This window comes from Chiloscyllium plagiosum, unplaced genomic scaffold, assembly GCF_037043375.1.
Source record: "Chiloscyllium plagiosum isolate Xiang-an unplaced genomic scaffold, Cpla_swu_hap1 HiC_scaffold_46, whole genome shotgun sequence".
NCBI classification, from domain to species: Eukaryota; Metazoa; Chordata; class Chondrichthyes; order Orectolobiformes; family Hemiscylliidae; genus Chiloscyllium; species Chiloscyllium plagiosum.
Window position 1 is genome coordinate 14,124,342 of NW_028270184.1, and position 121,896 is coordinate 14,246,237.

The 121,896-nt window shown below is 43.1% G+C and overlaps 3 protein-coding genes and 2 pseudogenes across 6 annotated transcripts; 3 read left to right on the forward strand and 2 right to left on the reverse strand.

Moving 5' to 3' along the window:
- The first annotated feature begins 402 nt into the window (after positions 1-402).
- LOC148136223 (general transcription factor II-I repeat domain-containing protein 2A-like) lies at positions 403-1,983 on the forward strand. Its single transcript, XM_087983650.1, has one exon. It carries the CDS (start codon positions 860-862, stop codon positions 1,817-1,819), a length of 960 nt encoding a protein of 319 aa, XP_087839776.1. The 5' UTR covers positions 403-859; the 3' UTR covers positions 1,820-1,983.
- Positions 1,984-2,067: 84 nt separating this feature from the next.
- On the reverse strand, positions 2,068-9,111 carry LOC148136224 (uncharacterized; annotated as a pseudogene).
- A 35,955-nt stretch (positions 9,112-45,066) lies between these two features.
- Positions 45,067-119,191, reverse strand: LOC122543903 (uncharacterized). Of its 3 annotated transcripts, XM_087983620.1 has the most exons (3): positions 119,159-119,191; positions 111,215-111,404; positions 108,827-110,108 (listed from the first exon to the last, which is right to left on the reverse strand). In XM_087983620.1, exons 2-3 carry the CDS (start codon positions 111,289-111,291, stop codon positions 108,956-108,958), a joined length of 1,230 nt encoding a protein of 409 aa, XP_087839746.1. In that variant the 5' UTR covers positions 111,292-111,404; positions 119,159-119,191; the 3' UTR covers positions 108,827-108,955. The 3 variants fall into 3 exon arrangements, with proteins under 3 accessions (XP_087839748.1, XP_087839747.1, XP_087839746.1); XM_087983622.1 differs by lacking the exons at positions 111,215-111,404; positions 119,159-119,191 and adding an exon at positions 45,067-50,061 and having other exon boundaries at positions 108,960-110,040; XM_087983621.1 differs by lacking the exons at positions 108,827-110,108; positions 111,215-111,404; positions 119,159-119,191 and adding exons at positions 45,067-50,398; positions 52,645-52,843.
- On the forward strand, positions 59,259-75,297 carry LOC122543896 (uncharacterized; annotated as a pseudogene). Its single transcript, XR_015754565.1, has 2 exons — positions 59,259-61,144; positions 75,159-75,297. The product of XR_015754565.1 is annotated as an uncharacterized LOC122543896 (transcript).
- LOC148136225 (uncharacterized) lies at positions 75,534-93,486 on the forward strand. The gene is made up of 2 exons (XM_087983680.1): positions 75,534-76,465; positions 92,343-93,486. The coding sequence occupies exons 1-2, from the start codon at positions 75,543-75,545 to the stop codon at positions 93,439-93,441; spliced, it is 2,022 nt and encodes a 673-aa protein (XP_087839806.1). The 5' UTR covers positions 75,534-75,542; the 3' UTR covers positions 93,442-93,486.
- Positions 119,192-121,896: the final 2,705 nt, after the last annotated feature.

Here is a 121,896-nt window from a genome sequence, read left to right on the forward strand (position 1 = left end):
GTCAATCTTAAATTAGAACATAAATGAAAAAGTATTTACGCTATGCATGGAATACAACTGTGTTGCTTTTGTTTTGAAAAGGATGCTTTTTTTATTTGCGTATGGACGCACATGCATGAACAGCTAAAAGTGATGCTTGGTGGCTAGCCCTCAAAATGTCAGCTCACGCCAAAATGCCGCGTTTTTAACAAGACATGGACTGCGAGATATTTATTTACAGAAATCGGAGATAAAGCCGTGTGTTTGGTTTGTGGTGCACAGGTCGCTGTGTTCAAGGATAATAATTTGAATCGCCACAATGTGACCAAACATGCCGAGAAGTACAACAACTTGTCTGATCAAGAGCGGGTAAGGGAGTCGGATGCTTTGCTCGCTAAGCTGCATAACCAGCAAAGACTTTTTACGAAACTTCACATATCCAGACATACAGCTGTCAAGACAAGTTAGGTCATATCCCACAAAATCGTCAGAAACAGTAAACTGCTTTCTGATGGAGAGTTTATTAAGGAACTAATATGCCCGGAGAAAAAGGAGGCATTTGAGAATGTGCCCCTCTCCCGCTGCATTGTAACGAGGAGGATTGGGGACATCGCCAGAAATCTGGAGCTTCAGCTGTAGCACAGAGCGGTCAACTTTGACTTTTTTTTTCCCTTGGCTTTGGATGAGAGCTGCAACGTACATGACACAGCCCAGCTACTCATCTTCATACGTGGGATAACTACAGACTTTAAAATCACGGAGGAACTGGCAGCCATGCAGTCAATGAAAGGAACAACTGGTAATGATTTGTTCACGGAGGTAAATGCACGTTTGGACACGTTAGGACTAAAATGGGGCAAGCTGGCAGGTGTGACAACGGATGGTTGTCCCAAATTTAACAGGAAAAAATGTTGGACTCTTAAAGAGAATGCAGGATAAAGTGACAGAAATTGACCCCGAACAGAAATTGGTATTTTTGCATTGTATTATACATCAGGAAGCATTGTGTAAGTCAGTGTTAAAAATTAACAATGTGGTTGATGTTGTAACTAAAATAGTTGACTTCATCAGGGCAAGAGCTTTGAATCACAGGCAGTTTGTTGCACTTTTGGAGGAAAATGAGACTGAATATCGTGACATAGGCTACCACACAGCTGTCAGGTGGCTCAGCCTGGGCAAAATGCTGAAAAGTGTATGGGACCTGAAAGAAGAGATTCAAGATTTCTGTGTGAAGAAAGGGAATGGCATTCTACAGCTTTCAGATGCAGACTGGATTGCAGACCTTAGTTTTGCTGTTGATGTGACTGCACTTATGAATGAACTAAATGTGAAACTGCAGTGCAAGGGCCTTTTTGTGCACGAAATGTACAACCTAGTGAAGGCTTTTATGAGAAAGTTGCAGCTTCTTTCAAACCAAATGGAGGACAGCATTCTCACCCACTTGTCAACACTGAAGGAAGCCGCACTTTCAGCAGATCACCTCCACAGGTACTCATCTATATTAGAAACACTGCATGGTGAATTTTCAAGGCGATTTCAAGACTTTAAAATGATTGAGAATGAAATGCACATAATGTTTTCCCCATTTACATGCAATGTGGAGAATACACTTAGTGATGTTCAGCTTGAAGTCATTGACCTGCAGTCTGACACACTTCTGACAGAGTACTTTAGGTCAGTCTCACTGTTTGATTTTCACTCTTCCCTCAAAGAGGAGAACTTTCCACACGAGGAGGCATGCTCCGAAGATTCTAGTCCTCTTTGGATCTATCTATATATGCGAACAGACATTCTCAGTGATGAAGTTCAACAAATCCAAATACAGACCCTCTATCACTGATGATCACCTCTCAGCTGTCCTTTGCATATCCACCTCAGACATTCAACCAGATTTCAGTGCATTTGTTCAAGCCCAAAACAGACTGGATTTTTCTCACTAAACAAGTGAAATGAACTGAAAAACATGAAAAGTACTTATTGCTTTTTGTATAGAGTGGTTTGTTGTTTGTAATACTGAACAATAATGAAACAACTTTCCATTATTGGTTTGTGAGATTAACATGTTAAAAATAAAATGAAATACTGAAATTATTGTTTTTACTGTTTATTTCTTCTATATTTAACTTACTCCACAATTTCATATCTTTATTGTAACAGAATATCCTTATTTATTTGATTATAAGTTTCAGTGCAAAACGATATAATTTAGTACTTTTTACAATGGGAGAAAATTAATACTGAGCAGAATTATGTTCAACTTATTGTTGGTTCGGCCCTCCAACACAACTCAGGTTTTTCATGTGGCCCCTTGGAAGAATTAATTGCCCACACCTGCTCTAGGGAGTAGTGACCACAGTGTGATTGAATTCACAATTCAGTTTGGGGGTGAGAAAGTGGAGTCCCACATTGGTGTTCTGAAATTAAACAAAGGAAATTACATAGGCATGAGGACAGATTTGGCCCAAGTCAATTGGGCAGGAAGGCTAAAAGAGCAGATGAGCAGTGGCAGATGTTTAAAGAGCTACTCAATTCCTCCTAATTAAAATATAACCCAGTGAGGAAAGAAAATTCCAAAGGAAGTGGTCAAGGACAATATAAAGTTAAAACCAAGATTTACCATATTGCAAAGGCCTGTGGCAGGCTGGAAAATTGGGAAACTTTCAAACGTAATTCTCCCAGTGTCTGCGTGGGTTTTCTCCGGGTGCTCCGGTTTCCTTCCACAGTCCAAAACTGTGCAGGTTAGATGAATTGGCCATGCTAAATTGCCCATAGTGTTAGATGAAGGGGTAACTGTAGGGGAATGGGTCTGGGTGGGTTGCGCTTCGGCGGGTCGGTGTGGACTTGTTGGGTCGAAAGGCCTGTTTCCACACTGTATCTAATCTAATCTAATCGAAACAAAGGGATACAAAAAAATTCATAAAAAGAGCCAAGGTAAAATATGAAAACTAGCACCAAACATTAAAAAGGATAATAAAGGCTATAGGTGTATAAAACTGAAGACAGTCGTTAAGAATGTTGGTCCCTTGGAAGATGAAACCAGAGAGTTAATAATGGGGAGCATGGAAATGGTAGAGATGCTAAAATCAATACTTTGCCTCAGTTTTCATAGTGGAGGACAATAATACCATTCCTATTGGAACGGGCAAGTCAGAGGCAATAGAATAGGTAGAATTGAAACAATCAACATCAATAGGGAGGAACGTAATCAGCCAACGATTAGAATTGAGAGCAAACAATTCCTCTTGGCCTGATGGCCTATATCCTAGGGTATTAAAGGAAGTGGTGGCAGAAATAGTGGGTCCATTAGTTACAATATTCCAAAACTCCCTAAACATGGGAAAAGATTCCAGTAGATTGGAAAAATGCTAACGTACTGCCCTTATTCAAAAAGGGAGGGAAACAATATGTGGGAAATTACAAACCAGTTAGTTTAACATCTGTTGTTGGCAAAGTGTTAGAATCAATTATCAAGGCAGCAAAATCATGACATTTGGAAAATCAAAACACTATCCATTGGGAGTCAGCATGGTTTTATGATGGATAAACCATGTTTGACTAATTTGCTAGACTTCTTTTGAAGATGTAGCAAGCAAAGTGGATAATGGAGATTGTATAGATGCAATATATTTGGATTTCTGGAAGGTATTTGATAAGGTGCTGCACAAAACGTTAATCACACGCTTAGATCATATGGGATTAGGAGTAATTTATTAGCTTGAATAGGTGACTGGCTGATGGACTGAAGACAAAGAAGCGGGATAATTTTTTTTTCTGGACAGCAAGATTTAACTAGTGGGATGCTGCAGGGTTAAGTACTTGGACCCCAGCTATTTAAAATCGAATTAACAACTAGGATACAAGGTTGGAAGGCTCTATGGCCAAATTTGCAGATGATACAAACATAGGTTGGATGGCAAATTGCAATGAGGAAATAAGAACCTTACAAATGAATATAGATAGGAGAGTGGGCAAAAATGTAGCAGTTGAAACTTTATTGCTGGAACAGCACAGCAGGTCAGGCAGCATCCAGGGAACAGGAGATTCGACGTTTCGGGCACAGGCCCTTCTTCAGGAATCTTTAGTTGTTCAGGGTGAGGACCAGTTCGGTCAGTCAAGGGAGGGTGTCGGTGGAAGGGTACTGGGTGGTACGGCGGGAAAGGAAGAAGCGGAGTGCTTTGAGTCCTTCGTGATGGGGGATGGAGGTGTACAGGGACTGGATGTCCATGGTGAAGATGAGGCGTTGGGGACCGGGGAAGCGGAAATCCTGGAGGAGGTGGAGGGCGTGGGTGGTGTCACGAACGTAGGTGGGGAGTTCTTGGACTAATGGGGACAGGACCGTGTCGAGGTATGCCGAGATGAGTTCGGTTGGGCAGGAGCAGGCTGAGACGATGGGTCGTCCGGGGCAGTCAGGTTTGTGGATTTTGGGCAGGAGGTAGAAACGGGCGGTGCGGGGTTGTGGGACTATGAGGTTGGAGGCGGTGGATGGGAGGTCCCCTGAGGTGATGAGGTTATGGATGGTCTGGGAGATGATGGTTTGGTGGTGGGGTCATGGTCAAGGGGACGGTAGGAGGTGGTATCTGCGAGCTGGCGTTTGGCCTCAGCGGTGTAAAGGTCAGTGCGCCAAACTACTACTGCGCCTCCCTTGTCAGCTGGTTTGATGGTGAGGTTGGGGTTGGAACGGAGGGAGTGGAGGGCTGCGCGTTCCGAGGGTGAGAGGTTGGAGTGGGTGGGAGGGGTGTGGGAGTTCAGGTAGCGGTTAATATCGCGGCGGCAGTTTGCTATGAAGAGGTCGAGGGCAGGTAGGAGGCCAGCACGGGGTGTCCAGGTGGACGGGGTGTGTTGGAGGTGGGAGAAGGGGTCGTCAGAGGGTGGACGAGAGTCTTGATTGAAGAAGAAGGCACGGAGGCGAAGGCGGCGGAAGAATTGTTCGATGTCACTCCGTGTATTGAATTCATTGACCCGAGAACATGTGGGAACGAAGGTGAGACCTCTGCTGAGGACTGATCTTTCATCCTCAGAGAGGGGCAAGTCTGGAGGGATGGTGAACACACGGCAGGGCGGGGAGCTAGGACCTGGTGTGGGACTGGAGCTGGATGTGGGGGCGGGGTTACGCCTGGGGGCAGGGACAGAGGTCGGCGTGGGGGCGGAGTTGGACATGGTGATGGAGACCGGCGGGGGGGGCGGGGTTAGGCGCGGTGACGGAACTCGGCCGGGGGGCGGAGTTAGGCGTGGTGGCGGAACGCGGCGTGGGGGCGGGGTTAGGCGCGGTGACGGAACGCAGCGGGGGGGCGGGGTTAGGCGTGGTGACGGAACGCGGCGGGGGGGCGGGGTTAGGCGTGGTGACGGAACGCGGCGGGGGGGCGGGGTCAGGCGTGGTGACGGAACGCGGCGGGGGGGCGGAGACACATGCGGCGATGTGGTCCAAATGTAGGTTGCTGACGTCACTGGGGGCGGAAGTAGCTGCGGCGACCACGGAGACAGAGTTCTTCCCCATAGCCGCGGAGGTCGCCAATCTGTTGGCGATTGTCTTCATGACGATCGCAGAGCAGGTTGTCTGTGCGGCGATCCCGGAGGCGGTTGTTTGGGCTGCGATCATGAAGGTTGCGAGGTCGGTGGGGGCGGAAGTGACGTCATCGTCGGCGGCGTCTGCGGCTATTGCCGCGGGCGCTGTAGCAGCCGCGTGTGTAATGGCGCCGGACTGGTTTCGGATGCCGATGGAAGTTTCTGGAACGGTTGAGGAATCCGGAGTTTGGGGGTAAGTGCATGAAAGTTTTTGGTACTTACTGCCTTTAATTTCCGATATGGCTAGAAAGAACTGTTTGTTCAGTCTATGGATTCTTCTGTAAATGAAGAACAGTAGAGGTCCTTTACAGGTCTGTGAGAGGGTTGTCCTGAGCTGGGGTAGGTTGAGTTGCAGGGAATGTAGGTACCGGCGCATGGCTGCAAGCGTGGAGCGGAGGATCCGGAGGGAGGTCCGTTGCTGGAGGCTGCGGATTTGTTGCAGGTACTGGTAGGGTCCAAATTGTGTTGGTCGGAAGGTGATCTGGAGTCCATGGGGGATCAGTCGGTTCCGTAGGCAGGTGCTGAGAAAGGAGATATGGCTGTGGTAACGAGTCTGCTTCAGAATGTGGCTGAAGAGCTTCTGTGCAGAGGAGATGACCTGGGGTGTGCAGTGAGAGAGGGACTCACTGAAATCTTTGTAGAGAGAGGCAGAGAGCTTCTTCAAGGAAGGCATCCTTGTAAGAGGATTCGCAGTAGGTTGAAATCTTCGAGGAGAAAGTGAGGTCTGCAGATGCTGGAGATCAAAGTTGAAACTTTATTGCTGGAACAGCACAGCAGGTCAGACAGCATCCAGGGAACAGGAGATTCGACGTTTCGGGCACAGGCCCTTCTTCAGGAATGTAGCAAAAATGTAGCAGACAGAGTTTAATGTGGATAAGTGTCTGGTGGTGCACTTTGGTAGAAAAAATGGAAATGCAATCTATTATGTAAATGGAGAGAGACTTTGGGGTGCTCCCTTGGCTTTTATAGCTAAAAGAATAGAATATAAAAGTATGGAAGTATTAGTGCAACTATACAAGGCACTGGTGAGACCACACTCAGAATACTATGCACAGTTTTGGTCCTCTTATTTGAGGAAGGATGTAGTAGCGTTGGGGGCATTTCAGAAGAGGTTCACTAGATTAATCCCAGAAATGAGGGCTTTGTTGTATGGAGAGAGATTGAACAGTTTCGGCTTACATGCTCTGGAATTTAGGAGAATGAGGGGAGATCAAATTGAGGTATTCAAGATGAAAACAGTATGGAAAAAATAAAAATGGAACAGAGGTTTCCTCGTGGGGCATTCTAGGACGAGAGGTCGTAGTCTTAGGATAATGGTTAGCAAATTTAAAAGGGTTGAAGAGAAACTACTTCTCTCAAAGGGCTGTAAATCTGTGGAATTTGCTACTAGGACAGTGAGTAAATTTGAGGAGGAGTTAGACTGATTTTTAATTGGTAATGGGTTGAAGGGTTATGGGAAGAAGGCAGCGAAAAGGGCGTGAAGAGCATATCAACCATGACTGAATGGTGGAGCAGACTTAATGGGCCAAATGGCCTAATTTTGCTCCTATATCTAATAAACTTTTGAATAAAAGTTCAGACATTGTCCACTATAGGTAAAAATCAGAGCAGCACAGGTGCAAACTGAAAGCTTAACATACTGTCAGCAGCCTGCACGTCTCTCTTCAATAAACTGTGCTGATTTACATTAAAACCAGGTGCTCTGTTCACACATTCAAAGCGACAGAAGTATTCAGACACAAGCACACACTCCGTCCAGCAGATGTGATGTAAGGCTGGGGATTTATGTTGGTGATGCCTGGGAGTATTACTGTTACATGCCCTTGATACCAACATTAGGAGAGTCACCCTGGGAGGTATTGGGACCTGTTGGTGTGAGTAATTGAAGGGACAAGAAACAATATAATCGAGAGTTCAAAAGGAAAAAGGTTCAGTCCTTCATCTGTCTCACAGTAGCAAGAACAGAATCTAGCTCTGCCTCAAACACGTGAATTTGCTGGTGTTTCAGGAGGCTGGATGGCCGGCTAAATCTCTGTTTGCACAAAGAGCAGGTGAGCTGCCTCTCCCTGGCATGAACTCTGTAGTGTGTCTGCAGGTGGGATGGATCAGTGAATCCCTTCCCACACACAGAGCATTTAAACGGCCTCTCCCCACTATGACTACGTTGGTGTCTCACAAGGTGGGACGAATAAACAAACCCCTGACCACACACGGGACAGATGTACGGCCTCTCCCCAGTGTGAATCCGCTCATGTATCCAAAGGTAGGGCAAACGAGGAAAACGCTTCCCACACACGGTGCAGAGCAATGGCTTCTCCCCAGTGTGAACTCGCTGGTGTGCTTCGAGCTTAGACGGCTGAGCGAATTTCTTCCCACACAGGGCAAGTAAGCACCTTCTTCCTGTTGTGAACTTGCTTGTGTCTCACCAAATCATATGGCTGAGGAAATTTCGTTCCACACAAAGGGCAGGTGAACGGCCTCTCCCCAGCATTAATGCGTTGGTGTCTCTGCAATCTGGACAAGAGTGAATTCCTTCCCACACACTGAGCAGGTGAACACCTTCTTTCTGTTGTGAAAACGACGGTGTTTCTGCAGGTGTTGGAAGCAAGCAAATACCCTCCCACACATGCCACAAACATACATCCTCTCCCCAGTGTGAACACATTTGTGAATCAAAAGGTGACACATCAGAGGGAAACTCTTTCCACATACTGAGCAGGAGAATGGCCTCTCTCCAGTGTGAACCTGCTGGTGTGCCAGCAGGACAGACGACTGACTGAATTTATTCCCACACACTGAGTAAGAAAATGGCTTCTCTCCTGTATGAATGCGTTTGTGCATCAGAAGGTAGGTCCCACCAGTGAATCCCCTCCCACACACTGAACACAAAAATGGTTTCTCCCCAGTGTGAACATGCTTGTGTGTTGAAAGGTCAGATGCCTGATTGAATCCCTTCCCACATGCAGAGCAGCTGAATGGCCTCTCCCTGGTGTGAATCCGTTTGTGTGTCAGGAGGTGGAATAGATGAGTGAATCTCTTGTCACACACAGAGCAGAAAAACAATCTCTCCTTGATGTGCGTGGTCTGATGGTTCAAGAGATGAATCTTTCTTTTAAACGTCTTCTCACACTTAGAACATTTAAAAGGTTTCCTGGCCGAGTGAACCAGTTGGTGGTTAATGCAATGGGAGGCCTGAGAGAATCTCTTCCCACAGTGGGAACAGCTGAATGGCCTGTCCTTGGTGTGAACTTGCTGATGGTCAGCGAGATCCTCTGGCCCAGTGAAAACCTCCCGACAGTGAGAGCAGCTGAACGGTCTCTCATGAATGTGAAGGAGCTGGTGCTCCCCGAGGGAGGACAATAGACTAAATCTCTTTCCACAGTGGGAGCAACTGTACGGCCTCTCATCAATGTGACTTTGGAATCTTCCCCAAAAGGAATCAAAGCTGTCCCGAGAGGCAGAGTGGTGAAGATGACTCTCAATGTGATTAACTTGGTGTGCCTGCAGGTTGGATGAACAACTAAAGCTCTTCCCACACACTGAGCAGGTGAACAGTCTCTCGCTATTGCGTCATCATGTTTTCCAGCTGGGTCAACCTCTTCCAATAGCAGGAGCGGCCTCTCACCAGTTTCCACCTGAAAGTGAACTAACTCCCTTCAGATTTGCAAATCTTCAGGGCCCAGTGGATCGAGAGATGAGGTTTGGTTTGATTTTCTTGACATCAAATCTTCCTCTTCTAATAGCCTGAAAATTGAGTTTACAAAGAGTTATCTCAGATATACAAGGAACAAACTGGCCACCTGGTCTATCTTTTAGTGTATCTTTCTAATTTCCTTTCTTAAGTGTTCCATTTACATTTCTTTGAATGCCTGGAATCTCAACTGCTTCGTGTAGTAGTAAGTTACATATTTGACAAACTAAGGAAAGAAATACCTGCAGTTCCCTGTGAAATTGATAAATTGCTTTCAGGGCCTTCTGATGGATTCACCAACAAGTAGAAACATTCCAACTAGGCCATTCTGATGGCTTTTCCCTAGTGTGAATCTGTTTGTATATCAGGACATGGAATGGACACATGAATCTGTTCTCTCACACGGCAGGAAAGCAAGCTTTCCTTGGTGTGCATGGAATGATAGAATCATCTGTTGAACATTCTTTTAAAGGTCTTCTCAGATTTAGAACATTTAAAAAGGTCTCTTAGCCGAGTGGATATCTTGGATCATTGGGATCTCTTTTGGGACAGAGGTGGCCTGTACAAGAGCGACACATTGCACCTGAACCGGAGGGGGAACCAATATCTGGGGGATAGATTAGCTGGAGCCACTCAGGAGGATTTAAACTGGTCAGGCGGGTGACCGTCCACCAAGGCGGACTTTGGGATACGCAACAACGCAGAGTGGCCGAGTAGAGGCTGATAGCCAAGTTCGATACCCATGAGGATGGCCTCAACCTGGATGTGGGGTTCATGTCACATTACAGGTGACTCCAGCACACTATACACACACACTTACATACTCACACACTCATGAAGACCCTCTCTCATACACACACTCTCTCTCAGCGACATGTACCCACTCCACACACACCCATGTGCACACCCTCTCACAGGCTTATACTGTCACAAGCATGCCCAGACTCAAGCACGTGCACAGTCTCACACACACATGCACACTCACTCTCTCCCTCACATGCATGCATACACACATATAAGTCTATAGGGTGAATTTGCATTTGCAGATACATTCTATTTTGCTCACAAAGCACATGATCTGCAGGCTATCAATGTGACATTTTATAAATTCCTACTTGGGAAACAGAATTAGTCTGACTCAAGATTGGAATACAGACAGACTCTAACCTCACACTTTTAACGCACTGTCTGAGCTAAGTTGTCACTTTTTAAAAATAAAACCTTAGGTTATCTCAGGAATGTGACTTGAAGTAGTTCTGGATTTACGTATCAATTAATTGATATCTGCAATCCATTCTAAAGGATGAAAGACTTAACAGCAATCTAGGTTTGTTCAATATATGGGCGGCACGGTGGCTAGCACTGCTGCCTCACAGCGCCTGAGACCCGGGTTCAATTCCCGCCTCAGGTGACTGACTGTGTGGAGTTTGCACGTTCTCCCCATGTCTGCGTGGGTTTCCTCCGGGTGCTCCGGTTTCCTCCCACAGTCCAAAGATGTGCAGGTCAGGTGAATTGGCCATGCTAAATTGCCCGTAGTGTTAGGTAAGAGGTAAATGTAGGGTTATGGGTGGGTTGCGCTTCGGCGGGTCGGTGTGGACTTGTTGGGCCGAAGGGCCTGTTTCCACTCTGTAATGTAATCTAATATCATATTATGTTGCATGATACAATGATCTTGTGCTATAAATACTGTGTTGTGATCCTTCCCCACTAGCCACCTGATAAAGGAGCAACCCTCCGAAAGCTAGTACTTTCGAATAAACCTGTTGGACTATAACCTGGTGTTGTGTGATTTTTTTTAACGAGAAGAGTGATAGAGCAAAGTGTTCAGAGGATACTGAAAGTCTGCAGAGGGACATAGATCAGTTAAGTGAGTGGGCAAGGGTCTGACAGATGGAGTACAATGTTGATAAATGTAAGGTCATCCATTTTGGTAGAAGTAACAGTAGAAGAATAACGGTAGAAGACAGAGAGTGGTGGTAGAAGGTTGCTTTTCAGACTGGAGGCCTGTGACCAGCCGAGCACCACAGGTGCTGGGTCCAGTGTTATTCACCATTTATATGAATGATTTGGATGAGAATTGCTTAGTAAATTTGCAAATGACACCAAGATTGATGGTACAGTAAACAGTGAAAGTGATTATTTGGGAATAGAGCGAGATCTTGATTAACTTGGCCAGTAGGCTGAGGAATGGCAGATGGGAGTTTAATTTAAATAAATAAGTTGCATTTTTAGATTAGATTACTTACAGTGTGGAAACAGGCCCTTAAGCCCAACAAATCCACACCGCCCCGCCGAAGCGCAACCCACCCATACCCCTACATTTACCCCTTACATAACACTACGGGCAATTTAGCATGGCCAATTCACCTGACCTGCACATCTTTGGACTGTGGGAGGAAACCGGAGCACCCGGAGGAAACCCACGCAGACACGGGGAGAACGTGCAAACTCCACACAGTCAGTCACCTGAGGCGGGAATTGAACCCGGGTCTCTGGCGCTGTGAGGCAGCAGTGCTAACCACTGTGCCACCGTGCCGCCCATTTTGGTAGGTCAAACCACGGCACTATTTCCACAGTCAAAGGTAAGGCTTTGGGGAGTGTTGTAAAATAAAAAAATCTAGGAGTACAGGCTCATAGCTCTTGGAAGTGAAATCATAGGTAGATAGGGTGCTGGAGAAAGTTTTCAGCATGTTTGCCTTCATCAGTCAGAGCACTGTGTCTAGGAGTTATGACGTATTGTTGCAGTTGTGCAAGACATTGGTGAGGCACATTTGGTGTACTGTATGCAGTTCCGGTTGCCCTATTATTAAACGAGAAAGAGTGCAGAAAATTTACTAGGATGTTACCTGGACTGGAAGGTTTGAATTATAAGGTGGGTTGGATCGGCTGGAACGTTGCTTTCCTAGAGCATAGGAGACCAAAAGGTGACCTTATAGAGGCCTGTAAAACCATGTGGGGCACAGATAAGGTAGATACCTAACAGCTTTTCCCTACGGTAGAGGAGTCTAAAATTAGACAGTTTATATTGGATACACAAAAGAGTTCAGAGGGGCAATTTTTTCACACAGAGGGTGGTGAGTGTCTGGAACAGGCTGCCAGAGATAGCAGTGGAGGCGAATACAATGTTAGTCATTTAAGAAACATTTAGATGGGTACATCGTTGGATTAGGTATGGAAGTATATGGACCAAATGCTGCTAACTTAATTATGAAAACTAGGTGGCATGGACAGGTTGGGCTGAAGGGGTTGTTCCATGCTGAAAACCTCTCTGACTCTTCAGAGTGAACCAGTCAGTGGCAATTGCATTGGAGGATTGAGAGAATTTCTTCCCATGCTGGGAGCCATTCACAACCATGCTGGGAGCTATTCTCAAAGGAATAAAGCTAGGGTGGGTGGCCCCTACTTTAATGCTAGAAGTGTGGGAGGCAAGACAATTGGGTTAAGGACATGGATTGACATATGGAACTGTAATACTGTTGCCATCATAGAGATGCGGTTAAGGGAGGAACAAGACTGGCAAGCTGCAATCTGGGGTAATAGGCTCTTCAGGCAGGATAGGGGAGGATGCAAAATGGAGATGGTCACATTATTAATTAGGGATTCAGTTAATGCAGTAGCAAGAAATAATACCTTGGAAAGATTGTCAAAGGAAGCTTTGTGGGTAGAACATATGAATAAAAAGGAGAAGTCACACGGTCAGGATTGTATTACTGTAGAGGCCTCCAAATAGTCAGTGGGCAATTCGGGGCAGGTACGTAGTCAATTCACCAGGGTATGTAAAAATATAACACTGTAATTATATTAGGGGATTTCACTACCCCACTATTAACCAGGATAATCATAGTATAAAGGGTTTAAAAGGGCCATATTTGTTGAGATATATACAGGAAAGATTTACAGAGAGAAAGCTACAGGGAGAGGCTGAATGGACTGGGGCTGTTTTCCTTGGGGCAGTGGAGGCTGAGGGGTGACCTTATAGAGGTCTATAAAATCATGAGGGGCATGGATAAATAGACAAGGTTAGGCGAGTCCAGAACTAGAGGGCGCAAGTTTAGGGTGAGAAGGGATAGATTTAAAAGGGACCTAAGGCAACTTTTTCACGCAGAGGGTGTGTGTATGGAATGAGCTGCCAGAGGAAGTGTGGGAGGCTGGTACAATTACAACATTTTAAAGGCATATGGATGAGTACATGTATAGGAAGGATTGAGAGGTATATGGGCCAAGTGCTGGCAAATGGGACTAGATTAATTTAGGACATCTGGTCAGCATAGACAAGTTGGACCAAAGGGTCCATTTCCGTGCTGTACAGCTCTATGACTCTATGTAAACATGCTGACAATCCTCCAAGAGACAAGGAAGTGTTGTGCTGGACCTAATTCGAGGGAATGAAGGCAGGCAGATGTTCAACGTGATGGAGGGGAACATTTTAGTGATAGAGACCACAGGAGTGATATGGAAAAAGAGCAAGATGGTCTGTAAAATGTTTTAAATTAGGGTCAGGCAGATTTTATTAAAATAAGGCAGGATCTGACCAAAATCGATTGGGAGTACTGCAGAACAGTAGGAAACATTCAAAATAATGGTACAGCCCCTACATATTCCCTTTCAGGTGTGATGTTGGGGTCACAAGCCCAGAGAAACATGAATGTTTATGAATATTTGGGACTGAATAAAAAGGAAAAGAGACATAACAGGTATTAAAGGAGCAAAACAATAGAGGTCATAAAGGCGTATAGCAAGTACAGGGGATAATTCAACAAAGCAATTATGAGAGCAAAGAGAGGTATGAGAAAATGCTAACGATTAGGGAGTATCCCAAGTTATTGTACAACAATGTCAAGGGAAAGAGAACAACCAGGGAAAGAGTAGTGTCCATTCGAGGCAAAGGGCAATATGTACTTGAAGCTACAGGACATTGGTTGAGTGTTAGATGAGTAAATAGTTTTTGTATTTACTTGGGAGAAGGGAGGTGCAAGTACTGAATGTGAGGAGATGCACTGTGAAGTGCTTGAGCAGACTGACACAAAAAGCAATGTGGTATTGGAAATTTTGGCAGATTTAAAATTGGATAAGTCCCCAGGTGCAGATGGGTTGTATCCCAGGTTATTGCAGAGATGAGGGAGGAAATTAGAGGAGGCCTGATATAAATTTTTGAATTGTCTTTGGCCACAAGGGAGGTGCCAGAGGACTGGAGGACAGCTAATGTGGTTTCGGTAGTATAGCAAGATCAAGGAGCTACAAACCAGTAAGCTCAGACAAACCGAGGGATTTTTGGTGCCCATCCAAAGATCTCTGAAGGTCACAGGACTGGTTAATAGGATAGCTAAATCAGCATACAAAATTAATTCCTTTATTAGCCTTTTCTTTCTCTGATTTACCTGGACAGAATAGGTTTGTACTGGAGGCAAGTCCCTTACATATAGACTGGGTGTAGAAGGACTATAAGTTATTTTCTACTTTAATGTCCTACTGGAAATTTTTTTTTAGTTTTTCTATTTCATACCAAAGAATCTGTATTTAAGCATCTGCACCTAGGTACTTTTCTACCTTAAATGGCACCATAAGTAGCAACTTGTAAATTGTTCACTGTACTTACATGAGCACATGACAGTAAAGCTAATTCTAATCAATAATGGAGTGGATTATAAGAGCAGAGTGGATGCTGCCAGACCTGCTGAGCATTTCCAGCATTTTCTGTTTTTGTTCCTAATTTATAGCACCTGCAGGCCTTTTGGTTTTTGTTTTCCATTGCGTGCAGTTCTGGTCATTATACTGTACGAAAGAAGATGCGTAGATGCCAGAGTTGGACTGGGGTGGACAAGGTCAAAAATGAAACACCAGGGTTATAGTCCAACAGGTTCATTTGAAATTGCAAGCTTTCCTCAGGCAAGGAAAAGTGTGCATTATGAGCCTTTTCTGCACTGAATGTTGATGTGATTCACAGAATCATATCCAAACCATTCAGAATTGCATACATCAAAAAGAAGTTGAACTGGTCTGAATTAGCTCCTCTGGATTAGTGGTGCTGGAAGAGCACAGCAGTTCAGGCAGCTTCCAAGGATGGTCTGAATTACAAAAACAAAAAAAAATGAAGTTGCTGGGGTCCGCTCAGCAGGTCAGGTTACATATATGGAGGCAAAAGCAAGGTTAACGTTTGGAGTCTAGTGACCTTCTCCACAAATTCTCAACCTGCGGAACTCAACCTCTACAAGATGGCGGCCGCACACGCGCCCTGTCGTAACAATACCCACATTAAGATGGCGGCCGCACGCGTGCCCTGTCGTAACAATACCCACATTAAGATGGCGGCCGCACACGCGCCCTGTCGTAACAATACCCACATTAAGATGGCGGTCACACGCGTGCCCTGTCGTAACAATACCCACATTAAGATGGCGGCCGCACACGCGTGCCCTGTCGTAACAATACCCACATTAAGATGGCGGCCGCACACGCGTGCCCTGTCGTAACAATACCCACATTAAGATGGCGGCCGCACGCGTGCCCTGTCGTAACAATACCCACATTAAGATGGCGGTTGCGCACGCGCCCTGCCCCAGAAGAGGTGGCTTTGGTTAACCTGGGGCCTTCCAGTGAAACAACTGCCAACACGTTGCAGAGTTCGCCCAGACACGCGATCCATACACCGCCGTCTTCGCTTTGAAACATACCCTAAGTAATTCGGGATAATCATTGTTCCACACATCCCAGACTCCGAAACCAACACTTCTCCACGACGTCTCCCGAAAACGGGAACAAAATCAACCACTTCGCCGCACCGCCACTCGCACTGCGCATGCGCCACCTCGCGCGCCCTGGTGATTGACGACAGCGCAGGACCAATAGACAAGAGGGGGCGGTGCTGGAGGACCAGGCGGGAACAGCTGGACCTCCAAACAATCAGAGTGAACCAGAGGCAAGGCTGAGCACAACTCTTCACCCATTGGCTGAAACTCTCCCTCATTTGGAATTGTGTCAAACTGCACCTTTATGACTTTCAGTACTGTAACTGGGTGGTGTGAAGACTGTGTCTGTTCAATTTTTCGGTATTTTCAACGGAGAAATGGAGAATAAACACAATGTAGTTAAATTAGTGATAGTCCAAGGAATCTTATTATGTCCAGACCAGGGACTGGAGTCCACTGTAGTATTAAAACAGGAACAGGGGTGCTGGAGTCTTCCTAAACCAGGTGCTGGGACTCTAGAGTAAGATAGGTCATAGAGATGCACAGCATGGAAACAGACCCTTCGGTCCAACCCATCCATGCCGACCAGACATCTCAACCCAATCTAGATAGAGGCCCAGATCATCTAGTGGAGATCTAAGGCTGGGACCAAGTTGAGAGTAGCTGGACCTGAGAGTGTAATGCTGGAAAAGGCACAGAAGGTCAGGCAGCGGTCGAGGACAAGGAGAATCGACATTCCGGGCATAAACCCTTCATCAGGATTACCAGCATGAAGAGTTTATACCCGAAACGTCGACTCTCCTGTTCATCAGATGCGGTCTGATCTGCTGTGCTCTGATCTCCAGCATCTGCAGGTCTCACTTTCTCCTAGAGAGTAGCTGGAGACAAATGTAAAACTGCAGAGGAGCTGGAGTGTTAATTGAGGGCCCAGAGCAACTAGAAGGGATCCAGAAGGTATGGTTCAGTAGGTTTGGTGTCCAGTGTAAGTAGTGGATGACAATCCCAATCTGCCATAGAGTCAGACAGCAAACTGAACTAGTCCCGCTTGCCTGTGTTTGGCCCATATCTCTCTAAACTTTTCCTATTCATGTACCTGTCCGAATGTTTTTTAAATGTTGTATTTGCCACTTCCTCTGGCAGCTCATTCCACACACGAACCAGCCTCTCTGAAAAAATTGCCCCTCAGGTCCCTTTTAAATCTTTTCCCCTCACTGCCCTACCCTAGGGAAAAGACTTTTGCTATTCACCTTATCTATCCAGCATGATTTTATAAACATCTGTAAGGCCATCTCTTAACCTCTGCACTCCAGGAAAAAAAGTCTCAGCTTCTCCTTATAACTTAAACCCTCCAGTTCTAGTAACATCATGGTAAATCTTTTCTGAACCATCTCCAATTTAACAATATCCCTCCTATAGCAGGGCGACCAGAACTGGACACTCCAGAAGAGGCCCAACCAATGCCCTGCGCAACCTCAATATGACGTCCTACCTCCTACACTCAATGGTCTGAGCAATGAAGGTATGGGTATCAGACACCCTAACCACCCTGTCAACCTGTGACTCCACTTTCAAAGAACTATGTACCTGAATCTCTAGGTCTGTCTGTTTAGTAGCACTATTCAGGATCCTACCATTAACTATATAAGTCTTGCCCTTGTTTGTTTTACCAAAATGCAAGACCTTGCATTTATCCAAATTAAACTCCATCTGCCAGTCCTCAGCCCATTGACTCAATTGATCAAGATCCCTTTGAAAACTGAGATAACCTTCTTCACTGTCCGCTATACCATCAATTTTGGTATCATCCACAAATTTACTAACCATGCCTTCTATATTCTCAGCTAAATTATTTATATAACTGACAAACAACAATGTTTTCATTAACACTGTCCCATTTACACACAGTTCCAACTGGATGCTCCATCAATACTGATCCTCCAACAGTGCCTACTCCCTCAGCACTGACGCTCTGAAAGTGCGGCGCTCCCTCAGCACTAACTCTCCAGCATTAGGAAAGATATTATTAAATTGGAGAGGATGCAAAAAAATTCACAAGGAGATTTCCAGGAATGGAGGGCCCAAGTCACAAGGAGAGGCTGGACGGGTCAGGACCACACCCCCCCCCCCCCCCCCCCCCCCACCCCCCCACCCCTGGAGCACTGGAGTCTGTTACAACACAGGGTAGATCCTTCTGCTACTTGAACCAAACACACAGAAAAGCTCACCTTCCCTCATCATCTGTTAAAGTATGAGTGACAGAGAACTACCCAAATTCCAGTATTTAAAGGAAAAATAACAATTTTATTCTTTAACTCCAAAAGAGAACATTAAACTACAACCAATTAGAATGATAAACATCCTTTTTTCCTAAATTTGTTATCTATTTCCCACTTTATAACAATATACTGATCCAATAAAGCCCCTAATAAATTTACAGCTAATCAATTTTCAAAACCAGCCAGCTGTGTCAATCCGGTTCTGTAGACCTCCCTGGGTCGTATTCGGTGTTCTGCTGCAAAGGTGTTTCATATGAAAGGGTATTGTTCAGAGAGAACAATTACAGGCACTCTGAATGGCAGTTGGTGCTCTTTGTCTGTTTGGCTAATTGTCCAAAATGCCTTATTTTTATACCCCAAAACATCAGATCGTCTCATTGGATTGATGTTATCAAAACAGTAAAATTCAAATTCAATTGGATTTTAGTATCTTGGGGCATAATTTAAACTGATTGGTTGAATTCAAATTGTTGTGAAAACATAGCAACCAAGCTCAACTATCTGTTTCCCAGCTAAATGTTACATTTTAAAATTTTCCAGTGCACTCCATCTCAACAGGTGTTTGCCAGCTTTCACACTCTCTTAAAGGTACAGTACACACCTTCAACTTCATAACACCTCCCCCCTTAAGAAAAAAAACAACCCATCATAATGAAAAGATGGCTTCATTTTTTTCTTCTTAACCACATTACCATGATATACATAGGACATTAATCTAAGTTCATTTTAACATCGACACACACACATATATATAACATTGGTATTTATTCAATCTCATCATTTTTTTTGTTAAAGCCAAGATAACGCATCTGCTATCACATTCTTATGAGCCACAACATGTACAATTTGTAAATTAAAAGTCTGGAACATAAGACTCTAACAAAATAGTCTCATATTCTTGTCTTTAAAGCATTCCAAGAATGTAAGAGGATGTGATCCATGTACACAACTGTCTCCGACATATTGTTTGTGACATACACATTAAAATGTTGTAAGGCCAGTACCAAACTCAATAAATATTTTTCAATCATAGAGTATTTTCTCTGATAGTTGTTGAGTTTCTTTGAAAAGTAACCAACTGGCAGTTCAATTCCGTCATCTTCCTGTGGCAGTACAGCTCCAACTCCTGTGTCGCTAGCATCAATTGCAACTTTGAAGGGTTTCAAAACATTTGGTAGAGCTAAAACTGGTGGGATGTTTAATACTGCTTGTAAATTGTCAAATATCCCCGGCATTGTTCTGTCCACTGAAACTTTGGGTTCTTCTTCAGCAATCTGTTAATAGTGCCACTATGTTGCTGAAGTTTGAAACAAACTTCTGGTAGAATTCGCTTTGGTAGAAGACCCAAAATCTGAAGCACCTCTTTCTTCGAGGTTAGTCATGAAATTCCTCGACGGCCTTCGTCTTTGCGTTCCTTGGGGTCAACCTTCCATGAACGATGTTATGTCCAAAGAACGTCATCTCTGCTTTCGTGAATTCTGTTTTCTGTAAGTTTATTACCAGTTTTGCTTCTCATAATCCAGCCACAACACTGTTCATGAGTCTTTGGAATGTGGTGGATGCGTTCTTCATACCAAAGGGCATCACTTTGAATTGATATCGCCCATTTGGGGTTACAAATGCAGAAATTTCTTTCACTTCCTCTGATAAAGGTCCCTGCTAATAACCACACAGTTAGTCCAACTTTGTGATGTAACTGGCTTATCTAACTTTCTCTATATAGTCCTCCAATCTCAGAATTGGGAATGAGTCCGATTTTGTTATGGCATTGACCTTTCGATAGTCCACACATAATCGTTGAGTCCTGTCAGATTTGGGAACTAAGACGATCGACAAACTCCACTCACTCTGACTCAGTTTGATGATATCTTCGTTAAGCATCGCTTCCATTTCCTTCTGGACTTATCTGGCATTGAAAGGATTAAGCTTGTAGGGGTGTTGTTTTATTGGAACAGCATTGTCCACATCTACCTCATGCACAATAGCATTAGTCCTCCCCATTTTATTCTTATATATGTCCTCATACAGCTCTAACAAACCTTTCAACTCCTGAGACAGATAGTTTATTAACCTTTCCCATTCCTCAAGGTCTTCCTCATTGTTTAACATATTTTGAAGCATATCAAACTCCACAACATCTGGATTTGATTCCTCACTCTGCAGGGCAGTAACTAACATCTGTTTCTCCAATTCTCTCTCTCTCTTATAATAAGATTTCAACATATTCACATAACACACCCAATACAGTTTTTCCTAACTGGCATCTTTTCCAGATAGTTCACCTGACTCACCTTTTTCTCAATTTGATAGGGACCACTAAACCTGACTTTGAAGGATTCTCCTATGACTGCTAACAATATTAATACATCACCTCCATGGGAAAAGGTCTGAATTTCAGAGTTTTTATCTGCCACCTGCTTCATTCTATTCTGTGCCCTTTTTTAGGTGCTGTTTAGCTAATCTACTCAATTTAATCTCTCCCTCACCTCCGATACATAATTCAAGTGTGAGATCTCCAACTTTGGTCCTGTCAATTTCTATTTAATTAATTTCAAATGGCCTCTCCCTTCATGTCCAAATATTAACTCAAAGGGAGTAAACTGAGTGGATCCATTTGTGGCATCTCTAATGGCAAACAGTACAAATGGGATATCTTTAGCCCAATCATTCAGGTAATCCTGACTGTATGCTCTCAACACGATCTTCTAGGTCTGATGCCACCTTTCTAAAGCTCCCTGGGATTCAGGATGATACACATTAATTTAAAGTACTTTAAGCTATCCATGACTTCCTCAAAGAGCCTAGTGGTAAACTTAGACCCTTGATCTGACTGAATCTCTCTAGGTAGCCCATATTGTGTGAAGAAAGCTACGAACACCTCTACCACCCTTTTTGCCTTAATGTTCCGTAATGGAATTGCCTCCAGAAATCTGATAGACACATCCATTATGGTTAGCAAGTACTGGTTCCCACTTTTAGTTCTTGGAAGGGGACCAACAGAGTCAACCATAACCCATGTGAAAGGTTTTTCAAAAGGTGGGAATTGGCAACAAAGGTGCTGGTTTTATTACCACCTGTAGCTTACCTACCATTTGTCATGTATGACACAAATGGCAAAAGTTAACCACATCCTTGTACATTCCAGGCCAATAGAAATGCTTTTGTACCTTAGCCTGAGTCTTCCATACACCAAGTTGACCTCCTACTGGTAGTTCATGTGCTACATGTAACACTTCCTGTCTGTATGCTATAGGCAACACAATCTGGTACCCATTTCTCCTCTGAACTAACCTGCCGTGGTCTCCATTTTTATCTTAGGATTCTATATTTGAGATAATAACCCTCAGGAATATTCTCTGCTTCCTTTTTGAAGTACACATGCACTAATATATCTTTTATCGTCACGTCTTTCTGTTGCAAGGCCATGAGCCTTCCAGGAATAAACACTTCTGTTTTACCCTCTGCCCATTCAGGTTTTTTCTGCACCATTACATCAAACAGGGTGTCCGCCAACAGAACCTCAACTCCTTCATCTTTCTCTTTAGTTTTTGCTTTGTGCTGTCACTTATGATAGTGGGATCTTGTTACTACACATTCTGGGAAAATACCAGGGTATTTTTCTATTAACTTCTCAGTTCCCTGGTCTTCCTTTGGCTTCTCCACGACAAGGGGTGTCACTCCCACCTTGGATCCTGCTAAATTGTTCCCAAGAACAAATTAGATTCTTAGAACTGACACTCTGTCAATCACTCCCACTGTTGCTTCACCAGTCTTCGCCAGTTTGGCACTCCAACCTGATCTTACATCGGGGAATGTTAAATTTCTGTCCATCTATCTGACACATTACTACACTCTTGGGTAACAGGTCATCTTTTACTATTAGAGACTGGTTAGATCCTGTATCATTCAAAATTATAACTTCTTGCCCTTCTGTCCCTGTTCTTTCTGAGTAAACTTTACACACAGAGGCAAATTCTTTATAGATATCAGGTACTAACACCAAAACTAGTGCATGCCTAGGCTGTGCACTCTCCTGCAGCTCCTCAACTTTTCTTGGGGTCTCCTTTACTACCTTAACTAATGCCACTGACTTAGTCTCTTTTACCACATCTTTTCCTACAGCGCCTTTCTTTAAGGACCAGCACTGTGACTTTACATGTCCCACTTTACCGCAGTGGAAACACCTGAGGCCTTTCACCTCCTTTCCACCCTCTTGATCTTCTTTTTTAACCTGTGGAAAACAATTACCAGTGTCCTCTCCTCTTTGTTTCGTAGTGTAGGATCTCCCCTTCTCCAAATTTCTATCCTTCACAGGATGAAATTCTCGCTGGAAGTTACTTTGTCTTATGCACCAACGTATATTCATCTGCCATCTCTGCTGTTCTTCTCACTTCTTGAACTTTCTGTTCATTCACATGAATTCTTTTAATCTCTGGAAGTGAGTTTTTAACCTCTATGACTCCTCCAACAGAATAATCTCTCTTACAGCCTCATAGATCTTAACTATTTTTAAGGCCCAAACCCATCCATCAAAATGTCTCTGTTTAATTCTTTCGAATTCCACATAAGTCTGGCCTGGTTCGTTCTTTATGTTTCTGAATCGCTGTCAATACGCTTCTGGTACCAATTCATAGCACTTAAAATAGCCTGTTTGACCTCTTCATAATCTCTTGATCCCTCATCTGACAGCACTGCAAATACCTCACTAACTCTGCCTACCAGTTTAGTCTGAACTAGCATTACCTACAAGTCCTCTGACCACTCCAACTGCCTCACCAATTTTTCAAATGAAATGAAGAAGGCTACCTTCTCTATTAACTTGACTTTGCTGATTAACCGCTGATGTTCAAACTCTCTCTCCATTTCTCTTTCTTTTCTCTTTCTCCCTTTCTTCTCTATTCTTTGCTCAGCTAAGAACCTTCTTTCTCTTTCTTTTTCCTCTCTCTCTCTTTCTCTTTCCTCTTCCTGCCTTTCTCTTTCCTCTTTCTCTCTTTATCTTCTAACTCCATTGTCCTCAATTGTAACTTAGGTTTTTCTAACTCTACTGCACTTGTCTGTTTCTTTGACACAGTTTAAATAATGCCCTTACACTTTCAACTTTGCTTTTGTTCTTAGTTAAACCTAATTCTAACATCTATGCTAATTCTAAAAGTATGGTCTTTTCTTTCTAAACTTTCTTGGCAAATTTGGGAATCATCTTCAAACCCCAGAACCTCTTTAGCAATTTTAAGAGCCATTTCTCTCACTTTTAATTTAACCAACCATAAATAACCAAATTAAACAAATTGTCTCCTCTATGTTTTATTTAAAGATCTAGGGCACTAATCGGCAAGTGTTTAAATCTGCTGGGATCTTTTACCCCAAATCTGTTCAAATCTGTCCAAATCTCAGACTGGATCTGTCTAAACCTGTCCAAATCACGGACCTGAGCCCCCAAACTGTTACGACATAGGGTAAATCCTTAAACCAAACACACAGAAAAGTTCAGAGTCAAGACTGTGGTCCTGGAAAAGCACAGCAAGTCGGGCAGCATCCGAGGAGCAGGAGAATCGATGTTTTGGGCAAAAGCCCTTCATCACGATGAAGCTTTTCCAGCACCACACCCTCGACTCTGATCTCCAGCATCTGTAGTCCTCACTTTCTCCACACAGAAAAGCTCACCTTGCCTCATAATCTACTAAAGTGTGAGAACTCCCACTATTTAAAGAAAGAATAACAATGTTAATCTTTAACTCCAAAACAGAACATTAAACAACAACTATTTACAATTGTAAGCCTCCTTTCTCTTAAATTTGTTGTCTACCTCCCGCTCCACAACAATATACTGATCCAATAAAGCCCCAACTAAATTTACAGCAAGTCAGTTTTCAAAACCAGCCAGCTGTGTCAATTCTCCTCTGTAGATTTCCCTGGGTTGTCTTCAGTCTTCTGCTGCAAAGCTGTTTCACATGAAAAGGTACCTTTCAGAGAGAAGGGTTGCGGGCGGTCTGTATAGCAGTAGGGGTTCATTGTCTCTTTGGCTAACTGTCCAAAATGCTTGCTTTTTATACCTCAAAATATCAGATCGTTTCATTGGCTCGATGTTGTCAAAACAGTAACATTCAAATTCAATTGGGTTTTAGTGTCTTGGGGCATAATTTAAATTGATTGGTTGAATTCAAATTGTTGTGAAAACATAGCATGTGAACTCAGCTATTTGTTTCATAGCTAAATGTTAGATTTTTAAAATTTCCAACACACTCTGTCACATGACAGCTTTCACTCTCTCCTAAAGGTACAGTACACACCTTCAACTTCATAACAAGGCCGAGATGTGACCCTACAGAGATCCATAAAATCACGTGGGGAAGGGATAGGGCGAATAACCAAGGATCCTCCTCAAGCATAGGGGAGTCCAAAAACCAGAGGGCACAGATTCAAGGCAAGAGGGGAAAGATTCAATAGTGACCAAAGGGGCAACCTCTCCACACAGAGGGTAGCCTGCAGAATGAACCGCAAGAGGAAGTGGTGGATGAAGGCACACCTATAATTAGACATCCAGACAGGTTAGACATCCAGACAGGCACATGAACAGGAAAGGCCCAGAGAGACAGGGCCAAATGCAGACAAATGGGTCAAGTCCAGCCCGGGAAACCTGGTCGGCATAGACAAGCTGAGCCGAAGGGTCTGCCTCTGCGCTGCACAACTCCATGCCTCAGACTGCAGGAGGACAGGGTGGAGGACAGGTACTGAGAAAGGGAGAGGCACTAACATCCAGAAGAAAATGGATAGCTTACTCCCTGGCTGGGGAAACAAGAACATATTAATCCACGACACATAAGGACGTCTTGTTTTCTTGGCTTGTCTGAGTGATAAAAACACTGTCTCAAATCCTCTCCAACTCTCTTGCCTTTCGCATTGCAATGTCAGCCCCTTGCTACTGACCTTTCCTCTGCCCCCTGTCATCTCTTACACCTCAAAAAGAGTTGTGCTTCAGTCTATCCATCTTTTGAGTATAGGATTTTTTTTCTGAGAATCGATCAGCTTTTCACTTGACCTAGTACCAATGACCTGAAATTACCAGTTTTACCTGACTGACTGGTCCAGTGCTACATTCATTACGAGTAATGTTCTCTCCTGAAGCTGCTGCCATACAGTTATACAGCACACTATCACCTTGACACCGTCCTGTCCCCCTTAGTCCAAGAACTCCCCACCTACGTTCGGGACACCACCCATGCCCTCCACCTGCTCCATGATTTTCGCTTCCCCGGTCCCCAACGCCTTATTTTCACCATGGACATCCAGTCCCTGTACACCTCCATCCCCCATCACGAAGGACTCAAAGCCCTCCGCTTCTTTCTTTCCCGCCGTACCGACCAGTACCCTTCCACTGACACCCTCCTTCGATTGACTGAACTGGTCCTCACCCTGAACAACTTCTCTTTCCAATCCTCCCACTTCCTCCAAACGAAAGGAGTAGCCATGGGCACCCGCATGGGCCCCAGCTATGCCTGCCTCTTCGTAGGATATGTGGAACAATCCATCTTCCGCAACTACACTGGCCCCACCCCCCACCTTTTCCTCCGCTACATCGATGACTGTATCGGCGCCGCCTCGTGCTCCCACGAGGAGGTTGAACAGTTCATCCACTTCACCAACACCTTCCACCCCGACCTCAAATTCACCTGGACAGTCTCAGATTCCTCCCTCCCCTTCCTCAACCTTTCTATTTCTATCTCAGGCGACCGAATCAACATGGACATCTACTACAAACCGACCGACTCCCACAGCTACCTGGACTACACCTCCTCCCATCCTGCCCCCTGTAAAAACGCCACCCCATTCTCCCAATTCCTTTGACTCCGCCGCATCTGCTCCCAGGAGGACCAGTTCCAAAAACGCACAACCCAGATGGCCTCCTTCTTCAAGGACCGCAATTTCCCCCCCGACATGGTTGACGATGCCCTCCACCGCATCTCTTCCACTTCCCGCTCCTCCGCCCTTTAACCCCGCCCCTCCAACCGCCACCAGGACAGAACCCCACTGGTCCTCACCTACCACCCCACCAATCTCCATGTACAGCGCATCATCCGCCGTCATTTCCGCCAGCTCCAAACGGACCCCACCACCAAGGATATATTTCCCTCCCCTCCCCTATCAGCATTCCATAAAGACCACTCCCTCCGTGACTCCCTCGTCAGATCCACACCCCCCACCAACCCACCCTCCACTCCTGGCACCTTCCCCTGCAACCGCAGGAGGTGCAAGACTTGCGCCCACACCTCCCCCCTCACCTCCCTCCAAGGCCCCAAAGGAAACTTCCATATCCACCACAGATTCACCTGCACCTCCACACACATTATCTATTGCATCCTCTGCACCCGATGTGGCCTCCTCTATATTGGGGAGACAGGCCGGCTACTTGCGGAGCGTTTCAGAGAACACCTCTGGGACACCCGGACCAACCAACCCAACCACCCTGTGGCTCAACATTTCAATTCCCCCTCCCACTCCACCAAGGATATGCAGGTCTTTGGACTCCTCCATCGTCAGACCACAACAAAACGACGGTTGGAGGAAGAACGCCTCATCTTCCGCCTAGGAACCCTCCAACCACAAGGGATGAACTCGGATTTCACCAGTTTCCTCATTTCCCCTCCCCCCCCACCCTGTCTCAGTCAAATCCATCAAATTCTGCACCGCCTTCCTAACCTGCAATCTTCTTCCCGACCTCTCCGCCCCCACCCCAGTCTGACCTATCACCCTCACCTTGACCTCTTTCCACCTATCACATTTACGACGCCCCTCCCCCAAGTTCCTCCTCCCTACCTTTTATCTTAGCCTGCTGGACCAACTTTCCTCATTCCTGAAGAAGGGCTTATGCCCGAAACGTCGATTCTCCTGTTCCCTGGATGCTGCCTGACCTGCTGCGCTTTTCCAGCAACACATTTTCAGCTCTGATCTCCAGCATCTGCAGACCTCACTTTCTCCACAAAGTATGTAATTAATAGAAAGGCAAAAACAAAGCTGGAAGTCAAAAATTAAATTGGGAAATGTTTGGAAGTCCTCAGTATGTCGGAGAGAAACAGAATTATAAAATGATGAGAGAATAGGAGATTACGGAGATAGGGTGGGACGCTGTTCAGAAGGTCAGTGCAAACTCAATGGGCTGAACGGCCTCTATGGTGCTGTAGGGATTGCATGATTGGCCAGTTGTCAGAATCAACCAAAGGTGACCAAAACAAAAGAGGGAGAAAATAAACTATCAGGGCAAACTGGCAAATACTATAAAAACTCAACATATAGTAAGAGCTCCTATAAACACTAAGCCTTGATGGGTTGCATCTGAGGAGTTTAAAAGAAATAGCTGCAAAGATAGTGGGTGTGTTAGTACTAATCTTGCATAATCCTTAGATTCAAGAAAACGCTCACTGGATTTTAAAACTGCTAAAGTAACACAAGGAAGGGAGACAAAAAAACAGGCAGCTTGACATCGGTCATTGGGAAAAGCCAGAGTCAATTATACCGTTTGTAATATCAGTGCATTTTGAAATAATAATAAAATCAAACAGAGCAAACATGGCTTTAATCATAGAATCCCTACAGTGTGGAAGTAGGCCATTCAGCCCATCATGTCTATACCAACTCACCCAGACCCATCCTTTCTATCCTATCCCTGTAACCCTTCATACCCATAGCTAATCCACCTAACCTACACATCTCTTGATACTATGTGCAATTTAGAATGGCCAATCCACCTAACCTGCACATCTTTGGACTGTGGGCAAAAACCGGAGGAAACTCACTCATACACAGGAAGGATGTGCAAACCCCACACACAGTCGTTCAGGGGTAGAATTGAATCTGGGTCTCGGGTTTTTATTCAGGGAAAATCGTGCCTGACAATTTTTTTACATTTCCTTCGGGAGGTAACCAACAGGATGGATAACGGGGAACTAATAAATGTAATATACTGGATTTCCAGAAGACGCACAATCAAGTATTATGGATATTCGCCGATGATTGCACTATGTTCAGCACCATTCGCGATTCCCCAGTTAGTGAAGCAGTCCATATTCAAATGCAACAAGGTCTAGACAATATCCAGGCTTGGGCCGATAAGTGGCAAGTAACATTCATGTCACACAACTCCAGGCTATGATTATCGCCAATAAGAGACAATGTACCCGCTGCCCCTTGACATTTAATGGTGTTACCATCAATGAATCCCCCACTATCAACATTTTGGGTGTTATCATTGACCAGAAACTCTACTGCACTCACAGTGGCTACAAAAGCAGGAAGAGGCTAGGAAATAAGGCAGGTAAATACTCCTGACTCTCCAGAGCTTGTCCACCATCTACAAAGCACAAGTCATGAATGTGATGGAATATTCCCCACTTGCCTGGATGACTGCAACTCCAATGACACTCAAGATGCTTGACATCATTGAGGACAAAGCAGCCCGCTTGATTGGCACTACATCTATAAGCACCCACTCCCTTCAGCATCTATGTTCAGTAGCAGCAGTGTGTACTCTCTATAAGGCAGCACCTTCCAAACCCACAACCACTTCCATTTAGAAGGACAAGGGCAGCAGATGCTTGGGAACACCACCACCTTCAAATTCCCCTCCAAGCCATTCACTATCCTGACTTGGAAATATATCATAATTTTTTCACTGTCACTGGGTCAAAAGCCTGGAATTCCCTCCCTAATGGTATTGTGGGGCAGTCCACACTAAGAGGCAGCTCAGCACCACCTTTTTTCAAGGGCAACTAGGGTTGTGCAACAAATGTTGGCCCAGCCAGCAATGATCACATTCCCATGAGTGAATTAAAAAAAAAGCATATGCTCGCTCTGAATGTGCTATTGCCAACTTTCCTTCTGGCACAAAAATAGGTGGGAAGACAATTGGTGAGGATGACACAATGAATCCATCAAGGGATGTAGACAGACTAAATGAGTGAGCTGATCATTAGTTAAATGGCTGAAAGACTACAGAGAACTGCAGAGGTAAAGACAAAGAAGGAAGCATATGTCAGGTATAGACAGCAGGGATCGAGTGAATCTCTGGAAAAGTTTAAAGGCAGTGGACGTATACTTAAAAGGGAAATGAGGGTGGCAAAAAGGGAAAATGAGATAGCTTTGTTCAATAGGGTTAAGGAGAATCCAAAGGGATTCTATAAATAAATTAAGGACAAAGGGGTAACTGGGAGAGCATAGGCCACCTGTGTGTGGAACCACAGGACATGGGAGAGATATTAAATGAATATTTTGCATCAGTGTTTACTATAGAGAAGGACATGGAAGGTATAGAATGTGAGGAAATAGATGGAAATAGATGTTGAAAAATTTCCATATTACGGAGGAGGAGTTGCTGGATGATTTGAAATACATAAAGGTGGATAAATCCCCAGGACCTGATCAGATGTACCCCCGAACTTTGTGGGTAGCTAGGGAGGTGATTCCTGGACCCCTTATTGAGATATTTGTATCATCAAAAGCCACAGGTGAGACGCCAGAAGACTGGAGGTTGGGTAATGTGCTGCCACTATTCAAGAAATATGGTAAAGAAAAGCCACAAAGACTGGTGAGCCTGACATCGGTGGTGGGGAAGTTGGTGGAGGGAATCCTGAAGGACCGGATTTACATGTATTTGGAAAGGCAAGGGTTGATTAGGGATAGACAACGTGGGAAATCATGTCTCACTAACTTAACAGTTTTTTTGAAGAAGTAATGAAGAGGATTGATGAAGGCACAACAGTGGACATGATCTACATGGACTTCAGTACAGCGTTCGATAAGGGTCCTCATGGTAGACTAGTTATTAAGGTTAGATCACATGGAATAGAGGGAGAACTCACAGCGCCAGAGATCCGGGTTCAATTCCCGACTCAGGTGACTGACTGTGTGGAGTTTGCACATTCTCCCTGTGTCTGCGTGGGTTTCCTCCGGGTGCTCCGGTTTCCTCCCACAGTCCAAAGATGTGCACGTCAGGTGAATTGGCCATGCTAAATTGCCCGTAGTGTTAGGTAAAGGGGTAAATGTACGGGAATGGGTGGGTTACTCTTCAGCAGGTCGGTGTGGACTTGTTGGGCCGAAGGGCCTGTTTCCACACTGTAAGTAATCTAATCTAAAAAAAACTAGCTATTTGGACACAGAACTGGCTCGAAGGTAGAAGACAGAGGGTAGTTGTGGAGGGTTGCTTTTCAGACTGGAGGCCTATGAGCAGTGGTGTGCCACAAGGATTGGTGCTAGCTCCACTGCTTTTCATCATTTATGTAAATGATTTGGATGTAAACATAGGAGGAATGGTTAGTAAGTTTGCAAATGACACCAAAATTGGTGGTGGAGTGGACAGTGAAGAAGGTTACCTCAGAGGACAGATGGAATTTAATTCAGATAAATGTGAAGTGCTGCATTCTTAGCATTTCAGCCCAGAAAACCAAGCTCAGGTGAATATTAAGAAAATCATTTGATTGAAAAGCACAGCAGGTCAGGCAGCATCCGAGGAGCAGGAAAATCGAGGAGCAGGAAAATCAATCCCAATGCGGTCTCCTCTACATTGGGGAGACAGGACACCTACTCACTGAATGCTTCAGAGAACATTTCCAGGACATCTGCACCAACCAATCCCACTGCCCGTGGCTGAACACTTCAACTCCCCCTCCCACTCCGCCAGGGACATATAGGTTCTGTGCCTCCTCCATCGCCACTCCCTTACCACCTGACACCTGGAGGAAGAACACCTCATCTTTTGCCTCAGGACCCTCCAACCCCATGGCATCAATGTGGATTTCACCAGTTACCTCATTTCCCCTCCCTCGACCTTATCCCAGTTGCAAACTTCCAGCTCAGCACCGCCCTTATGGCCTGTCCTAACTGTCCATCTTCCTTCCCACTATCCGCTCCACCTTACACTCTGACCTATCATCATCTCAGCTCCCTTGCCCCAGCCCCACCCCCCCTCCTATTTATCTCTTCACCCGAGGCTCCCAGTCTCATTCCTGATGAAGGCTTCTGCCCAAAATGTCGATTTTCCTGCTCCTCAGCTGCTGCCTGATCTGCTGTGCTTTTCCAGCACCACACTCTTGATTCTAATCTCCAGCACCTGTAATCCTCACTCTCACCTAACCATTTGATTGAATTGAGTCAAAGCAGCTGGACTTTACTAGTTTTGTTAGTTCTTCAACTGGATTGTCAAGTATATCCTCTATAGATTATAGAAAGGTAAATGTGGTCATAAAATCAGATTCATGTTCAATTCCACAGTTGGATGGCAATTAACAAGGTGAGCAGTGTCTCATTCCTTTCTAAGCTTATTCTACTGAAGGGATACAGGTAAGTACCACTAATGCGATTAGCTAAAGAAATATCTGCTTTCATTACACCAAATGGGTTATATCAAGGGTTAAAGAATGCTTCAGCTATATTCCAGAGACTTGTGGATCACATTATACCTGCACCTGTGTAGTTTATTATAAGATGTGGAGTCCAAAACTAGAGGGCATAGGTTTACATTGAGAGGGGAAAGACTTAAAAGGGACCTGAAGGGCAACCTTTTCACATAGAGGTGGTGCTTATATGGAATGGGCTGCCAGAGGAAGTGGTAGAAGTTAGATATAATTACAACATTTGAAAGATATTTGGACAGGTACATGAATAGGAAAGGTTAAAAAGGGATATGGGCCAAAAGCAGGTAAATGGTACGAGTTCAGTTTAAGGTACCTGGTTGATATGAGAGAGTTATACAGCATAGAAACAGACTCTAGGTCATAATATTTAGTAACACGGGACAAGCAAAAGACCTGTTTCAACAACTACAGTTTGGTGGCTATAATAAATTCAACCAAAACAAGAGTTTACAACAGCCAGAGTAATTTACTCAGTACTGACCATAACCCAATGGCATTCATTGAAAACACAAATGTGAGGCTATTCAGATGGAGTATTTTGTTTCAACCATATAATGTAAAGAACATTCACATTGCTGGAAGAGATAATGTAATTGCAGGTGCATTATCTCATGTGTAATATGATGGATTAAGTTAAAGACTTAAGAAATCTGATTTTATAAGGATGAGAGAGGAGGGAAGAGTGGAGAACAAGAATCAATGGATTTAGCCTAATGTTTTCTTGTTTGTGCATCATATATCTTGTGGTGAAACAATTTTAAAATGGTGTTTCATCTTATAAAGGTGGAAGTACATAAAAACCTTACCTTTTCATTTCTTTGCATTTTTGGTAATAAACTGAAATGGGTCACAGGAGTACTTGCAACAGGGATTGTGGAAAGAACTGCTCCACTTTTTAAAAGCAAGTTACTGAAACTCATTGTAAGTCTTGCTTACTGCTTTGTCCAAGCAGTGCAGTGGTGGCTGTTTGTCTACTGACTGGCACCAAGTTCAAGATTTGGCTGGCAACTGGTCACTGATTGGTTTGTGGAGTTCTGACCAGTTATGGATCAGAAAGGCCATTAGCCAGACATTGTGTTCTGATCGGTTCCTGGATAGCTGAACAACTTGCGTGTCTGAATAAGGCCGGCAGAAGCCTTTCAACCACTACAGGGGAGTGTTCCTTTCTCTCCAGCAAAATACCTAAAACCTGAAGAAAACTGTTGTCATAACACTCCCCTACAGTTGCCATGAGCTGTCATCTTGAAGCAATAACTTTGCAGTGAGGGGGTCCATTTGTTTGTGTCTTCTATGAAGAAGCGAAAAGAACCTGGAAAAAAAAGATTGAGGAACAGAAAATCTTGGCAAGCAAAAGCATCATCTCAGTGAACTGTCTTCTCAGCTTTTTATCCTTCCGCCGTAACATCAATGTCTTCTTTTCTGCCCGTGTACAGTCATGGAGTTGTACAGCATGGAAACAGACCCTTCGATTCAACTCCAGATGTCGACCAGATATCCTAAATTAATCTAGTCCCATTCGCCAGCATTTAGTTTATATCCCTCTAAACCTTTCCTGTTTATTTGTGCGTATGTGGGTGTGTTTGTGGGAGGGGTTGGAGATTTAACAAATAGCATTCCACATGGAGACGTCATTGTTGTTTGTGTGGTTAGAATCTATTTACCTATTATAAATCCTCATTCTTGTTAAGTACAGGAACCTGATCTGTGTTTCTGTAAGACTGGTTCTATCTGACAAGTAAATCAGGACTTTTACAAACTTTGATAAACTTTTTAATTTCTGTGATGACTTCGGGAATAGCAGAGTGAGATTTCCAGTGCATCACCCCTGCGATCCATGATAGTAGCCAGGGAACATAATAAAGACAAAAATTGCTGAAAAACTCAACCGGTCCAACAGCCTCTGTACAGAAAGAAACAAAGTTAATGTTTTGAGTACAATAAATAAAATAGTGAGGGGTGTAGATAGAGTTAATGGTGGTCATCTTTTCCCTAGCATGGGGGATATCAAGATTGGGGACACATTTTTTAGGTGAGAGGAGAGAGATTTAAAAAAAGAGGAGGGGCAAATTGTTTACAAAGAGGGTTGGTTTGCATGTGGAATGAACTTCCTGATGAAGTGGTGAATGTGGATACAATTCCAGTATTTAAAAGACATTTGGATGAGTACATGAATAGGAAAGGCTTGGAGGGATACGGGCCAGGAGCCGGCGGGTGGGACTAATTTAGTTTCGGATTATGTTCGGCCACTTCCTCTGGTTGGACTGTGCTGTATGACTATGACTTTTCTTTAGAAATGAAGGGAGCTGGGAACTGATTAATAGCGGTTCACAGCAGAACGGAACAGGTTCAGGGGAATAGAGGGCAATTCTTTGATATACTCACTTACCTGGAAGTTTAGGAAAATATACCACTAAAATTTGGAGCTGGATCATCCAGGCGTGTAATTGGATTGGATCCATGAAACAGAAACACACCACTTGACACACATGCTGGTGTTTATTCTACAAACAAGCCTCCTATCACTTATCCTCATCCCAATCTAACATCGTAACCCTCTACTCCCTTCTCTCATGTTCAACTAGCTTTCCCTTAAACACATCAACACTGTTCACGTTAACCATACTGTGTGGTAGTGAGCTCCACATTGTCAGCATTCCTTAGGTAAAGAAATTCCTTCTGATTTCGTGACGATTATCTTATATTGGTTGTCTCTAATTGTGCTTTTTCCTTGTCCACATTCTCTATATCCACTGTCACAACTTTTCATAACTTAAGACATTTATTTAATCACCCCTTCAGCCTTCTTTTCTGAAGGAACCTAGCCTGTAATTCCTTTCCTGAGATGTCAACCCACACATTTCTAGCATTATCTCTATTCTTCTTCTCTGTGCCCTCTCTAATGCCTCTACATCCTTTTGCATAATATAACCATCAGAACTGCATGCAGCAGTAAGTGTTTTGCTCCAGTAGTCACAAATCACTCAAAAGGGAAGTGTCAACTTCAGACATGGAGGTAAATTAGTTAAGGAGCAGCAATTTAAAAATGGTTTCCTGCTCTCGATGTCAAACGAGTAGATGATAAATTCTGCACAGAGCTTGTTTAGAGCTTTACATGTGGGCAGTTGGATTACATACAAAAAATTAGATTCCCTACAGTATGGAAACAGGCCATTTGGCCCCACAAGTCCCCACCAAGCCTCCAAAGAGCTACCCAACTGGATGCATTCCCCTAGCCTATATTTACCCCTGAATAATGCATCTAACACTGTGGACAGTTTAGCATCGCCAATTCACCTGACTTGCACATCTTTGGTTTGTGGGAGGGAACCAGAGCACCTGCAGGAAACCCACACAGACACAGGGAGAATGTGCAAACTCCACACAGACATTCACCAGAGGCGGGAATCGAACGCAGGTCCCTGGCACTGAGAGACAGCAGTGCTTATCATTGAGCCACCGTGCCACCCCAAGTATCATCTCCACTAGTACACATCTTTTTTCAGGGTCTGTGCTCGATATATGTTCTGGCCAGAGATAACAGGCTTGCTCTATGTTAGTCAGCCAACAAGCAGCTAAGGAATCTTTTTTCATAAGACAGCAATAGGGTGATCAAATGCAAAGTATTACATTTTGGTGAAACAAACAAGGGCATGACTTATACAATTAAAAGCAGGGCATTATTAGTGTTGTAGAATAGAGACACCAAGGGGTTCAGGTACATAATTCTTTGAAGTTGCATCATATATAGACAGAATGGTTAAGAAGGCATTTAGCACTCTTGCCTTCATTGTTCAGATCTTTGAGTAAAGGAGTCGGGATATCTTGTTAAGGTGGTTCAGGACATTGGTGAGGCCTCTTCTGGAGTACTGTGTCCAGTTCTGGTCACCCTGTTATAGGAAGGACATTATTAAGCTGGAGAGGGTTCAGAAAAGATTTATCAGGACATTGCCGGGAATGGAGAGTTTGAGTTATAAGGAAAGGCTGGATAGGCTGGGACTTTTTTCACTGGAGCATACGAGCTTGAGGGGGTGACCTGAAAGAGGTTTATAAAATCATGAGGGGGAAAGATAAGCTGAATGGCATTTCTCTAGGGTGGGGAGGTTTCAAGTCTAAAGGACATTTTTTAAGGAGAGAGGAGAAAGATTTTAAAAAGACATGGGTGATTTTATTACAGAGTGTGGTTTGCATGTGGAATGACCTTCCAGAGGATGTGGGTACAGTTATAATATTTAAAAGACATTTAGATAAAAACATGAATAAAGAAATGTTTGGACAGTTATGGGTCAAGTGCAGGCAGGTGGGACTAGTTTAGTTTGGGATTATGGTCAACATGGACAGATTGGATCAAAGGGTCTACTTTTGTGCTATACGACTCTACATTCTCCAAACAATGCTTTCAGGTTTTATCAGGATTTACAATCCCAGTGAGAAATACTGGATAAGCCAGACTTTGCAAGAATTAGACTTGCTAGACCACAGGGCGAAAGTGAGGACTGTAGCTGTTGGAGATTAGAGTCGAGTGTGTGGTGTTGGAAAAGCAGAGCAGGTCAGGCAGCATCTGAGGAGCAGGACAGTCGACGTTTTGGGTAAACGCCCTTCATCAGGAAGGGCTGATGAAGGGCTTTTGCTTGAGACGTTGACTCTCCTGCTCCTTGGAGGCTGCCTGACCTGCTGTGCCTTTCCAGTACCACACCCCCCACTTTCTAGACCACAATCATTTCAACATTAGAGTGTGTGGAAGAACCACGGGTAAGAAAAGAAGCAGCAGGTCATCAGGATTGAGTTGAAACACCAAAAGAATCTTTATTGTACAAACTTGAACAAAACAACAAACACGATAATGATTAAATAGGTGCACTGTGCAAGTAAGACAATGATTCTAAACAATATAAGCTTCCATTTTAAACTTAATCCAACAGACTTAACACTGCTTCATTTTTTTGCTACTATGGCTTTCACTCGGATAGGCCTTTAAAAATACTTAAACTCAAAGATAGATCATTCTCATTCTCTATGTTTGCCTGCACTGGTTGCAGTTCGTGCTATGTCCTGGGCAATATGACCTCCTTGTGGTGGTATAGGTGTTGCCGACACAGCACAATCCATCAGATATCTGTAGGTACTTTGTTCACATCTTTTCTGTAGTTTAACTTCTTTTCGCCTTACACAGCATCTTGATTCTATCTAATTTTGGGAAATCCACTCTCTCTCTCTCTAAATGGATGGAATATATTCTTTGGCTAAACACAGTAGACTGCACCTCTCCAAACTCCACATCTATATCTTCTCATTTATGTCTTCTTTTAAACCATAACCTAAATTATTTTTCATTTTGACCATAGGAAGAAGAGGCGAGTATAGTGGCCATCACTAGGGAGAAGGTGCTGGGGAAGCTGAAAGGTCTGAAGGTGGACAAATCACTCAGACCAGATGGACTACACCTCAGAGTTCCGAAGGAGATTGCCGAGGAGCCTGTGGAGGCATTGGTGGTGATCTTTCAGGAATCACTGGAGGCAGGGAGGGTTCCACAGGAATGGAAAATAGCTAATGTAACATCCCTATTTAAAAAAGGAAGGGTGGCAGAAAATGGGAAACTATGGCTGGTTAGCCTAACCTTGGTAAGATTGGAGAGTATTATTAAGGATGACATTGCCGAGTATTTGAAATGCATGATAAAATAGGGCTGAGTCAGCCTTTGTCAAGGGGAGGTCATGCCTGACAAATCTTTTGAGAAATTAACAAACAAGTTAGACAAAGGACAGCTAGTGCAGGTGACTTATGGGGTTTCAAGAAGGCTTTTGACAAGGTGCTGCACAGCAGTTTGCTAAATAAGAACAAAAGAGAAGTACAGCACAGGAACAGACCTTTCAGCCCCTCCAAGCCTGGAACGTTAATCAGGCCCTAACTAAACTAAAAAAAAATCTTCTGCCCTTATTCAGTCCATATCCCTCTATTCCCTCCGTATTCATGTAACCATTTAGATGCCTCTTAAATGTGGCCAACGTGTCTGCTTCCAGCATCTCTTCTTGCAGTGTGTTCCAGGTCCTACCACTTTGTGTGTGAAAAGCTTTCCTCGCATGTCTCCCTGAAACTTTCCCTCTCTCACCTTGAACCTGTGCCCTCTTCCCTCTTGTAATTGAAACTGCATCCCTGGGAAATAGCCTCCGACTCCCCACCCTATCATTGCCTCTCATAATTTTGTCAACCTCTATCATCAGGTCTCCTCTCAGACACCGTCTTTCTAGTGAAAACAATCCTAGTCTTTTTATCCTTTCCTTGTAGCCCTCAGAACCGGGCGACATCTGGTGAACTCTCTGCACTCTCTCCAAAACTTCCACGTCCTTCTGGTAGTGTGGCGACCAAAATTGCACACAATACTCCAAATGCAGCCTTCTAAAGGGTTTTACATAATTGCAATATGGTTTGCCAACTCTTGTACTCCATGCCCCGCCCAGTAAAGACAAGCATGCCATATGCCTTCTTAATCACCTTGGCCACCTGTGTTGCCACGTTTAGGGAACAGTTGACCTGCATGCCCAGAGCTGTCTGTATGTTAATGTTCCGAAGGGTTCTGCCATTTAAGACCATAAGACATAGGAGTGGAAGCAAGGCCATTCGGCCCATCAAGTCCATTCCACCATTTAATCATGGCTGATGGGCATTTCAATTCCACTCACCCACACTCTCCCTGTAGCCCTTAAATTCTTGATCTCGCAAGGAATTATCAATCTCTGCCTTGAAGACACCCAACGTCCCAGCCTCCACTGTGCTCCGTGGCAATGAATTCCATAGGCCCACCACACTCTGGCTGAAGAAATATCTCTTCATTTCCGTTCTAAATTGACCCCCTCTAATTTTAAGGTTGTGTCCAAGGAGCCTAGTCTCCCCGCCTAACAGAAACAACCTCCCAGCGTCCACCCTTTCTAAACCACGCATTATCTTGTAAGTTTCTATTAGCTCTCCCCTCAACCTTCTAAAACTCTAATGAATACAATTCCAGGATCCTCAGCTGATCATCATATGTTAGGCCTACCATTCCAGGGATCATCTGTGTGAATCTCTGCTGGACACGCTCCAGTGCCAGTATGTCCTTCCTGAGGTGTGGGGCCCAAAATTGGACACAGTATTCTAAATGGGGCCTAACTCGAGGTTTATAAAGTCTCAGAAGCACGTCGCTGCTTTTATATTCCAATCCTTGAGATGAATTACAACATTATATTTGCTTTCTTAATCACGGACTCAACCTGCAAATCAACCTTTAGAGAATCCTGGACTAGCACTCCCTGATCCCTTTGTATTTTAGCTTGATGAATTTTTTCACTGTTTAAAAAATATTCCATGCCTCTATTCTTTTTTTCCCCAAAGTACAAGACCTCGCACTTACTCACATTGAATTTCATCAGCCATTTCCTGGACCACTCTCCTAAACCGTCTAAACTTTTCTGCAGCCTCCCCACCTCCTCAGTAGTGCCTGCCTGTCTGCCTAACTTAGTAGCATCAGCGAACTTCACCAGAATGTCCCCAGTACCTTCATCCAGATCATTAATATATAGTGAACAGCTGCGGCCCCAACACTGAACCCTGCTGGACCCCACTTACCACCAGCTGCCATTCTGGAAAAGAACCTTTTATCCCAACTCTCTGCCTTCTGTCAGACAGCCAATCGCCAATCCATGCCAGTAGCTCACCTCGAACACCATAGGCCCTCACCTTACTCAGCAGCCTCCCGTGAGGCACCTTATCAAAGGCCTTTTGGAAGTCTAGATAGACAACATCCACTTACAGTATAATTCACACTAAATTTAATCCTTCAAAATGCATCACCTCACATTTGTCTGGATTAAACTCCATCTGCCATTTCTGCCCAAGTCACCAATCTACCTATAGCCTATTATATCCTTTCACAATCGTTGGCACGATCAGCAAATCCACCAATTTGTGTGTCATCTGCAAACCTATTAATCAGACCATCCAAATCTTCCTCCAGATCATTTATATATCCTACAAACAACAGAAGACCTAATACCAATCCCTGTGGAACACCACTAGTTACCAGTCTCCATTCTGAAAAACACCCTTCCACTGCTAACCTCTATCCTCTATGATTAAGCCAGTTCTGTATCCATCCAGCCAACCCACCGTGAATCCCATGTGATTATTTTAGCTTTTGTACCAACCTAGCATGTGGGACTTTATCAAACGCCTTACTAAAGTCCGCATGAACTACATCCACAGCCCATCCCTCAAAAATTATCTTCGCATTTTTTTTGAAGAGGTGACAATCAGGTTGGTGAGACGTGACCTTCCCCGTACAAAACCATGCTGCCCGTCACTAACTAGTCCACTTTCTTCCAAACATGCATATATCTTGTCACTCAACCCTCCCCACCACAGATGTCAGGCTCACTGGCCTATAATTTCCTGGATTATCCCTGCTTCCTTCCTTAAAAAAAAAGAACAATATTGGCTAATCTCCAGTTCTCTAGAACCTCAGAGGATGTGAAGATATCTGCTAATGCCCCAACTATTTCTTCCCTTGCCTCTCGCACTAACCTGGGATGGATCCCATCCGGGCCTGGAGACCTGTCTACCTTAATGCAATTTAAGATACCCAAAGCTTCCTCCTTTAATATACTGACATTCTCTAGAGTATTCACACACTCATCCCTGACCTCAACATCAGTCAAATCCTTCTCTTTGATGAATCCAGATACGAAGTACTCATTAAGGATCTCTCCCACTTCCCATGATTCCATGCATATCTTCCCATCTTTGTCTCTGAGTGGGCCTACTCTTTCCCTTGCCATGCTCTTTCTTCTAATATATGTATAAAAAACCTTGGGATTCTCCTTGACCCTGTTTGTGAAAGTCATTTCATGGCCCCTTTTACCTTTCCTAATTCAACATTTAAGTTCCTTCCTAGTTTCTCTGTACGCTTCAAGGGCTTTGTCAGTTTTAGCTGCCTAGACCTATCATATGCTTCCTTTTACCTTTTCACTAAGCTTACAATTTCCCTTGTGATCCATGGTTCCTGAATCCTGCCATTCCTATCCTTCAGTTTTGCAGGGACATGCACGTCCTGCACATTCATCAACTGGTCATTAGAAGTCTCCCCTATGCCAGATGTAGATTTGCCCTCAAATAACTGCTCCCAATCCACATTTCCCAGTTCCTGTCGAACTTGGATGTAATTGGCCCTTGCCCAATTAAGCACCTTCACCTGAGGGCCACTCTTGTCCTTGTCCATGACTACTTGAAATCTAATGGAGTTATGGTCACTAAGCCCCAAATGCTATCCTACTGAACATCAATCACTTGTCCTGGCTCATTTCCTAATACCAAGTTTAGTATGGCCTTCTCTCTGGTTGGATTCTCAAGAATCCGTCTCAAAGTGTTCTCCTGGATACATCTAACACATTGCTCTCCATCAGAGCCTCTGGCTCTAAGCGAGACCCAGTCAATAACAGGAAAGTTAAAATCATCCACCACAACGACCCTGCTTTTTTCACACCTTTCTCGTATCTGACTACATTTCTGCTCCACTGTCTCCTGTGAGCTGTTAGGAGGTCGATAGAAAACTCCCAACATTGTCATTTCACTCTTCCTATTCCTGAGCTCCTCGCCATAATGCCTCACTATAAGATCCCTCCGATGTGTCCTCCCGCAGCACAGCTGTGATGTGATCCCTAGTCACCAATGCAACTCCTCCACCCCTTTTGTTTCCCCTTCTGTCCCAAGATAAGAGTTAAATGAGCTGCTAAATAAGTGGTGTTAGAATCAAGGTCCTGGTACGGAAAGACAATTGGCTGACTGGTAGAAGGCAGAGAGTGGGAATAACGGGGTCTTTTTCAGGATAGCAGGTGGTGCTAAATTTGCAGATGACACAAAGACATATGGAGGGACAGTTAGTGTTGAGTAAGCAGGGACAGTCAGGAGGAGTTAGATAAGGAGAGTGGGTAAAGAAGGTGCAGATAAAATACAATATGGGGAAGTGTGAGGTTATACATTTTAGTTAAAAAGAACAGAAGCATAGACAGTTTTCTAGATGGGGGGGAAAGGCTTCGGAAGTCTGAAGCACAAAAGGGACTTGGCAGTCCTAGTTCAGGATTCTCTTCAGGTTACCATGCAGGTTCAGTTGATCGTTATTAGCAGTCATTTTGAGAGAGTGAGAATCAAAGAGCAGGGGTACACTGCTGAGGCTGTATAAGGCTCTGGTCAGACCACATTTGTGATGTTGTGAGCAGTTTTGGGCCCTATTTCTAAGGAAGAATGTGCTGATCTTGCAGGGGTCCAGAGCAGACTCATTGAACAACTCCAGGAATAATGGGTTTGTCATATGTGGAGCACTTGAGGACTCTGGGCTGTACTAGATGGAGTTTAGAAGGATCTGGGGAGATTTGATTGAAACTTACAGAATACTGAGAGGCCTCAGCAGAGCAGACTTGGAGAAGATGTTTCCATTAATAGGAGAGACAAGGACTCAAGGGCACAGCCTCAGAGTGAAGGGATGACTCTTTAGGACTAAAATGAGGAGAGGATGGAACACATTAATACAGAGGCCAGGTGTATTTGAGAGAGATAGATAGGTTCTTTATTAGTAAGGGGGATCAAGGATTACAGGGAGAAGACCAAAGAATGGGGCTGAAAACATATGAGCCATGATTTAATGGTGTAGCAGAGTCAAAGGGCCAAATAATTCAATTCTGCTCCTATATGTTATGATCTCATGATTCCTTTGGTAAATCAAGTGGTCTCTACAGACATTGTGTACTAAAATGGGTAGCACGGTGGCACAGTGGTTAGCACTGCTGCCTCACAGTGCCAGGGACCCGGGTTCAATTCCCGCCTCGGGCGACTCGCTGTGTGGAGTTTGCACATTCTCCCAGTGTCTGCGTGGGTTTCCTCCGTGTGATCCGGTTTCCTCCCACAGTCCAAAAGTGTGTAGGTTACGTGAATTGGCCATGCTAAATTGCCCGTGTTGTTAGATGAAGGGGTAAATGTAGGGGAACGGGTCTGGATGGGTTACGCTTCGGCGGGTCGGTGTGGACTTGTTGGGCCGAAGGGCCTGTTTCCACACTGTAAGTAATCTAATCTAAAAAAAATGTCCTGATTCATTTAAAGCCATTTTCTTTCAAATTGATGTCTCAAGTATAGATCAGCCAATGAAAAAGAAGATTAATAGTTCATATTTTATATATTCATGACATAATATATGGAAACAGGGTAGCCAATTTGTACACAGTAAGGCTTCATGAACACAAATAATTAACACCAATCTATTTAACAATCCATCTCACTTGGGGAGCAAACAAGCTGTCACCTACGAGATGGTGTCTCTGACAGTGCTGAACTGATTTATATGTCTGAATTTTGTACTCAAGTTTCTGGAGAATGATCTAAATGCACAACGTTGTAAATCAAAGGCAAGCATGCTACCCAGTCTCCAATGCTAAGTGGACTCCATGCATAAGTTTAAGGCTGCAGCTAAAGATACAAGCAGAATGACAAAGTAATCATTGCAAAAACAAAATGACAATTGCAATTGCAGACATTAGGGGTGGAACTTCTACACTTTGCTCAAGTTCACCACTTCGACTTCTTTTAGTTTATGCTGACTGCAGCTGCACTTTCCCAGCCTGAGTCTGCACTCTGTCTGGTACAATCTGCAGACAAAACAACACTTTTCACTGTATCTTGATACATGTGACAACAATAAATCAAACTAAATTAAAAGACAATGAAATCGAAAGCTGGAAAGTTGGCTACGACCCTCAATGTCATGTGTTCAAAACAAACTCATGAGAACAGCCAAAAATGACAAGCCAGTCAGGACAAACAATTCTGGAACAGGACACCAGCATAATCATATGTAATAAAATCACCCACAGATGACATGAAATTCATCCCTTTTTTTAACATACTCATTTGAGTGGTGGTCTGAAGACTTTTTGAGAAAATAGTCTTCCATAGACTTCTTGATTTGATGCTTGTCAGTCAATGAAGCAGAACTCTTGCTCAACAGACAGATCAGTTTTTAATTAGAATGACAAGATGCGTGGAGACCACCAGCTCCAAATTCCCTTCCAAGCCACACAGCACCCCGATTTGTAACTATATCACCACTCCCTCAATGTAACGTCAAAATCCTGGAACTCCCTCCCTAAAGCACTGTGGATGTCCCTGTAACCAAACAATGCTTTAAGAAGGCACCTCACCATCGCCTTCTCCAAGACAATTAGGAAGAAGCAATAAATGCTGCTCCAGCTAGCAACGCCCACGTATGATGAACAAATAATTGAAAAAAAAAGACTGAACTGAAATTGCACAGCCAGGGCGATGTGTCTTCATTTAATGAAGAAACTATTCATGCTCCAGTACCAATGCCCCAGCATTAACTGCTTTTCTTTCAAACATATATTATCTGATGGGTCAACTATAAGAAATAATGGACAGAGTTTTACCAAAAGTGTCAGTTTCAGGGAGTTTTAGGAGGGGCTCTCTCTCCATCAGCTCTGAATTACATGACAATTCTCTGCTGTTCAGCTACACTTGTACCATCCGGTAGTCACCAGTGGTGGTGCTGTCAATTCTGCTGGGATCCACACACCCGGTGCCATATTTAATTCTCAGCTGTGCACCAGGTCAAATGCTGCAAGCCAGGAATAGCTATTCAAAGTGTATTGCTGCAAATTTTTGAAACTCTAATTTTGCTCCTATACCTTACAGTCATAGCTCCACCCTCAGCAATTTTCTCCATAGCAACCGCTAGGCTTCCTAAAAGCCTCTAAGCTAGGTCAAAAGTGCAAACATTATTTTTGAACAGACATAATGAAAGAAAATTAAATTAAACAACATCTATTTTACCTTAAACGGAACCCAAAATTCTACATTTTAACTCCATAATATAAGCTACAGGTATAACATAGGTTATTAAATCAGAGAATTACAGAAGTATTACAGTGCAAAAGGAGATCATTAATTTCATTGTCTCTGCATCAGCTCTCCAAATTAATATTATGAATTATTGTCACTCTCCTGCCTTTTCCCAATACCCTAGCACAATTGTTTCCATTCAAATAACCATGCAATGTCATCTTCATCTGAACCTGTCTCAATATAATTCCAGTCAGTGCAACCACTCATTGTGTGAAACAGTTGTTTTTTCTCACATGACATTTGCTAGCTATATAATTTGCTTTCAAGCTGTACCCTTTATTTTTCAATCTGTTTATGAGCAAGAACAGTTTCTCTCTATCTAAGCTATCTAGCTCCTTCATGATTTTACAAACTTCTATTAGATCTCCTCTTATAGCCTTTATCTCACCAACAAGAACAGTTCAAACTGTTATGGACCAGGCCAGACCCCCCTCAAAATATTTCAAGAAGGTAGACTGGACCCTAACTTTTTCTTATTTTAAGGCATATATGAAGTGGGTGTTCTAGGTGTAATGCAACTGATCAAACCACTGGGCTTTAAGCAAAACAGAATTTATTTAAACACTACAGTTGAAACATGAACAAAAGAAAGCAGAATTTAGAATAACTATTGGAAAACTTAACCAATCCGATACAGTAACCGTTACTAAGTAACTGTTCCAATACAGTAACATCCCACAAATACATCCCTTGGCAAAAAGGTAAATTCAAACACAGATTCTTATTGGCAGGAAGGAACAACATCCAGATAGAGATTTCAGAGAAAGTCCGAGGAATCCTTTACTGGAGTTTGCAACTCTTCTGGACTCCAACATTTTGTGACTGCTACAGCTAAAATAAAAACCTAGTAAAACCTGAACTGGGAGAACTGGCCCCTCCCATTGTTAAACTGTCAAATTTCCTCGAATCCTTGGCACCTCTGCCTTTACGACCTCTCTCCAAAAAAATAACCAAGGACACAATAAGGTGACAGCATCGTCATTAAAACCTCTTCAATCTACCCTCATAACTGGAGTTCGATATCCCTGGAACCTATTCTGGATTCTCTCCAATTATCTTTCTTATTGCATGGTACCCAGAACTGCATACTATATTCCAAGGGAGGTCTGACAAATGTCGTATATGATTTCAGCATAACTTCCACACTGTTGTATTCTATTCTGGGATACTATACACTCTATTATCTGCTCTCTTCATTTGCTCCGCCACCTTCAGTGAACTGTGCACATCATCATCCAGGTCCCTCTGCTCTTGCACCCCTCTTTGGAATAATGCCCTTTACTTTATTCTGTCTGCCCTTGGTTTCCCACGAAAATGAATCATCTCATACTTCTCCACTGAATTTGATCTGTCATCAGTCAGCCCACCCTACCAACTTGTCTGCATCCTGTTGGCCTTCTACATTTTCCTCCTCACAGTTTACAATGCTTCTAGGTTTTGTAACATAAGGCCATAATATACAGGAGCAGAAATTAGGCCACTCAGCCAAAGTCTGCTCAGTCATTCAATCTTGGCTGGTAAGTTCTCCCTTGATCCCCTTAAACTCAAAGACCTGGCTATCTCAGTTGTAAATATACTCAGTGACCTGGCCTCCACAGCCTTCTGTGGCAATGAATTTCATAGATTCATCACTCTCTGGATGAAGAAGTTTTTTCTGAACACTGTTCTAAACGATCTCCCTTTACTTTAAGGCTGTGCCCTAGAGTTCTGCCAATGGAAACATCTTCCCAACATCTACTCTGTCCAGGCCATTCAGTATTCTGTATGTTTCAATTAGATTCCCCCTCATCCTTGTAAATTCAATTAAGTATAAACTTAGAGTCCTTAAATGTTCCTCACAGCTGCGAACTAAGATCCAGATCATTAACATACATCAGGAAAGGTAACAGACCAAGTACTAATTCCTGGTGGGCTCCAATACAAACTTTCCTTCAGCCTGAAAAATACCCAAACAACAATCAATCACTCAGATTCCTATTTCATGAAGTCATTATTTTCAGATGTCCCAGTCTTGAGAAGAGAATTCTCAAATCAATTTCCCACAACTCCAGCTACTTCTAACCTATGAGCTTGTTTTTCTAATTTCCTGAACATATACCATAAACATACTGAAGTTGCTAGAAGATTCAGAATCAGCAGTGCAAACCCTTGCTGCCTCCAAGAACAAATGTCAAAATATTTTTAGTCATGTGAAAAATTTCAACTTTAATTCTATTTACAGATCCAGTCTCACAATTCTAAATTGTTGACACGCCATCAATCCCCTCGTTCAAATAAAAAAGTTCCTGTGGGAATTTAAAGATTCTCCAGCTCTCTGCATTCACCTGTATCCACCTTGTGGCCGTTTCCTCAATGCAGATTCTCAGTTTGTCTTTACATCAATGTCAATTCCTCTGATAGATACCAGTGGGTGGAATCTATCCCTATTATCTTAAAGTCAACTCCTCAATGGGAGTGTTTGACAATGCATTAATGATTTACAATGTCATCTCATGGTACATCTCATGACACAGTAACAATTTCATGCTGTTTGTTATCAAGTTGCTGAGCATGTCTGGGACATGTTATTCAATGCAGCGTCACCATGCATTTCCACATTAATCTTCTAGAGGAATGAATCATATCTCTTCCTCACAGCGCTGTCCAATATCATGCCACAATTCCAACTGATAAAAGCCACTTTCAGGTAACCTTACCAAGAGATCAAGGAGGTGAGGTCAGTTTGAAGATCTTTGCTTAACTCCCCCAGCATGGCTCCAATGCCTCAGGCAGTGGCCAGATGATCAAATTCAGTTTCTCAATGTGCTGAAGCAAGCAAACATCTCTAAGAGAAGAGTATTGATTTATGAATCTCATCCACACTTTGTGATTTCCACCAGAATGTAAATGCTATATTCCATTGGTGTGAATTCCTTCTATCCTTTTATTCTAAGTGCAATAATTTTAATTCTCTCTCATTAAAGGAGAGCTGCATGAATTTCACTGTCCAATTCAATATTCTTAGAATGTGGTGTCTGTCTGCAGATGACACAGACATATTTATAATCAGTTTAGCGATAACTCCCATATCTCCCGTTCTCAAGCAAGCTGTCTTGAAAGATAGCAAATGGGATGAAGGCGCATCTTAAAATATGGTATTTTGTTCAAATTGTCACCATGCCATCGGTAAAAAGGATTAATTCCTTCGCTTGTTTTGTAAAAGGGCTGAGCAAACTTTCACAAATGAACAAAGTTTGGTCAATTTTGCACCAACTTTCTTTAGGAAAAACAAATCAAATACCATTTCAAACTTCGTTTCCAAGTCTTTGGTACTTCTCTCAGCTTTGTCAAATATTATTTTGATTCTTTTCCAAATGATTGTAATATAACTGAAGGCTAAGAAAAGTTCTTTAAAAATAAGCTTTTGGAGATAAACTACAGCTTTAACCATTTTAGACAAAGAGAAACAGTTAGAGGGAAGAGAGTCCCACAACTTGAGAGCTCAAAAACAACTACAAGTCTGAAATTATCTTTGGGGAAATCAAATGTTTGGTCCCTTTACAATTGTACAAGTAAATTGCAATGCGTCTTTGTCATGAAAATGTTTCACTTTTCTCAGCACAAAAACTAGTAGCATTTTAGATGAAATGCTAATTATAAACTACTCTTGTAGCTGGTGTATGAAGAAAATCCTGTCCACTATCGATCTGCTGTCACAGAAACTGCACTGTGCTTCTGGATACACCCACTCTAAGTGGATGCAGTCTGTTAAAACATGATCTTGCTGAAGGTCTTCCTTATGACAGTAAGGAGTGAGATGCTCCCACAATTGCTGCAAACTCCTCTGTCTCTTTTGTTTTTGTAGGTGGTGATGGTTTTTGTATCATGCATGCCCCATGGAACAGATCCTGCCTCCGAACAGAGAAGGCAGTGGTCATGAAGGTGCAGCAGTAGAGGAGACTTACTGCTTTGCTCCACAATCAATGACCTTTTCCAGGTCAGATGATGAAAGTTCCATGTCCGACACAACAACGACTAGGAGGACAGCATCAAATGGAGACTGGGGATGTCCGTCTCATAGGAGTATTGCACAGTCACGTTAAACCCAGCAGGATGTCTGTTTACCTCCAACAGTGAATACTTCAGCTCTGGATTTCTCAGGAGCCACCTTCGGCATGATGGGATTTCAAGTCCTCTCTCAATCCCATCCGACACAGCTTGTAAATGAATGTGACCACAGGCAGTTTAGATTTCTTGACATGTCAGACTCAGTGATTCTTTGCCCAATATCTCTGTTCCTTTGCACAACTGTCTTGGCTACCTGGAGATGATGCAGCATTCTAGCTGCTGCATTGAGGTTGTGCATCAAGTCATCTTTGCCTTTTTTGCTTCAATGACATATCATCTCCGCCAAGTAGCTCTTAGACCAGTCTTTGATATGGTTCGACCTTTACCAAATGTTGCTGCTGCAGTGTCATAAATGATTGAACCCAGCGGCTTCCAAACTTCATCAATATCGATGTTGATTGATGGAAGTTTTATTGATTTATCTGTAAAATATTTCATTATTATTCATGACTCTTGGCTTCATTTAATGCCATAGCTCAGGTATCAATGTGAAAAATGTGCAGTCAAAATTGTCAGCAAGGATTAAGAGATTTTCCCACTTGGACATATTAATCTTCCAGATTCTGGACTGCAGATTTCGTATTGAAAATTCAATTTAGGATTGAAGTAAAAGTTCATTATTGTATTGTTACTGAGTTCCCAGTTCAAAGGGAAAGATCACAGGTGGTACGTTTGAAAAGAAACAGTGCAGCCCTGAAAAAATCAAATTAAAATACCAGCCACAGTTCTAGGGGTTGTTAATATCAGAAATAAACCAAATATTATCAGATTCTCAATCATGAACATCATTAACAACAGCAGAATCAAGTAGTCACTTATGGATTCGTTGGTGTCTCTGCAGATGGGATGACTGAGTGAATTCCATCCCACACACAGAGCAGGTGAACAGCCTCTCCACAGTGTGAACTTGCTGATGTGTCAGCAGTTGGGATGACCAAGGGAATTGCTTCCCACACACGGAGCAGGTGAATGGTTTCTGTCCAGTGTGGGTGTGCTGGTGTTCTTTGAGGTCAATCGAATGCTTGAACGTCTTTCCACAGGAAGTGCAGCGGAATGGATTCTCCTTTGTGTGAAAATGGTGGTGTGACTGGACGGCGAGTAACTGAGAGAATCTTGTCCCACACACGAAACAACTGAATGGTTTCTGCCCTCCAATGTGAAACAGCTCGTGTTCAGTGAGCATGTCTGCAGACCTGAAGCTCTGTCCACACGTTGTGCAGCTGAATGGCTTCTCCTCAGTGTGAACTCGCTGGTGTGAACTAAGGTTGGATGACCGAGCAAATCCCTTCCCGCACTCAGTGCAGATGAATGGCCTCTCCCCAGTGTGAGTGCGTCGATGGATTTCCAGCCGGGATGAGTAATTAAATCCTTTCCCACAATCTTCACATTTCCACGGTTTCTCCATGGTGCCGGTGTCCTCGTGTCTCTCCAGTTTGGAAGATCACTCAAAGCCTCGTCCAGTCACAGAACACGTGTATGTTTTCTCACTGCTTTAAATGGTGTAATATCATGCTCATAATTGCTTGAAGCTTTTTCCACAGTCAGGGTACTGGAACACTCTCATTCAGGCCTGACACTTGATGCTTTTCCTTTCACACTGATGTTTGTAAACTTCTTCCACAGATAGAACAGGTGAGCATTTCTTCTTTCTCATTCATTGCTGCTGATATTCTGTTCCTCGTGAATCAAGTGACTCTGTTTAATGTTGACATTAAATTTGATTTGAGCTTCTCACCCTTTAAAACATCCTCTTTCTACATCCTGTAAAAGGAGTTTACAAGCTTTTAACTGTCAGAACAGGATAGAGATTCTGAACAGACAATTCAAGTTTTTCTTCAATACTGTTTCCTTTCTTTTAATCCCCAAAAGCTTTAACTCCCAGTCCTATATACTTTTCCTCAAGTTTAGCAAAGACATTTTCGTTGGGCTTTTTGAAACGCTGCAGGTCATCAGACTGTCAACATGATTTTGGGAAATGGAAATCACATTTAACAAAGTTATTGGAGTTCTTTGAGGAACATGTACTATCGATAATGGAGAACTCCTGAATGTACTGCACTTAGATTTTCAGAAGGTGTTTCATAAGATGTCACATGAAAGGTGATTGTGAAAAGTTCATGTTAGTTAGCCAGTCATAAATGTGTTCCTTTCGGTTTTGCAAGATGTAATGAGTGACGTGCCACAGGGATCATGGCAGAGTCCTCAATATTTTGCAATTTGTTTTCAGAAATTTGGATTAACTGAACAAAAAACTTTGGTTTCAATATTTGCTGACAAAGTGGAGATAAATAAGAAATTGAGTTGAGAGGACATAAGGAAGCTGCAAAGGGATACAGGTTAAGTGAATGGACAATGATCTTGAAAATGGGAGTTTTCAGGAAACTTTCCATTTCAACGGGAATAATAAAAATGAAGTATTTCATTGAAATGATGAGAAATTACAGAGCTCTGAGATGCAGAGTAATCTAGCCTTCTTAGTGCATGAATTGCAAAAGGTTAATATGCAGGTACTACAAGTAATTAGAAGAGCTAGTAGGTGTTCACTGGTTGAATGCAAAAATAGGTAGGTTACACTTCAATTGTAAAGGGAACTGATAAGACAACAGCGTGTTCACTGTGTGCCATTACTGGACTCCTTAGTTATGGATGGATGAAAATGTATCAAAGGCAGTTTAGAGAAGGTTCACTAAACTTATAACCAGAAAAGGTGGGTTGTATTATGAGTAATAGTTGGACAGGCTAGGTTTCTATCTAGTGGGTTCTGAAGAGTTACATGCAACTTGATTAAAGCATTAAAAATATGACAGCTATTGACAGGGCACCTATCAAAAGGATATTTCCTGTACGGGTAAATGTAGAGCTGAGGGTCACTGCTTCATTAGAAATTACATTTATGGGCAACGTGGACACCAGATGGAGCTTTAAGTATGATGTGACAATTAATCTACCTGCCTTAGCCCAGAATCGAGATTTCAACAAATCATCAATGAAAAACAATGCTTATTGTTTTAGACTTTGTTAAAAAGTACACTAAATGTGTGACTTTGGCCTTCTTTTGTTTGCCCCTAATAAACATCACTTTTGGAATTAATGTTTTCACAGAAAAGCTAAAATGTGTCAAAGCTTTTGCTTCTTAAAAATGTAAGCAGTCGAGTTAAACCTATTGAAATAGACCCAAGTATGAAGCTGCAATAAACTATAATTCTGATCCTGAAAACTTCAGTTATTACATGCTGACATATCAGGTCCACACTGACCCTGTGAAGAGTAACCCACCCAGACCGATTCTCTATTATCCTATGTTTACCCTGCACATCCCTGAAGGAAACTAGAACACTTAGAGGAAACTCACATAGACAATAGACACGGGGAGAATGTGCAAACTCCACACAGACAGTCACCCTGTGTTGGAATCGAACCCGGGTCCCTAGCGCTGTGAGGCAGCAATGCTAACCACTGAGTCACCGTATTACTCTTCCTTGAAAGGTAGCATATTTGGTTATTTTGAATCTGAAATAGACAGATTTCAGGTGAGCTGGGGTGAAAGGGTCTGGAGGTGAGTTAGGAATGTGGAGTAATCAAATAGGCCAGGATCTTATTGAATAGTGGAGCAAGCTCCATCGGCTGAGTTAGGGATCCTGCTAATTGGGATGTTCCTCCCTTGCCTTGAATTAAAACCCACTTCCTTCACTCCATTCCTCCATTCTCAGTTCTCACTCTCCTCACCGTATTCCTTCCCCTGGCCTCAGGTCGCTGTACAGACAACGACATCCCGTTGATGAAAATGGATTAGCGTAGGATAGATAGGTTTCACAGGTCGCAACACTGAGGGCCGAAGGGCCTGTACTGCGCTGTAATGTTCTAGGTTCTCTATCAGCTGCAGCGCCAACAGCCATCGTCACTGCGCATGCTCGAACAGCGAATGTGATTGACAGTGAGCCCAAACCTATTAGGAAAGGGAGCGGGGGCGTCCTCCAGCAAATCAGAGCACGTTACAGAAGCCTCACCTCCGAGGGGCGGGAATTCTGGGTTCAACTCCACCGGGGCGGGGGTCACAGGCCGATCCTCAGCCCTCGAACGACCTGACTGCGCATGCGTCGCTCGACTGGTCCTCTCCTCTCAAGATGGTGGCCGTTCACTCGGGCCTGATACTGGAAAGAAGCGACGAAGCCGCCATCGGCTTCACTGGAGTTTGGGGAGGGGGGGGGGGAAGCTTCAAAATTATGGTTTAAAGTTTTCTTACAGTGAGTCTGAAACCTCCCAATGCAGTTAACCACTCCATCACTCTCTCTGCCGCTCTCCCAAGCGGATCTCACCTGCGATAAAATTTCCACATGATCTGCTCCGTCCAGCCGCAGCCCTGCACTGCGGCTGTTGGCGGTGGCTCAGGGCCAATAGGAAGAGGGGGCGGGGCTGGAGGACTGGGCGGGCGGGGCTGGACTTCCAGCCAATCGGAGTGAATGAGGGGGTGGGACTGAGCTCGACTCTCCCTCATTGGCTGAAACACCCCCTTATTTGGAATCCTGACTAGTGTCAAACCCCGGGAGACAGCTGGGTCTTTCTGTTCGTTGCATGAAACAGATTAAACCCTCTGGGGCTGGACCAAACATTTGAACATTCGTAACTGTGATACTGTAACATGACGAGACAATCTGACTTAAGGGAACAACTATACCAAAAGGAAGTGTGACCATTTGAACAACGCCTTCAATAAATGAACGAGCAGAAGAGTTTGGACATATTCGGGAAGAGGTTAATCCTGTCAGCATTCAGAAAAACGCAGACTATAAAAAAAACAACTTATCTTGTGCACACTGAACAAATTCCTCTCTATCTAAACCCTTAACATTATGGCAGTCCCAGTCTATGTCGCGTAAAGGTGGATAGATCCGCAGGACCTGACCAGGTGCACCCCAGAACTCTGTGGGAAGCGCTTGCTAGGCCTCTTGCTGAGATATTTGTGTCATCGATAGTCACAGGTGAGGTGCTGGGAGACTGGAGGTTGGCTAATGTGGTACCGGTATTTTAAAAAGGTGGTAAGGGAATTATAGCTGAAAATGTGTTGCTGGAAAAGCGCAGCAGGTCAGGCAGCATCCAGGGAACAGGAGAATCGACGTTTCGGGCATAAGCCCTTCTTCCTGAAGAAGGGCTTATACCCGAAACGTCGATTCTCCTGTTCCCTGGATGCTGCCTGACCTGCTGCGCTTTTCCAGCAACACATTTTCAGCTCTGATCTCCAGCATCTGCAGACCTCACTCTCTCCGGTAAGGGAATTATAGACCGGTGAGCCTGTCCTCAGTGGTGGGCAAGTTGTTGGAGGGAATCCTGAGGGACAGGATTTACATGTATTTGAATGCGCAAGGACTGATTAAGGATCGTCAACATGGTTTTGTGCGTGGGAAATCACGAACTTGATTGAGTTTTTTGAAGAAGTAACAAAAAGGATTGATGAGGGCAGAGTGGTAGATGTGATCTATATGGACTTCTCTAAGGCATTCGACAAGGTTCCCCATGGGAGACTGGTTAGTAAGGTTAGATCTCATGGAATACAGGGAGAACTAGCCATTTGGATACAGAACTGGCTCAAAGGTAGAAGACAGAGGGTGGTGGCGGAGGGTTGTTTTTCAGACTGAAGGCTTGTGACCAGTGGAGTGCCACAAGGATTGGTGCTGGGTCCACTACATTTTGTCATTTATGTAAATATGTCATTTATGTGAACATATGAGGTATAGTTAGTAAGTTTGCAGGTGACACCAAAATTGGAGGTGTAGTGGACAGCGAAGAGGGTTACCTCAGGTTACAATGGAATCTTGATCAGATGGGCCAATGGACTGAGGAATGGCAGATAGAGTTTAGTTTAGATAAATGCAAGGTGTTAAATTGTGGGAAAGCAAATCTTAGCAGGACTTATACACTTAATGGTAAGGTCCTAGGGAGTTTGCTGAACAAAGAGACCTTGGAGTGCAAGTTCATAGATTCTTGAAAGTAGAGTCGCAAGGACATAAGATAGTGGAGAAAGTGTTTGGTATGTTTTCCTTTATTGGTCAAGAGTATTGAGTACAGGAGTTGGGAGGTCATGTTGCAGCTGTACAGGACGTCGGTTAGGCCACTTTTGGAATATTGCGTGCAACTCTGGTCTCCTTCCTATCGGAAGGATGTTGTGAAACTTGAAAGGATTCAGAAAAGATTTACAAGGATGTTGCCTGGGTTGGAGGATTTGAGCTATAGAGAGAGGTTGAACAGGCTAGGGCTGTTGTCCCTGGAGCGTTGGAGGCTGAGGGGTGACCTTATAGAGGTTTATAAAATCATGTGGGGCATGGATAGGAGAAGTCTTTTCCCTGGAGTGGGCGAGTCCAGATCTAGAGAGTATAAGTTTAGGGTGAGAGGGGAAAGATATAAAAGAGACCTAAGGGGCATCTTTTTCACACAGAGACTGGTGCGTGTATGGAATGAGCTGCCAGAGGAGGTGATGGAGGCTGGTATAATTGCAGCATTTAAAAGGCATCTCAATGGGTATATGAATAGGAGGGGTTTGGAGGAATATGGGCCAGGTGCTGGCAAGTGGGACTAGATTAGACTGGTATATCTGGTCGGCATTGGACCGAAGGGTCTGTTTCATGTTGTACATCTCTATGAATCTATGACTATGACTCTATCTCAAACAGTGCACTTTTGTATGTGTATTGAGGAGGGTGTGTGCTGTACCAATTTTAAATGGCTTAATGATATATGTTTTCTATCCTGCGTAACCACATTGAAACCGATCTGGTAAATCTTCTCTGAATTGCTTCCAATACTTTTACATTCTTCCTTAAACAAGAAGATCAATACTGCTTACAGTATTCCAGTAGTGGTCTCATGCTTCCTGAACACCTAAAGCATGAACGTGCTAATTTTCTAAAAGCAAAATACCGCAGGGGTTGGAAAATAAAAAGGGAAAACATTGGAAAAACCCAACAGGTCTCATAGCATGTGTGATGAGGGAAACAGTCATCGTTTTGAGTCAGATATGACTCTTCAGAACTCATTCACCATTTTCTCCATCAGGCACTCATTAACTGCAGTTCCATCTTCATCCATAATTCCAAACAAACTCATCCGTAAACTTTGAGACGTACGTCTTGGCTCCCTTTCTGTAACTGGATCCTTGACTTCCTGACCCATAGACCGCAATCAGTAAGAATAGGTGACAACATCTCCTTCACCATAATCCTTAATACTGGTGCCCCACAAGACTGCATACTCAGCCTCCTAATATAGTCCTTATATTCAGGACGATGTGGCCAAATTCTGCCCCAACTCCATTTTCAAGTTTGCTCATGACACCGCCGTTGTATGTCCAATCTTAAACAATGTTGATGCAGAATACAAAAAAGAGATTGAGTGCTTAGCGGCTTGCTGTAAAGACAACAATCTCTCCATCAATGTCAGTAAACTGAAGGAGCTGCTCGTTGACTTCCAGAATCAGAGTGGAGTGCACACATCTGTCTGCATCAGTGGTCCTGAGGTGGAGATGGTCAAGAGGGTCAGGCTCTTGGGAGTGATGATTACCAACAATCTGTCCTGGTGCACCCATGTCAACGCAATGCTCAAGAAAGCATAACAATGTCTCTACTTTCTCAGGAGGCTAAGGAAATTCAGCAAGTCCACAAGGACTCTAACCACTTTTTGTAGATGCACCATAGAAATCATCCTGTCTGGATACAGTGTTCTTTGTCAACTACTCTTCCCAAGACCACAAGAACCAGCAGATTCATGAACACAGCCCAGTTCTTCATGCAAACCAGCACATATAAACACATAAATAGAAAGCGGAGAATAACATCAGCGCTTCATCGGAGGCTCACTGATATGTTATCTAGTATGGTAATGAAACGTCCAAAAAACATCCTTTATCCAGCTCAGTGAGCAAACATACATCCAGAACCTTAACCTGAGCTACAAATCTTCTCAAAACTCTTCCCTGCTGTTATCAGACTTTTGAATGGACCTCTCAAAATTAATTCTGAACTCTGTCTCTGTACCTTCCCAGTGACACGGTATTCTGCATTCCGCTCTGCTACCCTTATGCACTTTGTATGTAAAATCTGCCTGTATAACATGCAAAACAACACTTTTCACTATACCTCAGGACATGTGACAACAAAAACTCAATCAGTCAATATTTTTTCAATTCAATGCTCCACAATAAATAATAACATTTTGTTAATTATCCTAATTACACAGAGACTAACCTTTTGTGAATAATAGGTAAAAATGGATGCCTGCTTTGAAGAAGTTTTCCTCTTCTCTCTACAAGAATCTCAGTGAGTCTCTCTCTCACTGCAACCCCCAGGTCACCTTCATCCCCACCCCCATTCACCTATTGTACTCTATGCTACTTTCTCCCCACCCCCACCCCCCTCTCATTTATCTCTCCACGCTGCAGGCACCCTGCCTCTATTGCCCGAAACATCGATTTTCCTGCTCCTTGGATGCTGCCTGACCTGCTGTGCTTTTCCAGCACCACTCTAATCTAGACTTTTGTGAATAATGCACTAGGACACCCAAATCTCTTTGCATCTCAGAGCTGCGCAATGTCTACCATTTCAAACAGATTGTTAAATTATTTCTGCAAAAATGAACAATCTCATTTTTTACTTCATTAAAATCCATTTGTCAGACCTCTACTCATTCACTTAAAAAACAGTATTTCCAAACTGTAACCACAGCAATCCTCTTGCAACCTGTTAGTAAGACCAATGTAAGTTTTTATAATGGAGAACATATATGTGTTAGAAGATGACGTATAAAAGGAATTTGCAAACAGTCTGAGGATGTAAATGAAATGAAACAAAAGCAGTATATTCTTCATGTTGTTGCAAAGGAAGTGTGGAATGGTTGTGGAGATGTTAGATTTAATACAGCAATCAGGCACTCAGCTACAGCTAGCCATCCAGACACACAAATGATTTCACAGTCTGGATCACTAATTGAAGCACTGCACTGGAATACGTTCTCTGGTTGCAATGGAGGTGTGTAGATTTGTCATTTTTATTACTTGAAGGTGGAAGGCCAAAACAAAACGTGGTTCTTTAAGTATTTTGGTCTTTAGAGGCATGGGCAAAGAGTACAAAAATCAAGCAAATTATGAAGTGAAAGTGTAATGGTGACAAATTGAAATGAAGCTCTCAACAGAGAATTAAACCATTATCTGACGACAGCAATCATGCAGGACATTAGAGAAAAGATGAGAATACTGGATTAGGTGAACAGCTCTTCCAGTGAACTAGCATGAATACAATAGACTGAAATGGAATAATCATTCTGTGCTGCAATTATTTTAGGACAGGAAGGAAATCCGGTGAAAACTTTAAAACATTAAGCAAATATTTCTCTGGTTTTGATGAAATGATTTTCTACGACCCAGCTCCTGTAAGTTCTGGCTGTATCCTAGCAGATGATAATGTGTGATCTTACTGATTACAATGGTTCTGCTGTACGAGCAGGTTTACTGAAATGTCCAGAGCCTGCGTTGTTTCCTGTTTGATGCGAACTTCACCTATGAAGTCCCCACTCTGCTCTTTGGGAAATGAATAAGATTTGTTCATGAATGGCACTATATGGCAGTTTTCCAACTGGGAATGCCCCAGAAACCCCCCCCCGCCCCCCATCAGTGGGAACCGGAGCTCACTGCGCAGGAGCAGGAACGTGTTGTGGTCTGAGCATGCTCAGTGTCATTTATGGGGACAGCCTGAGGAGGAGCGGACGGTTAGGGCGGCGGGAAGTGTCTGTGAGATAAGGTAAGAATGGAAATCGTAGCATTAGGACCTGGCAACATTATCAACGTTGTAGGCGAGGCTTGGGGCTCCGAATAAGAGCTCACAGGTCCCGCGGGGGAGGGGAAGAGAAAGGAGGAACATCCTTTGGGTGGGTGGGGAGAGAAAGGTGAGTGACCGCCATTTTGTGATTGGGAGGCGGGCTGTTGCTCAATGATGTGACGGGGGCGGGGTGACGAGGGTGGCTAACCCCCTCCGCCATCTTGGTGAGGGGATGGTTCGGCGGGTTCAGCGAGGAGGGCGACTGGGTGGCCATCTTGGTGAGGGATAGGAGGGTCGGCGATGCTTCAGTGGCCAGGAAGGAAAACGATTGACTCATCTGATTTTGTTCTCACTCGCAGACCCGGGCTGTAGAAGTCAGCTCTGGCCAGAGTACGGGGGTGGGGAGAGAACGGAGAGTGGTCGAAGAAAAGTGTAGATCATCCAACTCTGGACCGTGTTCCCACTTTCTCCCCTTAGCCTTTGATCCCTTTAAGCCCTCAGAACTATACCTGTCTGCTTGAAAACATTCAACGATTTGGCCTCAACCACTTTTTGTGTGAAAGAATTCCACTGGCTCAGCACTCTAGTGAAGAAGTTTGTCCTCAATTCAGTCCTAAACAGACCACCACATATCCTTAGACTGTGACCCCTGGTTCTGGACTCCCTGGTCATCGAGAATACCGTTCCTTTGTTCACCCTGTTAAAATTTATAAGTTTCAACGAGAAGATCATTCTCCTAAATTGCAGTGAATATGGTTTTAACCAATCCAGTTAATATTGTCAGTTCTGCTATCCCAAGAGTCAGGTTGGTAAATTCTGAGTTCTGAAGAAACATTAACTTTGCTTACTTTGCACAGATGCTGCCAGACCTGCTGTGTTTCTTGAGCAACTTTTGTTTTTGGTAACTCCCTGCATAACCAGAACACCCTTCCTCTGATAAGGAGACCAAAACTGCACACAATACTCCAGATGTGTTCTCACCAATGCCCTGTATAATTGCAGCAAGATATCTCTGGTCCTGCAGTCAAAGACTTTTATTAGAGCTGCTTGTTTGACCTGGTGTTGAAGGATAGCTGGGTCTTGTGGTACCCTCCCCTTTTCCAATTTATTGCCATTCAATCAGCCTTCCTGGTTTGGTACTAAAGTGGATAATCTCATTACTATCCACATTACTTTTCTCTCCAGTCATTTGCCCACACAGTCACCTTGTCCAAATTACACTGAATCATCTCTGCTTCCTCCTCACAGTTCACTCACCTACCCAGCTTTATTTTGTCTGCAAACTTGGAGATATTTAATTCCCACATCTAAATCATTAATTTATATTGCAAATAGCTGAAGTCCAAGCAAAACAATAGAGATGACACTCAGGATTGAATTCCAGCGTGGAAAGCTTGAGAGAGTCAAATATTTACTACTTTAGCAGAAAGTGCTCCATAGAAACCAAAATCTTCTTTTCTATATTTCTGGCTTGTACTTCAGTCATTGGACTTTCTGAACTCCTTTCCTAGGACTCTATAATTGGACGATTATCAGATGAACAACTCACATCAAAAAATCACGTCAAGATTTGATAGAATCTCTTTATTTATCAGGACATGAATATCATCATCCTTTGAATGTGGAAGGAGAAATGTTTGTCTGTTCTGTTTGTCAAAAAGATTTCAAACATCAATGTGATTGGAAAAGCACCAAGATACACACGCTGAATTGTGGGTGTTCCAGTTAACTGATTGTAGAAATAGCTTCCAACAGTTGAACAGCCTGAACAACATTGCACCTTTCACAGTGCAGTGTAGTGTATGTAGACAAGGCTCCAAACAATTTGTCCAACCTGGAGAGACCCAAGGATACCCATGGCATTGACAAACCATGGAAATGTGTAGACTGTGGAAAGGGATTCAGTTATCCATCTGAGCTTGAAATTCATCGACGCAGTCACACTGGGGAGAGACCATTCACCTGCTCTACTTGTGGGAAGGGATTCACTCAGTCATCCAGTCTGCTGACACACCAGTATGTTCACACTGAGCAACGACCTTTTAAATGTTCTCATTGTGAGAAGAAATTTAAAAGCAAGAAGTATCTACTGAGACACCAACTCATTCACAGTGGGGAGAAGCCTTTCAGCTGCTCTGTGTGTGGGAAGAGATTCACTGCCTCTTCAAACCTACAGAAACACCAACGAGTACACACTGATGTGAGACCTTTTAAATGCCCAGACTGTGGGAAATGCTTTAAAAGTTCTGGGGAAGTGACATGCCATCAACGTGTTCACACTGACGAGAGACCATTCAGGTGCTCTCACTGTGGAACTGGATTCAGGAGATCATCTGAACTCACTGTTCACCAGCGAACTCACACTGGAGAGAGACCGTTTACATGTCCCAAGTGTGGAAAGGGATTTGCTCAGTCATACAACCTACTGAAACATCAGCGTATTCACTCTGATGTAAAACCTTTTAAATGTTCTGACTGTGAGGAGACGTTTAAAAGCAGCAATGTTCTTATGAGACACAAGCGAGTTCACACTGGAGAGCGGCCATTTACCTGCTGTACGTGTGGGAAGAGATTCACCCAGTTTTGCAACCTGCTGAAACACCAGCGTGTCCACACAGCGGACAGGCCATTCACCTGCTCTATGTGTGGGATGGGATTCACTCAGTTTTCCAACCTGCTACAGCACCAGCGAATTCACGAGTGACTGGTGAGTTTGGATTGTGCTGCTTGTCACTGCTGTCAATTATATCCAGAAATGAATGTGTGGGTTAACACTTGAAATGCATAAAAAATGTTTTTAATCTGCTCTGTTCCACAGTTGAGCTCTAGAACACAAGCTGCTTCACAATTATGTTCAGAGTCTGGGAAATTAGTGGAAATTGAAATTTAGTCCAGAATTCACAAATACCAAAAATCCAGGGTAGAAGTCGTAAGTGATTCCAAGCCATTTCATTAATGAGCAGCAGTTTGGATATGATACACAAGTTAAACAGGCACAAAAGACAGACAAACCATGGTGGTGCAGCAGTAATGTCACTGGACTAGTATTAGTCAGACCCAGTATAAAGGTCTGGAGACCAGAATTCAAATTTCACCAGTTCTAGCTGCTGGAAATTAATCTCTGATTTATGAATTGTATTTGAAAGCTAATTCCAGTGATGTTAACTATAAGAACTGTCATTGATTGCTTTTACAACAAATCAGGTTCACTGCCGTTGTCATAGAAACCATCAGGTTCATTGATGTCTTTCAGAGGAAAAAAAATCTGCCATCCTCACCTGGTCTGGACTACACATGACCCCAGAGCCATTCTAAAATGACCTCACAAACCAGTCAACTCAGAAGCATTTATGGCATAACCAACAGATACTGGCTCTTCCAATAAAACCCACAATGCATGAAAGAATAATTTAGAAGTAACTCTGAAGCTATGAGTATCTGCACTTTCACCACTTCTTCCATTGGTGCCAAGGTCCCAAGTACTTTGGGCTATTTTCAAGATCATTTTCAAGATAATTGAGATATTAGCATCTAATACATTAGAAATTCACCTGACTATAATAAAGCAAGTAAGCTTTGCAAATAGGACAGTGTGGGAAAGATAGCAAGGGATCCTGGAAGCTGGTCAAGTTTCAAATAAAATGTACTACAGCTTCAAAGTAAAAGCTGCTGTGTAAGCTAAAACAGAGATGTCAATGAAATAAATGACAACATGCAACCTTGCAATAAGAGGATCACAGAATAATGATGAACATGCAGAACGGATGGGTGACCTGCTATGTGTATTTCCCCTTTATGTTAATGGGTCAATTCCTGGATCGTCCTTCTCAACAGCACATGGTCTGCAGCAGTTTGAGAAGGCAGCTCACTATCACCTTCTAAAGGGCAACTAGGATGAGCAATAAATGCTGGCCAGCCAGCAGCACCCACATCCCACAGGTGAATTTAAAAAAAATTGATGAAGTAGTGTCAACATTGATCACAAACTGCATCTGCACAAGGCTGGGGTCAATCAGATAAGAGGCAGGTAATCAGACACATAAATCCTCCTGAGAAAAAGTCATGTGTTTAAGATGAATCAGAAATTAAAGACCCAGAGAGAGACAGAGAAAGCTTGAAGAACAAAGACCATGCTAGAAAAGTTGTAAGAAAATCCTTTTGTGTGCTCTATCCATGTTGTTAACTCACACCAAACTGGAGTTCGCAGCCTTACTTAGTACTGAAACTTGCTTGAAGCTCGATTGTCTTGTCTTAACTCTATCTCAAAACAGCTAATTCACAATCGAGTTCTGTAGTGAAGTCCACTCCTTCCCCATCTAAAATCAGACATTGCTACTTGCTGATCCAGGCTGGGAGAAATTGGATAGATATGCGTATGTGGAAGAAAGGTCAAAAGAATATTCAGCGTATTGAAAGGGAGATGGTAATGGAAAGTGATCATCCCAAAGAAGTCTCCCAAAACAGTGATTATTAATAACCCTTTAAATGATGAGTGACCTGCTGTGTATTGCCCCCCCCCCCCTTTTTTTTGTTCAGACTTTCAGTATTCCTGACTTTTTGTTTTAATCTCTGCTAAATCATTTTCTTGTTATAACACTGAAATCCAGATGATTTTAAGTCACTTTAAGTCTATCCTTATTCAGTACACAGGAGGTCTCAACTAGACCTAACTTTTTAGAGTATGTGTTCTCAGGGGACTTGATTTTCTCGAGACCCTGAAAGGTCAAACTATGTCTCAAAGTTCAGATTTAGGTCTTAAGCATGGGCTGTCAGAAACATGTACATGAGAATTGCACACTGGAGTGTCAACCCTGACTTTAATCTCTCTACCATTTGGCTGTGCCTTCAGCTGCCATGACACTAAGCTCTGGGATTCCTTCCTTAAACCTCTCCACCTCTATTTCACTCTCCTGCTTGAAATTGTTCCTTATAAACTGTTCCTTTCAGGCGGCACGGTAGCTCAGTGGCTAGCACTGCTGCCTCACAGCGCCAGGAACCCGGGTTTAATTCCAGCCTTGGGTGACTGTCAGTGTGGAGTTTGCACAGTCTCCCTGTGTCTGCGTGGATTTCCTCCGGGTGCTCCAGTTTTCTCCCACAGTCCAAAGATGTGCAGGTCAGGTGAATGGCCATGCTAAATTGTCCACAGTATTAGGCGCATTAATCAGAGGGAAATGGATCTGGGTGGGTTACTCTTCGGAGAGTCGGTGTGGGCTTGTTGGGCTGAAGGGCCTGTTTCCACACTGTAGGGAATTTAATCTAATCTAAACAATCTTTTTGGCCAAGATTGGGTCCTAATGCTCCTGTGAAACTCCTTGTGACCAATTTGTTACATTAAACGCTTGTTTTAAGTATAACTTGTTGCAGTTATTGTTTGAGTGAGTCTGTGTACATGTAACTCAGGCACAACTTGTGTTGTAATTCACTGAGATCTGGTAGTCTAGTGAGTGAGTCTGTATAAATGTAACTCAGATAAACACAGCTTATTAGAACAGACCTGGAGAGGAGGAATTAATTTTTGAACTTTCTGTTCCTCACTATTGGGAAAAACTGATTCTTTCCAAATATTCAAAATGACTAATAAAGTTATTAAAAATAATTTGTTGTTGTGAGCTGCATTATTTGAAAGAATGAGTAAGAGGATTCAGCCACTACCTGAGTCACTAGTTTAAAGGCATGAGGTGAGAGAATCTAGAAAGAAGATTAAATCAGAAGAGTGATACTGAACCTGCAGGAAGGTGCAAAGAGGGGAGGAATGTATGGGAGAGGGATTTATAGATTAGGGGAACGAAAACAACAAACGTTCAATAGAAACTAGAATCTTTTATTCTAAATTACAATCATTTACTTGTACAGATGATTTTTGTAAATTTTTTTTTACAAGGTTTTACAAGGCAAATATTAGCAGATGGGCAACACAAAGCAAAAACCCCACGATCTTAGAATTACTTCGCTTATATGTGACTGAGTTCAAATTATGAAGAGGAAAATGTTTCCTTGTTCCACCTGTGAATCATCCTTGTGACTAGAAAATCATTGGGACGCACACTCCTCTGGGTCAGATATGACATCAACTTCCAAAAGGTCTGGTTCAGTTTCAGACAGTTGGCAGGGAGAGGGGCTCACTGAAGATGTTACCTAGTGTGGTGACAAAACATCTGAAAATGAACCTTGCAGCTCAGAAAGCAAACCTACATCCAGAATGAAGTTGTTCATGAGGGAAATAAAACAATGGCTCCAGTCTTCTCAGTATTTAACTGGAAGAAATCTCTCTACTTACACTGCTGGTTATCAGAAGAACAATTCTGATAATTTCACAAAAGTGGAAAAAGTGATAGTGAGGTAGCGATGGGAGCTGTCAGAGTACACATGACAAGCATATTGTTCAAATGATGTAATTATGGGGATATGTCAATGAGAAAGGGGAGGAGGCCAAAACTAGATACATTTGGGGATACCGCAGGGAATTGTATGGGTGGGGAGACAAGACATTTCCAGTAAGAATCTGGAGAAAGAAAAGTACAGCCTGGATAGAGCAAACTCACGCAACTGGTTTGATTTTTCTTGTCTTGTTCAAGTCCATTATCTTCTTTGATTTATAAGAGTTTAGAGGGGGACTGGACAGAATGGTGTGGTCAACCTTGTTAAAGAATAGGATGTGCTTGTTTGATTTGGTTACGGCCACATTGGATATCATTTGTGGCTTTAATTTTAACTGTTTCAGGACTACATCGGCCCTGATTGGTGGGATAGACAGGAATGGATTTGGGAGATGCCAAAATGTTCAAGGATCTTGGAGAGGAAATGGACTTAGGAGATGGAGGCAAGGATAGTGTGGTGAGTTTTTTGTTTGAGGAGGGGATGCTGCTGCATTATTTGAAGGAGAGTGAGAAGACCTGATGACAGGGGGGAGCAGGAGAAGAGTCTTTCCCCAGTGTGACCATGTAATCCGTTTGCAGCTCAGACGGTCTATACTTCTCATAGTACCACACTGTTTCTCTTTGGTGTGTTCAGTGTCTCTTCAGGTTGGATGATCTATTGAAGTGATGTGCAAACATAGACCATGTACACACTTCATTCCCAATACATATGGTGCATTTTCTTTCAGGCTGTGGAATTAGTTAAACTCTTTTGCACAGTCAGTGCAATGGCACACTCTCCCTCACTTATGTGTCTCAGTTATTTTCCAGTCACATTGATGTTTGAAATCTTTTCACAGATGACAAAGATTTCTCCACAAATTGGATGACATTTTGGTCAAGTGATATTTGGTTTGAGTTTCGAATCTGCAAAGCCTGCCATTCTAATACACTGTAATGAGTTTACAAAAGTCATCACTGCAAGTACAGGACAGGAATTCAGAACAGGCAATTCCAGTTTGATGGAATGTTTTCTCCTCTTATATTCCTTTTAAAATAACAAACCCTATTGTGCACGATCTCCTTCCCTAGCATAAATCCAAATCAACTGTACCATTTTTTTTGCTCCACTTTTAGTTTCCTCCCTCTCTCTTCTCCAGCTGGATTCTGTTTTCAAGCCCATGCGCAGATTTAGAACTGAAGTTAATGAATTAGTCATTTTCTCCAATTGTGTCTGTATTTTTGTGGGATTTGTGCAGCGCTTATTTTTCCAGTCCTATCTCAAACACCACTCCTGCTATTCCTTGTCTGGTTATGCTGCAACTTGCTTTCATCTGGATTTACAAAGTTTCATAAATTTTGCTTCCATTTTTCACCATTCTCTCACCTTCACTTGGTTCATTTCTAACGCTTCTCGACTTCATTTCCAGGGGTAGGCCAGCTACTAATACTCATGACAAACCCAACCCTACCAAATCCAGCTCAACTGTAAGGACTGTATTCCATTCCCTCAGTTCTTCTGATGACTGTTTCAGAGATGGTACCTTGCACAACAGGCTTCTGACATGTCCTTCCTTTCTCAACCAAGAACTCCTTTCCCCACCCCCCTCACACTCACTCTGGTAGAAAGGGCTGTGAACTGCATCCAACCTACTTCCAGCACATCTGCCCTCATCCCTTTCCCTCTCTCCTGGACCACCATAGGATTCCTCTTATCTTCACTATCCGCAATCTAGCATTATCCTCTGCCATTTTCACCATATCCAGCATCAGGCCACTACCAAACACACATGCCCTTCCCTTCTGTCAGAATTCTAAGCAGCTGTTCTCTCTGGTCCATACCTCTATTACTTCCAGCTCCTCATTCCCCTCCCACAGCATCTTTCCATGTAATTGCAGCAAGTGTCACCCTGGCCCATTTAAATCCTTCCTCCAAGTAGTCTATGGCCCCAAACATCACCTCCAGGTGAATCAGCAATTTACTAGTCCTTCTTTCAACCTAGTCCAGTGCTTTTGCTGCTTAGTGTCATGTCCTCCACACTGAGGAGACCAAATGCATACTCAGATCTATAGAACAAAAAAACCCTTTAGCCCATCATGACTGCACCAGTCAAAAATAACCACCTAGCTATTCTGATCCAATTCTCCAACACTTGATCCATAGCTTTGTATACCTTGGCAAATCTAAATACTTAAATGTTTTGAGAGTTTCCGCCTCTACCACCCTTCCTGTTCCAGATTCCCACCACCATCAAGGTGAAAAGTTTGTTCTTCATGTCTCTGTTCTGGGCAGCACGGTGGTACAGTGGTTAGCACTGCTACCTCCCAGTGCTAGAGACCTGGGTTCAATTCCCGCCTCAGGCGACTGTCTGTGTGGAGTTTGCACATTCTCCCCGTGTCTGCGTGGGTTTCCTCTGGGTGCTCCGGTTTCCTCCCGCAGTCCAAAAATGTGCAGGTCAGGTAAATTGGCCATGCTAAATTGCCTGTAGTGTTAGGTGAAGGGGTAAATGTAGGGGAATGGGTCTGGATGGGTTGCGCTTTGGCGGGTCGGTGTGGACTTGTTGGGCCGAAGGGCCTGTTTCCACACTGTAAGTAATCTAATCTTTACCTTAAAGCTCTGCTCTGGCCACTGATTACTCCATCAAGAGGAAACATTTATTCCTATCTAACTTATTGATATCCTTCATTTTACACATCTCAATAATGTCCCTCTCAATCTCCTTTGCTGTAAGGAAAACAACTGCAGTCTGTCTAATCTTGCTTCATAACTAGAACTTGCAATATCCTGGTGAATCTATTGTGCACTCTCTCCAGTGCTAACACATCCCTTCTATCATGCAGATTCCAGAACAGCACACAATACTCTCACTGTGGCCAAACCAACATTGGTAACTAAATGGTGATCATTTTGAGGAACACCTTTGCTCAATCTGCATGCAATCCAGTCACTTGCCATTTCAAACTGCCATCCTGCTCTCTCACTCATTCCTGACCTGGGCCTGCAGCAATTCACCAGCGAAGCCCAACTCAAGCTGCAGGAACAGCACTTCATTTTCCGCATGGAGTCTCTTTTTGAGTCAATATTGAGCTCAACAAATGTCAGACCATGAACTCTATCCTTCATTTTGATATATTTCCCTCCAGTGTTTATATCTTTGCAGGCTTTTGATTTCAGTCATAGCTGACCGATATTCTGCTTTCTACAGTCTGTTAAAACCTACTCTGGATCTATGCTTTGTAACTTCTCTACAACCACTCTTTTAAACATTGCAATTGTACCCACATCCACCACTTTCTCAGGAAATTCATTCCACATATGAACCATCTTGTTTAAAAAAAATTGCCCCTTGTGTCTTTTTTAAATGTTACTCCTCTCACCTTAGAAATGTGACCCCTAGTCTTGAAATCCCCCATCCTAGGGGAAAGACAACTTTCATGAACTCTACCTATACCCCTCATTATTTTATAAACTTCTATAAAGATCACCTCTCAACCTCTAATGCCTCAGTGAAAAAAGTCCCAGCATTTCTTTATAACTCAAACCTTCCATACCCAGCAAGATCCTGGTAAATCTTTTCTGAACCCTCCTCAGCTTAACAATATCGTTGCTATAACTGGGTGACCAGAACACACTCCTTTGCTTTTTGATCAGTGACCCCTTTAATCTCCATTCTCCCATTTTTTTTTCCCCACTTGCCCCTTCCCATATTTTCAACAGCACAAATTTTACCACCTCCGTCAAGTTCTGAATAATAGATCTTTCGGAATCTAAACTGTCCAAAAATGTTGCAGGATCTGCAGAGTTCCTCAGCGCTTTCTGTTCTTATCACAGTTTATAATCTCCTGAATATTAAGGGGTGAGATTTTGCTGACATAAGGATTACAGTGCAAGAAAGATCAAGGTTCATTCGCTAACTATCGCGTCCTACAGCAACCTACTGCATGATACCACGAGGAAACACCTCCGCCCCTCCCCTGTCCACATTCCAAAGAGACAATTCCCTCCACCAACCTCTGATCACAATGGATTTGCTTCAAGAGGCCTGGAAAGACCAATAAATGGCTGCCGTACTTAGTATTTTACTGGGCATTGTCTGATGTCTTTACCACTACGAGTTTAGGTTTTGAACAGTAATCTCTACACTCTCCTCTCAATCTCCAGAAGGCCTGCTGTCACTAAATTAACCTGGTCTGCAAGACACGGTCACACTGTGAGTGATCATGGAACATTGATATTCAGTGAAACCTGATCTCTTACTGAGTAAGAATGTTTAATGGGCTGAACGGCCTACTCTGCCACTACGTTGATATATTTAAAACAAACCAGGAAAGCACAACTGGGTAACAGTGGGGAGGCAAGGGAGAAGAATGTTTCGGCCAATGCTGTTTGTGACTGCAGACGGAAGGGATATACAATAACAGTTAATCTTTCTCGTATTCATATGGGATGTAATTTCTAACTCTGCAACTATGGAGAGAAAGTAACCTTATAGAATCACAAAGAAATACAGCACGGAAGCAGACCTTTCAGTCCAACACATCCATATCAACCAGATATCCTAAATAAATCGAGTCCCGTTTGCCCGCATTTGGCCCATGTGCTTCTAAACACTTTCTATTCATATACCCACCCAGATACCTTTTAAATGTTGCAATTGTACTAGTCACCACTTCCTCTGGCAGTTCATTCCATATACTCACCAGCCTCTGCGTGAAAGTGTTGCCCCTTAGGTCCCTTTTAAATCTTTCCCATCTCACCTTAAACCTATGACCTCTAGTTTTGGACTCCCCTACCCTAGAGAAAAGAGCTTGACTATTCACCCTACCCATGCCCCTCATGATTTTATAAACATCTATAAGGTCACCCCTCAGCCTCCAACATTCCAAGGAGAATAGCTCCAGCCTATATGGACGGAATAACACAGCTCCTGGAAAGACAAGCATGTATTTGGGAGGTGATAAGGACTTTGGGGAAAAGAGGTTGAAAGGTAGAGCTGGGGCGTGAGCTTGCAAAGACAGTGGGTTTTATTGTTGGATGATGATGGCAAATATGATGGAGCAAAGAACAATACCTGATGAGAGAGAAAATGTCAGCAAATACGGTGATGCTGCGTCATTGTGGTTTAGTAAGAAGATTATGGTGGAGCAGGAGGTGGGTATTATGGACAAGAGAAGTATTGAGAGGACATGAGGGGAAATGGGAGAGAAATTAAAGGAAACTGACTAAGGGCTCAGATAATAAGACAGTTTTGGCCAAGTGGGCTAGTGAAAAGAATTGAAGCAGCAGAGGCAGCTGATCAGATTTTCTCAATTTTAGTAATAAATACATGTTTGAGCTCCCTACATTCCTTGTTGGGAAATGGAGGAGACAGGAAAAGAGAACACTTCAAAAAGGAACTAACTTATGTCAGTGATGTTCAGAAAACCTCAGTGTATTTAACACAAAGCTGCTTGATTTGGTTTTATCCAGAAATATTAACATATAACTGAGCTGGAGTTTACTAATATCAATAGAGACAGATCCCAATGACATGGTTCAGTCCTAGAAGTGATAACAGCAAAACTCAAACACTGCAGTTAATTGTGAAATCGCTGGTGACTGAACATATGGGACAAAGAACAAATCCATCCGAGGAGATTAGGATGCATGGTACTATCACACATCAACCAGCAATTTAAAGGTGGTCTGAGCAGATGAGTTCAAACTCCACCACTGGTAGGAGATTGAATTTAAATTGAATTAATAAAGATGGAAATTAGAGCTCATCCCAGTAATGGTGACTATGATAACTATCATCGATTATTGTAAAACCCTGATTCTGTAATGTCCTTTGGGGAATCTGCTGTCCTTTACTTGATCTGACCCACATGTGACTCCAGACCCACATGTGACTGCAATACGGTTGAATCACAGAAAGTGGCCACTTGACCCATTGTGTTCTGCACTAGCTGTCTGAGCATTTTAACTTAGTGCTAATCTCCTGCCTTTTCCCGGTAACCCTGCACATGGATTAATTTAAACTGGAACAACAATTTTCCTCTCGAATATCTAAATTGAACCTACCTCTAGCACTTTTAGTCAGTGCATTCCTTACCCCAAACAGCTGCAGTGTGAATTTGCATTTCCTTCTTTTGCGGAACTCTTTAATGCTTCTGGTTCTCAATCCATTTACAAGTGGGAATAATTTCTCCCTATCCATGCTGTCTTCCGGATTCTTAAAATTTCTCTCAAATCTCCTCAGCCTTTTCCCAATGAAGAAAAACAGTCTGACCTTCTCACAGCTGGAACAAATATCATTAACCCCTTCTGCAATCTCTCCAATAACCTGACTGAGGAATGAGAATACGTCATAGTCAAGTTTGCAGATGACAAAAAATTGGGGAGGTAGCAAGTGCTGAGGATGACACAAAGAATAGGTGGAGGGATGTAAACATGTTAAACAAGTGGGCAAAAACTGGGGAGATGGAATATAATGTGGGAAAATGGTAGGTGATGCATTTTTGCAGGAAGAACAGAGGAACTGAATATTATCGAAATGGAAAAAGATGGCAGAAAATTACAGCACAGTGGAGAGGTGTGGCCTTGTGGTATTATCACAGGACTGTCAATCCAGCAGCCGAGATAACGTTCTGGGACCAGGTTCGAATCCCACCATAGCAGATGTGAAATTTGAATTCGATAAAAACAAAAAATCTGGAATTAAACGTCTAATGGTGATCATGAATCCATTATTGATTGTTGGAAAGACCCATCTGGTTTACCAATGTACTTTAGGGAAGGAAATCTGCCTCCCTTACTTGCCCTGGCTCACATGTAACTCCAGACACAGCATTGTGGTTGATTCTTAACTGCCCTCTAGGCAATTAGAAACAGGCAAATAAATGCTGGCCTAACCAGCAGCACCCACATCCCATGCACAAATTAGAAAAAGCTCACCAGCCCCAGACTCAAGTAATCAGTACATAGCACTAAATTGGAGATTAATGTTCAAATATCCTCACCTCAAAACAATTCCGCTGTTTCAAATTCCAAATCCCTTTCTGAGGTCTGTGGCTGGAAAACTATCAGAAGCATTGGACTTCGAGAAAAATCTCAGTCTTATCTTCTAACTCCCTGAGGACATTGATAAAATTTGTGCGTCAAAGGTCAAAATTCAGGTAAGACAGACATTCTGTTTGAGTTTGCTGTGCCAAAATGCTCCCCTTCTGTACAAGTAATTTCCAAAATCCACACAATTAGACAAAAACTGACAATACTGTCTCCTCCTACTGCTTCACTCAGGAGTACTTAAAAGCAGGGAAATACCTGAATTGAAATCAGTTAATAAAAAGGTTCACTGGGCTATTACTCGCATGATGGGCTTTGTTTCATGGTGAAACTTTAAGCAAGTTGCACCAACATTCATTTGGTCTTGACAGGGTGCATGCTGTGAGGAAGCTACTTCTTATGGGAGCATTGAAAATTACGGGGCACAGTTTATAAGTAATGGTCCTCTAAGACTGAGATGAGGGGGAATTCTTCTGAGTGTCATAAGTCTTTGGAATTTTCTTCTCTGGTAAGCAGTGGAGACTAGAATAGTGAATATAGAAGATCAATTTGTGATCGACAGATTATGGGGGAAATGGTAAAAAAGTGCAGTTAAGGCCACGACTAGATCAGACATAATGTTTTTCACTGGTGCAGCAGGTTCCTTGGCACAAGTGGCCTCTAATCAAACAGTACCGAAGGGGTCCTTTGAGCAATTAAGTGTGGACCTCCAAAAATACACCAGTATCTACCTTCCCAGGCCCATAGCCTTGAACATGATGACACTTCAAATGTTATCCAAGTACTTCTTAAAGATTGTGAAGTTTTCCATCTGAACTACTCTCCTAGGAAGTGCGTTCCAGATCCCCAGCAACCTCAGCCTTTTACTTTAAAAGTGTGCCTACCTTTCTTCTAATTCTGACTTTCTTACTCTTGTAGTCATACAATGGTCTCCACATCTGATGGTTTCTGCAGCACACACACCTCACAAAACCCCACCCACCCCCAAACCTATGCCCCATTGTTTTGGACTCCCCTACCCTGGGAAATAAACCTTGGCTGTTCACCTTATGCCCCTCATGATTTTATAAACTTCTTAAGGTCACCCCCTCAGCCTCCAACACTCCAGGGAAAATAGCCCCAGCCTATTCAGCACTCCCATTTGGAAGTACAGTGTCGCTGGGTCAGAATTCTCAAATTCTGTCCCTGCTGGCATTGTGGGTGTACCTACAGCAATTCAAGACAGCAGATCACCTTCGCAAAGACAGCGAGGGAAGGGTAATAAATGCTGCGAGCTGACAAAGTCCACATCCCATGAGTGAATAAAAGAGTAAAACAAGAATTAGTGGTCAGTTTGTCCTTGAGCCACAGCATTCCCTGGAAAGAATAGTGTGCAAATCTGCAACATTGGTGTACATTTATACAAAGTTAAAAATCACACAACACCATGTTATAGTCCAACAGGTTTAATTGGAAGCACTCCAGCTTTCGGAGCGACGCTCCTCATTTATACAGTAATGTACAAATTACTGTACCTGATGTGTCATTTATACAGTGTCTTTGATTAAATAAAACATTGCAAAGTGTTTTATGAAAGTTTAAAGCTGAGACACAGGAGGAGCTGTAAGTTCAGATGATGAATAGCTTGGTTAAAATGGTAGGTGTTAAAGAGTGAATGGGAATTTACGGACTTGGCACAGTCACCATCACTGGAATTATCATAAACAAGGATACTCAAGTGGTCTGAAACTGATGAGCGCAGAGACGTCTGAGCATTGTTTTTCTGCTGCTAATCCTCTTCTTTTGACAACAGTATTTTCCAGTCCCTTTCAGTGGCCAGGAGTTTAGAGACTGTACTGCAGTTGCAGGAGCGAGTGATTCAGGTGGGTGCATGTACAGATGTGAACATAGAGCTCCGCATGGTCTGTGATAGACCTTTCCCATTGGTCAACGGCACGAGATCACGTGGTGTTGGGTTCCGCTACTCCCATTGTCTACCTGCGGGAGAGTTGATGAATAGAAGGAGCTGAAAGACCGGGAGGACTCTGATCCTCCAACCAATTGGAGAGATTACTTTGTACCAATGGCTGAGCTGAAAGGTCCTTCTGACTCCCTCATCAGTCAAGCGATTCCAATGTCTTGCCTTTCCTGTTTTTACTCGCAATTCGGGGTTAGATTGTTCACTTGCTGGAATTGAAGGAAGTGGAAGTGCATCCAGGGAGGGGTGCAGACTCAAAAAAGGTTGGTCCAGCTCTCTCCTAAAGATATAGTCATCCTTTACTTTCTCAGAGTGGCATATTTATTTGTCTGGTTCAAAGAATGGCGTCTTGTCTAATGTTCACAGTAAAATGGCTGCTCTCCCCCAGGAGATTGTGAATAACCATAATTGCACTGAAAGGCGGAACAGATTTTATGAGCCAACTGGCCAACTTCTGCCCCTACATGTTATCGTCCAGTCATTGAGACATTCTAAAACCAAAAGACCCCTTCAGCAACTGACTCTTTGTGTGGGGATCCAGTCTCAGTAATCCATTCCCCTGCTCTATATCTCCATTGCCCTGCAATCAGTTTTTCCTTGAAGTGAGTAACTAAATTACTAATTGGCATGCCTTGAATGCTACATGTTCATGACTTCTCAAACCTGTGTGAAGTTCTTCCTCTTGTCTCTCTGTGGGCGGCACCGTGGCACAGTGGTTAGCACTGCTGCCTCACAGCGCCAGAGACCCGGGTTCAATTCCCGCCTCAGGCGACTGACTGTGTGGAGTTTGCACGTTCTCCCCGTGTCTGCGTGGGTTTCCTCCGGGTGCTCCGGTTTCCTCCCACAGTCCAAAGATGTGCAGGTTAGGTGAATTGGCAATGCTAAATTGCCCCTAGTGTTAGGTAAGGGGTAAATGTAGGGGTATGGGTGGGTTGCGCTTCGGCGGGGCGGTGTGGACTTGTTGGGCCGAAGGGCCTGTTTCCACACTGTAAGTAATCTAATCTAATCTAATCTAATTTGATCAAGCATTTCAGTCCTGTGAATTATGTGTATGTTTTGTCCATTAAAAGTGAAAATATATGGCTAGCAGCCTACATGAAAAATATTCAGGTCTGTGTCCGAGAGGTGAAATGGTAAGAATGAATTTGTTAGTCAGCATGAGCCAGTTGTGTCGGTGAATTGTGAAGGTATACCTCTATATCAGTCATGGCAGAATGAGAATTAAGGCAGACTGTTTCATGTGGAGAATTATAGCTTTGGGGGAAACAAAGAGAAAAAAATGTTCCACAGAATCAAGATGTGTCACTTCCACATTGCTACTCTCTATTTAAAGTACTTACCTTTGTAATACCTTTCACAGGTCATCAGAAGGGAACAGTTTTCAGACAGGAAACTCAAACCAAACATCATGAGGACTGACAGAATTCATCAGGATCTGAATATAATCAAGCCTGTAATTTGAAAAACAATTATTGAATCTGTTTTGTCTGATTAAACATCAGCAGGACTGGGACAGCACGACACCTGAGTTAAAGTATTCCAGTGCACTGCTTTAACCAGTTACACAGCATGATTGAGAGTGTTCCAATGAACTAATTGTGGGAAAAGCTTTAACCAATTACGCATCTTGGAGAAAACATTGTACTATTCACATAATTGACTGAACAAGTGTTCTGTGTGAACAAGGCTTTAATTGGCTTCTGTCCAAGCCAGAGAGATTCAAAGACTTAAGGATATCCACACTATGGAGAAACCATGGAAATGTAGAGTCTGTGGGAAGGGATTTTCTACACCATCTGCACTGGAAACTCATCAACGCAGTCACACTGGGGAAAGGCCATTCACCTGCTCTGAGTGTGGAAAAGCATTCACTCAGTCATCTTCCCTTCTGAAACACAGGCAAGTTCACACTGGGGAGAGACCATTCACATGTTCTGAGTGTGGGAAGAGATTTAGTAATTCATCTCACCTGCTGACACACCAGAGGGTTCACACTGGAGAAAGGCCATTCATCTGCTCTGAGTGTGGGAAGGCATTCACTCAGTCATCCAACTTGCTGATGCATCAGCGGATTCACACTGGGGAGAGACCATTCACTTGCTGTGAGTGTGGGAAGGGATTCAGTGACTCATCTGCCCTGCTGACTCACCAGCATATTCACACTGGAGAGAGGCCATTCATATGCTCTGAGTGTGGGAAGGGATTTACTCAGTCATCCAATCTGCTGACACACCAGCGGGTTCACACTGGGGAGAGACCGTTCACATGTTCTGAATGTGGGAAGGGATTCACTCAGTTGGCTCACCTGCTGACACACCAGCTTGTGCACAGTGGGAAGAGGCCATTCACCTGCCCAGTGTGTGGAAAGGGGTTCATTCAGTCCTGCAACTTGGTGATGCACCAGCGAGTTCACACTGGGGAGAGGCCATCTATCTGCTCTGAGTGTGGGAAGGCATTCAGAGATTCATCCACTCTGCTTACTCATCAGCGAATTCACACTGGGGAGAGGCCATTCATCTGCTCTGTTTGTGGGAAGGGATTCAGTCAATCAACCAGTCTGCAGAGACACTGGCGAGTTCACACCAGGGAGAAACTGTTTACTTGCTCTGAGTGTGGGAACGGATTCTCTCATTTATCTAGCCTGCTGAGACACCAGCGAGTTCACGAATGATTACAGGGAGTGGATTCTGTTGAAGCTGCTAATCACATCTAGGATTGAACCATGTTCATTCTGACAGTGAGTGAAGTGAGAGACTCAAAGGATTTCCTTCAGCTGGACTGATTGGTCTCACTGCTTTACTTCTACTGGGGCTATTTGAGTTGGGGGTGCACATTTCCACTGAACTGATTCGCAAAAGCTGAAGAACTACATGCATTTTGTCCTGGAGATAAAATAGTGTTTTTGCAACCTCTACAAGTAAATATAGACTTTTGTCCCTGAGTTATTGACTCTGCAATTTGGGGTCAGGCCAGTCTAGTCAGCTCCTTTGGTCTATGTCAGTATTTATGTTCCACCTGAGTCTCCAGGCACACACTCATATCAGCATATCTATCTATTCCTTTCTCCCTCATGTATGTACAGGGTGTTCTGGTATAATGTGACAGTTGCGTTCCTCATGCTGTAGAAGATCACGTTACAGAAAATCACATTGTAGAAGATTGCTATAGAAAATCATTATATCCGCTCAAACAGCATCCACAATTTGTTGATTGCATTATAGCCAATTCGTGCTGATGCAACGTGCATTATACCGGAATGACCTGTATTTAGCTTCAGCTAAAATGTGCTAATTTTATTCAACGTCACTACTGGCTGATCAGCAATATCCACATTCACACCACTCACTGTGAAAGAGACTTTTTCTCTCAAATTTCCTACTGTACTCGTTTATAATCTTAAAGACTGCCATCAAGTCACCTGTCAATCTTCTCTTTTCTCGAGACATATGTCCCAGTCTATTCAACTTTTTTTGAGTTGCATGTTAAAGCACTCAATTAACGCGAATCAGTGTTGCACCTTCTTCAATGCCTGTTTTCTTTTTTTCAGTGCGGCTCTTACAAATATAGATAGTACTCCATGTGTAGTCTAAAATGTAGTTAAGACCAATGAGACACAGAAGCTGAAGTGGGATCATCAAATCTGGGACCATCAAGTGTAATCAGGGTAATCTGATAATCCTGCACTCCATTTTCCTGCCTCCACTTTCCTCCCCTTAACCCTCGATTCCCTTACTGATTAAAAATCTGTGCATCTCAGCCTTGAATATACTTAATGACCCAGCCTCAATAGCCCTCTGCAGTAAAGAGTTCCACAGATGCACCAAGCTCTGAGAAGAAGTTCCTCCTCTTTCTTAAATACATGATGCCCTATTATGTCCCCTAGTCCTCAACTCTCCCACAAGGGAAACTACTTTCCCATACCCACCCTGTCCAGCCTTCTAGGTATATTGTCTATTTCAATAAGATTGCCTCTCATGGATCTAATGAAGTGTTTGCTGACGCCATTCAGAATTGATGACTGCACATATTCACCTCCAATTTTAAAAAAAATTCTATGTATGTGCATATGAAATAAAAAAGCCAATTTAAGGAAAGTTAACAAAACAACCTAGTTGGCTTTACACTTTTTTGACATGTACAAATATATGGTTTACTTACATTCTTTTCATTTTTGTTTCCAAGCTTGTTATAATTTTTCAACTATGGTTGACATTTATTACTACCGTGGTGAATACTCTTGGGTGAAAGTGGATACAACCCTCTTCTAAGTGCCAGTCAGTACAGGCACAACCAGCTCAACCTCTTCTCATAAGACTAACATATTACATCCACTGGTTTCCTTTATCTATCCTGCTTGTTGCCTCTTCAAAAATACTAATAAATTTATGAGTCATGGTTTCCCCTTCAAGAAGCCATGCCCAGTGCTTGATTATATTGTGAGTTTCTAACTAATTATGATATCCTTTATAATAGATTTGAACATTGCTCTAAAAGCAGATGTTAAGCTCACTGGCCTACAGTTACCTGATTTTTCTTTTGTCTCCGTCCTTTTTGAATAAAGGTCTTGCATTGGCAGTTTTCCAATCCTCTGGCACTTTTCTAGAATCCAAGGATTTTGGTGCATCTGTTATTTTGGCAGCTACTTCTTTTAACGTTGTAAGATGCATCCCATGAGGTTCAGGGGATTTATTGGACAGTCCCATTAGTTTCCCAAGAGACGTTTATGGAGTGGTAGTTAGTGTGTATTTCTTGTTTGGTCAAAGAAATATTTAGGATTGTTATCCTCTCCTGTGTTTATTCAACTCCTCTGTCATTTCCTTGTTCCCCATTATTTCCCCAGCCTCGGTTCTCTATATTCACTTTGGCCTCTCTCTTCTTTGTTATATGTTTAAAGAAGGTCTTACTGAACATCATAATATTTCTGGCAAGTTTACCCTCAGTTTATTTTCTCCCTTTTTTTCTGGTCATAATTGGTTGGTTTTGAATTATAGAATACCTACAGTGTGGAAGCAGGCCATTCAGTCCATCCAATCCACTCCAAAGAACATCCCGCCACCCTATTCTGGGACCCCGCATTTCCCATGGCTAACTATGAGGCAATTTAGCATGGGCAATCCATCCCCTGCACATCTTTGGATTGTGGGAGGAAAACGGAGCACCCAGAGGAAACTTACACAGACATTGGGAGCATGTGCCAATGTCGCACAAACAATCAACCAAGGCTGGAATTGAACCCAGGTCCCTGGCACTGTGAGGCAACAGTGCTGAACCACCATGTTGCCCAATTTGAGCTTTGCGGCTCAAGGTCTGGTTTGAGAAATGGGTTCAAATTCATGGGACTTTGGTACCAGTCCTAGGGAAGGAGGGATCAGTCTCAATGGGATGGGCTCCACCTATATCATGCTGAGACCAGAGTCCTGGTGAATCACTTAACCAGGGCTGGAGATAGGGCTTTAAAAGAAATAGTTGAGACGTGGCTTTCAGTTGCTCGGAAAATTATGGAAAAAGTTCAATGGAGGAGAGCTTGGGAGAGATTATTAAAATTTCCAGAACAAGTGATAGGACAGAGAGTTTGGTAACAGTCAGGAAGCTAATTTCATGCACAGCAGACAAGGGACAACAATGAGAAGGGGTTGGTTAATGTAAGATTGAGGGCATTCTAATTAAATAGTGCAGTATACAATATCTTGAGCAGTTTTGGACGTGAAATCAAAGGAAGGATGTACCTGGCCTTGGAGGGGGTCCAGAGGACATTTACATGAATGATCCCGGGAATGAAGGGCTTGTCATATGAGGAGGGGTTGAGGACCCTCGATCTGTATTCGGAGTTTAGAAGGATGAAGGGGGAATGTCATTACCTGCAGAATACTGAGAGGCCTAAATAGGGTGGACATGAGGATGTTTCCATCAGTAGGAAAGAGGCTGAAGGGTGACCTTATAGAGGTTTAAAAAATCATAAGGGACTTGGATAGGGTGAATAGCCAAGGTATTTTTTCCCAGGATAGGGGAGTCCAAAGCTAAAGGCCATAGATTTAATGTGAGAAGGGAAAGATTTTTAAAAAGAACCTGTGAGGTAACCTTGTCATGCAGAGAGTGGTGCTTGAATGGGATGAGCGGTCAGAGGAAGTGGTGGAGGTTGGTATAATTACAGCATTTAAAAGGCATTTTAATGGATATATGAATAGGAAGAGTTTAGAGGGATATGGGCCAAATGCTGGTGAATAGGACTAGGTCAGCATGGACATGTTGGACAGAAGGGTCTGTTTCTGTGTTGTGTGACTAGGACTCAAACACATTGCCTCAGAGTGAAGGGACCAGAACTGAGATGAGGAGCAATTTCTTCAGCCAGAGGGTAGTGACTCTGCAGAACTCGTTGCTGCAGAAGGCTGTGGAAGCCAAATTACTGAGTGTCTTTAAGATAGGGATAGATAGGTTCTGATTAGTAAGGGGATCAAAGGTTACAGGGGGTAGGCAGGAGAAATGGTTTGAGAAACATATCAGCCATGATAGAATGGTGAAGCAGTCATAATGGACGAAATAGCTGAATTAGAACATTGAACGTTACAGCGCAGTACAGGACCTTTGGCCCTCAATGTTGCGCTGACCTGCGAAATTAGTCCGATGCCCATCTAACCTACACCGTTCCATTATTATCCATATGTATGTCCAATGCCCATTTAAATGCCCTTAACGTCAGCGAGTCTACTACTGTTGCAAGCAGGCCATTCCACATCCCTACTACTCTCTGAGAAAATAAACTATCCCTGATATCTGTCCTAAATCTATCACCCCTCAATTTGAAGCTATATACCCTCGTACAAGCCTTCATCCAAGGAAAAAGGCTCTCATTTTCCACGCTATCTAATCCTCTGATTATCTATACGTCTCGATTAAGTCACCTCTCAACCTTCTCTCCAATGAAAACAGCCTCAATTCCCTCAGGCTTCCCTCGTAAAACCTTCCTTCCATCCCAGGCAACATCCGAGTACATTTCTGAACCCTTTCCAAGCTTCCACGTCCTTCCTATAATGCGGTGACCAGAACTGCATGCAATACTCAAGGTACGGCCATATCAGCGTCTTGTACAGCTGAAGCATGACTTCTTGGCTCCGAAACTCAATCCCCCATCAATAAATGCCAACACACCATATGCCTTCTTAACAACCCTATCAACCTGGGTGGCATCTTTCAGGGATTTATGCACCTGGATACCGAAAGCTCTCTGTTCATCTACACTGCCAAGAATTTTACCATTAGCCCAGTACTCTGCATTCCTGTTACTCCTTCTGAAGTGAACTACCTCACACATTTCCGCATTAAACTCCATTTGCCACTTCTCAACCCAGCTCTGCATCTTATTTACGTCCCGCTGTAACCCACAACATCCTTCAGCACTATCCACAACTCTGTCTACCTTAGTGTTATCGGCAAATTTGCTAACCCATCCTTCTACACCCTCATCCAGATCATTTATAAAAATGACAAACAGCAGTGGCCCCAAAACAGATAGTTGTGGCACACCACTAGTAACTGAGTGCCAGGATGAACATTTCCCATCAACCACCACCCTTTGTCTTCTTTCAGCTAAACAATTTCTGATCCAAACTGCTAAATCACCTTCAATCTGAAACTCCTTATTTTATGCAATTGCCTGACTGAAGTCCATATATACCACATCAACTAACTTACCTTCATCCACCTGTTTTGTCACCTTCTCGAAGAACTGAATAAGGTTAGTGAGGCGTGACCTACGGTTCACAAACCTTGTTGACACTTCCTAATCAATTTATTCCTTTCCAGATGATTATAAATCCTATCTCTTATGACATTTTCCAACACCTTACCCACAACCAAAGTAAGACTCACTGGCCAATAATCACCAGGGTTGTCCCGACTCCCCTTTTTAAACAAGGGAACAACATTTGTTATCCTCCAGTCTTCTGGCACTACTCCTGTCGACAATGATGACATAAAGGTTGAAGGGTCTGCAATCTCCTCCCTGGCTTCCCAGACAATCTGAGGATAAATCCCACAGGGCCTGGAGTTTTATCTATTTTCATATCTTCCAAAATTGCTGATACCTCCTCTTTGTCAACCTCAATCCCATCTAATCTTGTAGCCTGTATCTCTGCACTCTCACTAACATTGCCCTCTTCCAATGTGAATACTGACAAAAAGTATTCATTAAGAACTTCCCCTATGTCCTCAGATTCCACACACAACTTTCCACTACTATCTTTGACCCAAATCTTTACTCATTTTGCTCTAATTCTGCTTCTATATCTTATGGCCTTTTTAAATGTTTCTTTATCATTATCACATTGTATTATTATTTTTTTAAATTTGATGCTAAGCTTAACTTTCTTGGTTAATCATAGTTGGCTTATCCCTTTCCTAGAATTATCTTTTCTCATTGAAATACACATTTTTGAGCCATTAACTACTTTCTTAAAAATCTGCTATTTTTCCTCAACCTTCTTCACTACTAAACTCCCTCCTAATCCACTCTAACTTGGTCTACAAATCCTCATTCCTTTGTAATTAGCCATACTTAAGTTCAGCACAGTTGTTTCTGACCCAAATTCCTTGCAGTCAAACTGAATGCTAAATTATGCTTTGATCACTGTTTCCCAGTGGATCTTTTAATAATTTATTAAACCTGCCTCATTACTAGATCCAAAATAGTCTGATCCCTGGTTAGAAGCCATGTGCATTCTGCTTGAGTATATCATGTATTTCTAAATGCAGCTTTGATTGGTTGGCTGTGCTACGTTGCCCTATAGTGTCCAGGAATGTGCAGGTGAGGTGGGTTAGCCATATGGGATAGGATGTGGGGTTTGGTCTGGGTGGGAGGGTCAGTGCAAATTCGATGAGCTGAGTGGCATGTTTCTGCACTGTAAGGATTCAATGATTCATAAGGATTCTACACTTTCCAATCCAAGATCATTTCTTGCTATCATACTTATTCTAAACGGTACTAAAAGCTCTCCACATTTTCCTTTCTGCTGTCCTTTTCAAAAGTCTCATTCCTCTGAATATTTAGTTTCCAGCTTTGATCTTTTTAGAATCATAGAATCCCTGCAGTGTGGATACAAGCCATTTGGCCCATCGACTCCACACCAACTTTCCGGGGAGCATCCCAACTAGACCAGACCCCCTTTCCTGTAACCCTGCACCCCTCATGGCTAATCCACTTAGAATGCACATCTTTGGACTATGGGAGGAAACCAGAGCACCTGGAGGGGAGCCACACAGATACAGGGAGAATGTGCAAACTCCACACATGGTTGCCTCTGGCTGGAATCAAACCCAGGTCCCTGGTGCTGTGAGGCAGCAGTGCTAAGCACTGAATCACCATGCCAACCCTTTGTAACCATGTCTATTGTTGTCCTATTAGTTTATCCATTTCATTCCAAATAATACATGCATTCACATAAAGGATATTCAACTCTAAATTTGTCTTTTCAACATTTTTCCACCTTTAACCCAATTTCCTGCTATATTTCTACTTGTAACCTCCATGCTTTTCTGTCCCATTCTGGGTATAATCCAATAGATTCCCTGTAATACTGCTGTATCCTCCCACCCTGTAAGCCTCTTCCAACTATTCACAACATCCACCCCCCTCAATACCCACCACCCAGTTAGTTAAAGCCCACTCCATCCTAGTTATTCAATTATCCAATACTATAATCCAAGCATGGTAGAAGTGAAATACCGAAACTCCCCCTCTACCCTAATACTGGTGGCACTATGCCACGAACTGAAACTCATTCCCCCCACAGTTACCAGGCAGGACAATAAATCATCTGGCAACACCAGAAATACCTATGTTGTTATGCTCCCTGTGCAGAATGATAATCTCAAAAATAACAAATTTACATTAACCCCAGTGAAATGAACTGAATGACAAGGGTTAATTTTCTCAAATATTTGACTGTAATGGTTAAACTGAAACATTCATTGTTATGATCCCAACTGATGTTATTACTGGGCAAGTCAGATTACAGAGAGAAATCCAGCTTAGGATCAGAGATCTACAGCCCAGAAAAAAAGGGTCCTTTGACCCATCACATCGAAAACATCCACCGAACTATTCTAATCCCATTTCCCAGCACTTGGCCCACAGCCTTGACATCTTAAATACGTCTTAAATGTTATGAGGGTTTCTGCTTCTTCTGCCTTTATAGGTAGAGAGTTCCAGATTCCTCTGGGTAAAGAAACAAAATTAAAAATCTGTCCTGGTCCACCCACTTGACACTACCGTCAAGAAAACACAGCAATGCCTCTACTTTATAGATGCACTATAGAAAGCATCCTATCTGGATGCATTATAGCGTATGGCATTTGCTCGTACCAAGACTGAAAGACACTACAGAGAGTCATGAACACAGTGCAGTCAATCACAGGAACCAGCCTTCCAACTATTGATGCCACCAATACTTCCCGCTGCTTTGGGAACGATGCCAACAAAACCAAAGATCCCTCCCACCCCAGTTACATTCTCTTCCACTCTCTTGTGTTGCGCAAAAGATATAAAAGTTTGTACATATGTATGAACAGATTTAAGAACAGCTACTTCCCCACTGTTGACAATTTTGAATGGACCTCTTTAATGTTAATGTTGATCTCTCTCTGCACCTTCTTGGCAGCTGTAACATTGTAACCTGCACTCTATTCTGTTCCTCTGATGCATGGAGTCATAGAGTCCCACAGCACGGAGACAGGCCCTTCGGCCCAAACTGGTTAATGCCAACGAAAATGTCCTTCCACACTAACCCCATTTCCCTGCACTTGGCCCATATCCTTCTAATCCTTTCCTATCCATGTATTTGTCCAAATGCCTTTTAAATGTTGTTAATGTACCCACCTCAACCACTTCTGCTGGCAGCTCATTCCATATGTGTACAACCCTCTGTGTAAAAAAGTTGCCCCTCAGGTTCCCTTTTATTCTTTCCCCTCTCACCTTAAACTGATGCCCTCTCGTTCTCGATTCCCCAACCCTGGGAAAAGACTGCGTGCACTCACCTATCCATGCCTCTCACTGTCTTATACACTTCCATAAGATTCCCCCTCAGTCTTCTAACCTCTGAAGTAAAAAGTTCGAGCTTGTCCAACCTCTCCCTATAACTCAGACCATTGAATCCTGGGAATATCCTTATAAATTTCTTCTGCACTCTTTCCAGTTACTGAACATAATACTCCAAGTGCGGTCTCACTGATATCCTGTACAACTGCAACATAACTTCCCAACTTCTATAATCAATGCCCTGACTGATGAAGGCCAGTGTGCCAAAAGCCTTCTTCACTGCTCTGTCCACCTGTGACTCCACTTTCAGAGAACTGTGCACCCAAACTGCAAGGTCCCTCTGTTCCACTACACACCGAATGGCCCTACCATTCACCATGAAACTTCGACCTTGATTTGACTTTCCAAAATGCAAGTTCTCACACTTACCTACATTAAACACCATTTGCCATTTCTTGGCCCACTTCCCCACGGTCCTGCTGCAATTTCTGATAAACCCCCTCACTGTCCATGATACCGTCTATTTTTGTGTCATCTGCAAACTTACTAATCATGCTTTGTACATTCTAATCCAAATCATTGATACAGATAACAAACAGTAATGCACCCAGCACCAACCCCTGAGGCACTTCACTAGTCACAGGCTTCCAATCCAAGCATCCTTACACTATTTCTGTCTGTTTCCTACCATCAGGCCAATTGTGTATCCAATTTGCCAGCTCCTCCTGGATTCCAGAGCAGCTTACCATATGGAACCTTATCAAAGGCCTTACTGAAATACATATAGAATTTTTCTACTGCCCTGCCCTCGTCAACCTTCCTGGTCACTTCATCAACGAACTCTAACAAACTTGTGAGATATGATCTCCCATGCACAAAGCCATGCTGACTGCTCCTAATCAAACCCTGTCTTTCCAAATGCATATATATCTTATCTCTCAGAACCTTCTCAAGTAAATTATCTACCACAGATGTTAGGCTGACTGGTCTATAGTTCCCAGGTTTCTCTTTGGATTCCTTCTTGAAAGGGCACAACATTCGCTACCCTCCAGTCTTCCAGGACCTTACCCATGGCCAGCGATGATGCAGAAATATCAGCCAGGGTCCCTGCAATTCCTTCTCTAGCCTCTTGCAGTGTTCTTGGATATATCTGGTCAGGACTAGGAGATTTATCTATCTTCATATATTCTAACACATCCAACACCTCCTCTATTGTGATATGGACTGTCCCCAAGATATCACCGTTAACCTCCACAAACTCCCAGGTCTTCATGTCTTTCTCCATATCTTTCTCCATCTCTTTCTGCACTTGTATAGTATGATCTGTCTGTAAAGCACGTAAGACAACACTTTTCCCTGTTCCTCAGCACGTGACAATGACAAATTGAATCACAATACTCTAAATTTCCTCTAAGTCTGTGCCCTGGTCACTAATTCCTCCATCAAAGGGAAACGTTTCTTCCTTTCTGCCTTACTTACACCCATTATAACCTTATACATCTCAATCATGTCTCCTCTGCTCCAAGGAAAATGAATTATTAAGGTTAAATCACATGGGATTCAGGGTGAGCTTGCCAATAGGGTACAAAATTGGCTTTATGGCAGCAGACAGAGTGGTGGCGGAGGGTTGTTTTTCAGACTAGAGGCCTGTGACCAGCAGTGTTCCACAGGGATTGGTACTGGGTACACATTTCTTTGTCATTTATTTAAATGATTTAGATGAGAATACAGGAGGCATGGGTAGTAAGTTTGCAGATGACACCAAAATTGACGGTATAGTGGCTATTGAAGAAGGTTATTTAAGATTACAAAGAAATTTTGATCAGTTGGGTCAATGAGCTGAGGAGTGTCAATGGAGTTTAATTTAGATTAATGTAAGGTATTAGATTTTGGTAAAACAAACACAGACAGGACTTATACAATGAATGGGTTTTAGTTAGTCTTGTAGAACAGAGAAACCTATGGGTTCAGGTACATAATTCTTTGAAATTTGTGTCATATGTAGACAGGGTGGTTAAGAAGATGTTTAGCTCGTTTGCCTTCATCGCTCAGATCTTTGAGTATAGGAGTTGGGACGTCATGCTGACGTTGTATAGGACGTTGATGAGACCTCTTCTGGAGTAATGTGTGCAGTTCTGGTCACTATTATAGGAAGGATGGGCTCAGCAGTGAGCCTCCGGTGAAGGATTGGTCTTCTGCCCCACTTGCTATTTATCTGTCTCGGTTTATTGTGGTGGGTGATATCATTTCTGGTTCTGTTTCTGAGAGGTTGGTAAATGGGGTCCAAATCGATATGTTTGTTAATCGAGTTCTAGTTTGAATGCCAGGCCTCTAGGAGTTCGCATGCGTGTCTTTGTTTAGCCTGTCCCAGGATGGATGTATTGTCCCAGTCTAACTGGTGTCCCGCTTCGTCTGTGTGTATGGATACCAGTGATAGTTGGTCATGTCTTTTGGTGGCTAATTGGTGCACATGTATCCTGATGCCTAGCCTTCTGCCCGTTTGTCCAATGCCATGATTGTTGCAGTCCTTGTAGGGTATTTTGTATATGACGTTCATTCTGCTGGTTGTTGGTATGGGGTCCTTTAAATTCATCAGGAGTTGTTTCAGTGTAGTGGTAGATTTGTGGGCAACCATGATGCCTAGGGGCTGGAGTAGTCTGGTCCTACCCTGGTCATCTCCGAGATTTCTTTGATGTATGACAGGGTGGCTAGGGTCTCTGGGCATGTTATGTCTTCTCATTTAGGTCTGTTGTGTAGGAATCAACGGACTGTGCTTACTAATATGTTGTATTCAGCTTTTCGTAGTTCTTGGGTGCTGCAATGTGTTGTGGCTCATTTAGATTAGAATTTTTTAGATTAGAAGATTAGAATACTTACAGTGTGGAAACAAGCCCTTCGGCCCAACAAGTCCACACCGACCCGCCGAAGCGCACCCACCAAGACCCATTCCCCTACATTTACCCCTGCACCTAACACTACGGGCAATTTAGCATGGCCAATTCACCTAATCTGCACATTTTTGGACTGTGGGAGGAAACCGGAGCACCCGGAGGAAACCCACGCAGACACGGGGAGAATGTGCAAACTCCACACAGTCAGTCGCCGGAGTCGGGAATTGAACCCGGGTCTCTGGCGCTTGAGAGGCAGCAGTGCTAACCACTGTGCCGCCCACATTTAAATAATGTCCTGATGCAGCTCCGTTTGTGGCCAATTAGCCACCAAAAGACATGACCAACTATCACTGGTATCTGTACACACAGACAAAAATGGACACCAGTTCGACTGGGACAATACATCCACCCTGGGACAGGCTAAACAACGGCACGCACGGGAATTCCTAGAGGCCTGGCATTCAAACAGGAACTCCATTAACAAACATGTAAATTTGGACCCCATTTACCAACCTCTCAGAAACAGAACCAGAAATGCTATCACCCACCACAACAAACTGAGACAGATAAATAGCAAGTGGGGAAGAACACCAGCGCTTCACCGGAGGCTAACTGATGAAACCTAACATGGTGTCAAAACACCTGAGAACAAATCTACCAGCTCAGCGAGCAAATTTACAACCTGATTTATTATGCATTCCCTTGCCTTGTTTGTCCTGCTCAACTGTATCAATTTTTCATTCATGGGATGAGGGCGTCGCTGCTAAGACTAACATTTAATGCCCATCCCTGATGTAAAAGTCAACCACATTGCTGCGGGTCTGGAATCACAAGTAGGCCAGATGATGTAAGGATGGCAGTTCCCTTCCCTAAAGTGAACCAGAGGAGTTTTTACGATAATTGACAATGGATTCATGATCTCAATTAACGCTTACTTCCAGTCTTTTAAAAATGTATTCAAATTCCACTGGTGGGAATTGAACCTGGGTTCCCAGAACATTCTGGATCTCTGGATTAATAGTCTAGTGATAATAGTACATAAATATGCAATGCTTCAGATTTTGCTTGAACAAAAAAAAGTTTACTACAAAAGAAAAAAATTCTGGAGCTGTGTAACAAAACCTTGAGGCCCCTTTATTTACTATGCTTAGTGTCGAAGAGTGCGGTGCTGGAAAAGCACAGCCAGTCAGGAAGCATCCGAGGAGCAGGAGAATCAATGTTTTGAGTGTAAGCTCTTCATCAGGAATGAGTGATAAATGGGAGGAGGAGCTGGGCTGGGGGGCAAGGTAGCTGGTAATGTGATAGGTAGAAGAAAATAGGGGTGAAGGTGATAGGTCAGAATGGAGGGTGGAGCAGATAGGTGGGAAGGAAGATGGACAGGTAGGACAGGCCCAGAGGGCGGTGCCAAGTTGGATGGTTGGATCTGGGATAAGGTCAGGGGAAGGGAAATGAGGAAACTGGTGAAATCCACATTGATCCTGTGTGATTGTCGGGTCCCAAGGCGGAAGATGAGGTGTTCTTCTTCCAGACATCAGGTGGCTAGAGTTTGGCAGTGGAGGAGGCCCAGGCGGAGTGGGAGAGGGAGTTAAAAGTGTTTGGCCACAAGGCGGTGGGATTGTTTAGTATGTGTCCCAGAGATGTTCTCTGAAACATTCCGCAAGTTGGCATCCTGTATCCCCAATGTAGAGGAGGGCACATCGAGAGCAACGGACACAGTAGATGACATGTGGAAGTGCAGATAAATCTCTGTTGGATAACCATGCTCAGTCACAAGCATTCTAAAATAAACGAAAGATTATCAGTGCACAAACTATTCACTCCACAGCCAGGCTTCAAAAATTATTTTCAAAGTAATTGCCATGGCGACAGAAATACTTACAGATTAACAATGAACTTCTGACACTGAAAAATAAACTCACTGGTGACTAACTCAAAAGCAGGATCCAAACTTGCACAGAAATCCCATAGCTTACATCACATTATCAATTAAGTGTGGAGGTAGGTTAGCTCAATATCTGATTTGGGAGGCAGAGAAACACCAACAGCATGGGTTCAATATTCTGATGATGCGGAGGAGCCAGTGTTGGACTGCGGTGGACAAAGTTAAAAATCACACAACACCAGGTTTTCATCCTACAGGTTTATTTGGAAGTACAAGCTTTTGGAGCACTGTTTCATCAAGCAGCTAGTGGGGCAAGATCACAGGACACAGAATTTCTGATGAAACAGCAACTGGTAGAACTACAGCACTTTTGCCTTTATCAATGAAGCATGTATTTGGAATAGATCAGTCAGTATGGGTTTCAGTGTCAGTCCTTGGTCACATAATCAGCAGCACTTCACCAAACCCCCACCCTGAGAATGGACCTCACTCCACCTCCAGATCCTGCATCCCTCTCTCTCTCCGTCCTGGGGGAGGAGGAAATGACACAAATGGTAGAGCGCTCACTTAGCACACGAGATAGTGTGATCGATGCCCACATTCTTACTTAAGAGTGGCACTGTGGCTGAGTGGTTAGCACTGCTGCCTCAAACACTAAGTACGCAGTTTCGATTCCTCTGGGTGCTCCATTTCCTCGCACAGTCCAGAAATATGCAGCTTCGCCGCATGTGAAATGAAACTTGGCGGGGTGGGGTGCACTTCACAAGTTCGGTACAAACGTGATGAGCCGAATAGCCTCTATTTGCGCTGCAGGGAATCTATGCTGGACACAGAAGGGAGGAGTTTTCGTGCAGCAAACTGAAGGGTCACTCCCTGAACTTCTCGCCGAACTGCAGCGAGTCAGCGCAGCCCAGACCACGCGCGTTGCATTAGGCGGAGCCACAGCCCAGTTGCCTGGAAACCCTGGAGCCTCATTCCGATTAGCTGCTTCAGACAGTGTCCTATTGTGACGTCACAATAGAAACCATGCCTGGAGCATCAGATTGACACTTCCTCCTCTGAGCAGCTTCCGGAAGGAAGGCAATGTTTATTCCCTGACCTCAGCATGTGGTTAAGTTCTTCACTTGAAGGAAGAGGAAGTGAATCCAGGGAAGCTGCAGAATCTGAAAAGGTTGGTCCAGGTCTCTCTCTTGTCATTCCTTTTTACTCTCTCAGCTTGACGCATTTATTTAGCTGGTGAAAATGATGGGGCCTTCTTCCTGCAATTTACGAATAAAGGAACGGTTCCCCACATTTAAGGGGACATAGTGTAGACTCATAGAGATGTACAGCACAGTGGTATTATAGGACAAATTATTTACGGTTCCTACATAAAGTAGATTTGCTTTTATTTCAGGTCCTTGTGATATGGCCCTGCATTTACTTCATAGAACCCCGAGAGTGCAGGCAGAGGCCATTTGGCTCATCGAGTGTGCGGCAACCCTCAGAAAAGCATCCTACCCAGACCCACACCCCGCATTTACCATGGCAAATTCACACATCTGTGCACATAAAAGTGTGATTTAGCATAGCCAGTTCACCGAACCAGTTATAGTGTTATTTCCAGGTTACAGCACTGTTTCCACTTGTAATTAAGACACAGGAGAAACCTAAATGGTGACATAAGTTCATGCTAAGCTCATGTAGAGCAATCCAATCAGTCCTATTCGCTCTCTAAATCCCCATAGTCTTGCAAGTTTATTTAAGTACCTGAGTAATTTTGTTTTGAAATCATTGATCATCTCTGCTTCCACCAGCTTTGTAGGCAGAGAGTTTCAGGAAATAAAGTTCTTCTTTATAATCCTCATGTACCTCTAAATTGAGTAATACAGTATTGTGGGAGAAAGTGAGGACTGCACATGTTGGAGATCAGAGTCGAAAAGTGTGGTGCTGGAAAAGCACAGCAGGTTAGGCAGCATCCGAGAAGCAAGAGAATCGATGTTTTGGGCATAAGCCCTTCATCAGTATTGTGTGTGGCACACAGTTTTAGTCTAGTACTATGAGCTTCATATCTCCATGTATTGCATGGAGATGGTAATCATGGATCTGTCAATCAACTTGGGTTGTAATATTCAAGAAAGTTGAGACTAGGTGCAGGGAGTAGGAATTCAGGGAAAGTATGTGGTATGGAGACTTATAGCTAGGAGAATGAGAGAGGAAAGAATATTTAAAAGGATAAAGAACTGTATGCTGTAAATTTCTGTCCTGTACTGACAGCAATGACTTTTATTAATTAATTTTACAGAACATTAAAAGGGAAGGATTTGCAAACAAATCTCACACCAAACATCACCTGGAGATCTGATAGAGTCGCATTATTCATTGGGACTTGATTATCATCGGTCTTTAAGTTTGGAAGGAGAATTGTTTTGTATATTCACTCTTCAAAAAATTATCTACATCAGAGTGGCTGTAAAATCAGTGAGGCACACAGAAAAACACCTTCATGCACTCTTAAGTGAAAGTGTTCCAATGAAGCGACTGTGGAAAGAGCTTTAACCAGTTACGCAGGCTTAAAAAACATCACACTGTTACAGCAGTGTGAATCCATACACATTCTGTGTGTCATCAAGGCTTCAACTGACAGTCCAACCTGGAGAGACATAAAGATACCAGCGCCACAGAGAAACCATGGAAATGTGGGGACTGTGGGAAGGGATTCAAAGCTCCATCACAGCTAGAAACACATCGACGTGGTCACACCGGGGAAAGACCATTCAGCTGTTCTGACTGTGGGAAGGGATTCACTCAGTTATCCAACTTGCATTTACACCAGCGAGTTCACATCCGAGAGCAGCAATTCTCAGGCTCTGCGTGTGGGAAAGTATTAACGAAGGCACCTGACCTGCTGACACATGGATGGGTGCACAGCGGGGAGAGACCTTTTACCTGCTCTGAGTGTGGAAAGGGTTTTGGTGCTTCATCCAGTCTCCAGAGACACCAGCGAGTTCACACTGGGGAGAGGCCATTCATCTGCTCCATGTGTGGAAAGGAATTTACTGTTTCATCCAACCTGCGGAGACACCAGCGATTACATGACAGGGAAAAGCTGTTCACCTGCTCTGAGTGTGGGAGGGGATTCAATTATTCATCTAGCTTGCGGAAGCACCAGCGAGTTCATACTGGGGAGAGGCCATTCAACTGCTCTGAGTGTGGGAAGAGATTCACTGATTCGTCAAGCTTGTGCAAACACCAACAAATTCACTCGGAGGAGAGGCCATTGACCTGTTCTGAGTGTGGGAAGGGATTTGCTCACTTATCCCATCTGCTGACTCACCATCGCGTTCACACTGGGGAGAGGCCATTCATCTGCTCCATATGTGGGAAGGGATTCACTCAGTCATCCCACCTGCTGACACACCAGCGTGTTCACACTGGGGAGAGGCCTTTCATCTGCTCCATGTGTGGGAAGGGATTCACTCAGTTGTCAAGCCTGTTGCGACACCAGATGGCTCACACTGGAGAGAAGCCATTCCCCTGTTCCATGTGTGGCAAGGAATTTACTCGATCGACCAGTCTGCTGAGGCACCAGCGAGTTCACACTGGAGAGAGGCCGTTCACCTGCACCACGTGTGGGAAAGGATTCACTGAGTCATCAAGTTTGTTGATACACCAACGTGTTCACACTGGAGAGAGGCCGTTCACCTGCTCAGAGTGCGGGAGGGGATTCATTGATTCATCCAGCCTGCGGAAACACAGGCATGCTCATACTGGAGAGAGGCCATTCATTTGTTTTGTGTGTGGGAAGGGCTTCAGTGAGTCATCCACATTGCTCCGACACCGTGGCAGCCACACTGAGTAGACATGATTTGGAGATGCTGGTGTTGGACTGGGCTGTACAAATTTAAAAATCACACAACACCAGGTTATAGTCCAACAGGTTTAATTGGAAGCACACTAGCTTTCGGAGCAACCTGAAAGCTAGTGTGCTTCCAATTAAACCTGTTGGACTATAACCTGGTGTTGTGTGATTTTTAACTTTGTACACTGAGTAGAAACCTTTTCAAGGCAGTGACCATGGGTGTTAGTTGTATCAGCTGAGGTGAAGTATACACTAGTGGAGTTCATTGATTGGATGGTTACATGAGTGCATATAAAAGGACACTTAATGACACAATAGAATGCAGTCAGGAGAGAGATACCTGCAAAATTCCACTCCGTAAATAAATTGATTCCAAGTAAAGATTGGCTCCAGTTTCTTCCTCCCACTAAAGTCTTTCATGATTCCAACGGAAAGTGCTAGCTGAATGTTGAAACTTGGAAATTAAAAGAAAGCAAAATCTCAGACAGAAATCCAAGCTGATTTGGAGAGAAATGGTTGACGAGCAGAAATTTTCAGGAGCTGATTGTTTGTGGAATCAGAGCAAATGAGTTAAATGTTAATCTCTGTGGCACATCTGCATAGATAATAGGGCTTAAAACTGGAAAAACATGCAGTAAATTTAGATATAATGTGAAACATTTTAAATCATGTCTTTTTCAATGCCAGATATTGTATTTTAAGAGTGAGTTTCTGATCAAGAAGAGGCAAGAGCACCATCAGTTCTAGAGCATCCTGCTTCAATACAAACAGTTGTTAGCAATTCAGAGTGAAGCAAGGCTGCCTAACTCCAGGTAAGTGGTCCAGTTATCAAATTGTTGTGGACAGCTAGTAACACCTTTCCCAATGGTCAAGAGAGAGCTGAGGGGTTTCCCAGAAGAAATCGGGACTTAGTTAGGAGTTTGCATTGCATACATATGAATGTGCAGACATGAATTAAAAGCAGGATGGACCACTTGGTCCTTTTCAGCCTGTTCCACCATTCAATAAGCTTATAACTGAAGTGATCATTGTATATTTCCATCTACCTCTGATGCGGTTTCATCTCCCTGCTGATTAAAACACTCTCTGCTTCTGCCTTAAATATGCTCACTGCCTTTTGAGGAAGACAATTCCAAACATTGTCAATCTTCTGACAGAACAAACTTCTCCTCTCTCTTCAAATGGGAAGCCCATTATTTTGAAACCGTGACCCTCCGGCTTGAAGAGAACCTCCCGGGATTAGTCAGGTAAATCTTCTCTGAGCTGCATCCAATGCATTTATATTCTCCATTAAATAAAGTGACTAATACCGTACACAATAGGACATTGGTGAGGCCACTTTTAGAGTACCGTGTACAATTCTGGTGGCCTTTCTTTGGAAAGGATGTTGTCAAACCTGAGAGGGTGCAGAAGTGATTTACAAGGACGTTGCCAGGATTGGAGAGTTTGAGCTACAGGAAGAGGCTGAATAGGCCAGGACTTTTTCCCCTGGAGCATCGGAAGCTGAGAGGTGAACTTATGGAGGTTTATAAAATCATGAGGATCATGAATAGTATGAATAACCAAGGTTTTTTTCCCCCAGGATAGGGGGGTCCAAAACTAAGGGGCGTAGGTTTAGGTGAGAGGGGAAAACCTTACAAAGGACCTGAGGGGGTAACCTTTTCATGCAGAGGATGGTGTGTGTGCATAGAATGAGCTGTCAGAGGAAGTGGTGGAGGTGGGTACAATTACAACATTTAAATGGCATCTGGATGGGTATATGTTTAGAAAAGGTTTAGAGGAACATGGGCCAAATGCTGGAAAATGGACTAGATCAGATTGGGATGTCTGTTTGGTACAAATGACTGAAGGATCTGTTTCCGTGCTGTATGATTCTCTAGTCCAGATGTGATTTCACTAATACCTGTATATCTGATGCACAACCTCTTTAAATTTATCATCGGGCATAAACAAGCCAGCCTAATGGTAACCACTGTTGATTGCCATAAAAACCTGTTTGGTTCACTAAACCCTTTAGGGAAGGAAATCTGATGGTCTTGTCTGGTGTGGCCTCCAGGTGACTCCAGACCAACAGCTATATGGTTGACTATTCCTAGCCAACAACTCTGTCATTCAATGATTTGAATTTGGAAAGAAATTCAAATCTTCTCAATGTTCTCTTATTCTATTGACATTCCCACTTACTTGCTGTGGACTGCATACTGTCCATCTGCAATTCATGCACTAGGACATGCAGATTCACAGAACTCCAATATCTCATTATTTCAATGTTTTTAATACAATTCTCTTTGCTAAAATGGACAATTTCTCATTTTCCTAAATTTATTCTCCATTTTCCCATTCACTTAACCCATCTATCCCTTCACAGCCTCTTCTTATCCCCTTCACAACTTATTTTCCCAACAATCCTTGGGTTGTCAGCAAATTTAGCAACAGTACCTTTTGTCCCTTCATCAAAGTCCTTTATTAGATTATGAATTTCCCTTTTAAGTGCAGCACGTTACTTTTCCAAAAGACGACCCTGGAAACTGGTTCAACACAACTTCTTTCACAGAACAATGTTGACTCTGCCTCACTATCTTGGACTTTTCTATGTGCCTTGCCATAATTATTTAATAATCACTTATCACACCTTACTTATGATAGAATCTCCAGACCTGTTAGTTTAACATCTTTCCTCTGTTTATTTTGTATAAGGTAAGTCATGTTCTTCATGGAAACCTCCTCAAATCTACAGAAATCTGGAAAATTAGAACCAACTCGTCAATTATCTCACCCGCCACATCTTTGAAGTCCCTGGGATAAAATCGATCAACACCTTGTTAACCTGTGGTTTCAATGATTTGCTCAGTTCCCTGGCGAACGCATTCTTCTTGAGTTCCTCCTTTTCATTTCCTAATCTACAACTATTTCTGGGATCTTGTATCCTCTGTAGTGAAGACCAAAGCAAAATGCCTGTTCACCTGCCTTTTTCTATGTTCCAGTATTCATTCCCCAAACTCACATTGAAAAGGACCAGTGCTCACCTTGTTAATTCTTCCTTCTAAAGTATCTGTAAAACCATATTTAAGCAAAAATTCTAACTAACTTTCTTTCATATTCTTAGCTGGTGATGTGGTGTCTGTAAAGCCTGCATACAATTTAGCTGGCACTAAATTAAATAAAATACATTCAGCAAACCAGGTTAAAGACAGCCCAGAGCAGGCATTCTCATCATGAAGCTGGGTGTAACTTAAAATTCTCTGGTTTTTGATTTATCTTGATGTGTGTTTGCTGAGAGAATTTAGTTGCAGTTTGGAGCTGAGTGTGTGCTGAGGTGGAAAATGTGCCTTCAGGCTATTAGGAGAGGACCTATGGAGTGATAACTCAATGCCAAGGAAAACAGTTATGTACGTCAAAAAGAAGCCCTGGGAACCATTGATTGCTCTGCGCAGTTGAAAGAAGCCCACAAGCAAGGTCTGCAGCTGAAAAAGATTGGATCTTACAGAAATACATCAGCAGCTCACTGAAGCTAGACATTTCTTAAAGCTGAAATTGTGCTGATAAATACTTAGGAACAGTCTCAATGGGGAACCCATTGTCTGGGTATGAAACTGAGTGACCCAGGCATGAGCAGTCCTTCAGCTTGTCCTAATCAGAGAGGCTCTGAGTGTCTTTCAATGCCAGATTTTCAAAAGTGAAGATTTTAGAATTCCTTGTGAAGGAGCTAAGACTTTTTTATTTAAATTAGGTGACCTACAGTATCACTTAGATCAGGGTGGAATCGATCTTGACTGTATTGGCTAATTAACAAAGGGTGCTCAAGCACAGTTGATCTGTTAACTTACGTTTTCCTCATGTTGATATAAAATGTATATAGAATGTGTATGGCTTAGAATAATTATCTCACAGATTCATTGTACCTGTTTTGCTTGTCTTAGTTTTCAGTATGCATAGTAAAAATTCTTTTGTTTCCAATTAATCCTAGAGTCCTGTTGCCTATTTTCTTGCTCCTTGAATTTTTTACACATTATTTTCTTTGGAGAAATGGGGTCTACCAAACCAAATCCTAAAACAAAAACACACCTGGACTGTTCAGTATTCTTACAACACTGGATAGTCTTTGCTTGGAAGTTGTTTTCAGCAGACAGAAATAAACACAAAAGCAGCAGTCAGTCGTTGAATAGTGAATGAATATGTGAGTGGATGAGGGATGGCTTTGGAATTCTGGGGCAGATAGAGACTGTACAAGGAGGACAAGTACTTTAGCAGGACTGGGACTAATATCCTGTTGGAAAGATTTGCCACTGCTTATGGGAAATTATAAATGAGCAAGTCAGGGGGATGGAAATCAGAGAGGGAATTCACATAGCATAAAAGCAAAGCTGGAAGTAGAAAATCTGTAATTGAAATTCTAGAATCAAATAAAAGAATATTGTTAAAAAGACAGAATTAAAAGCATTCTGTCCAAATTCACATACATCGAACATAGAACATGACAGCGTATACAGGCCCTTCAGCTTTTGATGTTGTGCCGACCTGTCATACCAATCTGAAGCCCATCTAACCGACACTATTCCATGTACGTCCATATGCTTGTCCAATGACAACTTAAATGTACTTAAAGTTGGCGAATGTACTACATACAATTTGAATCATATAGTGATTGTTGCTATTAAAAGTAAATGGGTATGGTTTTAATTGTCATGTGGCTGTGGCATGACCAAATCTGAGAAATTAGTATTAATGGGTATCTACGTTTAGAAAACTGGCAAAAAAAGCAAAGGAGGTAGGGTAGCACTGGTAAGTTAAGGGGAATGGGGGGTTGGGGTTGGGGGGGGGGGGATGCTCAGTGTATTAGTGAGAGAAGATCTCTGATCAGGAGTGAAGTATATAGCATCCAGGTAAAGCTAAGAAACAGCAAAGGACAGCAACATTGGTAATAGTGGTTTATAGGACACCAACCATGGCAATAATTTAGGACACTACAATTAAGAAATTAGTTGTAGGAAGGAGATTACAATAACCAGGATGATGTCAATCTGCAACCAACTGATTAAAGGTAAACAGCACCAACGCTGTGGAGAAAATTCTTCCAGTATGTTCAAGATAGTTTTTCTGGAGCAATATGCTGAGAAGCCACAGGCTAATTTAGTTCTCCTGTTATTCCACAAGAAAAGGCTTATTAATCATCTTGTTGAAGAAGAAACTTAAGGAAATAGTGACCAAGGTACAATGGAATTTTTGCACAAGTTTGAAAAAAAAAGTTCAATCTGAAACTAGAGTATTAAATCTAAACAGATATTTATGAAAGTATGGCTAATGTGGATTGGAAAAAAATCATTACACGGTTTCACAGCAGATAAACAATGAATATTTTTAAAAGAAAGTTCAACAAAAATCACCAATGTGATCTGATGGGAATCCCAAAACCAATATTTACTACTAAGGTACATTAGCAAATGAGAAATCAATGATTTTGACCAAGTTAATTTTTAGAACTGATTTTGTCCAACATTGTTCAGTGCAAATTATATCTCCAAATAAGTTTTCCTTTTTTCATGTTTCAGCTGTTTGCTAGCAGTTTGTTTTTAACTGCAGTAAATCCTAGCTGATTGAATGAATGTCTTTTGATGACATGAGAGATTTTATTTTTTTGGAAATGATTACAGGTCAAGTTAACACAGGGAGCAGAAAATACTCCAAATGTTGCAAATCTTAAATTTAAAAAAATGGAGAACATTGAAATACTCAGCAGATCAGGCAGTAGTTGTAGAGTTACTTCCCCACAGAGACCTAGGAAAACTTGGAGAAATAGTGATATGTTGGGAGGTATCCATATTACAGAGGAGGTGGTGCTGGACCTCTTAAAATGCATAAAGGTGGATAAATTCCTGGACCTGATCAGGTGTATCCTAGACCTTTGTGGGAAGCTGTGGAAGAGATTTCTGGATCCCTTGCTGAGATATTTGTATCATTGATAGCCACAGGTGAGGTACTGGAAGACTGCAGGGTGGCTACTGGGTGCCATTATTTAAGAAAGGTGGTAAGAAAAAGCCAAGTAACTAAAGACTGATGAGCCTGACATCAGTGATGGGTAAGTTGTTGGAAGGGAATCTGAGGGACAGGATTTACATGTATTTGGAAGGGCAAGAACTGATTAGGGATAGTCAACATGACTTTGTGCATGGTAAATCATGTCTCATCAATTTGAGTATTTTCAAGAAGTGGCAAAGAAGATTTATGAAGGCAGAGTGGTGGACATTATCTATATGGACTTCAGCAAGGTGTTCAACATGGTGTACTGGGGTGAGCAAGGCTGGATCATATGGAATCCAGGGAGAGCTAGCCATTTGGATATAAAATTGGCTTCAGTGTAGGATACAGAGGGTGGTGGTTGACGGTTGTCTTTTGAACAGGAGGCATGTGATCAATGGTGTGCTACAAGGATCCGCGCTTGGTCCACTGCTTTTTGTTATCTATATAAAAAATTGAAATGTGAATATAGGAGGAATGGTTAGTAAGTTTGCAGCTGATACTAAAATTGGTGATGTAGTGGACAGTGAAGAAGGTCTTCTCAGAGTACAATGGGACCTTGATCAGATGGGCCGATGAGTGGCAGATGGAGTTTAAGATTTGTGAGGTGCTGCATTTTGGTAAGGCAAATCAGGGCAGGACTTATACACATAATGATACAGTCTTGGGGAGTGTTGCTGAACAAAGAGACTTTGGGGTGCATGTTCATAGTTTCTTGAAGGTGGAGTCACAGGTAGACAGGGTAGTGAAGAAGGTGTTTAGTAAGCTTGCCTTTTATTGGTCAGTGCATTGAGTATAAGAGTTGGGATGTCATATTGTGGCTGTAAGGACATTAGTTAGGCCGCTTTTGGAATACTGCATTCAATTCTGGTCTCCTGCTATAGGAAGGATGTGAAACTTGAAAGGGTGCAGAAAAGATTTACAAGGATGTTGCCAGGATTGGAGGGTTTGAGTTATAGGGAGAGGCTGAATTGGACCTGTTTTCCCTGGAGCATTGGAGGCTGAGGGGGTGACCTTTATAGAGGTTTATAAAATCATATGGGGCATGATAGGTGAATAGTCAAAGTCCTGTGTGGAATGAACTGCCAGATGAAGTAGTGAATGCAGGTACAGTTATAACAGTTAAAAAGCATTTGGATAAGTACATGAATAGGAAACATTTAGTGAGATATGGACCAAACAGAGGCAAAAAAGTGGGACTGGTTTGGGTTGGAATCATAGTCGGATTGACTCATTAGACCGAAGGGTCTGTTTCCATGCTGTATAACAGGCATAATGCAGACAGAAGCAATAAATAGGTTCTTCTCAGGATGGCATGCTAATGAAGTACAACAAGGATTGGTACGTGAGCCCCAGCTCTTCACTATCTATGTTAATTATTTGGATGTGCCTCTCCGTCATCTTGGTAGTCAGCAATATTTTGCTGTAAACGAATCAACTGGAAAACATGGGTGATTTAATGGTATTGCTTAAGAGGTGAAAATTACCACAGATGATTTGGTGGTGGAAATAGTTGTTTGGTTGTAAGTGATTAGCATTTCTAGATATATAAGAAAGAAAGATGAATGAAGGGAACGGAGGGCTGGTGTGGTGGAGTGGTAGTGTCCCTACTTCCGAGCCAAAAGACCAAGTCCTAGCAGCTCCAAAGGAATGTCATAATATCCCTTAACAGGGGTATGTGGAAAACACCTGGATGTGAATTATAATGCAAACTTAGTGGGAATGTGAGCATGAAAGACTTCACGGCAACTTAAGATAGGCTAATTGGACAACAGCGCAGCACGGCAATGTGGAGGTGTGTGAGATTGTCCACTTTGGTAGGAAGAACAAAAGAGCACAGTGGCTGGAATGATGGCACAGTGGTTAGCACTGTTGCCTCACAGTACCAGCGACCTGAGTTTGATTCTACACTCGTGACAGTCTATGTGGAGTAAGCACATTCTCCCCCTGTCTGTGTGGGAGTCCTCCCACAGTCCAAAGATGTATAGGTTAGGTGGATTAGCCATTGGAAATGCAGGGTTACAGGGCTGGAAGAGGGGGGGGGGGGGGGGGAGCTGGGGATTAGTTAGTCTGGGTGGGATGCTCTTCGGAGGATTGGTGTGACTCGGATAGCCTGCTTCCACGCTGTAGGGAGATTGGAGATTGGTAAGTGTTGAAGTCCAAACCGACCACTGGAAGGTGCAGATGCAGCAAGCAAGGAAATGGAATATTGGTCTTTAAGGCAAGAGGATGTGAGTACAGCAGCTAAGAATTAAGATTCCTACAGTGTGGAAACAGGTCCTTTGGTCCAACAAGTCCACACCGAACCTCCGAAGAGTAACCCACCCAGACCCATTCCCTTATCTGAAATTTACTCCTGAATAATGAACCTAACCTACACCTCCCTGCACACTGAGCAATTCACCCTAACCTACACATCTTTGGACTGTGGGGAGGAAACCAGATCACCCAGAGAGAACCCATGCAGACATGGGGAGAATGTGCAAACTCCACATAGACAGTCACCTGAGGATGGAATCAAATCGGGGACACTGGCACTGTGAGGCAGCAGTGCTAACCACTGAGCCACCATGCTGCAGAAGCTTCAAATTGAGTAGAATACTCATGAGGGACTCTTGTGACACTGACACTATCCCTACCTTTGAGCTAGAAGACCTGAGCTCGGTCCCACCTGTTCCAGTGTAATAAAATCTCTAAACAGGTTGCTTAAAAAATATCTGAAACACTGGTGCGACTGTACCTGGATAATTATTTGCAGATCTGGTCTCCTTGCCTTAGGAACGTTATACTTGCCATTGAAGGAGTGCAGCGATGGTTCACCAATTCAGACAGCTTTCCCCACAATTCTAGCTGGCCCCATCCTTCTCTCTTTCTCTCCAACACCCCAGGCCCTGACTCCCACTTGGGGGAACAGGCTTCAACTAGCCATACAATCACCAGAGATGACAGGCAGCCTGTCTAAAGGATGTTTAGAGGAAATCCCAGCAACTTCAGGAACAGATTGGTAAGGGACAGCAAGGAGCAGAGGCAGCTGTTCAGATTGTCTCAATCTTAGCCAGAAAGAAACTCCATGAGCTATTTGCACTTGTTGTTGAAGGGGAGTCAGGGATAACCCTTGAAATTGGGGTCTCGGGTCTGTGATCTGAACTAGTTTAGACAGATTTGAATAGATTTGGGGTTATGAAAAATCCCAGCAGATTTAAACACTTGCAGGTTAGTGTCAGAGATCTTTAACCAAAATGTAGATGAGACAATTTGTTTAATTTCGGTGACTTGTGGTTGATTTAAATTAAAAGTGAGAGAAATGGTTCTTAAAATTGCTAAAGAGGTTCTGGGATTTGAAGATGATTCTCAAATTTGCCAAGAAAGTTTAGAAGGAAAGAAAAAGGTCATACTTTTAGAATTAGCAAATAAGTTAGATTTGGGTTTAAACAAGAACAAAAGTAAAGCTGAAATTGTAAGGGAATTACACAAACATTTAGGTGTGTCAGAGAAACAGACAAGTGCAGTAGAGGTAGAAAAACTTAACTCCAATTTCCTCAATTGTAATTTAGAAGATAAACGTAGGGAGAGAAAGGGAGAGAGTGAGATAAGAAAGAGAGAGAGAATTTGAACTTGAGAAGTTGTGACTTAGTCAGCAAAGTCAAGTTACCAGGATGGAGATTAAAAACGGTAGTGATATATATAAATAAGTCAAAACTCTGTCACATTTTAATGAGAAAGATGTTGAAGCCTTCTTTATTTCATATGAAAAATTGGCTAGGCAGATGGGGTGGTCCAAGAATTTATGGGTAATGCTAGTTCAGACTAAATTGGTAGACAGAGTTAGTGAGGTATTTGCCATATTGTCAGATGAGATGTCAAGAGATTATGGAGAGGTTAAACAGGCTATTTTAAGTGCTTATAAATTGGTACCAGAAGCATATAGGCAGCGGTTCAGAAACACAAAGAAGGAACCAGGCCAGACTTATGTTGAGTTTGAAAGAATTGAACGTAGTCAATTTGATCGATGTTTGCGTGATTTGAAAATAGTTAGGACATTTGAGGCTTTAAGAGAGATTATTCTGCTGGAGGAGTTTAAAAACTCACTTCCAGAGATGGTAAGAATTCATGTAAGGAACAGAAAGTTCAGGAAGTGAGAAGTTTAGCAGAATTCACAGATGAGTACATGCTGTGCATAAACAAGCTTCCGGCCAGATTTCATCCTGTGAGGGGATGAAAGTTGGGAGAAGGGGAGATCCTACACTACAAAACAAAGAGTAGAGCTCACTGGTAATTGTTTTCCACAGGTTAAAAAAGAAGCACAAGTGGGTGGAAAGGAAGTAAAAGCTTCAGGTATTTCCATTGTGGTAAAGTGGGACATGTAAAGACACAGTGCTGGTCGTTAAAGAAAAGCACTGTGGGAAAAGGTGTGGTAAAAGAAGCTAAGATAGTGGCATTAGTGAAGGTAGTAAAGGAGACCCCAAGAAGAGCTGAGGAGCTGCAGGACAGTGCACAGTCTAGGCAGGGGCTGGGTATGGAGTTAGTACCTGATCTCTACAAAGAATTCACCTCTGTGGGGAAAGTTTTATTCAGAAAGAACAGGGGGAGGACAAGAAGTTATTATTTTGAGAGATACAGGATCTAATCAGTTGCTGATAGTACGGGATGAGTGAATATGCACGCTTTCTGATCTGTTACCTGACAGTGTGGTAATTTGATTAGATTAGATTACTTACAGTGTGGAAACAGGCCCTTCTGCCCGCCGAAGTGCAACCCACCCAGACCCATTCCCCTACATTTACCCCTGCACCTAACACTACGGGCAATTTAGCACGGCCAATTCACCTGACCTGCACATTTTTGGACAGTGGGAGGAAACCGGAGCACCCGGAGGAAACCCACGCAGACACAGGGAGAATGTGCAAACTCCACACAGTCAGTTGCCCGAGGCAGGAATTGAACCCTGGTCTCTGGCGTTGTGAGGCAGCAGTGCTAACCACTGTGCCACCGTGGGATACTTGGACAGAAATTTGGCGTTTCCTTCTGTAAAGTCAGGTTGGAGTGCCAACTTAAGACTGGGAAAGTTACATTGGGATTGATTGACAAAGTGTCAGTTCCAGGAATTGTTTGTTCTTGGGAATAATTTGGCAGGATCCAAGGTGGGAGTGACACCCTTTGTTGTGGAGAAGCCCAAGGAAGACCAGGGGGAGGAGTTAAAACAGAAATATCCTGGTATTTTCCCAGACCGTGTGGTAACCAGATCCCAATATCATAAGTCACAGCACGAAGTGAAAAGTAAAGAGAAAGCAAAGGAATTGAGGTTCAGTTAGCAGATACCCTGTTTGGTGTAATGGTGCAGGGAAAACCTGAACAGGTAGAGGGTCAGACAGAAGTGTTTAGCCCTAGAAGGCTAACAAACTTGCAACAGCAAGACAAGATGATAAAATATATATATGTGGATGCGTACTCTGAAAAGGAGGCAGAGAATATTCCGGAGGGTTATTATCTGAAAGATAGAATCCTAAAATGGAAATGAAGACCATGGCAGGTTAGTGCAGAGGAGAACTGGGTCGAAGTGCACCAGACTGTATTGCATACAGACAGGAGGTGTTATGGGTAGCACATGAGCTACCTGTAGGAGGTCACCGAAGGGTACGAAAGACTCTGGCTAAGGTACAAAAACATTTTTATTGGTCTGGAATGCACAAGGATGTGTTTAACTTTTGTCCTATGTGTCATACATGGCAAATGGTAGGTAAGCCACAGGCGGGAATAAAACCAGCCCCTTTGTTGCCAATTCCCACATTTGAAGAACCTTTCATGTGAGTTAAAATTGATTGTGTAGGTCCTGTCCCCGAGAACTAAAAGCACAGTGGCTCAGTGGTCAGTACTGCTGCCTCACAGCACCAGGGACCCAGGTTTGATTCCAGCCTTGGGCGACTGTGTGGAGTTTGCACATTTTCCCTGCGTCTGTATGGGTTTCCTCCGGGTGCTCTGGTTTCCTCCCACAGTCCAAAGATGTGCAGGCCAGGTGAATTGGTCATGCTAAATTGCCCGTAGAGTTAGGTGCATTAGTCAAGGGTAAATATGGGGAATGGGCCTGGATGGGTTACTCTTCGGCGGGTCGGTGTGGACTAGTTGGGCCGAAGGGCCTGTTTCCACACTGTAGGGAATCTAATTTAATCTAAAAGTGGGAACCAGTGCTTGCTAACCTTAATGGATGTGTCTACCAGATTTGCGGAGGCAATTCCATTACAGAGTATCAAGGCAAAAGGGTAGTAGAGGTGTTAGTAGCTTTCTTCACACGGTATGGGTTACCCAGAGAGATTCAGTTGGACCAAGGGTCAAATTTTACTGCTGGGCTGTTAAGGAGGTTATGGATAGCTTAGGTATACAGTACTTTAAATCCAGTGCGTATCATCCTGAATCCCAGGGAGCTTTAGAAAGGTGGCATGAGACCTTGAAGACCATGTTGAGAGCATACTGTCAGGATTACCTGAATGATTGATTGGGCTAAAGGTATCCCATTCGTATGGTTTGCCATTAGAGATGCCACAAATGAATCTACTCAGTTTACTCCCTTTGAGTTAATATTCAGCCATGAAGTGACGGGCCCTTTGAAATTATTTAAAGAAAAATTGACAGGACCAAAGTCAGAGATCTCACAATTAGATTATGTATCAGAGGTGAGGGAGAGATTAAGTTGAGTAGGTGAGTGATCTAAACAGCACTGAAAGAGGGCACAGTGTAGAATGAAGAAAGTGGCAGATAGAAATTCTGAAATCTGGATGTTTTCCCAAGGGGATAACGTGTTAGTACTGTTACCAATGATAGGAGATCCGTTCAAAGCCAGGTTTAGTGGTCCCTATCAATCTGAGAAAAAGTTGAGTCAGGTGAACTACTGAGTAAAGATGCCAGATAGAAAAGAAAGATATTGGTTATGTCATGTGGACATGTTGAAACTGCATTATACTAGAGAGAAAGAACTGGAGAAACAGGTGTTAGTTACTGCCCCACAGAGTGAGGAATCACATCCAGAGGATATGGATTTTGAGGTGCCTCAACATAGATTAAAAAAATGAAGAAGTCCTTGAGGAATGGGATAGATTAGTAAGCTACCTGTCTCAGGGGCATAGAACAGAGTTGAAAGATTTGTTTCTACAGTACAAGGACATATGTAAGAATCAGGTGGGGAGGACTAATGCTATTGTACATGAAGTAGACGTAGGGAATACTGTTCCGATAAAACATTACCCCATCAGCTTAATCCTGTCAAAGCCACACAGATCCATATGGAGGTGGAGGCCATACGCGTGGAGGACATCATTGAACAAGCCAGTGCATGTGGAGTTCGCTGATCAGCTTAGTTCCCAAACCTGATGGGACTCAACGATTCTGCGTGGATTATCGGAAGATCAACGCTGTTACAAAATCGGACTCATATCCAATTCCTGGATTGGAGGACTGCATTGGGAAAGTTGGACAAGCCAGTTACATCACCAAGTTGGACTTAATGCGTGGTTACTTTCAGGTAAATGACAGGTGAATGAAATTTCTCCGTTTAATCAAAATGAGCTATATCAGTTTAAAGCGATGTCCTTTGGAATGAAGAGCACACCCGCCACATTCCAAAGACTCATGAACAGAGTTGTGGCTGGGTTAACAAACTGCGCAGTCTATTTGGACGATGTAGTGATCTTTAGTAAGTGCTGGAAGGATCACTTAGTACAGTTGGCAAAGCTCTTTGAACAACTATGAGAAGCAAAACTGGTGATAAACTTAAATAAAACGGAATTTGTGAAAACAGAAGTGACGTTCTTGGGACATAACATCGGTCATGGAAGGTTGACCCCAAGGAATGCAAAGACTAAGGCCATCGAGAAATTCCATGACGAATGTAGAATAAAGAGGTGCTTTGATTCTTAGGACTCAACAGATTCTATCGGAAGTTTGTTCCAAACTTCAGCAGTGTAGTGGCACCGTTAACCGGTTTGCTGAAGAAGAACACAAAGTTTCAGTGGACAGAACAATGCCAGGAGGCATTCGACCATTTGAAATCGATATTAACCACCAAACCAGTTTTAGCTACACCAAACGTTTCAAGTTGTCATCGATGTTAGTGGCACAGGAATTTGAGCTGTACTCCTACAGGACGATGAGGATGGGATTGAACTGCCCGTTGTTTACTTTTCGAAGAAGATCAGCATCCCCCAGAGGAAATACTCCACAATCAAAAAGGAACGATTGAGTTTGGTACTGGCCTTATAGCATTTGAATGTGTCTGTCAAGAACGACGTGTCGGACACAACGTGTACACTGACCACAATCCGCCTTACATTCTTATAATGTTTTAAAGATAAGAATATGAGACTTTCGTTGGAGTCTTATTTTACAGACTTTTAATTTTAAAATCATACATATTGTGGGTCAGAAGAATGTAATCGCAGATGCATTATCGTGGATTTAACTGATAGAATTTAGATAAGTTTTTTTTATTTAATGTTTTATGTTTATATAGGTATATGGGAAGAAGTTAAGGTGAAATTATATGAAAGTTTTCGGTATGTTAGGGTAATGTGTTTAAAAAGTTTAAAAAAAAGCCATCATTTCATTATGATGGTTCATTTTTTTTCTTAAGTGGGGAGGTTTTATGAAGATGTGGGTATACATTTAAGAGAGTTAAAAGTAACAAAACTGCCAGACCCAGCATCAAGTGTACTCAAAAGTGGTAACAATGTAACACTGGGTCTAACAACTTGATGAGTTTGTTGCTTGGAGACAAAAACAAATTTGAATTTGGCCAATCAATTTAAATTAAACCCAAAACATAACAAACTCCAATCAAGTTTGAATTGAGTATATTGGCTTATAAGATTGTCAATGATACAATTTGATGTTCTGGAGTATAACACTGGGGAAAATTGAAGATTTTGGAGGAGAACTGCCATGGCCCAGCATGTAAACAGATTGCTTGAAAACAGGTCTCTCTTAAAAGTACCTTTTCGATCAGTAACCTGTGATGCAGAAATTCCAAATAAGAAGAAAAGACACAGTAAGTTCTGAAGACAAGAGCTTACAGCTGCCTGGTTTTGAGATAAGAAGTGTTGTTTTGTAAATCTTAATTGGGAGTTTTATCAGACTAGAATAGAAGGGAGGGTAACAGGTTAGAGAAAGAAATTGTAAATAATGTTAATTATTCTCTGTTATACTTTAAGAAATAAAATTATTAATTTTTACTTTTAATAGTTTTTGGCCACTCGATTTTTACAGATTACTGCATGGGATAAATCTTTTCTGTGCTGCTGGTTTTAAATTAAGCAGAAGGGTTTACTGGTGTCGTAACAAAATTGCATTAGAGAAATTAAGAAAACTATATACTTTTTGTGCGTAAGATAAAGGTTATTTATTTAATTTACACAGTATTACCACCCAGATTGGGTTGAGTTTATTTGCCTCAGGAGAATTAGAGCCCACTGAACATAGTTCAGGCCTGGATGTGATTAAGAGCAAACTTCAATCACTGTGGTTCCTCGTGAATTCGCTGGTGTGTCAGCAAGTTGGATGAACGAGCAAATCTCTTCCCACACTTGATGCAGATGAATGGCCGTTCCCCAGTGTGAACTCGCTGGTGTGTCAGCAGGTTGGATGACTGACTGAATCCCTTCCCACAATCAGGGCAGGTGAATGGCCTCTCCCCTGTGTGAACGCGCTGGTGATTTAGCAACGTGGAAGAGGTGGTGAATCCCTTGCCGCACTCAGAGCATGAGAATGGCCTCTCCCCGGTGTGAACCCGCTGGTGGGCCAGTAGATTGGATAACTGACTGAAGCCCTTCCCGCACTGGGAGCAGGTGAACGGCCTCTCCCCGGTGTGAATGCGCTGGTGATTCAGGAGGGTGGAGGAGGTTGTGAATCCCTTCCCACACTTGGAGCAGGTGAATGGTCTCTCCCCATTGTGAACTCGCTGGTGTATCAGCAGGGTCGACGACCGAATGAAACCCTTACCACACTCTGTGCAGGTGAACGGTCTCTCCCCAGTGTGAACTCGCTGGTGTGTCAACAGATGGGACGACTCAGTGAATCCCTTCCCACACTTGGGGCAGGTGAACGGCCTCTCCCCAGTGTGAATTCGCTGGTGTCTCAGCAGGGTCGATAGCTGAGTAAATCCCTGCCCACACTCGGGGCAAGTGAATGGTCTCTCTCCGGTGTGAATTCGCTGATGTGTCAGAAGGTGAGACGATTGAGAGAATCCCTTCCCACAGTCTGTGCAGGTGAACGGCCTCTTCCCAGTGTGAACTCGCTGGTGTCTCAGCAGGTCAGATGATTGAGTGAACCCCTTCCCGCAGTCGGGGCAGGTGAATGGTCTCTCCCCAGTGTGACTGCGCCAGTGAGTTTCCAGGTCAGATGGGCAATTGAATCCCTTCCCACAGTCCCCACATTTCCATGGTTTTTCCCTGTTGTGACCACACTGGTGTTTGGACAGGTCAGATGACTGGTTGAAGCCTCGTCCACATACAGAGCATGCGTACAGTTTCTTTTCACTGTCAATGCTACTTTCTCCTTCCATGTTCAAAGGCTGACGATATTCATCTGATGAACTGAGCTCACCTGTCAGGTCTTGAGCTGATGTTTGGTTTGAGCTTTCCATTTGTAAACCCTCCCTTTCAAATTCTCTGGAAAATGAATTTAGAACAGGAAACAGTGAGCATAAAGGCTGCTGGATTATCAACAAAAATCGACTGGATTGGTAACATCCTTCAGCGAGGGAACATGCTGGTATCCATGGAGACGAATACGATGGATGAACAGAAAAAGGAAATGGACTTCACCAGCTCAACTAGATCTTTGACAGAATCTCCCAAACCCACAACCCACAACCCACATTGGCCATTTGGGCAAAAGCAGCTGGTGCACAGAAAAAAACATCACTTTATACAAGAAATATAAGTGGGTTCACACCGGAGAGAGACTGTTCACATGCGCCATGCACCTAATGGTAGGGCCTTGGGTAGCATTGTAGAACAGAGGGACCTACGGGTTCAGGTACGTAATTCTTTGAAGTTTGCCTCACGAATAGATAAAGTGGTTAAAATGACATTTCACACACTTGCCTCCATTGTTCAGTTTCTCAAATATAGGAGTTGGGAAGTCATGGTGAGGTTGTACAGGACATTGGTGAAGCCTCTTCTGGAATACTGTGTTCAGTTCTAGTGCCCAATTAAAGGAAGGATATTAATAAGCTGGAGAGGGTTCAGAAAAGATTCATCAGATGTTGTCGTGTGTGGAAGGTTTGAGTTGTAAAGAAAGGCTGGATAGGCAGAGACATTTTTCACTGGAGCGTTGGAGGTTGAAAGGTGACCTTTATAGAGGTTTATAAAATCATGAGGGGTACAGATAAGGTTAGTGGTGGGTGTCCTTTCCCTAGGATGGGGGATGTGAAGTGTAGAGGGCCCATTTTTAAGGTGAAAAGAGAAAGATTTAAAAAAAGGCATGAGCAATTTTTGTTTTTTTTTTCCACAGAGGATAGCTCGTGTGTGGGAGTGGTGGATGTGGACACAGTTACAATGTTAAAAGACACTTAGGTAAGTTCATGAATTGGAAAGGTTTGGAGGCATATGGGCCAAACTGAGGAGTTGGGTATAGTTTAGTTTGGAATTATGTTTGACATGAATTGGTTGGACCTAAGGGTCAGTTTCCATGCTGTATGGTTCTAATCTCCCAAACTCGCACCGGTCAGAAGGTCAAGAGCTACTGGTGCACAGATAAAAACATCACTTACACGAGAAACATAAGTGGGTTCACACTGAAGAGAGAGTGTTCACATGCACCATGCATCTGAGAAGGGATTTGATCCATCGTCTGATCTGCTGAAAAAGCAGAGAGCTCACCAATGTCTGCTCGGCTTGGACTCTGCTGTTAAAGACATCCAGGACTGAGCCACTTCCAATCTTGACAGTTGGGGTTTATTTCTGCTGATATAAAAAACACACCCTGTAACTGGAATAGAGTTTAATATTCGGGCACTCAGTTTGCTTGATTTTGTACCCCTTACAAAAGACTTTCTGGGATCCTGTTTCTAAGATTTTCAGAGATTAACTCAGGTATGTTTTGCTGTTTAGATCCTGTGGTCTCCTCTATATTAAGAACAGCAAAAAATTTTTATGGTACAACCTCCAGTCAGACTGCAAGCTGCCTCCTAAGCTTCCAGTCACTTGCGATATTTGTCCTCCACCTCACTCTCACTCTGACCTCGGTCTCTTGCACTGTTCCAGTGAAGCTCAATGGGAGCTTGGAGGACAGCAACCCATCTTCCAGTTCAGTGTTTTACAACCTTCCAGCGTGGAGTTTCGCAGTTTCTGCACCAATTGAAAATTGATAGGATCTGGAATATGCAACTTAAAAAAGATGATGAAAGTTGACTCAAAGGAATTTTGGAATGGAGTTGACAGATTTCTGAGCCTGCGGCACTTGCTGTATTACAACCAGCAGCTGGGTGTGCGTGACTATACAAAGTTGATCTTTCAAAGAGACAGCAAAAGCCAAAAGGATCAAATGATCTCCCTCTGTGCTGCACATTTCTGCAAATTTAGCTCCTCAAGCTAGTTTCAACATGAAATGACATCAGGGATCTGTGACCAAACTCTATGATACTGCCTTTACCCCATGTAGAATCATACAGAATGGAACCAGACCCTTCGGTCCAACCAGCCTATGCTGACCATAATCCCAAACTGAACTATCTCACCTTCCAGCGCTTGGCCCCTATCCCCCCCCCAATATCTGTTATTCAAGTGCTTATCCAGCAGATTGGGAACGCAATTTGCAAAATATATTGCATTTGAAGCCTCCAGAGATACTGAAACAAAAGTAGGAAACATATGGTAGGTCAGAAGATTGCATAGATTGTTGGAAACAGCAAAGCTACTCAAGGAAAAAAGGATAAATCAGAGTATGAAAGAAAGGCACTGATGTCATGGTATTGCCATTGGGCTGGTCTTGGTCAACTCCCACCACAGCAAGTTATCTAAAAATATTTGGAACAGAGAGCTAGTCACATAGAAGACTAATTAACTGTCATCAACTAATCTTGCTCCCCCATTTCCTTTAGGGAAGGAAGTCTGACCCCTGCAGCCACACAAACTGATTCGGAATGTTGTTGTGTTTAACAGTAGGGATGTTTTGCTGCAGTTGTGGAGAGTCCTGGTAAGACCACAGCTGGAGTATAATACAGCACCGGACTTCTTATTCAAAAAGGATATTATAGTTTTAGAAGCAGTTCACAGAAGATTCACTCAGTTGATTTCAAAGTTGAGGGGGTACCTCCTGAGAAAGTTTTGTACAAGTTATACCAATATACAGCAGAGTTTCAAGAATGAGGTGACTTTATCGTAAGATCCTGAGTAGATTTGACAGGGTGGATGAGGAGGAAACATTTCCAATTGCGTGTGTGTGTGTGTATATATATTTTGGGGGGGGGGGAAAGAGTCTTTAGAAACCTTCATAATTTTAAAATAAGTGGTCTCCTTTTAGGACGCAGTTTCCTTTGCTCTCAGGCAGCCTTGAGTCTCCTATGCTCCCAGTGAAAAAGGTCCTGCCTCTCCTTATAACGCAAACTCTCCATTCCCAGCAACATTCTGGTTAATTTCTTCTGAACCTCTCCAGCTTCACAATATCCTTCCAATAGCAAGGCAACCAGAACTGGACACAGTACTCCAAATGAGGCTTCACCAATGTCCCATACAACCTCAAGGTATCGTCTCAACTCCTATACTTAGCATCCTTGCATTTGTTGCTCAGATGTTTAAATACCTTCATAACCACCCTGTCTATATGTGACGCAAACTTCAAAGAATTCTGTACTTGGACCCAGAGTGCAGCAGGACCTTGATCAGATGGGCCGAAGAGTAGCAGATGGAGTTTAAATAAATGTGAGGTACTACATTTTGGGAAGGCAAATCAAGGCACTTAATGGGGAGGTCCTGGGGTGTGTTGCTGATCATTGAGACCTTGGATTGCAGGTTCACAGTTCCCTAAAAGTGGAGTCGCAGGTAAACAGGATAGCGAAGAAGGCGTTTAGTTTGCTTGCCTTTATTGATCAGTGCATTGGGTTTAGGAGTTCAGAGGTCATGTTTTCGTTGTACAGGACATTGCTTAGGCCACTTTTGGAACACTGTATTCAATTCTGGTCTCCCTGTCACAGGAAGGATATTGTGAAACTTGAAAGGATTCAGAAAAGACTTACGAGGATGTTGCCAGGGTTGGAGGATTTAAACTATAGGAGGAGGCTGAATAGGCTGGGGCTATTTTCCCTGGAGTGTAGGAAGCTGAGGGATGACCTTATAGAAGTTTATGAAGTCAGGGGCATGGATAGGGTGAATAGCCAAAGTCTTTTCTCGAGGGTAGGGGAGTCCAAACCTATAGGGCATATGTTAAGGGTGAGAGGTGAAAGGGTGAAAGATATAAATAGCAACCTAAGGGGCAACCTTTTCACGCAGAGGGTGATGCGTGTATGGAATGAGCTGCCAGAGGAAGTGGAGGAGATTGGTACATTTACAACATTTAAAAGGCATCTTGGTGGGTATATGAATAGGAAGGGTTAAGAGGGATATGGGCCAAATTCTGGCAGATGGTATTAGATTAATTCAAGATATCTGGGTGGCCTGGATAAGTTGAACGAAAGAGTCTGTTTCCATGCTGGACAGTCTATGACTACCCAAGAGCCTACTTTGAATTGTATAATTTCTGCCCTTGTTTGTTTTACCAAAATGCAATACCTTGTGTTTATTTATTCATTACTGCTGCTCCTAATTTTTACGTTTTGAATGAAGGTCCTTGTGCGGAAGCCGAGAATTATCAGAATGGAACCAGGAAATGGAAATGCAGGAACATGTTTAGTTTGTTCTCTCTGAAGCAAAGTGATTATGGGGAGATTTAGTAAAGATAAAGGTGATTTTGAGAGGTTTAGATCAAATAGGATGAGAAAAGTAGTTACCATTAGGTGATGATTCAAGGACTGGGGGAGAAACATTTAAGGTTTGAGCAAGAACTCTTTTGTTTTAGCACATGCGTGGTAACACTCAGAATATTGTGGGTACCAGAAGTGGAGAGTTCAATGATTTAGAAAGGAAATTTGGCAGGCACTTGAGGGAAATAAAATTGCAGAGCTTTGTGGAGAGAGCAGGGAAATGAGACAGATAGCGTGGCTCTCTAGTGAGCTGGAATGAAAGCAATAGGCTGAATGACCTGGCATAGTAAACCTAAGACTGAATTGTGCAGCCTCTGCTCATAACGTAACCCCAAGATCTAGGTATATGGTCTGTTCTACTATAACGCGGCAGATGCAATCTCGTGCGACATTGTGTTACAGAGAATCACGCAATAGAAATAACGGGATATATGGTGAGATGTTAAAGGGTTAATATGTTTGGCTAACATGTAAAAAAGTGGATGTCCTGGGGGTGGGGGGGGGGTTCTGTCTTGCAGGCAGGATGTGACAATCTAATCATACTCTGTAAATGTTGTAGTTTAAGGAATAACCTAATCTCTCACTGTTTTAAAGAATAACAACCACACATTGTTTTTGGGTGACATTTGACTATGGGGGAGGGGCAGGGGGTTGTGTCTTGTGTGCATCACTGACTGTGATGTAAAACCCTGTATAATGGGAGGACAGTTCCCTTGTTCAGAGAGCCTCGCTTGACACACTCCACAAACATCACGGAGAGTGTTAAGTGATCTTCCAAAAACTTGTACGTGCTGAAATAAATGGTGGCTGTTCACAATAGTTGGCGTATTGCAGTTGCATCAAGCAGGGAACCTAACATTGGGAAAATCAGAGTTAGAGTGAACCACCGAAAGTGTAAGTAAAAATTGAATCAAAAAGTAGTAGTTAGTCTAACACAAATGATAGCACAGTCTAAGTAAATATTAAAATCATATTTTAATGAAATAATACAATAAATCTAGCACAAAGGGATTTCAGAGATTGCTGAGTTACAGTACTGTATTAAGAGAGGGGCAGAGAGTAATCAGCAGCATCATCATTACTTTCAGGTACAGGGTTACGACAAAAGAAAATATTTAGTCCAGAAGTGGATGGCTGTGGTTCACTGTCCTCAGACTGTTTCTTGGAGGTTGGCTTAAAAAAGGCATCTAGTTTTTGCTGTTTTGTCATGTGTCTTCTATTGTGAAGGAGCTGTTCATAGGGTGCCAGACAAGATTTTATGCCATGAACTGCTATCCTACTGCATTCTGCATTGTAGTCATTGCCTTCTAAGAAGAGCTGTAACAGCTTCTCAACTTCCCTCAGAAACAAAAGGGAAGTGGAAAGTTCTCGTGGCGCTGCATCCTGGACTTCACTGTCTCCATCTCGAGCTTCAATTTCTCTTGCAGCAACAAAGTTGTTGGAGATCAGTCTCAGTTTCTTCAAATCCAACTTGCTTTGCAAGAGCGACACAATGTTCTTTGAACTGTCCGAGCAGCTTCCAGCAATTAACGCCTTTAAAATCATGAAGAAAATCTGGGAGAGGCCTGTGCCAGAATGCATGCAAGCAGTCCTTACTGACATCCCAATGATGTCCATAAGACATAGGAGCAGAAATTAGGCCATTCAGCCAATCAAGTCTGCTCCGGTGTTCAATCATGGCTGATAGGTTCTTGATTGCTAAGGGATCAAAGGTTACAGGGAGAAAGCAGGAAGATGAAAAACCTCTGTCTCTGTTTTAAATATACTCAATGATCTGGCCTCCACAGCCTTCTGTGGCAATGAATTCCACAGATTCACCACTCTCTGGCAAAAAACGTTTCTCCTTATCTCCATTCTGAAAGGTCTTCCCTTTACTCTTAAGGCTGTGCCCTCAAGCCCCCATCTCTCCTACCAATGGAAACATCTTCCCAATGTCCACTCTGTCCAGGTCATTCAGTATTCTGTAAGTTTCAATCAGATCCCTCACTTCAATCTTCTAAACTCCATTGAGTATAATCCCAGAGTCCTCATATGTTAAGCCTTTCATTCCAGGGATCATTCCAGTGAACCTCCTCTGGACCCGATCCACGGCCAAAACATATTTCCTCAGCTATTGGGCCCAAACTTGCTTACAGTACTGTAATTATGGTCTGACCAGAGCTTTATAAAGCCTTAGAAGTACATCGTTGCTTTTATGTTCTAGTCCTCTTAAGATGAATGACAACATTGTATTTGCCTTCCAAACCACCAACTCAACCTGCAAGTTTACCGGAACAGAAACCTGGACTGGGACTCCAAAGTCTCTTTGCACTTCAGATTTCTGAATTTTCTCCCCATTTCAAAAATAGTTCATGCCTCTATTCTCCCTACCAAAGTGAATGCCCTCACACTTTCCCATGTTGTATTTCATCTGCCACTCCTTTGCCCACTCTCCTAACCTGTCGAAATCTTTCAGCAGCCTTCCTACCTCCTCAATACTGCCTGCCCCTCCACCTATCTTTGTATCATCCGCAAACCTAACCAGAATGCCCTCAGTTCCTTCAGCCAGATCATTAAATGTATAAAGTGCAAAGTTATGGTTCCAATACTGACCCTTGTGGGACATCACAAGTCACTGGCTTCCATTCTAAGAAGAACCCTTTTATCCCCACTCTCTGCCTTCTGCCAGACAGCCAATCTTCTAACCATGCTAGTACCTTGTCTCTAACACTATGGGCACTATGTGCCGCCTGTGCAGCACCTTATCAAAGACCTTCTGTCAATAGCATTTTTAAACGTTCCTAAAAACATCCTTAAAAATATCAACAATAAAAGGTAAAAAAAAAAAAATTGCCTCATCATCCAACCTCTTTTGCTTGACGTGAAGTAAACACAGAGTGGACTTAAGGTAATCAGGGGTGGAATTGCATAATAGCCAATGGGAATTAATATTTTAAAAAGTCGTTCCCCAATCTACCTTACAGCCAAATCGCATTGATGAAATGCGCGGTATAGGAGAATGAGGTGTAATTAGGGTAAATCTGCGCTGCTGTCCCAGGGACGTTCACACAGTACTGGTCTGAGGTAACAGATGAGCTCCTCAGTGACTGCTTGGAGTCCATGGACTGGTCTACAATCAAGAACTCAGCCGCCAATCTAAATGAGTACGCCACTACCGTCAGATACTTCATCAGTAAGGTCTGCGTGTTGCAAACAAATTCATCCCGGTGTTCCCAACTGGAAACCACTGAAGTCTAGGGCTCAGGCATTCAAGTCGGGTGACCCTGACCTTTACAGAAAATCTAGGTACGATCTTTGCAAAGCCACCAGGAATGCCAAGAAACAATACCAGATTAAACTGGAGTCGCAGACTGTGGCAAGGTTTAATGATATAATGGGCTACAAAGGGGGGTTGAGTGGAATCGCTGACAATAGTGCTTCCCTCCCCAATGAGTTCAATGCATTCAATGCTCATTTTGAACAGAAGGTGATTGAAATGATGTCACCTGCCCTGACAGCCTCGAGTGCACTTGTACCCACAGTCACCACCGCAGATTTCAGATTGGCCTTTTTGAGAGTGAACCCTTGGGAAGCAATTGGCCTCGATGTCCCCAGTCATGCACTCAGATCCTGCGCGGACCAACTGGTGGGAGTATTCACAGACATCTTTAATCTCTCCCTACTCCGATATGAGGTTCCACCCGATTCAAGAAGACCATGATCGTCCCCATGCCAAAGAGAAATCAGGCAATGTGCCTTAATGAGTACTGCCCGGTGGCTCTGACAGCCATCTTTATGAAGTGCTTCGAGAGGTTAGTAATGGCATCAATTGCAGTCTCCCAGATTGCCTTGGTCCATTACAAATCGTCTACCACCACAATAGATCCATGGCAGACGCCATCACCCTGACCCTACACTCATCTCTGGAACATCTGGATAACAAGGACACCTACATCAGATTCCTATTTATTGACTTTAGCACCATAATTCCAAACAAACTCATCTCCAAACTCTGAGACCTGGAACTCTGTTCCCCATGCTGTAGCTGGATCCTTGACTTGCTGACCCGCAGACCACAATCAGTTAGGATAAGGAACAAGACCTCCTCCACGATAATCCTCAACACCAGTGCCCCTCAAGGCTGCATACTCAGCACCTTACTGTACATATTTATACACTTATGACTGTTTGGTCAAATTCAGCTCAAACTCCACTGACAAATTTGTTGATGAGGGCTTATGCCCGAAACATCGATTCTCCTGTTCCCTGGATGCTGCCTGACCTGCTGCGCTTTTCCAGCAACACATTTTCAAATTTGTTGATGACACCACTATAGTAGATTAGATTACTTACAGTGTAGAAACAGGCCCTTCAGCCCAACAAGTCCACACCGACCCTCCGAAGAGCAACCAACCCAGGCCCATTCCGCAGCAGAGTTTTACATGATCTTCAAAATGACAGGGTGGTTGATTGTGCAAAACCAACCATGAGTGTGTCAGGATTGTTTATGTTGAGAGATGACAAGAGTTTCAGCAGAAGATGAACTGAGACTAGGGAACACTTTGCAATAGTACTGGAGGTGGAAAAGGTGGTCTTGGCGATGACTGGAATATGTGGTTAAAGCTTATAGAGTCATACAGCACTGGTTCCGTCCAACCAGTCCGTGCAGACCATAATCCCAAACTGAACTAGTTTCACCTGCCAGTGTTTGGCCCATGTCCCTCCAAATATTTCCTATTCATATACCTATTGCAGATGTTTTAAATGTTATAACTGTACCTGCATCCACCACTTCCTCTGGCAGTTCATTCCACACACTATCCACTCTGCAAAAAAGACATGGAGGCAATTATTTTAGAAAAATTCTTTCTCCTCTCACCTTAAAAATATGCCCCCTATTGAAATCCCCCATCCTAGGGAAAAGACACCTGTCATTCACATTTTTAATACCCCTCATGATTTTATAAACCTCTATAGGGTCATCCCTCAACCTCCCACGCTCCAGTGAAAAAGTCCCAGCCAATCCAGCCTTCCTTATAATTAAAACCCTCTATTTCCAGCAATACACTGGCAAATCTCTTCTGAACTCTCTCCTGGTTAATAATATCCTTCCTATAACAGGGAGACCAGAACTAGATACAGTATTCCAAAAGAGGTCTCACCAATGTCCTGTACAACCTCAATATAACATCCCAATACCTATATTCAAAGGTCTGAGCAATGAAGGTAAGCATGCTAAATGCCTTCTTAACTACCCTGTCTACCTGTGACATAAACTTCAAAAAATTAGGTACCTGAACTCAAGTTGAAATGCTGTGCACTCTGGTTCAATTTCAGACAAGGGTGGATGGAGTTGGTCGTGGGGAATCGGAGTCTGTAGTGGGGTGTGAAGTAGATTGCTTCAGTTTACCCAATATTTAAATGAAGTAAATTTCTAGTATTGGAGATGAAGGAAATGTCCAATACTGGATGGGAGACAAGTCAGAACAGTCTATGACTTGTTGGGAGACTTAAAGGAATGGTCTTCATAGATGCGGTTATCTAATCCTTCTAATGTCGTGGGGGTTGAGGATTTGGGAGAGGATGAAAATTTTTTGTCAGAGTCGTACATCTAAAAAATCCCTCTCCTTCATGTCTTTCCCACTTCTCTCTCTCTCTCTCTCTCTGTTTATGCCACCATACTCTTATGTAGATCCAAATTGGGTGGTAAGTTCACTTCACTGAAAGACGAGTTAGATTTTTTTTAAAATCGATTTAGCACTTTCACAATCAATGTTTCCTTTGTGACAGCTCCACAAATTACCAGATTTATTCAGCTCCATTTCACAACCTGCCTTTGTGTTTCTGTGAGTTCGCTCATTCATTTTGTCTGTTTTAAATCAATTTTACAGAATATTAGAAAAGGAGAATTTGCAGTTGGGAATCAGTTATCAGGGCCTGAATAAAACTGGATTTTAAGCATGGAAGGAAACATCACAGTTTACAGGTGGAGTCACACAGGGAAGAAACTGGAAATGTGGGCACTGTGAGGATGAATTCAGTTACCCATCTGAGCTGGAAACCCATCGATACACTCACATTGGAGACAGGCCATCCATCTGCTCAGTGTGGGAAGGGATTCACTCAGTTATCCCATCTGTTGACCCATCATGGGTGAGAGACCATTCACCTGCTGTCAGTGTGGAAAAGGATTTACTTGTTCATCTCAACTGCTGACTCTGGAAAGTGTTATAAAAGCTCCTGTGAACTGATGTGGCATAAATGTGCTCACACTGACGAGAGCTTATGCCCAAAACGTCGATTCTCCTGCTCCTTTGATGCTGCCTGACCTGCTACGCTTTTCCAGCAACACATTTTTCAGCTCTGATCTCCAGCATCTGCAGACCTCACTTTCTCATAGTCAAGGTATATTTCCTTCAGAGGGAAAAGTATGGCAAACAACTCTAGCGTTCCCTGGATGAAATATAAAAGGAAGAAATTATGACAACAAAAGGAAACCATGCTTACGATGGATATCAGGTCAAAAATATGATTGTATTTTCAGCCTGGTTTTCAATGTTCAGAGATGTGGCCTGACATAAGAGGCACCAAGAAGGAGTATGAAGAGAGTGAATAACATAAAAGAATTTCTACAGACACAGGACATTTTAAGGAAATTCATTCCAGGATGAGGTCATTGGTGGCTAGGCCAGCATTTCGTGCCCATCCCTAATTGCCCAGTCAACTACATTGTTGTGGGTTTGAAATCACATGTCGGCCAGATCAAGTAAGGATGGCAGTTTCCTTCCCTGGGGTTTTGTTTTAAAAAATTCTCAAGGTCAGGTTCGTAGGAGAGTAGTCTGACACAGAACAAACGACCAAGAGGCGAGTCTGCTAGAATATGGGCATTTTATTCCCCGCAGCGTCGCCACAACGGGTCTGGCTTATACTCACTCTACATGTTACCGGAACTGGGAGCCGTCAGTTCTCGTAGAGCGGTTGCCAACAACCCACGCTCGGCGGTTAAACGTAACCCCGGAGCAGACTCACCGAACTGGAGACTTTTCCAGCTGATATACTCTTTTCCAGATATAAACATTCATGTGAACAGCAGAGCAAGGCTAAAAAACACATTCCATTCTGGTTACATACAGATAAGAAGATTCACACGGGGAGGTGTGTAATAAGATTCACACGGGACTAAGCAACACCTCCATTCCGGTTAGATTCACACATGTATTGGGACATAATTTTTAACCGTTTCACCACATTCCACTGCTTGGAATTTTACACCACAGGTTTTCCAACAATTGACAACAGTTTCCTGCTCATCAATAGACTCTTAATTCCAGATTTAATGGTGAAACGAGGAATGGGCTGGTTTGGAGCCAAAAAAGGAGGATTTATATATGGAGGTACTTGGCATGGCTGAATTAGAGTCATAGAGATGTACAGTACGGAAACAGACCCTTTGGTCCAACCCATCCATACCAATCAGATATCCCAACCCAATCTAGTCCCACCTGCCAGCACCCAAC

Bases quoted from the DNA above. Each gene is read 5' to 3' on its own strand.
- LOC122543903 (XM_087983622.1), bottom strand. From the start codon at position 110,002: ATGGAAGGAGAAAGTAGCATTGACAGTGAAAAGAAACTGTACGCATGC. The intron at 50,062-108,959 runs GTGATTGAAGTT...CAAACTGGAGAG, and splicing joins CGAATTCACGAGGAACCACA to ACACGAGGACACCGGCACCA.
- LOC148136225 (XM_087983680.1), top strand. From the start codon at position 75,543: ATGGAGAAACCATGGAAATGTAGAGTCTGTGGGAAGGGATTTTCTACA. The intron at 76,466-92,342 runs ATGATTACAGGG...ACGTGGTCACAC, and splicing joins AGACACCAGCGAGTTCACGA to CGGGGAAAGACCATTCAGCT.
- LOC148136223 (XM_087983650.1), top strand. From the start codon at position 860: ATGGTTGTCCCAAATTTAACAGGAAAAAATGTTGGACTCTTAAAGAGA.